The following is a 133,936-nucleotide window of genomic DNA, read 5'->3' as shown; positions in this document are numbered from 1 at the left end:
ACCTGAATGGGTGCTCAGCCCTCCTGCTGCACCCAGGCACCCACTCAGGACTCTGGGAGTGCCTGAAGGCAGCAGCACCCCAGTCTCCCCACCTGACACCCCTTCCTCCCAGCAGAGCCCCAGCCAAACCCCAGAGCCACTCCACAGCAGTTGTGTTTGCCTTAGCCTGCCTCGCAAGCTGCTCATTTCCTTCCCCGTAAAACGAAGGGAATGTGTAACATAATGAAGCCTTTCTCAGAAAGCCCATCAGATCCTTTCCTCCCCCAGCCCTTCCACCCCATGTGGGGACAGGGACACAGCCCAGCCCTGCCACCTCCCAGGGTGCAGCTGGGGTGTAAGGGGCTGTGGGTCCTGACAGGCATCACAGAGCCAGGCTCAGGATTAGGGAGGCTGAAGCACTGGGGCCACCCATAATGGTCTTGCCCACCCTGTCTGTGCTGGGAGAGGGGACGGTAGCTCAGGCACATGCTGTGGGGGGACCAGGAGGGGTTCAAGCTGCCAAGCAGCATCCCCAGGGCTGGACAGGTGTCCCCCAGCCCATCCAGTGTTTGCACAGTGGGTGGGTGCAGCATGGTGAAGCTGGCAATGGATGAGCTCACTGCCTTATAAAGTCAATAAAATAAGAAAAAGAACCCCAGACAACTCAGCCTCACAACAAGCTCCCGATGCTGCGGAGGAGGAATACACCAGGCTGGCCATGGGGTGCCCCGCCAGCATCCCAAGCCAGTGGTTGGGGCTCAGCAGCAATGGGCATGCTGCCTACACAGGGGCCACTTGTTGGCACTGGCCGGCAGGCAGGAAGGAGGGCAGCCGGCAGGCTGGGCTGCACCCGCTAGCGCACAAGCCAGGGGCTGTTCAGGCAACAAGGAGCCTTCACTCCCCGGCTGTTTTTCCACCCTCAGAAAACTGGTGTGGCTGGGGTGGGAAGTGGCTGCAGACACAGAGAGCCTTTCAGGGGGGTGTGTATGACTGCACCGGGCTCTCCTGGCTCCCACTCCAGTAATTAAAGAGCTGCTTTAATGAATTTCAGTCCCTTCCCTGCAAACACACGTGGGCCACCAGCCCTGGCCCCCACCTGTCCCCCACTGCAGACTGAATGAAGCCTTGTTGAGCAGCCAGCCCCTCCTCAGGGCTGTGCTGCCGCTTCCCAGGTAGGGTTTACTCCACTCCTTCCTCCTCAGCCTCAGCATCCTCCTCCTGCAGCGCCTCAGGGACTCGTTTGTATCCCTCACACACCAATGTACCTCCTCACACACACCCCAAAATGCATCCAGCTGTCCGACAGGCAGGGCTGCGGATCCCCCCAAGCTGGGGTAAGAGCCTGTGGGTGGCAAAGGCATCCATCCACCAGCTCACATTTCCTCCTGCACACCCAGGAAACATCTCCCCACTCCAGAAAACCCTCCCGTCCAGTGCCGGTTCATTCTGCAAACCCTCGTGCTGAGCTTTGTGAGCGTTTTCTCTTGTCTGGGCCAGGAGCTGGCTCCTCCATCCTCCTACGTGCTGAGGAGGAGGTGGGAGAAGTTTGTGTGCCAAGATGTTAAAACATGGAGGAGAGCCCAAACTAGCCCTGCTTGAGCCCCAGAGCCCCCCAGCCTGGAGCCCCCCAGGCAGATGCTGCGCCACAGTGCTGCCCCGCACGGGGCTCTGCTCCCCAAGCCACTGTAGCCAGCTCGCTATGGGGCTGGGGTGCCAAAAAACTCCCTGAACACCAAAAAACAGCAATAGGAGAGGCCAAACCCTCTGTGATTTCAACTGGAGGAGCAGGGGGAGAGGTCCAAGACATCTCAGACCCAGCGCGTGGCCGTCAGCTGGGTGGGTGCCGGAACGGGTGCCAGGGCAGCGCTGGCTTGCACAGAGTCCTCGCTTGTTTGCCGGCCCCAGGAGGAGCCGAGCACACCCAGGGCCTCACTCCCATCCCCTTGCTCAGAACTTTTGGCTCATCTCGTTGTTTTCAATGAAAAAAAAAAACCAACAAAAAACCCAAATGACACTGCAGCCTATAATCTGCTGGCTGCTGGCCGGCTGCTTGGAAACTGTGACAGAGGCCCCTCTCGCCTCAGCAGTGCCTTTTCATCGGCCTGGCAAGGCAGGGGCAGCGATTTCCTGTGGGACATGGCAAGCTGGGAATGTCAATTATTTTTAGCTGGGATGAGCAGGACAGCCAGGGTGCCCACCCCAACCCACAGCCAGGGCATGAAGACCCAGTGCCCCGCATGATGAGGGAGGGAGGGCCAGTTTGGCATCCCCATGCAGGGAGAAGGCTCAGCTTGGGTCACAACATGCCCATGGCATGATTGTGGCACCCTCAGATCACCTGGGAAAGGTGCTTTTGGGTCACAGGAGTGTATCTGAATGGGGTGGTGCTGGGATGCTCAGCCACAGCCAGCCTGTGAACATGGTTGGGTACATGGAGGGGTCCCTGCCCTCCTTGTGCATGCCCAAATCAGAGCCGCCACCCAAGTGATGAATCATGGTGGTGCACCCTGTGCCGCAAAGGCTCCTCCAGGGCAAAATGCATTTGGAAAACAAAAAAACCAATTCCAGCAAGCCATGTTTTCTGCATCTTTTGCAATGCGGAAGGCAAGGAAGAGAGGAGAAGGAGGTAAAAGCTGCAAGTCCCTTGTGAAAGAGAATTGCCACAGGTCGAGCGGTATTCACTTCCTGGCCAGGCTGCAGAGCAGAGAAGGAGAACAGCCCTGAAATAAAACAGGAATTTTGGAAGACAAACAGCAGTAATTCACACTGCTCTGCTGCTGGAGAAAAATCCCAGCGCCTTCTGGAGCCGGGCAAGGGCCTCTCCTCCCTCCCCCAGCAAACAGCACTGCTCCCCTGGGCATCTGCCCTTTCGGTAACTTTTCATAAGTAGCATTTAATGAGACAAAAGGAAGAAAACATCTCTGGCAGCTTCAGGAGAACAGAGGCAGGACAAAATGTGCTGGCTGCAGGAGCTACTGCCCCTTGTCACACTGGAAAACAGGCTGGCTGTGCTAGACCTGCTCCTCCGGCCCCAAAACATGATCCCCTACACCCATGGGAGATGCTGCCCAGCCCCTGGACTGGCAGAGGAGCTACTGGTGGATCCGGTGCCAGCAAAGCTTTCCCTTCACGTGAGAGCAGCCTCTCAGTGCCCATCTGAGGAGCATGTTTTTGGGAGTAGGGGAAGCCACAAAACTGAAATGTAGCAAAATCCTGGTGGGAGCTGGAGCATGCACACACAGAGGAGAACCTCAATGGGAGCCAGCACATAACGTGCATGCAATGTCTCTGAGGACCACAATATATTGCACATATGTGCATGCCTTGCTGGGGCCAGAGCACAGCCACCTGTGTCTGTGCAAGGAGGGAGAGGAAAATTCCCTTTTGCAATGTGCTGTGTCCTTCCTGCTCACCAAATGCCGGGACAAGGTGGTGCCAAGAGCCCCAGACAGCACCTGGCAGGGCACCCACCTTGGCCACCCTTGGCCACCAAGCAAGGTATGGTGGGGCTGGCTTGTTTTGCAAGGACCACTGGAAGGAGGGAGCAGGGCAGGAAAGGACAGCGCCCTTCAGGGCCCTGCAAAGAATAGCACAGCTCCTCTGAGTCACTAGCTAAGCTGAAGAGCACAAGGAAGACAAAGTACCCCATGCCAACAGCAGACACGAGGGCCAGGAAATGAGCAGGCTTGCATAAGGCACACTGGCAGCCCTGCCCTGGGCTGAGCAAAGGGCTTGGTATTAAAGCAAGTGCTAGATATTTCCATGCTGCCATTTCTTCCCTGCCTGGAGCGGGTGGGGTGATGGTCCTTGCAACACTGGCATTATTCTCTCAGACGCCAGAAGAAAGCCAAGGCACCTTCTCTGCTGTCAGCCATGGGAAATGATTTTTCCTTAGGTCTGGGCAAGGAAGTCTCTCCATCCCTGAAGGGCTCAGAAGAGCATCCCCTATGCAGGACACTACAGAGCTCAGATCAGAATAAAATGAAAAAAACCAAAGCAGAGTGCTCCAACTCTGCTCATGCCAAGCAAACCCTCACCGTCACCTCTAACAATGGGATTGTTTCAAACCCTCCATGATTATGGCTGCTTGTTTTTGGATTTTCACTTGCTGCACCACCCCATGAGCAAAGCCTGCCTGCTGGAGCAGGGGGAGCCTGCTCAATTCCCACCCCGGTCAGCCCCACAGAAAAGTGGGCAATAGGAAAAAAAGTAGCTGTAAGAGCGCATATGGGTGTTTACAGCCTGACTTCACCATGCAGGAGGCTGGTTTCATCCCAGCACCTAGCCTCCATCCCTTCCTCTAAAAGCGAGCAGGGGCTGGGCTGGGACCCTGGGAGAAGCCAAAGCCACATCCTCATTGTCCCGCAGCACCTCAGCAAGCTGCATGTGGGATCCCAAACCCCAGCGTGGGTCTGATGACAAAAAGTACAGTAGGGAAGTATAGCAGGTAAGCTCTGCACATACAAATTCAAGCACAGCAAGCCTCATGGACTGTGACTACATATGGACTGAAAATGTGCATGTTCACCCTTCTCAACATATCCTTACCAAATATTTACAACTTACAGGTCTTCTGAGTGCTTATGCCTCAGCCTCCAAGCACGGTTGCCTTTGCCATGGGTTGCTCTGGAGCTAACCATGATAGCCAGCAGTGCATTGCAGACACACATACTTAATGTGAGTGCAAGGCACACACATGCACTGAGCCAGGAAAAAAGTACAAGCACTTTAAAATTAAGCCTTGCTGCTCCCTGTGTTTTAAGTCTGCCCTCTCCCGCATATGCCCTGTGACACAGTCTTTCATTTCAAGACCGCATGCCATTGTGCTGAGTTCCTGTAAGGCTGATGTATATTGGGCATTGAACATGTTCCAGCTGCAGCTTCAGACGCCTGCTTTGAGCTGAGGTTTCCATATGGCCTGACATCCACATATGGATTGCAGGCACACGCGTTTATTCCTCCAGCACTGACAGAGCAGCCACCTTCAGGGTGAACGTCAACAATGTTTGGATGACATGGAGAGCTGTTAGAAAGCAATGTAAAATAGGGAGAGGAGCAGAGGTCATGGTGTTGGCTGACCCATTGGCGTCCCCAGGGCTCCCACACAGCATCTCTCTGTTCAGCAGCAATTGACACCAGCTGGGGCATCTGGCCAAGGCACAACACAGCCACTTCTGGAAGGGTTCATACGCCTCCAAAGGGAGACAGCTGAGGCAGAAGTGGGAAAGACTCATTATGGTAATGGTTTGCCTCCTAATGCTTGGGAACTCAGTCTGAAGGTAGGCACTACTGCATTTAGCCATGTAATAAGGAGGAAAGTTCCTCTAAAAGCTGCATGGGCAAGGAGAAACAGAACCTCTGCCTCCACACACCCAGCCCCTAGCAACCACTTCCCCTAGGAAAATCAGAACAGATTCCCCTGAGGGCCCTTCCAGGCTGCCGGGCTCCAGCACCATGTCACAGGGCAAATGGGGAGCCCAGGAGGGGAAAGGCTGGTGGACAGGCGCAGGGGGTTCCAGATTCACAGCACCCACACAGACGGGGCTTCTTCCTTCCCTGACCATCTCCCTTCTCTCCCCAGCCTCTTTCTTCGGGGACGGCTTTGTGGAGATGCCGCTGGCGGATGCCTCGCACACGGTGCAGCTCCACCTGCAGCTGTACACCAGCCAGGGGAACGGGCTGCTCTTCCTGGCTGCCGGCCAGCCTGATCACCTTCTGCTCCAGCTGCGAGCTGGCACCCTGCAGGTCAGCACCCTGGCATCCCCATGCAGGCTGGAATCTATGGAATAGGGCTTCATCCAGCAGCACCTGAAAGCAGCAGCCCACAGGTCCAGACACAAGCCTGGACAGACAAGCTGTCAAGACCCCTACCAGGGGATGTTAAAAGTTTAAGAATGTGGACACAATCTTGGCAGAATCAGTTAAATACAGAGAAACAGGCTCCAGCTGGGAAGCTCCTCACCCACTGCCTAGGGTGATGCTGGGGAGCATGAGGGAGACACCCGGACACCGGCATCCCATGTACATTCCATGGTCAGACATGGTGCACAGCACCCTCAGGGTGCAAGGGGTTAGTGAAGAGAAGGGATGAGCCAAGAGGATCCAGAGAAAGGAGAGGTCTCCATCAGCAGACTCCCTACTCCACCATGGGCCAAGCCCAACTGGGGCACGGGAAGGGACTTCTCTCTTGCAGTTGTGGTGTTGGTATCCACCATGAATAAAAAGAGCAGGGAGCATCTGAGGCACACATCCTGCCTCTCCTGCAGCCTCGGCTGCACCACCAACCACATCTAAACCAAAGCAGGAGAGCAAGCAAGCAGCTGGCCGGAGGTGTCCCTAATGCAGACCATGTGTCTCAGGGTCCACCAGCTAACCCTCTACTTAGGCAGGCTCCAGGCTGCTGCTTGTGGGGAGCAAAGCCTGCTATTTTCCCTGCCAGTTCCAAGAGCAGGGGCTGGAAGCAGCCCAGGCTGCAGGGATGGAGGGTGGCAGGCAGGATGGAGCAGGGAAAGAGGAGCCAGCATCTGGAAGGGCTCCTCCATGGGGGGAGAGGGAAAGCCCACTAGTGGGGCAGTAGGACTGGGGGATGGAATATGCCAGGGAAATAGCCCTGAGACTGGGATTTGCTGAGAAAGAGTGAAAAAGGAGAGAAATTCAGAGAGCAGGACAGAGAAGGCATGCCCACAGCAGGATCTAGCTGGGGAGAGAGGAACACACACAGGAGGAAGAGGGCAGGATGAACAGTGGTGAACAGAGGGACTAAAACACTTGTGAGCCCCCAGGGACAGTCCACACTTCAGTAGGTATTTCTGGTAATTGGATAGATGTCTCCTGTGCTGCAGATAACACCTTGCTTGAGCTGAGCACTTTCTATGTCCTTCCCTGCAGGCCAGGCTACAGCTGGGCTCAGAGGAGATAACACTACAGTCCCCAGAAGAGCTGCAGCTCAATAACCTCGTGATGCATGATGTGGAGCTGCTGGTGGAAGATGGCAGGATGATGCTGACCATTGATGGCCTCTTCAACAGCTCTGTGGACATTGCAGGACCCCTGCGTGAGCTGGACATCCAGTACGGTCTCTATGCCGGTGGGACAGGCAGCCTTGACCTGCCGTACCTTGCTGAGGCCAGCTCACCCTTCAGAGGTTGCCTCCACTTAGTGACATTCAATGGCCTGGATGTCCTCTCCCCGCTGTCCTCTGATGGCAGCTCCAAGATCTTCCACCAGGTCCAGGAAGGGTGCAGCACAGAGTTCTCTGCGGAACCTGAGGACCCCTTTGGGTTCCTGGGGCCACATTCCTACATTGCATTTCCCACGTGGAATGCAAGGGAGGAAGCGACCATTGAATTTGTGATAACAACGAGTGTCACCCAGGCACCCCTCATCTACCATGCAGGGCTGGAGAATGACTTCTTCTACCTGGAGATCTCCAATGGGCGCCTGAGAGGGTTTGTTGAGAAGGGGAATGGTGTTACAGTCCTGCACAACAACATTTTCATTAGCGATGAGCAGCAGCATTATGTCAAAGTCTACACAGACATCCACAAGTTTGAGATCCTGATTGATTACTATGCCTCATCCACATCCAGCAGGGGCATCAATAACTACCTGGACCTTCAGGGAAACCTCTTCATTGGAGGTATGAATGAAAAAGCTTTGCAAAGCCTGAGGGGGCACCATCTTGCTTTCACCTCTGTGTGGACCATGACCAACAACTCGTTTGTTGGCTGCTTGGAGGACCTGCGGATAAACCTGCACAGGAGGAGTCTACAAGATGCTGTGATCACGAAGGATATCACATCAGGCTGTGAAAAGCAGGAGCACTACTGGGACTATGACGAGGTGTATGAGCAGGATGAGGCACCCACTTCCCCATCTCCAGATGTCTGGTCGGGAGCACCAGGCCTGGTGGTGGAACCGTGCCAGCCAGACAATAGCTTCCCACCTGCCTTTGCAAACATCAGCAGGCTGCTGCACATCAGCCCCCTCATCGTCTCTGAAGGGGGCACAGCCTATCTGGAGTGGAAGCACGCCCAGCCAACAATAGACTTGAGCCTTGCAAACATCCGGCAGTCCCAAATCCTCTTTAGCATCACCAATGACCCGAGGCACGGCCAGCTGGAGCTAGACATTCCCGGGTCCAGGAGCAGAAGGAAGTTCACCTTGTTGGACATTGTGAATCGGAAAGTCAGATATGTCCACGATGGCTCTGAGGGGCCCATGGACCAGCTGATGCTGGAGGTGACAGTGACTGCCCAGCAAGGAGTCCCAGAGTGCTTGCGGCAGGGGCAGGTGTACCTGCTGCCCATCATGATCAACCCCGTCAATGACGGCCCACAGGTGATCTTTCCCCATGGGAACCACATGACAATCTTAAAGCACACACGGAAACACCTGACCACAGACATCCTGCACGTACTAGATGATGACACATCCTGTGATGACCTTGAATTCCAGCTGCATGGTAGCCAGCAGATGGAGGAGGGTTACGTGGAGTATGACTTTCACCCTGGAGTGCCCATAGAAGAGTTCTCCTGCAGGGACCTGGAAGCAGGCCACATAGTCTACGTGCACCAGAGTGGGACAGACTTACAGCTCACCTTGCAGGTGAGTGACGGCACAGTCCCCAGCCCTGTTGCCACCCTAAGGATCCTCGCCATTGACCCTGACATCCACCTGCACAACAACACTGGCCTCTATATCTCCCAAGGAGAGGCTGCACGCATTACCACAGCCAACCTGTCAGTGGAGACAAACGCCATGAAACAACGCGTTGCTATCCTGTATGTCCTCACAGAGCCCCTAAGTTATGGTGAGGTCCAGAAGCAAGGGAGCGTGGGAGGGGAATGGAAAAAAGTCGAATCCTTCCACCAGCAAGACCTGGAGCAAGGGCGCATCCAGTATTTTAGCACAGACTCAGAGCACCATCAGGAAGATCTTGTGGAGAAGCTGAGATTTGAGGTCCAGGTGGGGCAGAAGGTCTTGCAAAACAACACCTTTCTTATAAGGATTAAAAGAGCCACCATTAAGATGAGGACCATGGTCCCTCTCCAGATGAAGAGCAAGCGTCACAGAAATATCACCAGTAAGGAGCTGGAAGCAATGCTGGAAAATCAAAAATCTGCTCCAGTCCCTTTCCACTATGTGCTAATCCAGGCTCCCAAAAAGGGAAACCTGGAGCTGCTCGGCAACAGGCTGACCGAAGGCTTTGGTTTTACTCAAGATGACCTGCAAAGAAACCACCTGAGCTACAGTGCGACCATCAGGAACTCTCAGCAAGCAGAGGACACCTTCCAGTTTCGTGTCCATGCTGGTGAGGAGTACTCTCCCATCTACACCTACTCAATCAGCGTTGGTGGAGACCCTGATGCACCAGCCCTGACCAACGTCCTCCTGACTGTGCCAGAAGGGGGGCAAGCTGTCATCTCCAAGGACCACTTGTTTGTACAGAGCATGAACAGCATGGACTACCTCTATGAAGTGATTGAGGGGCCAGCACATGGGAGGCTGGCCTGGGCTTCATCCCATGGCTGGGCTTCCAGAGAGGAGATCACAGAGTTCACCAATGATGACATTGTCCACCACCGGCTGCTGTACCAGCACGATGACTCCGAGACACTGGAGGACGACATCCCCTTCGTAGCAATCAGACAGGGTGAGGGCAGTGCTGAGCCCGATGTGGAGGAGGTGAGAGGTGTTTTCAGGGTCTCCATCCAACCCATCAATGACCACACCCCAGTCCAGGTGGTGAACAAGGTCTTCAATGTGGTGCGCAATGGGCAGCATCTACTGACGACAGATGACATTGCCTTCACTGACAAGGATTCTGGCTTCTCTGACATGCAGCTAGTGCTGGCGAGGAAGGATATTTTATTTGGCAGCATCGTGTCTGTCGACGACAGAAGCCACCAGGTCTACCGGTTCACACAGGATGACTTGAGGAAGAAGAAGATCCTCTTTGTCCATTCTGGGGCTGACAGGGGCTGGATCCAGCTACAGGTCTCAGATGGCCTCCACCAAACCACAGCCCTCCTGGAAGTACAGGCATCAGACCCCTACATCAAAATAGTCAACAACACTGGTCTAGTCATTCACCAAGGCAGCAGAGGGAGCATTGACTCCTCTGTCCTCAGCCTGGAGACCAACATGGACATCAGGTCAGATGAAGAGATACAGTTCCTGATAATGACCCCGCCAAGATGGGGAACTGTGCTGAGAGGGGAGCAGCCAATCATGGCCTTCTCCCAGAGAGACCTGTTAGCAGGAGAGATCTCCTACCACCACAATGGGAGCAGGAACACCCGGGATGAGCTCCAGTTCACTGTAGAAGCAAACAATGTGGTGGTGGAGGACACACTGGCCATCAGCGTGTTCTTGGGCACCCATCCCAGCCCCCTGCACATAGTCAACCACAAGGAGATCCATGTCTTCCAGGGGGAAGCAGCTGGGATCAAGAAGAAGTACTTACTGGTGAGTATCCCCTTCTCTAGTCATGCCCCTAGACTGTATCACTTCCCTGGCCACCACTACAGCCACCAGTGGGACTCCATTTTACTCCCATCTGCCCAGAGGAAAGGACGCATGCCCATGTCAGGCTTTGTCCAGGGGCAAAGTGGGGTTTAAGGCCTGGCCTTGGCAAGAAGGTGATTCTGGCAGCTCATCACACAGCAAAGCCTTGGGGGAATGCACAGCAGTGGGCTGTGGGGCAGCCCAGCCTCACAGGCACCAGCCTCCCACTCATGCCTTGTCTCCCCCACACTCCCAGGTGACCCATGAAGAGATCCCTCCTCAAGACATAGTCTACCTGGTGAGCAGTCCCCCGGCCTCTGGCTTCCTCGCGATGCTTCAGCACAGCCGAGACTCAAACGAGCAGCCCAGCCTCGACCCCATCCAGTCCTTCACCCAGGAGGATATCAACAATGGCAAAGTCCTCTATCTCCACTCCAAGCTGGAGGAGGAGCATGACCAGTTTGTTGTGGACATCACGGCCAGCGGTGCAGACCCGCTGGAGGGGGTGGTGGTGAGCCTGGCCGTGCTCCCCATCACTGTCCCCCTGGACATCCGGAACATCACAGTGCCAGGAGGTGGCTCTGTCACCCTCTCCACAGGCATCCTCAACATCCCTAACACCTACTTCACATCTCTCAGCATGGAGTTCAAGGTGCTCGAGCCCCCCCAGTTTGGCACCCTCCTGAACAGCAAGCGGCCTGAGGACGGCAAGCTGCACAGCTTCACCTGGAGCGAGGTAGAGCATCCAAGGGTGCCTGCTTGCCCACCATGCTGCTTTGGTAGGGGCTTTGGCAAGATCCCGTGTGTGGGCTCCAGTCCCCAGTGCTGCTGGGAGGCTGGGGAGGACTGTGGCGCTCCTCTTTCCATCAGAGATATTTGCCTTTGGGATGGAGTGGTTTGGGGTGGCAGGTTTGCCCTGCAGACAGGGAACACATCAACCCCAAAGTGTGTTTGAATGTCCCTGAGGATACAGGGTGGGAATGCAGGCAGAGCACCCACTCTGGGCTCCAGCTCTGCTTCCCATGGGAATCCCACTCCCTGCCTTTGTGCTGGATCCATCCCACACGGATGCCCCAGAGCGAGTGGCAGGTGCCCAACTCCCTCCCTCCTCCCAGGCTGGTGTGCACAGGTCCCCTCCCCAGAGCGGCTGGTGGCTTGTGTCCTCCCAGGAGGGTCACACAGCCCTGCCCTTCAGGTGGAGAGCCAGCAGATCCAGTACAGGCAGGACGGTCCCCGGGCCCAGGCCGACAGCTTCACCCTCCTGGCCAACGCCTCCGAGATGGACCGGCAGAGCCAGCCCAGGACCCTCTTCATCACCATCCTGCCCCGCAGCTCCAAGGGGCCCCGGCTGAGGGTCAACGCCGGGCTGCAGGTAAGAGTGGGATGCCACGGGGATGGGCAGCCACCCCAGCGGGCCCTGGGTGCTCAGCACTAAGAGATCCCAGGGCTGGCCAGCCCAGCGTGGGGACCCCACGGGACCCACTCCGAGCCTGATCACGCACTCCCGGGAATTTGGGCACAGCAGAGCCGGGGTGCAGATCAAAGGCAGGCGATGGGCTCCGGGGAAGGAGGGCGGTTTGCCGGCGGGACGAGGCTTTGCAGGAGGCGGAGACCTGGCTGTCCCCCCGCCCTTCCCGCCGCCGATGCTGAAACCATCCGCAAGATGGGAGCATCGCCCCGCAGCAGCGCTCGGTCCCGCTCCCACAGTGTGCTCGGCGGAGCTGGGCTGCCACGGCGGCAGGCAGCTGCCTGCAGGCAGGCCGGCAGCGGCTCTTCACCTCCACCTGCTGAGGACAGGCACCCTGCTCGCCCTTCCACAGCAGGACGATTCCCCGCAAGCCCCCAGGCTACCCTCACCCATCCCAGGATTTCACAGGCTGGCAGCAGGGAAGGCAGCTCCTTCCATCAGGATCATCACAGTGGCTTTAGGAAAATATCTGGGAGCCTGGGCTCTGGAGAAGATGCCCAAAGGGAAGGGTACAGGCTGCCCCGCCCAGCACCAGGCACCACCTGGATGCAGAGAGAGGGGCCAGGGCTGTCAGCAAAGCTTAGGGGGAGACGAGGGGGGCTCATCCACAGCCAGCCCTGGCTCTGTGCCTGCCCGTGCTGCTCTTAGTTACAACCCCAGCCCAGGAAATTCAGCCCCCTCCCAGCAAATCCCTTTTATAGTGCATTAAGCGGTGACACCAATATCTGCCCCAACTGTGCCTAAATCCTGCGCTCCCAACAGAGAAATGTTAACCTCTCGGCTGTTAGGCCCACAGCAGTCCCTGGTCCCTACTCCAGTGCCACAAAAGCTCCTCTCTGCTTGCTAAGGAACACCACATCCCAAAAGAGCTGCTCTGGGCTGGCTCTGGCAGGGTGGGGCCGAGGCAGGGGAAGCTGGCAGAGGAGGCAGCTCTGTCCCCAGTGCCATGCATCCTGCCCAGGGCGCAGGCAGATGCACAGAGCCGACCCTGTGGAAGGGGAGCAGAAGGCTCCCTCCCTGCCTTATTTTTAGCCAGCCCATTAGCCCAGCGATTGCAAGGCACTTAGGGAAGCATGTCCTTCCCTCCCAGCCACCATACTAAAAAAGGGTGAAAAGAAAGAAAATCAATTCTGAGGCAGTGTCCATTCACTTTTCCTTTGGGATCTCCCCCAGCCCTGGAAGGGGTAAGCACAGCCGCCCAGCTGCCCGCAGGAGGGGCTCTAGAGCTGGGAAAGGCTCCCAGCTCCGAGCTGTAGTAATGCTAAAGCAACCCAGGGCTCAGGAGGGGCCCGGCCCTGCAGTGTTTGTGCTCCGGAGAGAGATGACTTCAGCGTTTAAAGGTCAGGCTGGGTCCAGGAGAGAGATTGCACAAAGCCTTCCTCTGCCGGCTGCGCCTGCCAGCGCCAGGGGTGCAGAGTCCACACAGGGCTGGGGAGACAACGGGCAGGATTCAGACCCTGAAGCAGAGCCACCTGGAAAGGACCAGGCATGTTTTCCCCAAGCACCTTCTTGGGTTGTATCAGGGGAAACAATGGCTGGATGCCACCAAGAGAAAGGCTTCCACTGGTGCACCAAAACACATGGCCACGCTCCTGGCGCTAGTTCGCTGCCTCCCTGTGTGCTCTCCAAGAGAGCAGAGGCAACACGGAGACTGAGCAAATACAATAAGCCGGGTAAGCAAGAGCAGGAACCAGGCGGAAGGCTTTAATAATTCAGAGAGGATGGGGAGCGTGGTGAAGCAGGTCAGCTCCAGCAGCACGGGCACTGCATGTGCCCATCCCCAGCGGCCAGCAATGCCCCAGGGCTGCCGGTCCCCACTGCTTGCAAACTCCTCTCTGGGCTTTGACCAAAGGGAGTTTTCCTTGGCACTGAGCCGCAGGTCTGACTGCAACTTCACCGGGCACTGAAGTGACCTGGCCATGGGTGCTGGGAACAGGGAGCAGCCCAAAAACCTTGGTACATGCACGGCAGAGCAGCAGCTCCCACAGTGAGGGCTTCAGCTCCCACCCCAGCCATGTGTCTGGCAGTGCTTCCCCCATCCCATCTCTCCAAAGCTGTGTTTTTGAGCCTGCCTCCCGCCATCCCATGGGGACTGCCGAGGGATTCAGTTTCACTCTCGGCACCCACACCCACTCAAGAAATGTTTTGGGTTAGGCCAGCTGAAAACAGCAGAAAAGAGCTCATCTAACCCAGCACGGCCAGCTGAGCAGCTCCTCCAGCGGCCGGGTGTTGTCATATGGGTTTGCAGGATGCGGGCCAGGCTTGTGATGCTGTGGGATGCAGCACATTCTGCCCCTCCACCCTGCACGAGCTGCGGAAAGGCTCAGTCAATGCACCCTGCTATTTTGGGGCATCCTGAGGGTGAAAAGCAGCCCTGGGTTGCGCAGGCAGAACCTGTCTGGCAGTGCAGGATTCATCCCCATGGTCTGCTGAGGCCACAGAATTAGGAGTGGGGAAAATGGTTGCCTCCAGCTGGAGAGGGGAGATGCCCCCAGGCCTTTGGGGTGGCAGTGTCCCCGGGGGGCGTGTGGGCATTGCTGGCAGGGTGAAGCAGCCCTGGGAGACTGGGCATGGCCCTGAGCTTGGCCACATACTTATCATTCCTGGAGGGTTTGCTGGGTCAGCTCCTGGCCTCACTGCAGCCTTGTGAGGGGGCGGTGGGATGGGTACTTTTCTGGGAGCACAAGCTAGAAGAAACACCCAACCCTGGAGAGACCTGGAGAGATGGGGCTGCAGTTATCACATACACAGCAGCAGCTCAGGGAGTGATTTCAGGGCTTGAGGATCCCACAAAAAGCCCTTCTTCTGCAGAGCAATGTGGAGAGACACGTCAAAGGCACAGCTTCTGCCCCAGCCTGGTGAGCCATGCCAGCACTGTGCCTTCTTCCATCTCCAGTGCTTGGGGAAACTGAGGCACGGAGGGGCAAGCCCTCACCTCTGTCCTGCACACATTGTGGGGATGCACGAACCCAGCAGCACAGTATGTGCCAACAAACACAGCAGTGGTGTGGGGTGACGCAAGGCTAGGAAGAGGACAGATGATGGGACATCACCCAGCACATGGACAAGGCACCCTTGTTGGGCTGGGATGTGCTCAGGCACCCAGCAAAGCAATCTGAATTGGGACAGGGTCCAGAGCAGGCTGGGGAAGGGGACAGAGGTGCTGGGGGTATCCCAGGGGGATTACAGCCTCTCCCTATGCCCCAGCTGCGGGAAGGTACCACGGCTGCCATCAGCCCCTACATCCTGAGCGCTGAGGACGAGGATTCCCCAGCAGAGGAGGTGACCTACTCCATCCAGCCCCCAACCAACGGGAAGGTTGTGCTGAGGTCAGCACCCGGCACTGAGGTCCGGCAGTTCACCCAGGCCCAGATAAACAACGGCCTCATCCTCTTCATGCACCAAGGTAAGGCAGGGCTGAGGTGCCCCAGCCACCCAGCACCAGTCCCAGCCCAAGGGAGGGGACACGAGCGGAGGGGAGCACTGTGCCACCAAGGCAGATGCTAACCCCATCACACAGCATCCTGGTCCAAACTGTGACAGGTTAATGGGGGCTGCAACTCCCATGCCCCCAATAAATGCCCAGATCTGTGCTTTCCACAGGGCCCCTGGATGGGGGCTTCACCTTTGACCTGTGGGATGGCGAGAATCTGTCTCCTGGGCACTTCTTCCTCGTTAGGGCCCAGAGAGAGCCCCTCATCAGCCTGGCCAAGAAGCAGAGCCTCACCGTCTGCCCAGGTGGGTACAGGGACATTCCCCATCCTCCCAGTTCAATAGCAAACAGGGCCCTTGGACCCTTCCATCACCCCTTGCCTGAGTGCTGCCAAAAGATGCCTGTGGCAGAAGCTGCAGGTGGGTGGTAAAGTGACAGGTTGAAGTCTGTACTGGACATGTTTTTCAGGTGCCCTGCAGCCCATCACCAGCCAGAACCTGCAGGCAGTGAGTAACAGCCCCGCTGGCTCCACTGCTCTGTACTACAGCATTGAGCAAGCCCCGCGCCTGGGCAGGCTGAGCACCTCCTGGGGGGAGGAAATCAGGAACTTCACCCAAGCCCAGGTGAGCTTTTGCCTCCTGCAGCCCCTCAGGATCCCAAGGCACAGCCCTCTATCACCCACTGCAGCCCAGGGGTCCCAGCCCGACCCACTGCTAGCGTGGGCAGAGGTACACAATCCCTGGCAGGAGGCGAGCAAGGCTGCAACCGCACCATGACTTTCCAGCTCTGCCAACAGCTGCTAAGAGGGATTACAAGCTGCCGCCCCAATGCTGGCTTTACCACAGCCACCAGCCTTGGGCTTAGTGCTGGGGGAGGCTCAGGGATTTATAATCCCCTTTTTTTAGGCTACCTTCCTGCTGCAGACCCAGCCATCCTGGCTGCTGCCTAAGGCAATAGGCAAGCATGATGCTTTCACCCCAGCTTCAAGCAAATCCTTGCTACCATGCTTCTACACAGCCAGGCTTCTCCAGAGCATGGCAAAGAGCTTATTTCTAACCCTCCCTCAGAAGCATGCAGGTTTGCCCACCCTGCAAGCTCCCCCATGCTGTGCTTGCCCTTGAAGGCAGCCTGGCCTGACTCTTGGAGGATGCTGAGCAAGCTCAGCTCTTCCTCTCAGCCTCAGTTTCCCCAGTTGCTGGACAGAAACATCCTGGCATAGAGGCACTGTGAGCTCTCGATGATGGCTGCTGTGCCACGGCTGGTGATGATCCCCATTTCTCACCTAACTAGGGCTTGGCTGCTCCTTCCTACAGCCAAAACAAGAGCTGAGGTTGCACACATTGGCTTTCACCCAGCATCACCAAGATCCCCCCTGGTGTTACAGTGCCCATCACAACAGAGTTGAGACAGATGCACCCATCTCCCACAAGGTATCATCCACTCTGAGTATTTATTTTGCCATTTAGCAGAGCTCATTGAGTGTCTTTTTTTATTTTAGGTGGACAGCGGGTTGATTTTCTACCAGCATGAGATGCCAGAGAAGCCCTTCTGGCTCACCCAAGATGCCATCCGCTTCCGTGTGGTTGCTCCCACGACCATCTCAGACTCCTTCATCCTCCTTGTGCTGATCTCCTTTGAGGCCACCTGTCCCCAGCGCTCAAGTCAGCTATGGAGAAATGCAGGTAAAGAAGGAAGGGAGAAGCAAGGGACAAACAAGCCCTTTGTTTGTCTGAAGACACCACCTTGCAATTTCCCGTGGCCACTCAAGCACAAGCTTTGATATTATGTCAAGCAACATCTAAAGTTGCAGCCATCCTTTTGCTGGCTCTCTGTGCAATTCCTTCTTCCATCATCTCACCAAATTAACAAGTCCCGGTTGCCTTCTCATCCCTCTGCATTTCTTTGCAACCCTTCTTCTGCTGTAGCTCACTCTCCTCTCCAGCAGATCCTGGCTCTTCCTAGGGATGACAGACCTTTGCATTTTCCTTTTTCCTCCCAGGTCTCCAGCTCACAATGGCTCAACAGGCCAAGATCGACACCTCAGTGCTGGATGCTTCCAACCTCCTAAGCCAAATCCTGGTCCCTGAGAGGGCTGCACATGATGTTGTCTTCCTGGTGACAGGGCTGCCAGCTCATGGGCAGCTCTTGGTGGCTAGTGTGCCCCTGGATCAGTCACAGCCATTCTTCCTGCAGTCAGACCTGGCCACAGGGCGCCTGGTCTATGCCCATGGCGGAGACAGCATCTCTGATGATCATTTCAGATTTAAGGCTTGGATCCGGCCTCAGGTGCAGCAGTCCATCCGTCCTCCTCAGGAAGGGGTGGTTATCTCTGAAACCTTCAATATAACAGTGACCAGCAGTAGCAGCAAGCCACCACAGGTGGTGAAGCAGCAAGAAGTGCTGCGGGTCCCACCAGGCTCTGTGATGACCTTGTCCCAAGAGTACCTGGATGTGGCAGACCCATTGGGGTCCCCAGAGGAGATGGTATACAGTGTCCTTCAAAGACCTCTTGCTGGCCACTTGGCCAAAGCACGCAACCCACAGGAGCCCATCAACCGCTTCACCCAAGCAGATATCAATGCAGGCCACATGATTTTTGTTGCCACAGGGAGCCATACCCCAGGGTCCTTAGTGCTGAGCCTCTCCGATGGCCACCACCCACCCACCTTGACCTCGCTGGAGATTGAGGTGCTGCCTGCAGTGAGCACCACTGCCAGCCCAGTGCCGCTGGAGGTGCCCCAAGACCTGAACAGGGCGTTGGTGTCCCACCATCACCTCCTGGGAGCCACACAGCTGGGGGCAGGCAATGCCCTGTACAGGATCACCAGGGACCCAAGGTTTGGCCAAGTGCAGGTCAACCAAAAGCCAGCACGGGGCTTCTCGCAGAAGCAGCTGGACCGCGGGGAGGTGATGTTCACCTTCACTGACCTCACCTCTCCCCAGGACAACTTCCAGTTCCTTGCCTTGTCACAGGCAGCCAACAGGACTGGGGTGGTGAACGTGACTGTCCGTGCCTTGGTGAAGGCACGGCTGGGCAGTGTTTGGCCCAAGGGCACCACAGCCCTCCTGGACACCAGCATCCTTGATGCCAGTGAGCTGGCCAACCACACCAAGAGCATCCCAGTCTTCAAGATCCGCAGGGCGCCCCGTGGCAGCCGTCTCGTGAGGGTCTCCAGGGACCCAGAACAACCCACCACTCTGATCGAGACCTTCAGCCAGAGCGAGCTGGAACAAGGGCTGGTCGGGCTGGAGGTGCTGGATGGTGGGGAGACTGACCAGCCCCCAAAGAGTGACAGCTTCGTCTTTGAGCTGGCAGCTGCCGGCGTGCCACCAGCACTGGCATCCCTGGGGTACAGCATTGAGCCCTACAACGCCTCAAAAGCCTACGGTGTCACCCTGATCACAGCCCCCCTGGCGCCCTTGCCCCCAGTGCCCCAGCCCCAGGGCACAGCACAGAGCAGCCCCAATGCCAGTGAGTTGGGCATGACCCCCACAGCCTGGCTGGGCCCTGGTTCTACCACCAGCCCCAGCCCCATGGAGGGAGGCACCTTCCTCAGCTTCATTGAGGCCAACATGTTCAGCATCATCATCCCTATCTGCCTCATCTTCCTCCTGCTGGCCCTCATCCTACCCCTGCTCTTCTATCTGCACAAGCGCAACAAGACAGGGAAGCACCACGTCCAGGGCACGCCCTCCTCCAGGGCCAAGAATGGGGCCATGCTGGGCCAGGAGACCTTCCGCAGGACGGACCCCAACCAAGGTATCCCCCTAACGACTGTCAACACCCTGGAGGGCAAAGGCATGAGTCCCCCACCCCAGGGCACAGGTCCTGGGGCACCACTGGACCCTGAGCTCCTCCAACACTGCCGGACTTCCAACCCCCCCTTGAAAAACAACCAGTACTGGGTGTGAAGGGCTCAGGCGTGGGGGCACAAGACCACGTGGGGGTCCAGACCCTCCTGGAGCATCACCGGCCACCTCCTCCCAGCTCTCTTCCTCCTCCCTGGGAGCTGGCATCCCACAGATGCAGGAGGACCCTGGGGATATGGGGGCTGCTGGTCCCGCCCACCCGGGACCCCCAAATCTCTGGTGGTTTTGGGCAGGGGAGGGGGACACTGCATAGGCAAGTGGGGGCAAGTGACATATCCAAGCATCCCTGAGGAACACTGAGTGCTCATTTGGGCCACCTAACAGCGGCCACAGTGCTGAAGGGGACTTGATGGCACTAGTCCTCACCGAGCCATTGGTGGCTCCTCTGTAGGCATCACTGACTGCCACGGGGGTGTGTGCCACAGCTTTTAGCCCACAAGGGAGGATGAGGAGCAGCTTGGGCTGAGTCAGGCTGGGGATGAAGCTGCCCAAATCCCCCAGGGCTAGGCGGGCTGAGACACTGGAGCAGAGGCTCGGAAAAAACTCTGTGGCCAATGCCAGGGGAATTCAAGGAGTCCCCACCCACTTGGAAAAAACCCGCCTCGCTCTTTCTCTGCATGCTTGTTGTGTGTTTCATAAAGCAGATTGCACTGAACCCTGAGGGGGTTGCACAACAGGTAGGATGCCCTCAGCAGGGAGGGACGGCAGGCACTCACCTGGGCAGTGTGAAACCGGTGGGGAGAGCAGAGAACCAGAGCCAGCGCGGTTTTCCACTGCATACTCCAGTACGGCAGATGTAAACAGGATAAAGGGCCTTTTCCAAGGTGCATCACAGTTTTTGTAAGCCATCTCCATCATGTCACCACTCCTTGCCAGGCCTGTTTTAAGCCCCGTGAACTGCCGAGCGACATTTGGAGGTAATGGACCAAATTCTGGGCTCTTGCTCAAATTTTCCCTAGCCTGGAGCCCTAAAAACTTAAATAGAAATTATCTGAGGAAAAACTGAGCGCTGAGCTCTCAGGATGGGACCCAACAATAATACCCTGCATTGCTACAGCTGGGAAGCTCATCACAGAGCACATCCCACTCTCACAACATGAATAGGAGGCTGAATTGAGCCCCCAAGGATAACAGGGGATGCGTCACAGTTTCACGCCTCTCACCCAGGGTAAAAATCCATCCCCAGCATCAATGAACGATCCCTCCCCAAGGCAACACCCTGGGGCAGTCCCACTCCAAGGCTCCAGCAGAGCCAGGATGTTTGCTTGGACCACGCCAGCAGTTTTCCTGGCAGCGTTTATGGTGCCAAATATTTGCCAAGCAGTAAATCACACCTGCCCTGCTCCAGCTGGTGGGTGCCAGCATGTCCTGCCAGGTACCCACAGCCATCGGGGTGCAGGCAGGCAGCCCTGTCCCCCCGCCATGTGTGACCCAGCCCCGACTTGCTCCATGGTATGGGCAAGATGGGGCACAGCGGAGGCAGCCATAGCACCTCTGAGCCCTCTCAACCCAAGACAGCCTGTGCCAATGGGCGCCAAGCCTGCACACTGCTGCCTTCTTCCCCGCTGCAACCTCCCCACCTCCAAAATCCTCCTCCTGCCCCATCCAGAGGGGGATAAAAAATGAAGTTTCTTTCTGCTCAGAGGCAAATCACAACCTCTCCCCTCTGTAAAATGGGGACAGTGCAACCAGGCTGCCCACACCATGGCTCAGAGCTTGCTGTGGAGGATCTTGCCGGGCAGTGTTGCTCCAAAAGGTCAGGACAACCTCTCCCTGCAGAGCAGAGGGAGTGTCATTGCTTCCCTCCTTCTTTGATATTAACTCCAGCTCTGTCCCTTCCCCATCACATTCAAACAAGCACATTTATTATCTTTGCTAAGTACCTACCCCCCAGCAAGGGATGTGTGTTTGCAGGGAAGCCAGTGGCATCCACCGAGGGCCCCCTTGGAAGCATCCACCATGTTTTCCTTTCGAATGATTTTCGCCTCGTACCCAGGGATTAAATAGAAGGAACATGGCCTGTTTTGTAAGCAGCATTGAAAGTGAAGCAGGTTATTTTTAAGGCTTGTGGTTTTATTTCCGCTTCTGGGAAACATCCACTTCCCAGGGTCAGGGGAGGACAGGCAGGACTTGGAAAATGCCAGTGCAGATCACGGTTCTCCAGGGCCAAGCTCTGCTGGCAGGGTTTAAATCTTGAATAAAGCTGCTGGCTTTGCTTGGGTTATTCGGGGTTTGCAGCAGGATAGCTAAGGCAGGATCAGGCCCAGTCTTGGTGCTGCCCACTGCCAGCCATCCCCCTGGGAAAGGGCTGAGGGTCCAGGGGGGCTTCTCTCCAGCTACAGAGCAGACTTAAAATACATCCTAAACAATCTCAAAAGTTTCCTAGTCAGGCCCTTTGGCTTCCCTGCACTGGGAGCCAGCACAGCATCTCTGCCTTCCCTGGAGCCCTGTGTGCTCTGCACCCAGCCAGGGCATGGCATTGAAGGTGCTTGCTCACACAGAGGTGCAGCCCACCCTCCTCACCCCAGTTTGGGTGAGAACCACTCTGATCTGGGAGGTTTCGGTGGTAAGAGGAGCTGGGCTGCAACCTTCCCTGCCAAGCTGGTTATGAAGCTTGCAGAGGTGTAGGGAAGATGGTTACAGCTGCTCTGACAGATAGGCTGTTTCCCCCAAGGTGGGTCAGATGTGCACAGCTGGCTGACAAGAGGCGGATGTGCGTGTGAACTCACATGCCCTATTTCCAAGAAGCCACTGCCAGGTCTCCCTCCAGCACTTCCCCACCTCCTCCTGCACCTACAACTGCTGGCGTTTCCCTGGGGCATCTCACACCTACATCCCTCCTCCACCTTCTACCTATGGTTTTAAAGCAGGAAAAGCCACCCAGAGTGAGAATGCTGTGCCCAGAGAGCCCCTGCCCCAGGACATGGCCAGAGTAATTTCTTCTGCAGCACCACCAGCAAAGCCCAATCCCAGGCTGTAGGCAGAGGACCTGCATCCAGGGTGGGGTGCACATCTCTGCCAGTCCTGCCATGGGAGGAGGGGGTCACAGAGGGGTGCTGCCTGGGAGGGAGATGTCCCTGCTCCTGGTGCCAGGGACACATTGTTGTGCCCAGCCTGTAAGTGCAGAGAAATGGAAGGTTGGGGTGGAGTGGGGACATCAGGTATGGGGAGCACTAGGAAGGGCTGAAGAGTGGCTAAGGGCACATCTACATGCAGCTTCTGAGGACACCTGGATCAGGGAATAAAAGGCAGGCCAAGAGGAGAGCCAGACTATAGCCAGGCCAAAGCAAAGCCTCAAGTTGCTAAGGGAAAAATATGGGGTGGCAGAAAGCAGGGCAGGAGCCAGAAGATACTCAGAAACAAAGGACAGTGAGCAAGTTGTGGTGACTCACAGAGGTGTGACAGGATGATGACAGACCATACCTGCCACCACCTCCTAAATGGTAGGAAGAGGAATGTCAAAAGCAAGGACATCACCAAGTAGAGCCACCCAGGAGGTGTGAGAAAGGCTCAATATCTTGTGTCCCTTGTCCTCTGTGCCACCTCCAGACATCCTGAGGGAACCACCTGGTTAAGAGCATCTCAGTGCCTGACTACCAGTTCACCTGGGCAGTCACACAGGGTCTCACAAGTGGCAAAAATGCCAGTGAATTTTACTTCTATTTAATTCTTCATTAAGAAGTCACCTTTGCTTTCTATAAGCCCCAGAAGCAGGGAATTTCTCTTCCTCCACTAGGAAGCCCCTGCAGCTGGATCCCAGGCAGGATGCAGCCAGGATGATCCAGCCTGGGCTGCATCTGTTGGGAGGTCCCTGCAGCCCTGCTGGGATTTCAGCCCAGTGCTGGGATTAACGTCCTGATTTGAGCTCAGATCAGCTGAGGCAGGAGGAGCAGTGCTGTTGCATGGCTCAGGGAGAAGGCAGCCCGCTGGTCTGCAGGCAGGCATGGCAGGGCCAGGCTGTCCCCAGCTGCAAGGACGGGGCATGTTTAAATGATGCCCTGCTGCAGAGTCCAGCCTGGAAGGAGCAAGAAGGGAGTAAGAGCAATTTTCCTCTGCAATTACCTCGGCAGACCCACAGTGCCTTTAAATCAGTCAGGAAACCTCCTCTTGAGTTACCCAATGCCCCCCCCCCCAGCAGCCTGGCCCTGTTCTGTGCTGGCCTTCGGTCCAAGTGCTGCGGCAAGGCATACAGGTGACAGGAAACAGTTTCCAGGCTCCCATTCAAATGCAAACAAATAATAGGCCAAACAGGTTTCTTTCAGCATCCACCCAGGGCAGATAGAATCATTTGACTTTGAAACCCTCCCCGCAAGCCATGCAAATGCGGGGGTTCAACAAATGAGGGACTTCATTCCCGGCCAGGCTTCAGGCCAGCACATCCAAGCCCTGCACACGAGACTGGGACTCTTGTAAGCATCATGTCCCCAGCCTCCAAACTCCTCAGCTGCTGTGGACAACCACAGGTGGCAAGGACCTTGTGACAACATTGTCCACATTGCTCCTGGGGATGCAGGCACGGCAAGTGATAACTCCCTGAGCTCACGCAGGCAGCCCCCCTCTGTTTTGGAGAGGCAAAGCATCATCCCAGGGCTCCTGCCTCACTGTTCCCGTCCCAAATCCTCCCTGACAGCTCTCACCAGCCCCAGGAGATGCTCTGGTTTTTGCTGGGAGCCAGGAGGATCATGCTGAGGTTCCCTCAGAGGGCACAGGTCACACTCCCTGGTGACAGATGATGAGGAGAGGTCTCCAGGAAGACACCTGTTCCTCCCAAAGCAGGTGAAGGATGTGACCAGGGGTGGCTGGGTCCTCCTAGGAGCTGCCCCACATGGGAAACTCAGAGCCAGACCTTAGGCTGGCTGCTGTGTAGTGTGACGAGGCTCAGGATCTCCGCTCCGAGCCAAGCCCAGTGCCCCAGGATGCCAGAAGCCCAAGCCCGCCCTCCCTCCCTGCTATGTGGCTGCCTGATTTCAGCAGGCCATGCCCACAGCCTGCAGAGCAGGCTCAGCTGGCAGCAAGCCCATCAGGACAGGACAGAGCCTGAGGGGGAAGAGGAGACTGCAGGCATGTCACCCTGGGAGCGCCCTCACAGGAGGCAGGGGCAAGGAGCCCATGCAGGGACGGGGCTGTCCCCAGGAGTCCATCATCCACCACCACCTTGCCCACCTGAGATATATCTTCCCAGGCCCTGGCAAGCAGGGGAAAGGATGGAGAGATGAGAACCCAGACAGCAGAAAGTATCCCCTAGGCAGCTGCTGTCTGCCATGGCTCTCCAGCCTAGCTGCTGATTTAAATTCAAACCAGATTGAGTCTAACCTCCATTTCCACACCCAGCAACTCCAAGGGAGACAATGACGGAGTGACAACCACATCCCAGAGCCTGGGCTCTCCACCCCTTCCTGCAAAAAAACCACGCCCAAAGAGGCTGCCCCTCAGAAGTACAGGACCTACCTCCCCAGGCTCAGCACCTTCCCAGGGACCAGAGAGATTATCCACCCTGGCACAGAGAGCTGGGACAGGGTCTGCCCCAAGCATCGCCCTGGCTCTGGGGGACCAGCCCATTGCAGAGCACCAAGGCTGCAGCATTCAGCAGCAGGGGAACAAGGAGGGCTGGCAAACTGTGGCTGCAATTAAAGGTGGTTCCTAGCTCATTCCCCTGGCACAGGCACTACTGACATCCTCCCCTCATAACTGTCCTGTGCTGGGAGCGGGAGGGAGCATTTATAGCCACAGCCAAGGGAACCAGCTGGTGCTCATTGCCTTGTCTGGTGGAGCCAAGTCAGGGTCATGCTTTGGAAATATTTGAGAAGTGCAGTGATTAAAAGATTTGAACTGGCAGTCTGAGCTGTCTCCCTCTGCCCCTGCTTCATTGCCGCCCCGCACCGGTGCTCTCCCACATGCATCTGCCTGGTCTTGCTGCCTCCATGCAGGCACATGCTCATCCACCTCCCAGCACAGCAGGGTTGAGTCTGATGGAACCTCACAGCCATTTTGGGCAGCAAAATCCCACTCGGCTCCATCCCCTGCGCGCGCAGCCCCAGAGCTGCTGCCAGCCCTGACAAGCAGGCGTGACTCTGCTCCCCGCTCTGCGCTGGCAGCCGTGCCTCTCCAACATGCTTGCTAAGTGCACTGGCAGCGTAGCATGCCTAGCATCAGCAAGCCTGATCCTGCCCAGCCGTGCTGCACCCTGCACTCTCCTTTGTCGTGGGGAGGAGCCAGGTCAGGCCACTGGGCTGCTTTGGTGTCTGATCTCAAATTATTGAGCATCTGGAGCTGGTGGGGGTATCTGTGCAGCTGAGGAGACTCCCATCAGCAGCTCCACTTGATCCAGCTGCCAGGGCAAGAGGCACCCAGCACATCCCCAGCCTCCAGCCTCCAGCCACTCAGCTGGACCCTGTGAGACCCCAGCTGCTTTTGCACCCAGGAAGGGGTCCTCCCACCCCAGAGCATCCAGCCCTAGGCTGGGCTCTGGGGATGTGCTGAGTGGGGAACACCTCCATGGGGCAGTGGAGGCTTGGTTTGGCTGTGGAGGTGGCTCATCCCACCAAGCTGAGCCTTGCTGGTCTGGGGGATACCTAGGGAAGGGTTGGATCGAAGTTATCCCTACTGCCTGCTGGCCCAGCCCACACATAAACCCCAGTCTCCCAGAGGTCAAACCAAGGATGCTGGATTTTATTTCCACCGTGGGGAGAAGCCCAAAGGGAGGAAGCAACACAAGATCGCCTGGAAGCCTCCCACCAGAGCGGAGGCAGCAATGGGCCCTCCCGTGCCGGCTGCGGTGCTCCCCAGGAAGGATGTACCAGCCGCCATTGCTACCTCCCCACCCAGCCATCGTGCTGGCGGGGCTTGTGTAGGTGCCTTGGCCTTGGCTTTCCCATGCAAGAGCAGCCTTGGGAAGCAGGAGCAGGAAGCAGACCTGCCTCGTGTTTCCTCTTGGCCCCACGCGGCCTGGGGTTTTTTTCTTGCTGTGACCCTGAGCAGGAGCTGGGAACAGCCCGTGTCCCGAATAAAGGCAGCAACTGAAAACACTGGGGCATAGGGAGCACCACCTGCACTCCCCAACCCCCTCCTTACTGCCACCCTGCACCCCAGGGGTGACAACATAGTGTGGGAGCACTGGGGCAGCCACCAGGGTGCCTGGAGCTGATTCCATTGTCCAGACCTCAGTGCTTTCACAGGACGCCACCAGAGGGGTTGCGGGCAGCAGGAGGATGCTCAAGCCCCGTGCCCAGCTGAGGCAGACCCCAAAATGCCTGTCCATGGGCAGGGAGGGCCCCAGCCAGCTGCTGCCAGGCAGCAGAGGGAAAAGGCAGGAATGTTAATGGGAAGCAGGTTTTCCCAGCCGATGCATTTGCCATGCCAAGCCAGCACTGGGAGTGTGGTCCAGACATGGGGGTACTCAGGCGGGTGACTGGTGGGGCAGGGAGACATTTGTAGGTGCCAAAGGACCGCACAGAGCACAGGTCTACGCTTGGGGAAACTGAAGCACAGCCTTCAGAGGGAGTGTATGAAGCCCACAGGGACCCTGTCCTGTCCCCATCCCAATGCCAGGACACCGGAGCAGAGGATGAGCTCCTGGGGTGCTGGGACATCTCCCTGCTCCAGTTGCACACCCTGCGAGCAGAGACAGCTCTATGCAGCATTCAGCGTTCCTTGAAGGTGTGACCAGCCTGGCTTTGGGGCTCAAATCTGCAAGTGTTTATCAGGGTGGCTCTGAGGAGGATTAACACCTTCACTGGGGCTACACACACCCTCCCAGGCCCTTGTCCCCCACGCCATATCCAGACCCTCCAAAATCTGTCTCTGGTACATCCCAAGGACTGTGCTGCAATAGGGGATCCCAGGCAGGGTATCCCCCTACCAAGCTGGGTCCAGGGGAGCTGGGATGCTGCAACCAGGTGCCAGCACAGCTCTGGAGGCTGCTTGTGGTGCCAGAGGCTGGCTGCCTGCCCGGGGATAGCAGTGGCAAGCTCAAACCCAGTGCTTATTGTGGTCCTTGGGGAGAGCAGGCGGCATCAGGGCTGGCGGGGGGAAGGGACGTGCCGTCCTACACAGCATCTGGCCTCAACATGGGGCCAAGGCAACCGAGGTCATCCAGTGCACGGCCAGCGATGCTGGGGACGAGGCGTTAACCCTTGCGGGGTTAGCACAGGGGTTAGCCACCCTATTTCCACAACTGCTGCTGCTGGAGGGGCTGGGACGGGATGGGGCCAGGGTGGGATGGGGCTGGGGTAGGATGGGAATGGTGTGAGATGGTGCCAAGAGAGGATGTGGCTAGGGTAGGATGGGGCTGGGGTAAGATGTAGCTAAGATAGGATGAGGCTGGGATGGAATGGGATTGGGTTGGGGCTGGAGTGGAATGGGGCCATGGTGAAGGAGGAAACCCATCCTGCCTGCACAGAGGCTCTGTGATGCCTCTGGGCATATTTCGGCGTGCTTGTACCCGTGGGCTAGGGCCGGGGAGGCCTCTGGGAGGACAGAACGCAGCCTGTCGCATTCCCAGTGTTGCTGTTATTTTAACAATACCCCGCTGGTCTGCATGCCGGGGCTAATTTTAACCCTGGAACCACGCCAAGCCGGCCCTAACTTTCCTTGCTGTGATTTATCCCAGCCATTTCCCTTCAAAAACAAGGTCCCCGTGCCAGCCCCGCTGTCTCCCTAGGCAGCAGCACACTGCTGTGGGTCCTGCCCCACTGGGCAGGGCAAAGTGGAGCAGGATTTGCCCCTTGGTGGGTTGTTTGGAGGGTGGGAGGGCAGCCAGTGTGGGCCCCCACCAGCACTCAGCCCCCCCCACCCACAGCATGGGGATTTTCGGAGGTTGGCTGGAAGCCAGGAGATGTTCTGATGCAGAGCCTTCCCCGGGATCCTGGAGGGGCTCCGTTTTCCACAGACATCTCTGGGAAGGAGGTGGGTGGTTTTTTCTACTGACATTTTTATTGAAAACACTGTGGGGCACTTTATTTTTTGCCTTCTTTTTTTCTCCCTTTTCCCAGTCATAGCCATGCTTGAGAAAGAGATTTCCCTTTGCCTCCATGTATCTATTTAAAAACTGATTGGTAAAAATGCTGCAGAAATGTTTGCGAAAAATTGAAAATATTGAAAATATCTCATGACAAAAAAAAAAAGGAAATCATTCTCTTCCAAATAAAGACCTTTTTCTTCTCTTTTTTCCATCAGAAAAGCTTTTAGTGTGCAAAATGTTGACGGCTTTGATTTCTTCTCCCAGCAGGCTGGGATGCACCCATCTCTCTGCTCCAGGAGAATGGGTTTTCAGAAAGCTAAAAATCACTGGGCAGAGACACTGGCACCGTCACCTCCACGTCGTCTCTCTTGTGACCCCCCCCCGCCCGCCAGACCTGCGGCAGGGTGGGAGGTCCCCCGGGGAAGACCTGACCCATGGCCAGCCTGCGGGTGAGCCCTTCCCCACAGAACCACAGCCTGCCCGCCCAGGAAGGCGGACAGAAAGCCTGAAGGTATTTGGTCACTAGCATCATGAGTTCCCATTTGTTCTCAGCCCATCACAAACAGAGGTGGTCTGCAAGGCTGCGGAGAGAGAAGTGCATGATTTCAGCGGGGCAGCAAGCGGAGGCGTTAAAGGTTGTCATACATGCGTAACGTCTTCTCCAGCTGCTGGCTGACGCGCTGGTAGAAGACAATTTGCTGCTTTAAGTAGGACTGCATCATCCTCTTGAAGTCGGCCACGCGCCGCTCATGGAAGTGGTTCATCTCAGCTTGCAGGGCGAAGCCCACCACGCGGCAGCGCTTGCGGATCCCGTCTGCCTCCTCCTGGTCCATCCGGCCCTCATCGCTCATCCGCTGGCTCTCCTTCACCTTCGCAAAGGCACCTGGTGAGGCAGGGGGAAGAGAGAGAGGCTGATGGATCTATGCGTCCCTCCATCCCCCTTCCTCTGGCACTGGCCTCTCCAGGCAGCACTGGCGGGTCCCATCACACTCTGTGCCAGGGCACCAGCCTGGCCCAACAGCCAGAAGTGCAGAGCTGCATTAATAAGGGAGGGATCTGTGCGTTCCTGAGCTGTCATCTCTCAGTGCCCATCAATCCCCATTCCTCTCCTCCAAGCAGGGAATGATCAGGAGCCTTTTACCTCTGGACTCTGACATCCCAATTCCTTTTCCAGCCCATCCCTGGGCAGTCAGACTCACATTTAGAGGGAGGTCTGGGGGTCTGGGCTGCTGGAGGGGTGCAACTCAAGCCTCACAGTGCGAAGTTAACGTGGGGCAGTGTGTGCAATTATAGCCAAGTGCCAGGGCCAAGCCTGCCCTGCAAATGTTCGATGTCTCCCCATGGATGGGGGTCAGGAGCAGCCCTGGGAGACCCCAGCCAGGGAGGAGGTGAATTAGGGTGTGGGAAGGGCACACAGTGCCGGCTGGCTCATCTGGGAAAGCATCTCCCTCTGCCAGAGGCGGCTGATGCTCTAACACAAGTTTTTCCCCCTCCTTCCATCTATTTTTATGGCTCGGTTTCGAAAGAATCCTGCCTGGCTCCAGCCCTGCATTCCTCCCCCCTCATTAGCACAGAGGCTGTTTGCCTGAAAACAGGATCTGGCCCACAGCTCGCTGGGCTTCTTTCCCTTCTCCCTGCCCCTTGCCGGGAGCACCAGACCCAGGGTTACGGTGCTCCCGCTGTGACAGGCCTGCTCCCAGCAGAGAGGGGGAGGAGGAAGAAGCAAAGGTTGGAGGCCAAATCCTGCCTTCCGCTCTGCCCACGCGGCCTCGCTTCCGGATGGGATCCAGCCCCTCTTCACCCGCCGCGGTAAACAACACAGGGAGGGAAAGGCGAGGAAGCAGCCAGGGCTGGATTGCATCCTCCCTTTCCCCTTTCGCCCTCCCAGCCTCCCCCAAGGATCCAGTGATGCACAGACACCCCTGGATGCTCGGACACAGACCGCCCTGGCTTAACCCCGGGGAAAGGTCCCTGCCCTCCAAAATCTGGGGACGCCCGTGCGGGTGTCCCCTCCCTGCTGCAGGCAGCTGGGCCAGGAGGAGTGCATGGACTTTGGCCCCGCTCCCACACCCAGCTCCCTGTCTGTGTCACACCCCGCTGCCTGGGTGCAAAGGGGTGCAAGCCCTGCCTGCTCACTGCCCTCCCCAGAAAGGGCAGAGCAGATGCCTCTCACCTCATCTCCTCCTTCCTGACCCCCTCAAATACCCAGGGGACCTGCAAGCACAAAGGGTAAGGGGATGCAGGGAGCCCCAATGCCCTAGGGGTGCTAAACACATCCGTCCTGGGCTCAGAGGGGCAGGGACGTACTCTTGAAGAGGTTGACCCTGGCTGTCCCCAGAAGGTCCAGCGTGTCACCCCTGGCCAGAGGAGCGCAGTGAGACTGGTGGAAAGAAGAGACACGTCCATATCGCACTGGCCCTGCACACCCCTGACACCCATCCCCTCCAACCGACCCAAGGCTATGTCCCAGCGGTGTCCCAGCCCTGGGGGAGCAAGCTCGAGCATCCCCACTGGCCACCCAACCTCTGCCTCAGGCTGGGAAGGGAGGATGAGAGGGTACAAGCAGTGCTGGGTTGGGGTGCAACGCAGCCCCTCGCTCACAAGGTGCTGGGCGGGCCATCCTGGAGCCAACAGCAACGGTGCCGGCTCCTGCTCATGGCTCAGGAGGGAGTGATGCCTGCGCTGACCCCCCTGACCAATACTTCGGGCAGCAACTAGGGAGTCCACGGTATCACTTGAGGCAAAACCTGATCCTGGAACCAACAGCCCCAGCAGCTTCTCCTGGGCTGGGGTGACCAGGGAGCCGTGCCAGCAGGAACCATGCTGCCTCCCTGGGAGCCACAGGCAATGGTCCCCATCCTCATCCTCATTACTGCACTGCACAGTATTTCCTCATTGCATCCCCATCCCGCTCCCCATGCTGCTCCCACCCATGTGGGGCCATCACAGAGGAGAGGTCATCACCAGGGGACGAGAAGCCACCCTTACCTTTCTGGAGGTGGATGATGTCTGGGAAGTTGGAGAGGAGCCCTTGGTACAAAGAGAGAGTGTCCAGCATGAGGAACAGGTCATTCTTGGGCTGCTCAGCAAACATCTCCCCCACAGTCTCGTATGTCTTGCCCGTGTGGGAAATGGCATTGTTGAGGGCGTCTGAGCTGTATGGGGGGTCCATGTGGAAGGAGTGGCTGATGGCTTGGAAAGCATTGCCCAGCTTCTGGAACTCCTTCCGGAAGCCCCCCGCGTGCTTGCGCACCAGCTCTGAGGCCACGTTGGTCAGCTGCAGGACACTGTCGTCCATCTTCTTGCTGAAGGCCTTGAAGGCATCCACGCGGTCCTCCACATCCTGCAGGTCCTGGTGCTCTGTGGGGATCTGGATGGTGAGGAGGAAGCTGGCCCCCACCATCTCATCCTTCTCTGCCCGGCGTTTGCCCAGCTTCCACTGCTTCTCGTCACGGCAGCAGAGGAAGTGCTGGAAGCCCTCATACTGGGAGAGGACGGGGTGGCTGGTCATATGGTCCATCCAGAGGATCAGCCGCCGCTTGCGCTTCTCGATGAAGTCCTCCTCGAAGCGCCCGGTGGCCTGCTTCTCGGGCAGATGGGGCACCGAGATGACCGTGAACTTGTGCAGGAGGCGGTTGTAGAGCCAATCAAAGTGCTTGTACCGCCGGTAGACGGGAGAGTTTATGTTGCTGGGGGTCAGCTTGTAGGAGATGTAGCTCTTGATGCCCTTGAACTTGGTTTGCTTCGTTGGGTCCTCCACGGAGCAGATGAAGGGGTGAGGGTTCGCCTTCCACTGGGGACCTTTGGAGCCCATCTCAATGCTGTAGACCTCAGCTATCTTGGACATCAGGGGCACATCACCCAGGATGAAGGCTTCCACCCCCGAGCGGACAAAGCAGGAGAAGCGGTTGAGGTTCCTCCCCACCACGCTGCCCCTCTTGGAGGAGCTCATGCTGTCCTGCCTCTCCAGTGCTGGCTTGGGATGGTAACCGGCATGCTGGTGGTGGCTGTACGCTGCTGGGTACTGCAGGCTGGGTGAAGGGTGCCCATTGGTGCCCGGCGTGCTCTGGGGCTCCTCCACCACCGTGCAAGCATCGTCCCAGTCATCCCAGTCATCATCATCGTCATCCTCAAAACTACCCTGGTAGGAGATGCTGGGGTTGGGGGCGGCTGTGTAGAAGGAGGAGTTGTGACCAGGGGAGCCAGCCGGGCTGCTGGAGTAGTCCGTGTAGTTGGAACCCGACCGGGAGCGGAGGATTTCGACATAGGAGGCAGGGAAGAGGCCAGTCTCCCCGCGGCTGTTTTGGCCCTGTAACCACCCGTCCAGGGAGTTCTCGCTGAAGATGATGAGCTCCTCGTTCTCCTGGATGCTGATCTCCTCTTTGTTTTCACTCTGGAAGTTGTAAAGCGCTCTGGCTTTCAGCGCCATGGCCGGTCCCAGGGGGGGACACAGAGCGTAATGCAATCCCCACAGCCAAAAAAAAAAACCCCAGCAATACCGCAAGCTCACTCAGCACCGGGGCCACCCTGCGCTGTGGGAAAAGGCTTGGCTGGTTTCTCAGGGAGATAAAAAAAGGTGGAGAAGAAATCCCCTACAAGGTGACGCCGAGGCCTGCATGTCCAAGTAACCCCCCCAATCCCAGCTTCCCGGTTAAAAACAACATTCCTTGGTCAAGCAAGTGGCATTTCCCTTGCTCCTACGGAATATAAAGCCAGGCCAAACCAAGAGTCAGGCTCTGCCATGTCCACGCAGGTTTTATCTCGCTGGGACGCTGATCCCGCGGTTTCACTTTCCAGGAGGAAAAGATTTGGCTGCCAGCAAGGAAATAAATCCAAAACGACTTTTCTCAGGGTTCCTGTGGATAAAACTCTCCAATTTTCTCGTGCCAGCAGCTGCCAGTCGGTGGGTGCTGGAAAAGCACCGGGAACTGACCCCAAACCCAGCCCAACCTCCCGGTGATCCCGGCCCGGGGGGTTTGCAATTCCTTTCCGGGCCAACTTTCCCAGGATTTGGTGGGCTTTTGTTCTCGTTTTGGGTATTTTTGGTTTGTTTGGGTTTTTTTTCGGTCCGCTGAAATCCGCCAGTCTCACGTAGCACGCTGCGGAAGGACCCCGCAGGCAGGGCAGCACCGGGGCCGGTACCGGGGGCAGCCCCCCCCGCCGCTACGAGGACCGGAGAAGGGAGCGGAGCCGCGGCCCGGTCGGGACGAAGCCTCCCGTCCCCGCGCGGACCCGGCGGGCAGCCCTCACCGCATGGCCGGGCCGGGGGGGGGCGCCGCTCCCTGCCGCCACCCGAGATCGGTACCGCCGTCCGGCTTCGGTGTCGGTGCCCGCTGCCGCTGCGCGATGTCGGTGCTGCTGCCCGGTGCCAGTGCTGCTGCCGGTGGCGGTGGCGGTGGCGGTCCCGGTGCCGGTGGCGGGGCTGGCCGCCGGCCTCCCGTGACGCACGGCAGCTCCGAGCTCCCCGGTTCGCAGCCGGAGAGCGGCACGGCAGGTCGCACGGTGCCCTCTGCAGGCAGCCGGCCCGGAGCGGGGGGGGACACACGAATCCCGCCCACGACCACGGTCACGACCACGGTACGCGGGGGCGCGGCTCCCAGCACCGGCTGCTCCCGCGTCCCTGACCGGGAGTGCTCCCGGGTATCCCTCCACGGGGTGTCCCTTACATCCCTGCCCGGGGTGTCCCCCTCCATCCCAACCTGCCCGGGATGGTCCCCTCCATCCCCGTCCACCGCGTCCCCTCCAGCTCCGCCCCGTCCGCCCCCTCCATCCCGCGGTGGTCCCCGGGATGTCCCCCACCACCGTGTCCTGAGTGTCCCCGCCTGCTTCCCGGTCCCCGCTCCCGGCGGGAAGGGGAAACTCAGTCACAGGAGGTAGGGGGGCCTGCCGCCTGGCACGGAACCTCCGCGCCACCAGGGGGCGTCTTGCGGCGCCACCCTCCTCCCCGTCGGGCGGAAGTGCGTCTTGACGCGCGGGCGCCGGGCGGGCGTTGCCATGGAGGATCTGAGCGTGGCGCTGGCTGCCGGCCTGGGCCTGGCGGCGCCCAACAGCCCGGCGGCCCCGCACCCCCGCCTGGCTGCCTACAAAGCCCGTGGTGGCCCAGGGCAGGCCGAGCGCCGCCAGCGCCTCCTCCGTCTCCAGAGAGAGTGAGCTGGGGGCCGGAGGGGTGCCGTCGGCGGGGCGGGCAGGCAGGCTCGTGCTGGGCCCACCGGGAGACCTGGGCTGTGGAGACGTGGCCTCGGCGGTGGGAAGCGGGGGGTGGCGGTGGCCTGCTTACCGCAGGGGGCAAGCTGGGCTGTTTCTTCCCCCCCCCTCCAGGAGGCGGCTGGACTACGTGAACCATGCCAGGAGGTTGGCAGAGGACGACTGGGCAGGGATGGAGAGCGAGGATGGGGAAGATGCGGAGGAAGAGGAGATGGACGTGGATGCTGGCAAGAAGCTACCCAAGCGCTACGCCAATCAGGTGGGGGGCTGCCCGTGACAGGGTGCAGGTGCAGGGCAGAGTGAGTGAGTGAGGGATGTGGGGCAGTTGAGGCCAGGCATGCTGAGCAGCTGTGGTGGTGGCTGCATTGGGGTTGAGAATAACGTGTCCTGCCTGGCTTGGTGCTTGGTGAGGAGCTGCACCTCAGTTCTGCCCCTGAGCCACGCTGTGTTCTAATGGAGGACAGGCGGAGGCAGGCGACCTGTGTGCTTTGGGAGACTTCACCTCAGCTGGCAGCATTTGCATCCCATTATGCAGCAGTCGGTTAAACAGTTCCACCTCTCCCTGTGTCTGGGACGCCAGGAAGGAAAACCTCAGCTGATGGGTTTTTATCAGCCTTGGCTGGCCTATTGGTCCTAAAAGATATACAGCCTTTCAGTTGATCACAGCTAGACAGCCTCTGAAGAAGTCAACTTGTCTGGGCTCTTTACTTCCAGTGTTTAGGGATCTGTAAGCTCTGCCATGTGTGTAAATGAATGTATAAATACATTAATTTAACTTGCTGGAGTGGGAACCAAGGTACAGAGGTGCCCAAGCAAGGACTGTGAGCCCCGTGCTGTAGTCTGAAGCTTAGTCAGTAGCTGGAAAGCAAGAGAAAGACTTGGGGGAGAGTGTGTTATGGCAGTTGGTTAGAGAGAGGGAGGGGGCGAGCCCCGTTGGTGCTATAATGCTGGGTGATGGGTAACGCAAGTTACCTCTGAAGTATCCAGTGTAGCTGTAGAAGCCAAGTTGAAACCTTGCTGTGAGTTTTCTATAACTTCAGGACAGTTGTTGCTAACTGCTTTTTATTTTCTGGATTTCTCCATAGCTGATGCTGTCTGAATGGCTGGTTGACGTTCCCTTGGATCTAGAGCAGGAGTGGGTTGTAGTAGTGTGTCCTGTCGGGAAAAGGGCGCTAGTTGTGGCGTCCAGGGTAAGTGGCAGCAGTGGTGATGCTCACCGTTTAGTAAGGGACCTGTACCTGTTTCCCAACTGATATAAGACTGGCCCATGTGTTTTGCTTGACTTTTTTTTTTTTTCCCCTCTCCCGTTTCCTCACAGGGCACAACAGCAGCTTACACCAAGAGTGGCTTCTGCGTCAACAGGTTCCCATCCCTGCTGCCAGGAGGGAACCGGCACAATTCAACGAGTGAGAAAGGTAACAGCGTGAGGAGGCTTTTGGGGTAGAGGGAGGGGAACTGCCTGTTTCTCCCTGTGAGTGTGTTCACTGGCAGGCTTTGTGCTGCTCCTCTACCACCCTGGGCCCTGAAGCTGTGCCCTTTTCTGGTGCTGGGGGGAAGTTAGCTTCAGGTTTGTTCCTGTATCTCTGGGATGACTAGATGTGGACAGTCTCAGATGCGTTTATGCTAGATAAGAACAGATTTTAATTAGTTGCCTGGTTAACTGACACCCTTATTAAAACTCAACACCTCCTCTGTCTTCCGATGGAGAGCTGTGTACAGTGCTGTCTTTCTTAATACCTCTTGCAGTTGCTTTGCTTGTCCTGAGGAGTGATTGCTGTTGAATATAAATGCCTTTTTCTGAAGCATGCCTTTGCTCGATGTGCCTCTGGCTGGTACCTTTGTAGCCTTGTTGGACTCCAAGCTAAAGGCTTTCTGCAGTCGCAGCTTCTGTTAGCAGAAGGGGATCCCTCTGCACCTCTTGGCCTTAGGTCAGGGCAGGTTTAATGCAGGAGAGATTTGATCTGGCACTAGCCTGTGGGGTTGGGCAGTCTCTGGAGCATGTCTGGACCTTGCTGTGTTTGTGTACAGTGTACTGCATCTTGGACTGCATCTACAATGAGGCAAAGCAGACGTACTATATCCTTGATGTGATGTGCTGGAGGGGACACCCCATTTATGACTGCCAGGTACTGAATCTCTCCCGTCTGCGCTTCCCTCCCTTTTGTTCCCTGTTCTGTAAGCTGCTTTGCAGCCAGCACTGGACATAAGATCCCATGCAGTAGGATGGTTATTTCTTCTAAGCACTTGCATCTTTACAGCTTGTGGGCTGCTGGCTACTGGAGTAATTGGGTATATCTTTTGGGGGTACTGGGGGAAGTAGCAGAGTTTGGGGTACTGGCTGATTCTGCGGGCGAAGCTGAGTTTGTACATCCCCCGGGCAAGTGTGGAGGAATGGAGATGCTCAGCAGGTGCTGATCAGTGATGTGTGGTGGGTAGTGATTAAATTTCTGCCTCCTTTCACAGACTGACTTCAGATTCTTCTGGCTTTTTTCAAAGATCCAGGAGGAGGAAGGGCTGGGAGAGAAAAGCAGGATTAATCCAGTAAGTTCTTTTGTACTGGGAGGAGAAGCAGGATGGGGGATAAGCTCTCCTGCTCAGCAGGCTTCAGCACATTCTTTCACAAGCGGAACATTTTCTCCCCCCCACCCCCCCCGATCAGGCTTCAAAGTGTCCTTCTGATGAAATGGGATGCCATGTTCAGGATGTAAATAGAACCACTGAGTGTTGTAAATTAGTATGGGTTGGTTTTTTTCCCCCAGCCAAAGTGCTGAGGGAGTTCAGACTGCAGGGTATCAACTAACTTCCATGCCTTTTTTAGCTTTCCCTTGAAACAGCATGGAAACCCAGTGTGGTTTCTCCAGGGGCAGCGTTGGTCAGCAGCCTGACTACAACGGGGTTTATTTTTTGCGTTGTCTTGTGGGCTTGCAAGGCAATAGGAAAGGCTCATAAAGCTTTAGCCCTCCCCCCTGCTTAAAGTAATCCTTGAAGTTGTCAGGATAGATGCTGGATTGCCACTCAGAGTCCCTGCTGAACGAGAATAAAAGTCTTCCTCTGAAGACTTATACACGGAGGTCAGACCAAGAACCCACAGCAGCTTGGAAGGTGATTTTTGGGGACAGACATAAGAGATTTGGTAGCCTGGCTTATGGGGCACAGTTTGCAAAGCAGAACCTGACTGCTGTGCGGCCTCTGTGTGTGCTCACAGTTAAGCAGAGCAGTTCCTGTGGGCTGAGGAGATCAGTCGCAAACAGGGATGACCGCTCCTCTGCCAGCAGCAAAGGTATCTGTATTTGAAGAACATCCGGTTCTGACTCCAACAGGAATATCCAGAAGACAGCTACCTAACAAAGGGGGGTTCGTTTCAGCTTCCATTTCCTGGGTGGAAAGATTTGCCAGCAGCCTGGAGCAGACGTCTGTCTGCTTTGCATCCTGCCCAGAGGTCATTGTTTTCTCTTTTGGTTAAAAGAGCATCTCAGAGTCAGCTCTCCTTAGAAGTCCTTCTGCAGCCTTAGATGCTTGGAAAAAAGGTATTGGGTGCATGTGGGAGTGGTGGGCTGGGTCTCCGCCATCCGCATGTCCCATTAAACGCCGGAGGGGAGGCCATTTGGAATTGGGACGATAAAATATCTGAAATAGATCTTTCTGGGCACTCTAGATTTTGTGCTGTCTGGACATCGTGGTGGCAGTCCCCTGGCCTTCTTTTAAAGGTCATCTTCTGTTATTGCAATGAGATGTGTAAAGTTGCAGCAGTGCATATGCTTGATCCAGCATTGCTGGAGAGATGGCAGGGATTACCTCTAAAGACTCTTCCCACCCTGTCCTCTCTGGTGGCTGGGGTGATTTTTGTAGGTTTTTATGCAGGTCCTTCCAGTTACTTTAGTGGGTATAGGATTGGCACCAATGGACAGCTTGGTCCTACCATTTTGTCTCTAGATCTGGGGTTTGCTTTACAAATTGCTGTTCTGAATTTCATCAGAGGTCTCTCTGTCCCAATAACCCGGAGTAATGATAGAGACCAGTTGCTATGGAAAGAGTAAGGAATTGGGGATACCTGTCATGTTCCCTCTGAGTTCAGCAGCCAGTGGTCATACCTAGACCCTGGAGTTAATGGCCACCAGGGGACCTGCCTTTCAGGAGCTGGTCTAATCCTCTTTTGAGCCTCTATTTTTGCTTTTGGGACCCCAATACCCCATGGCAGGAAGGCCAGCAGTTCAATGATGTGGTCCCTGCTTGTTGAGATCTCCTCTCTGGTTACTTTGCCTGATGCCTGTCCCTCACCCTGTCTCTCAAATGGTGGATCTTGCACTGGGGGAAATCCTTCCATCTTGGCTACCTCCACACCAGTGCTTAATTCAGTGACTTGTACTGCTTTAGGCCATGCAATTATCTCTTCTAACCCTCTCTTACTCTTTCAGTACAAATTTGTGGGCCTGCAGAACTTCCCCTGCTCCTCGGACAGTCTCTGTAAAGTGCTGGCTATGGACTTCCCCTTCGAGGTGAGAACACGCAGGCAGGGGCCTGGACCTCGGCCTTAGAGACAGCCCCGCTGTGCATCTGCCAGCGCTTGGAGTGAGGTGCATCCCCTTCGCTAGGGAACCATGCTCTCCTGAGGCCTACGGGAAGCTTGCTGCGCTGTGCTGTTGTTTCTGTGTATGGGGGATGGATGCCCTTTATGCACGTGGCTGGTCTGTTACCCTGTCACCAGGTACAGGCTGAATCCAACCAAACTAATTAGCAAGAGTTAAACCATAGCATCCCCCATGTTTGGGCTGCCTTTACTGCTGTTGACTTGTTGTCTAAAAGAGCCCTTGGGGAAGAGAGGGTTGATGTGGACACCCAGACTGCCTCCAGAAGAAGGGTAGCTCCCATTCATGAGCGGCATGATGGACAGGTGACCGCTGTAGGGCCAAAGCTGGTATTGCCTGCTGCCCTGGGTGAGCTTGCATGGGTACGGGCATGAGGATCTCCCTTATTGGTGGTTTTCTCCAGGGTTCTGCGAGGTGGGCGGAGTGGTGCCTTTCTCTGACCTCTGTAACAGGCTGTGTTTCCTTAGCCTAGCTACTTCCATCTGTCTATGTGCAAGACACCCACCTACCCTGTGTCTTGTGGGGAGGAAGAAGGGGGTTGGTGGTAACCTCCTGACAGTTTCTATGGGGTTTGGGTGTTAGTGATGGGCACTTGAGGTACACTGGAGCTAGGGGCAGATGGCTGTAGCAGCAATGGCTGGGAGGGGTTCAGATGAGTCTGTTCTGCTGCCAGTGGGTATTCTGGAGGGGATAGTGTGAGCTCTGCTTTTTGCTTTGGTACAGAATAGGCAGCTTCCTTCCTTTGGCTCCTGCTTCTCCTGGCCCTCAGGCGGCTATTCTCCCAGCAAAAGTGGCTGAACAGGGCACCTCCATTTGCTTCAGCAGCTTTAGAAGTAGGTGCTGTTCAGGTCCCTCTGACCTGTGGGTGAAGAGCAGGACAGGCAGCTCAATGTGCCACTCACTTCATCTGTCTGTGGTTGTGAGCAGTGAGGCGGGGGCCCTTGTGAAAACAGCTCAGGCTGCTTTCAGTGGCTATCCTGGCTGATTTGGCACTGAAGTGGAAGAGGATGGAGGAGGTGGTGGCATTCCGCCACAGCATCAGTGACAAACATCTGGGAGCCAGAAGCTCTCCCAGTGGCTGCAGCAGTTCCTGCAGAGTGCCTGGTCTTAGACCTAAATCAGGAACAGTCTCTAGAGAGGTAACTTGTCTCACTAAGCCAAAAACCATATTGATTTGACTGTGTCTCTTGTGCTCTCCTGGCCCAAGATAGCAATGAACGTAAGTGCAGGTTTAAATTTAAGGGACGCTGATTTGGCTGTGAGGGCTGACTGTCTTCTGCTGGTCAAAGCCAGGACATTCATTAGAGAGAGTCGGAAAGTCCCAGCCCCTTGCTGGTCAATGCAAAACGCCACTCTGAACACAGATCAGGGAGTGCTGAGAAAGCATCCCAGGTTTTCCTACAGCTGACTTGCTCAATTACAAATACTCCAAGTGCCTCTGTAGAAACAGTCATTCCCGTATTTGCTGAAGAAAGCTTCATTGCTTCCTGAGGCATCTGCTCCCACGAGAAATGGCAAGGCGAATTGCCCCACTGCGGTCAGAGCAGAAACGTTAGCCCGCAAAGGAGACCATTGCGAAATGCCGGGGGCGGGAGATGGAGTCAATCAGACTCTCCCTTGTGATCCAGCTGTGATTTGCCCCCTAGGTTCTCTGGTCAATACATCGGAGTGTGACCCTGACGAGTGAAACATGGTGTAATTTGGCTCAAAGCAGCCAGTAACCCCACAGAACCCATGGTGCCGCTTCCAGGAATGGAGGGAACTGTGATGTACCACAAGAGGGAGCCTGAGAAGTCCCCGCAAGTAACTTCCACCCACAGCACGTAAAGAAAGAAACTTTGCAGAAGGCAAAATACAGCCTTGCTATAGATGGTGCAGTATAATAGAGGTCTGCTTATGCCCGGGCCCAGCATCTTGTGACGCTTACAAGCATCTTGTGTGTGTGTTGGCAATAGATGTGGTCAGCGCTTTCAGATTTGGGTCTTCAGAGTTAATCTGTAACCTTAGAGTTAGGATCTGATCCACTATATTCAGTGGAAATTTTTTCCACTGAATTCAGTGGATTTTGGATCAGTTGACTGGCGCTGAGTTTGGAGTGGTTTTTGGAGTGGATCTTAGGATTTACTGTTGTATTTGCAGATCTGAGTAAAACAACATTCAAGTTTCCACGAGGGAACAGGGAGCCAAAGTCTCTGAGAAACCCCGGTGTGAAGGAACGGGCCTACTGTTAAGCACCCAAAATCTGAAAAGTGTGGCCATGAAACATGAAATCCTGCCAGGCCAGTTTCTCATCAGGTTCATTTGTTTAGGGACAGTGTCAGCCCATGTTCTGATGTGCCTGGTGTCAGTGCGGTGACTCAGGGTAGGGACCTGGCCAACAAATTAAATAAACTGGAAGGAATATGGGAATTCAGTAACTTAAGAGAAATCAGAGGAAGGAAGAACGTGACCTAACTCTCCACCAGGCTGAACTACTTTGAATTTTCCAGCTCGGGGAGGATCTTTGGATTGGTCTGGAAGGCAGAAGCCACTCCAGTCTCTAAGCTTTACCGGAATCCCTGTGGGTGCTGGAGAATCTCCATTAGTCACCAAGTGCCATGCACCCACAGGAATGGGCTGGATGTGCGGGCATGGTGCTGGGGTGCCGCAGCATCTGACTCTTCACAAGTCTTCACAGGAGGGAGAAGCTTTGCACTTTAGCTATCCAGAGGGTTATACAAGCTCATAATGATGTTTACTGTTCTGGTTTTATGTTTTCCTAGCAAAGGAATCCCCCTTTTTCTAGGATTATTTTGCAAGATCTTAACAGTGAATGAAAATTAAGGACAGTAGTGCAAGATGCTCTACCACATCTGCTCCATGGATGTTAAGCTCCAGCAGACATGGACATATGCTGCTCTTTGCTCAGCCTGGCTTGCAGTCCAGTGTAGTAGGGGATATCACCTCTATCTGCTTGGTTCACCCATGCCTCAGCTCACTGCTGATATAGGTGCCATTCTGCTGTATATGTTCTGGGAGCTGTAGGCTTGGGGAGGGGCCTGGGAGCCATTCAGCCTGAGCTAGGCCCTTTTTCTCATCTCTTCTGCTCACTCAGCCACTCTTACTCGTAGGCCTTTTAAGAACTTGAAAGGCTGAGCTAAGAGGAGCACCACCTCCACCATTAGTCAGCCGACAGCAGGATCTAACTGTGCAGAGTGCACCCCCGGGGAGCACAGGAAGAGGGGGTGAAAAATCCCTTAGCATGGTGGGGAAGCAGAGAAAACGTCAGCCAGCTGCAGTATTGCAGAGTGTGGAAGGAGCACAAGAGCTAGGGCCTAAACCTTTAAAGTCCTGAGTGCTCTTAACTATCATTGATTGCTGGAGAAGTTCTCTCTTGGGAAACATGAAGAATTTATTTTGCATAAGCCAGCTGAAAGAGCTGTAGCAGCATTACAAATCAGGGCTCCTTGGCATCACGCGCTCTGACTAATTACTCTCCAAATGTATGATTTAAAATAACCTTAATCCGGTAAAGTGGCCTCTCTGTGTGCTGCCTTATTCAGAAACCTGATGGCTTTTCTGCAGAACGGGATCACAGCAACCAGAGGAAAAGTGCTGGCCCATGCCAACATCAGGCTGAAACTGTTTGCTTTTGACGACTTAAAGCCATCCGGCAGTTGCTGGGCTTGTGCTGATCTTTCAGGACAGGAGCTTTGCAGGTTTCTTCTTTCCCTTCTGCTATTTATTGCACTGCTTGAAGGGAAAAACGATCCAGCTGGTAGTTTTGGCCTGTAAATGGAGAGCAGTGCTGTTGTCTGGCACTCTGTCATCCACTCTGCAAATGCTTCCAGCTCTGGCCTTTCATTCAGCCTCTCTCCTTTTTACAGGTTGATGGACTTCTCTTCTATCACAAGCAAACCCACTATACCCCCGGCAGCACTCCGCTGGTGGGCTGGCTCCGGCCCTACATGGTACCTGAAATCCTCGGGCTTGCTGTGCCTGCTACTGTGCTCACTGCCAAGCCAGACTATGCTGGGCGTCAGCTCCAGCAGATCATTGAGAGCAAGAAGAGTAAAAAGCTGGCAGTGGAAAAGGGTCACCTAAGCAGCACGGTGGCTGCAAGGAACGGGCACTACGAGCTGGAATATTTGTCTACCCCTGAGCCAGCAAACTCTCTGGAGGGCTGGGATGAAGCAGTGAGCCAGATGGAGAATTAGGCTGCTGGGACAAACCGGTTGGGTAAGGAGAAAGGAAAAGGATTTCTGCTTCTCACTGTCATTCACGCTCCCTGAGAGGGGGGGCAAAGGTAATGAATGATAGGATGGTTTTGTTTAAAGGGCATAAAAGTGGAATATCTTGCTCCAAGTGCTGCTGGATTATTATTTTTCTTTTTTTCTTTTTTTCTTTTTTTTTCTCGGGCTTCTGTGAGGCCTTAACAGGATTGTCCGGTTCTTTGCTAAAGCAGTCATGCATCGGGAAATGAAATGATCTGTCCCCACGCTGCAGGGTTCCCGGTTCAGCTCCTGACCCTGCTTCTGTTAAAGCCCCTGGCAAAGCTCCAGTATATGAACAGTGCTCAGACCTCTGAGGTGCAGCTGCTGCTCGTAACCCCAGCCCTGACAGCAGCCCTGGCCCTGGAAATCGGGGCGTTTCAGCCTTTGATCCAGCTGTTAACTGAGGCCTTTTCAATGAAAGTTTTGTGGTCAATCCACTTCTAGTAACAAAAAGTTTGGAGCAGGCTGCTGTAAATCCAAAGGCTGGGCTTTCCACACCCACATGTTACTGAGGAAAAACTAAATTTCCTTGCATCGCAGCAGGCCCTGCCTCTGAGCACAGCTTTGTGTGGCGCGAGCACGGCAGAAGCCTGTACTCAAGGCTTTTCTCAGTAGGGGGAGGAAGGAATGGTTTCGCTCTGAAAAACGCTAGCATTGATTGTGCCAAATAAAAGGTTTCTCAGAAAGACAAATTCTTGAGCGTCTTCCTGCTACCTAAGGGTGGATGCGTGCTGTGCCTCCCAAATAGGGATTGGAAAATCGGTTACAGCGCTAACTGGAGCGGAGGAAATGCTTGTAGGGGTTTGATTCTCCTCCCTGCACCCTCTTATCCAGCCCAAGCCCGCTTTGTGAGCACCGGCTGCTTGCCTTTCTCTGCTTTTAGCAGGGATGAAGCGATTGTACTTGCTGTCCCCAGGTTGTTTTCCAAAGGGAGATTAAAAGGCCAGAGCAGGAACGCTCTCGCTGTGAAGGCAGGAGATGAAATATCAGGCTAAGCATGGCTCTGGGGAGTCTGCTCCCAGCCGCCTATGAAAATGCCCCCAGAGGAGGGCCTGTATCTAGGAGGAGATACAGACAGCAGGGATGGCCGCCTGCAGATAGCGTGGGCCCTTGTATCCTGCCCTTGCACCCCATGTTTTTCCCAGAAAAACACTTGTTTGTGTGCCAAGCACGTGGGTTGCGTGTGATCACCTGGCTGCGCAGCCGCTATTGATTATACCAGTGGGCAGCAGGAACTGTCCCAACTGCGGCCAGAGCTGGCTGTGGGAAGGGGTCAGCCTTGGCTCCCCCTCCCCAGGAGGGGAGGAAACAACACCTCGGCTCCGCAATGTTTGGATAGGGCCGAGCATGCTTCGGGCTTTTTCAAACAGCTGCTTATTTTATTATTTTTTTTTTTTTTTTTAGCATGTGAAGCAACTGGCCTGCGGGAGGAGGACAGACACCTCAACTGTCTTGTCCTCCCCGTCCCTTGAAGGCTTTGGGCTGCTCCAGCAGTGGGTTCCCCCTATGCTTTGGCCTCATGGTCTGGCACAGGACCACAGGGAGAGCATCCAGCCTCCTATCAGGGTAGTTTTCCTTCCAATTAAACCCAGAGGTGGGCAGCTGGATGTAAGATTTGTGCATCCCTCAGGGCAGAGAGGGATGCAGCTCAGGTTACCGCTTCCCTGCTGCCCTGTAGCAACCTTCAAGGTCTTCCAGCCAAGGGAAGGGAGAGACAGTGCAGCTGAACAGGGGCTGCCTTCAGCTGCTTGCTCAGATCGATGATAGAGAGCAAGAGGGAAGCAACTGTAGCTTCCACCAGCTCCAGATGATGCCGCATAGCTTCCCTTTTAAAAGCATGAGCTGGGCCGGAGAAATAAATATTTGTGTTACAATTCCTGTTGGAAACGAAAGGTTGTGTTTGGAGAGAGGGTGTCAAACGGAAGTCACCAGGGCCAACGCGGTTTGTTGCCGTGACTATTCTATTTGCTGGGTTCGATCCTGCTCCCAGCTGTTCCCTGCCCTGCTCCCAACTGGGCAGCTTCAGCAGTGCCCGAGGAGGGGTCACAACCTGGGGGCTTAAATTTAGTCTGGGGCAGTAGCGCTGAGCAGGCAGCTCAACTTGTAGATGTTGCCTGGGCCTCTGGAGGACAAACACACAGCCCTCGAGCCCACATCCAGCTCAGGGCTCAGCCCCCTCCCTCTGCCCTTTCTTCCATTTTCTCTTGAGTTAGGTGCAAAGGCTCTGGCTGCGGGCATGTTTCCAATGCATGTTGCCTCCTCGGCTGAACAAAATGTCCCCCAGCCCCAGGGCCTGGCTTGTTGGTGGGGCTGCAGCTTTAGGGCACAGGGCCCTGCTCCCTGGGGTCCCCGCTCCTTTCTGCAGGCCCTCCGGGGGCTCTCCATCTGGGCGCTGACACCTGTGCCCAGCCAGGGGAATGCTGAGGAGGTATTTGTAGAGGAGGGAGAAGAAAGAAACAGCTGGAAAACACAGCTGCCTGTTTGTGTAAGGGAAAGCTGCGGGCCTGCGGGGAGGCTGTGGGGCAGAGGACAAGGTACCGGCAAGGAAGGACACCGCTGCCACGAGCTGCTGGGAAGGGCTGTCCGTAAAGGTGAGGCTGCGTGCTGCAGCAGCGGGGCTGCTCCAGGGAGCCGATCCTGGGGACAGGCCAACAGCTCCCATCATGGGTTTGCTGCTCATGCAGTTTGGGGGGTAACACACACATCCAGAATAAAGAAAAAAGACTGATTTTGGGCCCCGGGGAGCTTTACTTGGTAGTGGGCTCCCAAAGGCCGCGCTGTGTATGTGTGCATTTCCTCGGAGGTCCCTCGTAAGCCCGGGTGCGGACGTGTCCCAGGCTGGAAGGCAGAGCCCTGAGGGTCTCCAGGCGCGCTGTTCCCGCTCTGCCCCTTCCTTGCCTCCCGCCTCGCCCTCCGCCACCGGTAGCACCGGTGGGTGTCAGGCAGGGCCGCCCGCCACCATTTTAGCTGCCTGGCGCTATCGCCTCGCCGAGGCTGTTACCGGAGCCAGCGGACGAACGCGACGCCTTCCCAGCAGAGCCGAGCCCGGCCCGGGGCGGGGAGGGCTCCGTCGCGGCCGCTGCCCTCGCTGCCGCCGGCTCGGGAGGAGGAGGCGGCGGCCGTCCCCCCCCTCGCGCCGGGGAGGGCTTCCTGTCCCCCGCCTTCCCCTGGCCGCCCGCCCGCCGGGGCCGGCCCAGCCGAGCCCAGCCGAGGGGAGGGGGCTGCGGGCGCTTCCTGCCGCCGCCCCCGCCGGGGCAGAGCGGAGGCTAGCGGGGCGGGAGCTTAAGCTCAGCTCAGCTCGGCCCGGCCCGGCCCAGCCGAGCGGCGCTTCCCCGGGGCTAGCGAAACTTCCGAGGGGGTGGAGGAGGCTGCGAGACCTACACGTATACTTTTTTTTTTTTTTTTTTTAATATTTCGACACTTTCGGCGGGCACCCCGCAGCGGAGCCGCCCTCTCCGAGCCTGCAGCGGCCGGGAGGGTCCGGTGCCCGCAGCGCCGCCGGTCCTCGGGGATGGGCTCCGGCGGGGCGCCCGCCGCCTAGCCCGGCCCGGCCCGGCGCAGTACATCCCGCTGGGGGCAGCGGGGCCGTGCCGCCCAGCATGGCCGCGGAGCTCAGCGCCGAGGAGGAACAGGTAGGTCCCCGCCGGGCTCCCCTTCCCCGCTCCCTGCGCTGCCCTCCGCGCCCCCCCCCGCCCCCGTTTCTCCGCTACCCTCCCCCCATCCCTGTTTCCAGGCCTGCTTTTTCCCAGTAGAGCCATTCTCCCCAAGGAAAGCCCTATCTGCAAAACCCACCCCCCCAAATCTACACAGCCCCCCATCTGCAAAGCCCCCCACCTCACCCTGTGCCCACAGAGCTGCCCGCACATCGTGCACCCCAAAGGCCTTGGCAGGGCCTGTGCTGCAGGCGCCTGGGTAAGCAGGGGTGCTGCAGTCTGGGGTTGAGGTCTTGCTCCCCCAAAGTGGGATGTCTTCCCCCTGCCTCTGCCAAGCACTGGCAGCCTTCCCCCATGGGCAGGCTGGCATGGGGATGCGTGTGCACACGCTTCCCACGCCCCAGGCCTCCCGTGACGTCCCGGTTTCCTCCGCCGGCCTTGCGTCACCGTGGGAGGATGTTGCTCGGCTCGGGGAGCAGGGCCGGTAACCCAGCTGGGGCACATTAGATGGCAAGAGCAACCTCTGGCACTCCCCTCCTTCATCATCATCATCCCCAGGGATGCTCACCCACCTCCATATCGGCACCCCAAGCCACATCTGCCAGGCTTCCCACTGGACAGGGAAGCAGAGCCGGGGCTGGGCATGCTGCCGGAGGCTGCCTCGAAGCTGAGCTCCCCTCTGCCCCGCGGTGATCCAAGGGCTTGCCGAAGGCATGGTGTTGCATCCACCACCTTGCTGGCCTTAGGGCCCACAATGCGAAGGCGAAAGGGACTGGATGGTCAGTTTTCTGTTTGGCCATTGTGGCTTTTCTTTTTTAAAACATCCTTTATTTCCACAGGAGGGTTTTAGGAGGGTTGGTACGGAGACCTTGGGTTCCCCAAACCCCCGTGCCCACAGGGAGTGCTTGCCCAGAGCTGGAAGAGTCCATTCTGTAGCCCGTGCTTGTGCTTGGGAAATGCAGGGCTTTCTCCTCCACCACACCTCCCTCTTATCAGCGCCGCTCCTAGGAGCAGTACTGCTGTCTCTCCAGGGTAATAAAATCTTAGGGAGCGGGGAGTGTTTGTGCTCCGTGTTCCCGCAGGTGCCTGTGGTTTGTTTCCCCTGCATTGTGGAGGGGCCAAAACTTCCAGCAAACAGGGTTTTAGTAGACCCTGCTGTGGCAGGGAGCCTTGGTTTGCAGCGAGAGATGTGGCTGGGCTTCCCCCCACTGGCATCCGGGAGGGGGGATCCGAGATGTTTGGGTTGTTCGGGAATATTGGATGGAGAAGATGAAGGGGTATTTGCAATAATGGCTCCAGGTTTGGATCATCAGACTGGGGTGGGGGAAGGCTGCCCCCAGCGCTTTGGAAGCCAAAACAGTGGAAGTTTTTCTCTTTTCCTGGGTAAGTGCTGGTTGGGGCTGGGACATCCTGTCCTGCCACCCCGTTGTTCTCCTCAGGACCATCAGGATTTCCTCCACTATCTCCACTCTCCCCCATTACTGACAGCAAGCCACAGGGGGGATTCACCCCTCTCCCCTCCCTGCCAACCTTGGGACACCTCTCGCTCCATAGAATCTCTGCAGTTCCCTCCCCAACATATCGCAGAGGGACCGGAGGAGCCAAACCGATTTTCCTTCGGGTTTTCAGCCCAGCTGCAATTTTTGCAGGACCTATTTCCCCCCGCCAGGCTGAAGAAGGCAGGTGGATTTGCTGCCTGTGCAGCCCAGGGGAGGAGGCTCAAAGAGCCCCCATGTTCCTGCAGCGGTGGCTTTGTCACCACCCTGCCCTGGCACAGCGAAGCGGGGACTTCAATGACACCAGCACTCCAAAGACCAGCATTGTTCCAAACGCCTGGCCGCAGACCATTTTGCTCACAGCGCTGCTGTTGCTTGCAGAAACGGGGCTTCTTGCTGCAGCTCTGGGTCACAGGCTTCATTTTCGGCGCGTGGAGCGATCCCTGCCACTCTTGGCTCAACACCTGTATAAATCCGTACAGGATCGGGGCCAGAAATGACGATGAGACCCGCTGGAGCGTACGTGGCGGGGCAGAGCTACGGCTGGTATTGATACTCAGCTCAGTAACTCCTGGCTCGCCTGCTGTTGAATGTCAGCACTGGTAAGTTTGGGATTTTATTTTGCTCCTGAAGAAAGCAGGGCAAAGCTGGAATTCATAGCGAAGCTGCCCTGCAAAGCCAGTGCTTGTTCTTGTGGGTCTTCCCCCTTGCAAAAAAAACCCAGTGTCCCTCGTGATGGGTGCTGGAAATGGGATCGCATGAAGCATGACGGCCTAGGTGTTGAGGAAGGAGACTGGAATCACATGTTGCATCTTCTCCCCGCTGCCACCGTGCCCCTCGGGGTGTCTTCCCTGTCATCTTGGGGCATCTTTGCCATCTCAAGTTGCAGCATTGGCTCTGGTCTCTGTCCAAGGGTGGCAGGTGCTCACCCCCATCCCCGTGCCATCCCGCACATGCTGGGGAAAGAGCAGCTCTGCCATTATTTTGGGTTTGCACTCCAAGCCCAGCCCCAGCATTTGGGCAGCCAGGGACCTTAGGGGGCTCCCTGGTGAAGGATTTATTTTCCTGTCCCTCTTCAACAGAGAATAAATTGTTAGATATTTGGGCCATGAAAGAGTTGCTTTTGTTTCGGCAAAGTGGAGGCTGTTGGAGATGAAGCCATGAGGATAAAGGTGTCCTATAAGTACAGCTCCCAGGAAAAGCTCCTGCTGGCTGAGAGGTGGGAATGCAAAGCAGAGGGGTGTATAACGCCCCGTCTCCTTTGCTCCCCACTTTGCCTGCTCCCCTCCAGCTCATCGCCCCCAGCAGCTGCAGAGATGGCGGGACCAACCCAGCTGCCAAGCCATAGCTGGTTGGCTGTGGCACACCGCCATGCCAGGAGGGATCGCAATGCTTAAAGGGGGTTTTTGCAAGGGCTTGAGCTGGGCTATCAACATCCACTTTCACATTCCTCCCAGCACTTTTGGCAGCAGATCCAGCCCAGTTCCGCAAGTTCCCTCCCAACTGGGGCTCACCCGGCCACTCTGCAGGACTCCAGTACTGAGTTAGGGAGCCTCTGGCTGCGATGTGCTGGGGGTCTGGGCTGGCCCTTAGTGGCTTCCAGCAGCTGGGCAAGCCAGTACCCCTTCCAAAAACGCCTGCTGCGATGCCAGCCAGGCAGGCTGCAGAGAGACCCCCTCAGACAAGCCAGGATCCTTAGGCTTGTCCCACGAGAGGGGCTCGCTGCCCCTGCCGAGCCTCGCACGGCCGATAAACCCTGTCCCTTTGCTTCCTCCTGTCGGAAGTCATTAACGCTGACGAGCTTTTCTGGCTGAATAGCTCCTAGTTACTCCTCCATGACATCCAACACTGCTGCCTTCCCGCGCTCCCCGCTTGGGAGACGACCTTTGGTGTTCACCATCCCTCTGCCTCCTCCTCGCGCTGTCATTGTCATCCTCCATTCTTGTGAGGATGGAAACTCCCTCATTTTGGGGTGTGTCTGGGTGGGAGTGGGTCATTTCAGGGAACCCCTCCATCCTTCCTGCGTCCTTTGAGCAGTATGTGGTAGAAGGCTGGGCCGTGCTGCCCTTTCTCTCTCGGGGTGTCTGTATGGGGCAGGGGGCCAGTGTGCAGCAGAAAGCAAAGCTGCTTTCACTAGCATGGGCATTTAGAAACCCCAAGCCTACACAGCTTGTAAAAATAATACGTTTTGGGGTTTGGGTTTTTTTGCTTGCCTTCAGGACTCTGACCCTGCTGGGAGGTTGCAGGTTGGGTTTTGAAACTCTGCTCTGTCAGCACTAGGATTGGAAAAATGTCTGTCTCGGTTTCTCATGGTTTCGGGTGCGTGCAGTGCCGGTGCTTTGGGAGGGGAGCACGTATGTGTGGCACGTCCCTAAGGTGTTATGGGACCATGGGCTGTGGGGAGCAGTGGGAGTGTCCCGGGACCCCCCTGGACTGAATCTTCCTCATGTGGTCGTCTTTGGCTGTGTGAAACTGGCCTTACTAGGTGAGCTGGGCTATGTCCTGTAGCACGTCGAAGCGTCAGCCCTCCATGCCGGTCTTGCTCATTACCCATGCTCACATGGCCGGGTTTGCTGCTCCGCGGCAGAGCTGCAGCCCTGCGAGGCTGCTGTTGGCTGATGGGTTCCCACTGCACTCAGGCTGCTGTGTCTGAACAGGGGTTTGCTGCCTGTAAAATCCTCCTTTTTCTCCCCCTCTCCCTTCCACAAGTCTCCCCTAGCCCCAAGGCCATTTTTTCAATGCCAGCACTCCTACCCCTTGCTTCCCTCCCTGCGCTGGTATTGCCTCCATCTCCATCCCCACACCCCTTACCTCCTTTCCCAGTACCTGCTGTAGAGCACTCTGCTTCACCCTGAGGAGCTGCTGGGTTTGAGCCATGCTCAGCCCCTGCCTGTGCATCAAGGACTGTGTAACTTCCACAGTGACCAGGGATGCTCCTCGGGTACTGCTGTTACTCATCCCCCTCCACCTCCCACCCGATCTCACTGCACACCCCTTGTCTCTCCCACAGGCAACCAAGCAGTTCCTAGAGGAGATTAACAAGTGGACGGGCCAGTACAATGTGTCCCCGCTCTCCTGGAATGTGGCCGTCAAGTTCCTCATGGCCCGCAAGTTTGATGTCCTGCGGGCCATCGAGCTCTTTCACTCCTACCGGGTAAGTGAGTGGGGCTGGGTTCCCCCCAGGCTGAAGGCTTCCTGCTCTTTGAGAGATCTCTGGTCCCAAGGAGGACCCTCCCCTTCCTTGTTTTCTTTCCCCACCCTCCTTTATGGGTTTTATCCGGCTGGAAAATCTTTCAGCCAAGGCAAGTCACCATGGAGATCTCACCGACCCCAATCTCCTCCCCTCCACTGGGAACAGCATGTGTGCTCAGAGGGTGCCCTCCTGCCTGGCATGTGATGCCTGCAGAGCATCTCCCCATATAGAAAGGATATATATGCATATATACCCTTCCCATCCTGGTTTTGCAAAGCTGCTCCTCCCCATGCTGGAAAATGGGGCCGTGAAACGGAGGTTTCTTTGCTGGGGCTTCCCTCAGAGGGCTGGGTGCCCCATGGGGACGTGATGGTGGGTGGAGGGATGGGGTGCCCATGCTGGCTGTCACGACGGCTCCCTGCCTGCAGGAGACACGGCTGAAGGAGGGCATCGTGAAGCTGAAGCCGCATGAAGAGCCGCTGCGCTCGGAGCTGCTCAGCGGCAAGTTCACCATTCTGGTAGGTGGGGGTGTCGTGTGTGTCCCTTCCTGAGTTACCCCAACCAGGCAGCTCGTCCTGGCTCCACTGCGCGCAGGTGTCCTTGAGTGCTGTGGGAGCCTGACCTTGTTTCCTCGCCAGAGCGTGCGGGACCCCTCGGGAGCCTCCATCGCCCTCTTCACGGCCAAGCTGCATCACCCCAGCAAGAGTGTGCAGCACGTGGTGCTCCAGGCTCTCTTCTATCTGCTGGACCGAGCGGTGGAGAGGTGAGCCAGGGTACTGTGTCTTACAGTGGCAGCGGGTCCCCTGGAGCCCCTTCCCTCCCAGGGGTGCGGGGAGATACTGCTGCTTGCTGAGGTTTTGATGATATCCTTCCAAAATGCTTCACAGGGGAAAGATGTGCCATCTCCCCCGTGACTGTGAATTCCTGCAGGTGAAATTGTGGCTGAGTCAGCCTGCATGCCTCCAGGTGTCCCATCTCCAGTTAGGGAAGAGAAGGGGGTCACAGCTCCCTGTGGCTTGAAATTCTCTGTCTTCCTCTTGTTTGAACTCAAGCCAGTCATCCACATGGAGGCATTCAGCATTGGAACAAAATCCCCCAAGCCCTTGAACCAGGCTCTTTGCAGCCTTTCCTTGACCAGCTTTCAGCTTAGCAAAGCCCGTGATTCCTGCAGGCTTCGGCTGGGGAGGAGGCAGCCCTGCAGCTGGCAAGACATAACGTGAGCCCTGCCAAAAATATAAAGCTGGGATGTCCCATTCATCCTGCTGGGCTCTTTCCATTTCTGAACTTACCTTTCATGGGTGGTGCAGCTGAGACAGGCTTAAGACATGAACCAGGCTTAAATAAGAGTTGTAGGAAGAGGTCACAGAAGTGAGCTTTGGGTCCATGAGTCCTTCTGGAAGCACAGAAGGGGACTTTTTGGGATCAGCAAGCTGAAGATGAGGTTAGCGTGGGGCAGATCTCCTTATGCAGGAGGTGAGCAGTTGGATGTTGCAAGGTTGACATTGCTCTTTCCCCTCTCTCAGCTTTGAAACCCAGAGGAATGGGCTGGTATTCATCTATGATATGGCAGGCTCGCAGTACACCAACTTCGAGCTGGACCTCAGCAAGAAGATCCTCAACCTCCTGAAGGTGACAGCGGGGGGTGATCCTGTGTCTGGGGATGCCACGTGGGCCCCTCGCTCACTGAGTCCGTCAAGTCCTGTGGTTTTGACATAAAATCTCATGCCAGACCATGCTGACCACGTCTCAGGCAAGGAGCACTGGCTCCAGCCTCGTAGCACCTCAGGAAGGCATTGGGAGCCTGCCAGGCTGGACCCAGCCGGGGCTGCAGTGTCCCACGGGTGGGAGGGGATCAGCTGTCCCCGTGCCGGATTCCTCTCGCAGCTGCTGGCAGCACTTTTGGGAAAACAGATGCAAATTACTTTTTAATCGTGCTGGCATTTTGTGCCTCCTCCCTTCTCCGGAAAAAAGACATACCAGTAAATATTGGCTGGGGTGTTTTCCCCGCACAAATCCCAGCTCCCAGGCTTCACCTGTCCCCCATGGAGCCAAACCCTCTGCCTACCTAATTCCAATGAAATAATTTGTTTCCATATCAGCATAAAACAAGCATGGCCATGGGCTGACGGCTGTGTGCGAGGCACACTTTGGATGTGGCATTGCCACCATGGGGTCCCTTTGCTGGTCATCACCTCTGCTTGGATGTGTTCCCCCTGCCAGCAGAGCGTGGAGAGGGGCTAGTTCTTCCCTGTGAGCATGATCTGAACCCCTCCTGCCTGCAGGGTGCCTTCCCGGCTCGGCTCAAGAAGGTTTTCATCGTTGGAGCGCCCATGTGGTTTCGCGTGCCCTACTCCATCATCAGCCTGCTGCTGAAGGAGAAGCTGCGGGAGCGGGTGAGCGTGACCCCTGCAGCACAGGACCCTCAGTGGGGACGGCTGAGGCTGTTTTCCCTTTGGAACAGGGTGGTGTCAGCAGCCTGCATCCCTCGGCCCCGTCCGCTGGAAGCTTCTGAGCCCAAACCTGTGGGAAACAGGCTTTCACGGCCTGTTTCATTGGGACCGAGTTGTTTCGGTATTTTCATCAAATATCTGAACCCCTTTTGAAATCGCCTTCGATTTCTTTCTCTACAGTGAGGCTGCCAGCAGCAGCAATGGAGGCAATGGTAAATGATTAGAAGAAAAGGAAACTTGCTGAGTAGATGGAGGAAAGGGAGACTTAAATACCTGCCCTATCTGGCAAAGCCAAAAATTCCTAAACCAGTATCCTGAGCATCAGCAGTGCTGCTGATAGAGCGCCTTTCCAGCCTGATGTCTCCTGGGCTGGCCTTTGCCCCTCTGCTTTGGGAGGAGCTTGGAGCCACTTGCAGATTTGGAGCTGGGTGTGGTGTGGCTCCCACTCCGGGTATGTGGTGGGGGACCAGCCCTTGCCCCACCACCGATGTTCTCCTGGGTGCCCTCCCAGGTGAGGGGAGGAAGGGGGAAGACCCTGATGCTGTTGGGGGAGATCTCTGGGCTCCATTGGGACCACGCCAGGCCATTGGCATCCCTGTCCCCATCCCCAGCAAACTCTCTCCATCCTTCTGGGAGTCACCCCTGCTCCTCCTCTTCCTCCCACAGGTGCAGATGGTGAAGATGGCAGAGCTGAAGGAGCACCTGCCCCGGGAGTGCCTCCCTGAGTATCTTGGGGGGTCCCTCAAACTGGACCCTCTGAGCTGGAACTGTCGGTTCCTGCCTCAGCAGAATGGGCACCCTGACCCCCTGGATGAGCTTATCCTGGTGCCGCTGGTGGCCCCCAAAGATAACGGCTCTGTCCATGTCCCTGGGCCCAAGTCCGTCACCCTCCAGGAGCTGCTGGATCACGTCAGCCACAAGCAGAAACGGGGCATCTACGAAGAGTACGAAGATATTCGACGTAGGAGCCCGGCCGGTACCTTCGTCTGCTCTTTGTGAGTCGGGGGGAAGGAGCTGGATACAGGCCAGCATGAGGGTCCCCTCTCTTGCTCTGAAAAAGCTGGATCCCACCCTCCCCACACTGCTGCTGCTTCTCAGTGGAAGTCCAGCCACCTCTTTGGGACACAGTGCTTTGGGTTAGCATTGGAGACCCCCAGCCTAATGATGCTTTGAGCCCCCTTTGCAGCTCCCACAGCCCCCGGGGGTAGGAGGGAGCCATGCAGGGGACAGCAGGGACAAGGACCTGGCTGGCACTCAGATTCCCAAGGCTTCGGCCAGGTGATGGCAGCAGAGCCCAGGCTACAGCCGCCAGAGGCTTGTGCAGAGACAGGGATGCTGCTTTTCCCTTCCCGCCTGGAAAACACCTCTGCTTCCCTTTCCCCCCTTTCCCCTGCCTCCCAGGGCACCCTACAACCAGGAGAAGAACCGGTATGGGGATGTGCCCTGCCTGGACCAAACCCGTGTCAAGCTGGCGAAGCCATACAGCCGTCCGGAGGTGAGCCAGTCTGGGCCAGAAACTTGCGTCTCACCTGGAGCCGCTGCAGCCGTCCCAGCCATGGGGCTCCAGAGGACTCATGCTGTGCTACTTTTCTCACCCACAGCTGACCGACTACATCAATGCGAGCTTCATGGATGGCTATAAGCAGCGGAATGCTTACATCGGGACTCAGGGTATGGCCCTGAGCCCCTGTGGGAGCCACCAAGGGGGTTATTTTGCTCCTGATGCACACAATGGCTTCACCTCCCTGCCCAGCATCAACCCACCAGCTGCAGGGGGGGATGGTCTGGGAGGAGGGCACTGTCCAGCAAGTCCCCCTCCTCTCTGGGTGCATTTACTCCTCTCCCAGTCCACAGCCAAGAGGGGCCAGAGCTCCTGGAAGAGCGTGGTGAGCAGGTCCATCATCCTTGAGCCACCTCCCACAAATCAGGTCCTGGGCTGAGCAGACCCCTACTAGCAGTGGTGGTGGCAGCCCCCTCCTCCTGCCCTTAAACTCAGCCCCCAGCTTTGCCCCATCTGCCTGGGGATAAAGCAGCAGGGAACAGAGACGGGGGGCATCAGTGCTGAGCCATAGGGATGTGGTGCTGGGCAGGAGGGCAATCAGTGGCAGCTCCAGGCAGGGCTGGTGGATCCACACTGGGGTGGTTCCCTGCTGGAAGAGGCTGTGGTCCCTTGGGGTGAGCAAGGAGGGCTGGCGGAGGCTGCAGGGTGAAAAGGCTTGCCCAAACCAGTCAGGTTTTGGGCTGATATGCGGTCTGTCCCCACAGGGCCTCTGGAAAACACCTATGGTGACTTCTGGCGCATGGTGTGGGAGCAAAACGTCCTGGTGATCGTGATGACAACCCGGTGAGTGCCCTGGGCACAGCACAGCCCTGTTTTTCTTCAGAAAATGTTGGATGAGCAGTGATGTGCTCTCTGCAGTGACCTGGCAGCTGTGGTACCAGCCAGAGTCCTGCAGGGTGGGGATGCTGCATCAGGCATGGACCATTTGGTCCCTGCAGGATCCTTCAGGGACCAAGGCTGGGTGGCATGGGATGTGTCCCTAGCAGGGTGAGGAGGACATCACTAGCTTATCCTTCTTCTGCTCCCAGGCTAGAGGAGGGAGGCAGAAGAAAGTGTGGCCAGTACTGGCCCCTGGAGAAGGATTTCCAGATGTGCTTCGGGGCCCTGACCATCACCAACCTGGGCGTGGAGAACCTCAACCATTACAAGAAAACAATCCTGGAGATCCACAGCTCGGAGGTGCGTGGCTGCAGCTGCCTGGCAGGGGACAGCATGGGTGCACCAGGGGTCCTCAGTGGCCGGGAGGGGAGAGGGTCTAACTGCGCCCCCCTCCACTTTCCCCCTAGACCAGGGAGCGGCGGCTGGTGTCCCACTTCCAGTACCTGAGCTGGCCAGATTATGGCGTCCCCTCCTCTGCAGCCACTCTCATCGACTTTCTGGGGGCTGTGAAGCAGCAGCAGAGGGTGGCGGTCAGCGCCCTGGGACCTCGCTTCAAGGGTCACCCCAGGGGACCCCCGGTCGTGGTGCACTGCAGTGCTGGCATTGGCAGGACAGGTAACAGGGTAACCTCGCCGCTGGGGCAGGGGTCTTGGGGGTGGAGGGTGAGTCCAGCCTTCCCCCCATGGCATTTCCATCCAAGCAGTTTGACAGGGAATGTGTGTCCCCAGGACTTTCTGCAGTCATCAGACCTGGGAGAAGTCTCTGCCCTGCTTCTCCTGATGCCTGTTGTCTCGGGGGCCAAGGACCACCACTGCCCCCTCCGGTGGCTCTTCAGTGGCTGACACCGTCCCTGTCATTGTCCCCAGGTACCTTCTGCGCATTGGACATCTGCCTGTCCCAGCTGCAGGACGTGGGCACGCTGAACATCTACCAGACGGTGCTACGCATGCGGACCCAGCGCGCCTTCAGCATCCAGACCCCTGAGCAGTATTATTTCTGTTACACCGCCGTCCTCGAGCATGCCCAGCGCGAGGGCCTGCTGCTCACCAACCACAGCCGGGCTGGCTCCGAGAAGAGCTCACCAGGACACTGAGACCTGCCACCTCCCCGCAGAACCCCCCGTGTCTCTTCCCATCATCCTGGGGCTGCCAGAGCTGCTGCCTCTGGGACTCAGCAGAGCTGTCGGGGCGGAAGCACCAGAGCGGTGGAGGTGGCTGCCTGTCCTCAACTATTAGCGCTGCTATCGAACTGTGCCTTATTCAAACCAAATGGTGGCTGCTGCTCGCCAGGGGGGCAAAGGATGGCACAGGAAGAGGCTCTCACTCCTCACTGCGGTATTTCTCTTGGGGGGGTTTGGTTGTCTGGGGAGGTGGTTTTTCTTCAAGGGTTGTGGTTTTTTTTTTTGTTGGGACCATCTGAAAATGTATCTAGAGAAGGGGCTTTGCAAAGCCCTAGGAAATGTATTTTCAGTCCTGTCTCTGGCCTGGGGCTTAGGAAGAGGCGCCTACTTCAGTCATACTTGCCACTAAGTCTGTGTGTCCGTATGTATGTGTGTATATAATATATCCACGCTGTGCCCGAACCCAGCTGTCATGTAGATACATATGTACAAGCACCTGTGTTAGCAGCTCCTGTGGGTCCCCGCTGTCCTGCTGTCTCACTGCTGTGATCCCTGGAGCGGTGAGTTTGGTCCTGGCTCTGTCTTGTCTTTCCTCCTTCTCCACTTTTTTTCACCCTTTCCTGCCCCCGCTGCTCCTTGTGGGCAGCATCAGGACGTGGTACCTGCTCCCATGCCTGTCCCATGGGAGGCGTGGGGATGCTCAGCAGCATCCCCCACTTCCTTGTCTTGTCTTCCCCGTCCCCCTTTCCTGCTGGGAGAGGGCAGCTCTGCTCCTGGAAGGAGGATCTGGAGGACTTTGGGAGGGATGAGAAGCTGGCTGGCATCCCCTGTCCCACTAGGTACGAGATGATGGGGACTGACTGGCTCTCTGGGTTGCCCAGCTTTCCCAAGCTGGCAGTGGAAACGCGCAGGCCTGGCCCTGCGGTGAGTCACGGGCTGGAAAAGCGCTGAGCAAAAAAAGCCAAAACCCTTGAGGAGTCAGGGAGCCGAGCTCTGGGGCAGCAGCACCCACCAGGCACGGCTGCCCCAACCCCTCCATGCTGCCCCAGGAGTGGGACCAGAAGCGCCTGGGCCCCAGTAACTTTATACTGTAATAAGCTCGTTGAATGTGTATATTCTTATTTTTTTATAATCTGGGGGGGATGGGGTGGTGTGGTTTTTGTTTTATTTGTTTGGGTTTTTTATTTAACATTAATTTGATCCAAGCCAGAGCCAGAAGTATTTGTAAATGTTCCTATTTTGCTCTCATCCAGAGAAACATTTTTGTTGTCGTTAATTTTTGGGTTTTGTTTTCATTTGTATCAACATACAAATACACTACCAGTGACCAGTCCTCTCAGCTCTCATGGTGGAGTCAGTCAGGAGCAGGAGAGAAGAGGGAGGGAGGTTGTTCAGGGCTTTGGGTGCCCTGCAGTCCCCAGAGGAAGCTGGCCCCAACCATGGGGACATGCTTTGGGGGCGGAGGGCTGCGCAGGGTCGGGACATGGCATAAGGATTTGCACAGGCTGGAGGGCTGAGGGCAGCAGCCCGAAGAGCTGGCCAGCCAGCTCCTGGGTGGGCTGCGAGAGCGAGCCAGGCTGTGGGCAGCTTCCCTGGGCGGGCAGGAAAATGGCAGCAAGATGGGCTGTGCCATACACAGTCCCCTTAGCTGGGTGGACACAAGCCACCCTGCTCTGAGCTCCTGCCTCTTCTCCCAGGGCCTCACTGAGCCCCAGAGCATCAACCTCCCGTCCTGCTCCAAGCAACTGGCTCTTCAGCGCCTCCTCTTCTTTGCATAGTCCCTTTCACCAGCTGTCACCTTCCTCCTATCTTATTTGTATTAATAATTATATAGAAAGTGCCCAGGGTGCATTGGCCACCCTGATGACCAGGTCAGGGAGCCAAACCTCTGCCTGCAAGGAGCCTCCGGACCCCAGGTGGAGAGGCAGCACCATGCCCTGGGACAGCACTGGGATACTGGGTTCTGCCTGCTGCTGCTGCTCGCATCTCATGAGGCATGGTGATTTCAGGGTGGCTGCTAATTTGAACAAGATCCACTTGATCCTGTTGCTGCCACATGTAATGTTCGAGGGAAGTGGAAATTAAAGGAATGGAGTTGTTAGGCATTTCTGGTGTCATTTCCCTGGTGTGTAGAGCCGTGGTTTGGGGAGCGTCTGCTGTCTTCCTGTGTTTGGGAGTTTTCTGTGAAATGATGGCAGCATTGGGGAAGGGTACTTTGCTGCTAGATTTAGGGGTGAGGGCATCTGTGCTGCTGGAGCTGGCCTGAGCAGGCGCTTGGGGCACAAAAACACACAAGCACGGCTGGAGGGTAACGCGGCTGGGGTGCCTGTGGGCTGACAGGCAGCCCCAGTGCCTTCGGGTGCAAGTGATGCTAGTCCCAGAACAGCAGCAGCAGCACAAGGCTTTGGGGCAAAGGAAGAAAAGAGGCGGCTGGTGCAAATCAAGCCCGAGAGCCAGCAGGGATAGCACGTTCCCCAGAGCAGAGCGGCCATTCCCAGCGAGTCTCCCAGGTGAGAGGAAATGCTGGCAGTGGGAAAAGCAGCACCTCTGTTTGCTCAGCTGGAGTCTGAAGAAGCCAAGGGAGACAGTGCCTTCCTGGGACTGGCAGGAGGGGAAGCTTTCCTCCGCACTCAAGGTGTGGACAGGCTTGGCTGCGCCAAACTGGGGCCAAACGGATGGGCTGGGTGGTCAGGAAAAGAATCAGAGGCAGCAGGGCCTTCCCTCTTTGAGGGGCAGAGCTGCCAGCACCTGTGGCTGTGTGAGAAGTGGGTGTTCTGAGCATCCCTGGAGCTATGCATGTCCCACCTGCAGAGCGGTTTTGTTTCAGCCAGAGTCTTGTTCTTCTAGGTACCATTTTCTGCCCAGCTGTGCTCCTTTAGCAGCATCAGCCCATGCAGATCAACCTGCGGGTTGGGTCTGGACCTAAAAGCTACAGGTGGTGCCAAGTGTCCCACAGGTGTCCCTAGCCCCTGTCTCCCTTCTACATGTTCAGAAATCCCAGCTGAGCCCATGCCATGGGCACGGGTGAAGGCGGTCACACCTTTTAGCTTAATTTCATGTGATGGGGGGCACAGAGAACGGAAACATTTCCAAGACCAGCCATGTCCTGGGTGGCTGTCAGTGTCACAGCAGGAATACCAGGCAGCGTGGTGCTGGAGGGTGTTTAATCAAAAGGCACTTCAGGTTCACAATAATTTTTTTTTAAGCTTAATTTTTTTTTTTTTTAACTTTTAAAATGGTTCCCTTTTCAACTCTTCAAGAGTAAGATCAGTGTCAGTGGTTTCAGACTTTAAACTTGAGGTTTGGGGAGTTTTAATCAGTTTGGTGGCCTTTGACAGACAAATGACAGCAGAGGATGGGGCAGGGGATTTCTTCGGCTGCCTCCACCCGGGGTGGGGCAGGGAGCAGCACAGGGGGAGGATTTACCTGGAGAAAATCATGCTTTGGTGAAGAAAAGAGGGAGATCACCACCACCTGCTCTGGGTCATCGTAGATCTCACCAGCTCCCTTGGAGGGGTGGAGATCCCATCTGTGGTGGAGAGGGTTGTGAGTGTTTTCCATGGGAAAACCACCCACTCACCCCCCACTACTATTTGCAGGGCTGTGTTTCTTGTCCAAGCTGGTGTTCTCAGCACTCTTGCACAACGCAGGGTTTTCATCCATCTGCTCCTCCTCCCTGTGCCAGCAGGTCCCACTCAGCAGCAGAAGTATGTATTTCTGTGGAAATGTCCACTTCACATGGAGAGCCAAGCGTTACTGGAAGGTAAAAAGTTGCGTTGTTTGGAGCGTGGTGGGAGGAATAGGCCCATTGACTGCCAGCAGCAGGTTTGCCATATCCTGCCTGCAGCATCTCCCTTTTCTCAGGGTGCCCCAGGTCAGCGGAAGGGCTGGGAGGGATGGGGGTCAATTGCCACAGGCAAAATTCATAGCAGTGACATCCTACACTGAAACAATCCCAAGGAGAAAAGCCAAAGTGCTGGTGGAAGCTCGAAAGGAGATTTAAAGCCCCTTGCAGGGAAACCCCAAAGCGGCGACGCCATCCCTGTGCCCACCTGTCTCATTTGGCTTTCTGGGTTTCTAGGCTGTGTATACACCCACCACCTTGGTAATTACTGTTAATTTAGTGCTTGTAACTTGGTCAGCGCATATTGAGCCCTGGGAATTTGGAAGCAGCCTGGTGCTGGAGCACTTCAATTCTCAGTCCTCCTTCTTCCTTGCTACTAGCTTCCTCGACTTAGGCTCCAGCCCCAGCAGCCCATGCCGGTTGAAACACCCCTGACCAGAGACCTTTTAGCAGCTAAACCATGCTGTAGCTCCAATCCAACGAGGTGAGAGCGAGCCTCCTCTGCCTTGTCTGCATGTCCTGGCCTCGTGGCAGCAGCCCCGGGGCCTTGTGCTCCCTGCCCTGGCTAGGGGTTAGAAAGGGAAAAGCAGCTGGAAAGAAAAAAAAAAAAGACACAAGACATTTAGATCTTGTTTGAGTGAAGATGTTCGAAATACATATTTTAATAGAAGTTTAGAGGGAGTGCTGTTTTATTTCTCCCCCTTCTGTGTGTGCTTTGCGTGAGGCCTGGCTCCTCCAGCCTCGATCTCAGGCAGGCGGGGGGCTGGTGCCTGCAACAGACAGAAAGGCAGCAACTCCCTCCACAACTTTGTAAATCCCAGGAAAAAAAAAAAAAAAAGATAAAATTAAACCCCCTGCCCCGTCCCCAGCTAGTGTTTTATTGCGGCAGAGGGGAGCTGGTAGCCTTCGGCCACCCCCGCTGGGGCTGGCTTTGCCGTGGGTCAGCTCCCTCCCGCCCTCCACGGTGAGGCCTCTCCCTCAGCCGCCCCCGCCGCGGTGGGCGTGACGGGCCGTGACGATCGTAATCGCGGGGCCAATCCGCCCTGGAGGGAGTTCCTCTCCATTCAGGGCTCCTCGCCTGCGCGTTGAGGGTATGTAACAGCTGCTTTCACCCTGCCCCCCCATCACACACACACTCCTCCGCATCTCGGCAGAGCGGGATTTGCCTCCCCGGGGGCGGGAAGAGGCGCCGCCGCCGCCGGGCTCTGAGGGAAGGAGCGACCCGCGCACTTCAACGGCCGCCGGCGGGAAGCGCGCGACGCCGGATGGAAGGGGGGGGAAACTGTGTGTGTGAAGGGGGGGCGGAGGGGGAGCGGCCGCCGTGCCGGCCCCGCCCCTCGTTCCCATTGGCCGCGGGGCGGTGGGCACGCCCCCGCAGCGCGCGGGCCTCTCTTCCCCCTTAACCCCCCCCGTGCGTGCCTGTGTCCCGTGTCCCCCCCCCCCCCCACGTGTAAGCGACCTGCCCCACGTGGGGCGCTGCCATCCCGGAAGTGAAGGGGTCGGGGACAAAAGGCAGCACACACACTCCCTGCGGGACCCACCGACAACACCCCCCCCCCCCCACGCCGTCAACCGGCGGAGGGGGGCGGGGGGGGGTTGTCGGTGGGGCCCGGTGAGCACGTGCGAGCGCGCCGCGAGGGGGAGGAGGCGGCGCGCGCGCGGGCGGCGGACGATGTAAACATTCCACAAAAGGGCTCCCAAGAGGGGGGCGGGGCTTCGCCCCTGTCGGAGGCGTGGTCAATCCCACACGCGTGGGCGGGCTCCCCGCCGTGACGGTCAGGCTGAGCTCCCCCGCCGGTTGGCCGGCGCTTGTCGCCCGCCGCCAATGGGGATGGGGAAGAGGCGGGACGGGGGCGGGGCGCGCTGCTTATACGGACATTTTTCTTCGGCGGTCGCTCCCCCCCCTTCCTCTCCACATCCCCTTCCTGGGGGTTGCGGCCAATAGGGGCGGGCGGGGTGGGCGGGACCAAAGCGGTGATTAGCCGGGAGGCTGAGGGGCGTGCGGCGCGCCCAATAGATGTTCGGGGCTCCCCCCCTGAGCGGGGAGGGGCGGGATTTCCCGGGGAACAGAGAAGCGGGCAGCGCTCCGCCGCGGCGGCCGAGAGACGGTTACTCCATCTTACACCCCTCACCCCTCCCCCCTCCCGTCGAGCCCCCCCGCCCCTCCCGGGGACCCGGCGCCGCCCCCCCCTCCGGGAGGAGGGGCGCGGGGAGCCCCCCCCCTCCCCACACACCTCACTGCACCGGGGACAGCTCGCCCCCGTCGCCCGCTCGGGAGGGGCCCGCAGCGGCCCCGCCGCCCCTTGACCCTGAGGGAGCCTCAGCCCCTGCCGGGGCCCGCTTCGAGGTAAGGAGGGGGAGGGGGGAAGCGCAGGGGAGGTGGGGGTCGCCAGGCCCGGTGCCGGCCCCCTCCGGCGATCCGTAGGGGGGCGGGGCCTGGCGCCGGTGCCGCGCGCGCTGGCGGGGTGGAGGCGGCGGGAGGAAGGCGGGGAGGGGGGGGGGGGAAGGCTGGTGACCCGCGGCCCGGTTCCCCGGGGAGACCCGGCGATCGGTCGTTCCTTCCACCCCGCCCCGCTGGGTGCGAAGGGGGACGGGTGGGGGGGTGTCCCGGCGGCCCCGGCATGGCGGGAGCGGCGGGCGGAGCGTGCGGCGGCCGCTGGGCGCACTGCAAGGCGGGCGCCTCCCTCCCTCCCTCCGCCCCTCCTCCCGCCCTCCGCCCGGTGCCGCTCCCGGGCTGCGGCGGGACCGCCCACGCCCCCACCCCCCCACCCCCCCCGCATTACTCGGCCCCGGTACCGGCCGCATTGCGACCTGGAGCCTCCCCCGGGGCTCTCCACTCCCCCATCCCGGGGAGCTGCTCGCCCCGTGGCGCGTCCCGAAAGCCGGCTGGAGCTCCGGGAAAAGACGTGGGGCTCGCCCGCTTCCCGTTCCTGGTTCCCCCATAACTTCTCCGGGAAGTTGCTGCTCAACAGCCGCCTGGCGGGGTCCGGTCCCGCCGCCCCACGTAACCCCACGTACCCTTCCACCGGTTCGTAACCCCCGGCCAGCGCCTCCCGCGTCGCTCCCCGCGGACCCCGGGATCCCCCTCGTGTAGTTCCTCACTTCCCTACCGCAGCGATCTGTAAGGACCTGTTGGAGCCACGTATGGATCTATGGAAACCAGAGAGCTCCTCTTGCAGGCGTCAGTTTTTAAGCGTTTTTAATGGGAAGTTGGCATCCCTTTTTTTTATGCTTCCTCTCTGCCTTGAACTTGTCAGAGATTTGTGCTTAGTATGCCAGCCCTGGTGTTTAATGCTTCAGACTGCCATAACATCCATCGTTTTGTTTTTTCCCCTGGGATTGCAGGAGGTTGGCTGTTGGCTTTAGATAGCTTTAAAAATACAAGCGTGCTTGGTGTCTCCTTAGCTAAATACTCTCTTTTCAATCTTTTCCTGGCTTCAGAATGAGTTTTTTTTATAGTTGTTATTTGTGCAAATAACCCCGTGCATTCAGTGCACTGATGGAAAGGGTACATCCCAGAAGAAACACATCTATTTGCATTGCTAAAACAATACAAAACTGAAAAATAATTTGTTCCAGCGCTATTTTAAACAAGTGATGGAAGGCTTCTTGAGCTGTGTGTTGATTTTTACTCTCCTACACTGTCCAGAGGAATATAAATCTGGTTTGCTAAAACTTAGCGTAAGGATGACCTAACACCTTATGTTGCTTTTCTAACTTGTTGCTTTTATATTCATTGGTCATGCTAAAAGGTGTGGAGTCAGTAAACTAGTGGGAAATGCCCAACTTATTTCAGTGTGGCTCTATCTGCACTTCAACCTGCCTATCCTAGCATTTCTTTTTTTTTTTTTTTAATAAGAGTTTCAGAGAGGTATACGTTGTTCTAAAACATTGTGCCATTAATGCTGTGTAATAAAATGGCACCTTATGCAAATAAAGTAATTTTAAAGCACCTGTAAAATTCCTTCGTCACCTAGAAGTGCCTTGACAGCCTGGTGTCAACCTGTGCTGGATCTCTGGGAGTAGGAGACTACTTTTTAGGGTCTTTTCTTCCCTTCCTGGGTGAAATTAGTACTTTTTCAGGCCGGTGCACTCTTTGCAAAAGGAAGATGTGCTTTCTTACCCAAAGTATCTTGTCCTCATCCCTCCCACCTGCTACTTCTGGTTAAGGTACATGGTCTCAGCGTGAACTTGTTTGAAAAGCTTCAATGTGGAAGTTCACCCACTAAAATGGTAGTAATTTGCTGAAGTTTGGGGAACCTCTGGATGATTTAGAGTGGTTTTGGAAGCAGGGTGGGAAGGGGGATGCTCTCCCTGCCGCCTCCCCAGCCAGCCCAGGTTGCCGGGGGAGCCCTCTGCGCAGGCTCCTGGCACGTGTGGAGCTTGGAGCCGGGAGCATCACATTGGAATTGGCAGGCAGATCATTTACGTTTCCAGGATTTATGAATCGTTTTCTGTTCAGATTGCTGTTCTGGTCTTCTCCAGCATTGGAAAGCTTTTGTGGCTGTTAAAGCTGGAACAGAAAAGAGAGTCCTGTAATAGCTGTCATTTCAGCCTGTTAGGTGGGGGCGCACTTTTGGGGACACGCTGCTTTTTTCCAACTCCTGTGGGATCTCATATCTCTTATTTAAAAAATAAATGAGTGCATAAAAATAAAACTATTCTTATAATTCTCTCTGTGCATGGGGAAAGCATACTCAGGACACCAGGCAAAACGCTGCTAACCTCTGTATTGAGTGTAAAGGTTGGGTTGGATCATCTCTTTGCAGCGGAGTTTAGTGCCCAGGCCATTCACTGCTTTGGCAAAGCACGGATCGGTGCCGTACCAACTTGTTACCCATCTGGATGGAGATAAGTGGCATTTACTCATGTCCTGTTGGCCTCATGGTGGGTTCTGGTATATAGTTGGCAGGCTGACGCTGTGTCACCTTGCAGAAAACTCTCCTAGCTGCTCCAGAAGCTTTGTGTAATGCTTTTCCAGCACCTTTTCCTTTTGGAAACTTCTCATTTCATTTTGGACTGACTTTCTGGATATGGATGTGCCTCTGCACAGCACCCCTCTGCAGTGGGGCTGGGGCATATTCCCATGTTACAGGCGAAGGATACAGGCTGCATGGCAATGTGCAAAAAAAATATACCAGTGACTGCTGAACAAGCTGGGTCATGTTCTGGAAGTCGTGCGGCTGGGTTAGTGCACAGGCAGCAGCGCTGCTGGAACCTGAGCCGGCTGTTTTCTAGCAGGTGCCAGCGTCAAAATCTGACGGGGGACTTGTCCTGCAGGACATTTGTGATGGCTCTGGGGTTGGAACTGCCCCTTCTGTGTCCGGAGCCATAGCAGAGAGTTGTGTTCGCTGCTCCTGAGTTTAGAGTCCTTTCTGCCTCAAAAGGAAACCTTTTAAAAGGTCCCACATGCGTTAAACACATCATCTGCAGCTATGTGATTTCCCTGCCCTTTTTCAGAAGGGTCCTCGGTCTGTGGGGACCGAAATCCCCTCTGGTGGTGCTTTCACAACTTGTTTGTGAATACAGTGTTTATCGACAGGTGTGTCGTGGTTCCAACAGGTGCTGAGGCAGCAGACCACTTGCTTTCTTCCTATTTTCTGTTTGTCTTTTTGCTTTTGTTTCTGACACCTATTTAACAGCTAATCCCTGAAGCTCCTTCTTAACTGATCAGAAAAACTGAAATTAAAAAAAAAAAAGCAGATTTGAGATCTTATTTGGCAAAAAGCTGGGGAGTGGAGCTGCTGCTGAAGAGCCAGTTTTGTGAGGGAAGAGGAGGGTACCCAGGCTCTCTTGCCTTCATTACTCCCATGAGAGAGGGAGCAGGCAGGAGGGGAGCCGGGCGGTGCTCTGCCAGCTGAATTCAGCCTTGTCCCTGCTTTGTTCCTCCTTTTTCTGTGTCAGCGCTGCTGTTCCTCTCCTCTCTGTGATACCAGAGTGGAAGGGATGCACTCATATTTATCGGTCCCGCTGGCTTATATGAGGCAAATGGATGAATCCTGTGATGAGGCTGGTGGGGTAAAATTTCATAAATCTGGTGGTGTTACTGAGATGCAACATACCTTTTAATTTTTTTTTTTCTGTCTTTACCAGCCGAGGATCCTATGTGTGTTTGTGGTACGCCTGCCTGATGCACCCTACCTGTAGTACTAAGCAAAGCTGGTGAGCACGGGTGGAAAGAACAGAGGCAGAGGTGCGTTCCTACATGGTGTCCTTTCCCTGAGAAGGGAATCACTAAAACCCTCAGAAAAGAAAAAAAAAAAAGGCACGTGTAGTTCCATCCTCGTGTGGGCAGAACGAAGTACACTCTAACTGAAGTTAAAAGATAGTTTGGGTAGAAGAGATGATGGAGAAAGAGGATGCGGTTCTTCATGGACTGCACAGAGTAGGACTCAGTCTGTTCCGTTATTGCTAAGCTTTACTATGTGCCTCGGGTTAATGCTTTTAACAAAGGAAAGTACCTGACGTTTGTGACTTGCTTTCAGTCTTGTGCAGTCCTTGCTATATTTTGGGGGCTTTTTTATTTTCCACCCCCAAATTAAGGTTACAGATGATGCAGTTTGAATTGGGGCTTTCTAAATCTTAGAGTCAAAGTCCGTAAAGGCATGCCAGAGGTGTGTGCTACATTTCTGAGAAGGCAACATAAAATAAGCTTTGTACTGTCTGTAGCATCGCCTTGGTGAAGGGCAGCTGGCTTTGACACTACTGTTGCAGCTGTGTATCTATCCTCGAAACACCTTTCCACATCAGCTGGACTTTACCATCAGGAAGGAAGCTGAGAGAAATCAGCTGTCACTGAGGGTGGAAGTGGGTGGGACTGCCCCTTTGAGCAGCAGGCTTCAGCTAAATCAGTTTAAAATGACATGTCTAGTCTTGGGTTTCATCATAGCTTTTCTTCCTTATCAGCTGTCTGGTGTGCTGTAGGAGGGGTAGGACTGGCTGCACAAGAGATCTCTCCAGCTTTTGAATGGAGGAGATCCTTGGGAGATGTCAGATCAAGATCAGTGAGGAAATGAATGCACTTCGGGAGCATCCAGCATCATATTTTCTTCTGCAAGATGCAGACCGGTTTCTGTTCTACTGCTGGTTTGCTCGCCCTTCAGTGCTTTCCCCTCTTGGTTGAGTTTCAGCAGTGGTGGATGCACAGAGTTAATGTCACTTGTCTTCATCTAGGTACAGTGGAATACTGAGAACATCTCTCTGATAGGATTTAAAAAAACCTGTGAATTAGTAATCTTTGTTAAGTGGTGGTCTGCTGCAAGCCACTCTTGCACAGTGGGTGCCCACCTCAAGTAGGAGTTTAGCAAGGTGTTATCTAGGAAGACTGACTAATGCAATTAACTATTGCCTATACGTATTAACTATAATATGAAATTTTAAAGTTGAAGCAGGTACAGTGCTTGGAGAGAAGAGAGTCTGAGCTCAGTTAGCAAAGGTGAGGGGAATCCAGAGGGAAGAACCACCTACAGGAACTTTAATTTTTCACTAAACAGAAGCTTTAAAGTCAACCATACAACAAACTAGGTTTCTGGAAGATTGTTCACTTGGTCTGTGAGAATCAGGAGTTTCAAAAACAGATGTTCATGCTGCTGGAGTGTATGTGGTAATGTATCCTTGGCGCTGCCACAATTCCCATGGCCTCACAGGGCTGAGGTGTTTAGTGGCTCCACAGGGAAAGGGCTTCTCAGTCAGCCTAAGGTGGCTTTTTAATCCTCATAAAGGCACGTGAGTCTTCCAGCAATCTTCTGTCCTCAAACAGCCTCTGCTTTAAAGGTTGGTTAGTCCATCCCAGCAACAAGCGTGGAGTGTTGCTTTGGGAAGTGAGACGCAAGGGTGGGACACTTAACAGCCACCGCACCACGTATACACCATGTATACATATGTATGCACACACACACACACACACACGTGCGCGTCCCTTATCGCAGACTGTGTTAAACCTGCTGGAACTGTTTCACTTCTTTATAGCAAATCATGTCTGAATTATTTTTTGAGAACATTCCTGCTTTGTGGATATTGCATTACATGTCTGCAAACCAGCAGCGCTTGGTTGCTCCTGTAGGGAAGGAAAGCTGTTGCACCATTGAGAGGGTGAGGGGCGAACCAGCCTGGGAGATCAGAAGAAAGTGGAAGGACTGGCTGGGGTACCGGTGTTTAGAGCAGAAGGGTAACCAATTTGGTGAGTGGGTTATAAATAGATGCCACCAAAGCTTTGCCCAGACTTTACTCATGCAGTCAGGCATTGTCATGCAAAATCCTGGCTAGCTCTGATGGTGCGTAGCCAGATTTGCCAGCATTGCTCGGTTTAGTCCCAGCCCTCTTAGCCTAAAACTGTGGGGGGGTGAGGGTGGGTGTGTGTGTGTGTGTCACAAAGCTAAATGTGGGCTGTGCTTGAAGGGAGTAGCTCAAAGTTAACCTGCCTAGCTCTATTTGTCAGCAGAGACCAGCTGAATGAAAAGATAACCAATGCAGGCAACATTAGCAAAATGAGCTCCTGGAGCGTGCTTCTCTGCTTTCTGAGTGTATACTGGAGGTCAGACCTACTTAGGATTTGTAAATTGTAAATAAGATCTAGTTAGAAAGCTTTCTCCTTCACTTGGGTTGAGAAGTCCTCCCCTGCCTCTGCTGGCTGTTGTCTACCTGCTGGATGCTTTGGGGACCTGATAAGAGACTCTGTTCTGAGCAGTTAAACTTGAAGAGCAACTCGAAAAAGAAATAAAGTCATCTTCCTTCTTGTCCTACCCACTCCAAGTGAAAGGAAAGTCTAGTCAAGAGGGACACAGGGGCAAAAGGCTTTGTTGCACAAAGCCTGGGTTTTCAAGCCCACATTGATCTGTTCTGAACTGCTGTGCTGCTGGTTCCCATTTACATATTGACATGCACTGAGATATTGGTGAATGATCTTTGGGTTCTTTGGTTAATGATGGATTTAGAAGAAGAGCTGTCCTGACTTGGCAGATGAGAATTGGCTTAGTTGGCTGTTGTACCGTTATTCTTGGGGGAACTTCATTCCCTCTTGTTTATCTGTGTGTCCACATTAGCAGTAAATGTGTTTAACTGCACTGGAACTGAAACAGGCTTGCTTTGGAGAGGTCCTGATGAATTAGAGGCTGAAGAGGGTGGATGGATCCTGTTGTCTGTCCATCAAGCACCGTAACAGGCTGCATACACTTTTGAACACCCAGTGGTTTGATGAACAGCAGATAACGTCTCAAGGATGGCAATAATTGTTGATGCATAAAAAACAGCCCTGGAATTTGCTTGCAGACAAGAGTAGGTGAGTAGGTCAGTCAGAGCGCAGAATTCATGGCGCTTTTAGGATTGGGACACTGGCAAAATGACCTCTCAGATGTGAAGTGAAATGAAGTTGTAAAAAGACAACTTAGAGTAGGGCAGGAACATGCCTGCGTGTTGGAGAAGAAAAATACTGGAGAGTAAACAGGAGAGCTGATGATGAGTGCTCGGCGGCCTCCCTGGCAGGCATGCAGGACGCCAGCCATGGTGCTTCCTGCTAGCACTGCTCCACTTTGCACTCTTCAGCTTGGTGCTGGTGAGTGGGGCCAGGATGCTGGGAGGGCCATGGCTGCGTGGCATATGGTAGCAGGTCTGTTGGTTTCACTGAGGTTGCCCTTATCTTATACATACTAAACAGAGAACGCTTTTCTTTGCGGCTTTGTAAGTGACTTCAAAATCTGACTGCACATCCTGCTTTTTGCCACCTCCATCTCCCTTCCTCCCACATTTTTAAAGCATCTCTCACAGCTGGCTGTCATCCTGCCCGGACTGTCTGGGAGATATTTTTTCTGCTTTCAGTGTAGGCACCTCAGTCCAGGCTGTGTGTAGGTAACGCACCCTCCCCCAGTCTGTGGTGCTCAAATACTGCATTTGATTAACTTTGCATTGCTTAGGGTCTGCGTGTGCTTAAGACGCCCATGCTAGCAACATCCTTTAAGTGAGATTGAAGAAATCATTAACTTGTAAGCAGAGTATTTTATTTCCAACAATAAGGTTGTATTTTTTGTGATAAAACACAATTGCATATTTTATGCAGAAAGCTGAATCTTAATTCCACTTTCCTGTCTCAACATATCAGTAACCTAAATGAATAGACAGAAACTTGCCTGCCTGCTCTTGGTGAGCTTAGCGTCCATGGCATCGGCAGGGAGTGATGAATTGATTGCGTTTGTTAATTAGACTGTTTTTAACAGGTTTTGTAGTGCTTCCCGAGCATGAGTTCAGAATGAAGCGGCGATTGGATGAGCAGGAGTCACCTGTGTATGCGTCGCAGCAGAGACGTATCACCAGCAGCACTGAAGCTTTTCAACACCAGCACCGCGTGCTTGCCCCAGCTCCTCCGGTCTATGAGGCAGTTTCGGAGACCATGCAGTCTGCCACAGGGATTCAGTATTCGGTAACTCCCAGCTACCAGGTGTGTGTGCTCATCCCTTAGCTGCAACTCAGGGGATTGGCTGCAGTACTGCTGCGTGACCAGCCAGCACTGTGTCCTTTCATACTAGAATTCTGTATTTGAGACAAGGTTTACTTTAGTAACCAGGTCTTCCTAAAGAAAAACCAAGATTGGATAATGTGCGTATCATACCTCTCATTTTAAGCCCTTGCTTTAAGACTATTGGCTTCATTCACATACAGAGCCACCTGAACAAACGTGGTGTCATTTGGCTTTTTGAACATGATTCTTTTAATGATTCTTTCCGATCATGGTCTCCGAATGCTAGAGATGAATGCGTGCAGGGGTTTTTCTCCATTTTTTCTTTTCTTCACCAGGAAAAGGTTTGTTGTTATGGTTGCTCTGTGACAGGTGTATGATATCTTGGGTGATCTTAAGCTTAACAGACTGGGTTGGGTCAGCATTTAGATTGGAGACTTTCAGGAGAATTGAAATGTTTCAGAAAACATTACCCCAGAGGCATTAGGTGGCACTCTTCTCTCTCTTGCCCCCTTTGCAAGGAGATATCAGCTGGGGGGAGAAAAAATTTAAGAGCACACTGGAGATACCTCCTATTGAAAGACCAGGGAAAGGCTGTTCCTGTGTTCCTTGTCTTTGCCATGTTTTTGGCATGTTGCGTCTCCCATGCTTGTGTTGCTGGTGAGCAGCTCTCCCTGTCTAGTGCCTAATTTTACACATGGCTTCTTCCTTACTTCTGCAGAAGGGATGCTTACACCGTGCAGCCGCAGAGCTGAAGAGCCTGCAGGCAGACACTTGTAGGGACTGGAAGAGGATGTGTTTATGCTGGCAGTCCTTCCTAAAAAGAACTTGGATGGACCAGAAAGCAAATAATTTCTTGTTCGTGAGAAGGATTGAACAAAGTATCTCCCATCTAAAAGATGCTTGAATGGAAAACTACGTTTGTGTAAAATTAAAAGTAATTTACTATTTAAAAAATTTTTAAAGGCTTTTTTAATGGATTTTCCAGATTGAAGCTTTTCTCACTTAATATATCAAGGAGACCTGAAAAGTGCATGCCTTCTGATCCTTTCTGTTTTTCTAGAGGAGATACCAAACTAAGTTTTTCCCTTGAGTCTGCTGGTGCCAGAGAGCCACAATTTGACTTCCAGTACCCAAACTGAATGGCGAGAGCTCATAAAGAGTCGTTCATTCAGATTATTGCTTGTGGCACATAAGCATCATAGAGAAAAGAAAGAACCTTGGCTCTGTCATACTAAAAATCCCATTTTATGCCCCTTTTGCAGGTCTTTATGTTTGGGTTAGTGACTGGACAACCAACAAGTCCACAGGCTGGAGAGAACCTGCATTTGTAATGTGTTTGCAGAGCGGGCTCTCCTGTATTTGGAGTACAGGATGAGAGTAGTCTTGGTTTGTTTTTTAGGTCTCTCTGGGTCGTTGTTGAAGAAAACAAAAAATATTTTTGTGTCAGGTTGTTAACAGTCACGGTTAAAGGTCAAACTGGCTGTGTTCTGCTTCCTTGAAATTTTACTTTTATACCTGGGTCTGGGAAGACTGATCTTGCTCTCCGCCCATGGAGCGAGTGGAGGTGGCTGCAAAGGCGTAGCTGTACATGATGTCCTCTTTGCCTTGCCAGGTGTCGGCCGTGCCGCAGAGCTCGGGCAGCCATGGGCCAGCCATCGCAGCCGTCCACAGCGGCCACCACCACACTGCACCGGTGCAGCCTCATGGGAGCCAGGTGGTGCAGAGCCACACTCACCCCACTCCGCCAGCTGTGCCTGTGCAGGGGCAGCAGCAGTTCCAGAGGCTCAAGGTAACGCTGAGGATTGCTTCCTTAAGTAAACCAACCTCTCCCTAAATCCTTGGGTAAACAGGGGCCTTTTTCTTTTCGGTGTGTAGGGGAGGCCTCCCTGCAAAGCCAGCCGGTGACCTGCTAAAAGCTTTCTTGACAAGGCGTAGCTGTTTCTCCTCTTTGGAAGACTATTGAATGAGGAAAGGGACTTTCTGCTGAAACACTGTTGTTCCAAATACTATAAGAAAAAATGGTCTTGATAGGAAAAGATTTGGGGCAGGAAGGAAAAAGGAAGAATTGCTCAGAGTATTCGTATGAATGGGTTAAATTACCAAAACATTTGGTGCTTTTCTGAACACGTGATGTATGTGGGTGGTTGTGTGGGAGTAATTTGGGAGTAAGGAAGGCTCTATTCTCAGATTGTGTGTTGTAAAATCCTTTAAAAAAGGGAAAACTCCACCAAAAATAACCCCTTTAAGTAGCTACATTTGTTTCAGCTCTAGTGAGAAAGCACATGTGTATGAACTGATGCCTGTTTCTTAGTCCCTTCCAAATACAGTGCAAGTCTCTTCCAGTTTTGCTGGAACCCACTGCCTTGTTGGGTGAGAGGTCATTTCCTTTTGCTGAATGTAGGACACTTCATTTCTAGAGACCCCTGAAAATGGGTTTAAAACGTGTGGTTCTTTCTCCCAGTGAAATCAATGGATCATCCTCTGCCGATGCAAGATTTGGGCTATACACGATAGCCTGTCCTTCTTTGCTGTCATTTAATTTCAGACATAAGGGAGGTCCTGTGTGTAGCTCTTGCAGCTGATGAGCGTGTGGCCAGCTGTCAGAGATGATAGGGACCCAGAGCTCTCGTTTTAGTCTGTGGCTGTTCTTTCACTACATCTGAAAATTGGATGTTGGTACACGAACGGTTCATAAACTTCTTGCTGTTTGAGGTGTAAAACAATTTACCGCCCACAGTTGCCATTTTCTAAATCCTTATATGTTGAACTGAAATGTCTGGCTTTTTGAAAAAAGTGCAAGCATGTACCTGGCAGACATCTACTATACTGAATATGTCATTTCCACTTTCTGCTTATTCTTAGACTTCCATAATAATTTCCACATACGAATGCAGGAAAAATACTCAGGCTAGTTCTGTTTATCCTAGCAGTCACTTCAGTGGTGGTAAATCTGGGAGTATGGTTTTCTTCCTCTGAGTAATTCTGCTGATCTCTGTTGCTTTTTTCCCTTTTTGGTACAGTTTTACCTTGTGAGCCAGGAGTGGGGAGTGAGTATCTCTTACTCAAATGGTGCTGGTAGTACACTAACCAGGCTCGTGGTCTTTTGCTCCTTAATTCCCTGCACAGCCTTGGGGCTAACAGCCTTGTTTTCAAATAATGTGTGTTTTGCAGAACAGTTGGAGGTGAAATAAAATCATCTCTGCTAATATAACCTGTCTGTTCTGTCTCCAGGTGGAGGATGCATTGTCTTATCTTGACCAGGTGAAGCTGCAGTTTGGTAGCCAGCCACAGGTCTACAATGACTTCTTGGATATTATGAAGGAATTTAAATCTCAAAGGTAACAAGCTGCATTTTGCTTCTTTCTTTCAGGTTAGAAGGAGTGTATGGGAGCATGGGAGCACAGAGCAGGGGCTAAATTCTGTCCTTCTGTGTGCAGAGTAACACACCTCTAGCAGTAGTGTAAAAGCAGCTGTGTGCTTTCTTTTCTGAAAGTAAAATGCATCCCTTCATTTATACTAAATCTCTGCTTAGAGCAGGAGTTCACAAGTTCAGCCTTGATAGCTGATTCATCTGGCTGTCTGGTTGTCTGCCCCTTAATAATGGTCAGACTTGGGACTAGATCTCATAGATGTAAAATGCTGTCTGGGCTAATGAAATAATTCTAATGTCATTCTTAAGTTCAGTAGTGTATTTATAGGAGTCACTTCTGCATTGTTTCATAGGTTAGAGTTGATAAGGTAGAAAAATCTAATGGAAAATTCTCGTCTGGAGAACTCGGTGTACCACTGAAAGGGTCTTTGAGGATCGTGACATTTTCATCTTATTCCTTCTTCAGTATTGACACTCCAGGAGTGATCAGCCGTGTATCACAGCTTTTCAAGGGCCACCCAGACTTGATCATGGGTTTCAACACCTTCTTGCCACCTGGTTACAAGATTGAGGTGCAGACAAATGATATGGTGAATGTGACAACACCAGGGCAGGTTCACCAGATCCCCACTCACGGCTTGCAGCCCCAGCCGCAGCCCCAGCCGCAGCATCAGTCGCAGCCTTCAGCGCAATCAACCCCAACACCAGCACAGCCAGCGCCACAGCCACCACCTGCCAAAATCAGTAAGGTGAGAGACTTTGAACGACATTCACTGATAACATGGGGATCCTGCTGATCCTGGTATCTCCAGCTGAAGCTGGTATGGAGCTAGAGAGTGAAAAAGGAACTTCCACGCTGCCTTTTCACAGTGTTTGTGAACCTGCTTATGTTGTGCTTCTGCTGCTGGGTTAGTTTCTCCTTTTCAAACTTCAAGATGTGTCCTAGTTTTTTTGACAATAATTCAAATAAGCCACCTTAAGGGTTTGGAAAGCCCTTGTTGCTTTCAGTGGGGAACTGAGAGTTGCTCAGAGCATCTGGTAAAAAGTACACGTGTTATTCAGGGATTGATCCAGCAGCCCTGGGGGAGAAAAGGTCCCTGAAGTGCATTTGACTTTGCAGGAAGGGCTTCCTAGCTAAAGCACTGAGTACATGTTGAACTGCCCTCTTTTGTGTATATTGTCTCAAAATAACTGAAGTTCCAAGAAACTCTCCATAAAACAGAGGCTGTGATAAAGGTGTTGCTCTTGCTATGAAAGTTAGTGTGTGGTTCCAAATGCCTGGGGCAATTAGGCCTTCAGAAGAGCTTGATTAGTTATTTGGTAGATTCTGCATTGCTTGAAGCCTTGTTGTCAGATCAGATATCTGTTGTAAAAACTGGTCTAGTTCAGCCATCAGCTGGATGGGTGCAGGAATGGTTGACAATATAAAAAGTGCAAGAGGTCAGGCAAGATAACTAGGATGTTGCCTGAAACTGAGACCTTTAAATAACAAAGGGAATTTGATTCTTTCCTTTAGATATAATCCAGATGCTACTGTCCAACAGAGATATTTTATATGATTGAAAACAGAATAGGATAATAGGCATTCGGGGATCTCACTCTAGATAAAATATTATGTATTTCAACCTCAAAATGTGGAGAGATTTGGGAGCCTTAGGGAGGGAAAGAATCCACAAGGTTTCAGGTGTTAATGTCTAAATTGTACAATTGGCTGGAAAAGAACAACAACGAAAATATGCAGTTAGAAAGCAGCAGGGTTTAAAATGTGGCAATAAGGTGATCTCTAGACAAACGTTGGTGGGACATGCAACCTCCTGTTCAGAAAAGAAGCAAAGAAAACTGTGCTAAAAGATTTGCAAGGCTGAAAACTGCAAAGCTAAAGCATTCCAGAATTTACTTACCTGTGCCAGATTTCAAGGCTTTTCTCTGAAGTAGTAGATGTTCTCAGTGAAGAGGTAGCAGTCTCTTTCTCATCACTGTGGGATAAGTGGTTTTCTCCCCATGTCGTCATTCTGAAAAGAGTTGAACTATTTTTGCTGAAACTTTAAAATGAACATGAGGGACATGTTAGATATTGAGGTGAGACTTTCTTACCAGACAGGTGAAGTTTAGGTAAGCACAGCAGTATCTTGTAATAGGACGCTTCTGGCTATCCTAAGACAGTTATCTACGCTGTCAGTAATGAAAACTCTGTGTAATACATGTTCTGAAGTTTGGAAGGTGGCAGGAATGGGTACTTCCATTTACATTCAAAATTGCCATCTCAAAATAGCTGCTAAATTTTTCCTGTGGCTGTTAGGTGTCTGTTAAGAGTATTCAAAATAATTACTCTGACAGCCTTATTGCCTGCTCTTTGTCTCAATATTGAAAGAAATTCCAGTTTTCCTTTCGTGTTGCCTTAGTTTATGCATGCCAGGATTCTTCATTAGGGTCAAAATGACTTGCAGTGTTGGAGCATGCCATGCCTGTGCATTTTGGTTGTGTTAAATTTTTGAGATAGTATGTCTCTCTTGTCAGATTTCAGTCAAAAACAATTAGCAAGGAGAAACAGCTGTTAATAACAACAGTTTGAATGGTCTGGGTGTTTCCTCATGAATTGTAGTCTCTACTGGCCCACCGAATAGCTATGTATTTGCTTTGCATAATAGTTTTGTTCTGCTTAGTCTACCTGTATTTGTGTTTCTGTTCATCTTTGGAACCCAGCTCTGACTGTGAAATGGTTCTTCTTAATTTTGACACTTAACATTAGTTTCTGCTTAGACAGCCACTAGGAAGTGTACCGTTTACGAAAGATATTGTTAAAATTCCCTAGGCCTGTGGAGGGAATAATTCTTTACTAGCAGTTTAAAAAGACCAGTCTTTGAAGGAAGCGCAGCAAAGGCCCTCCAGGGCCAGTGTATGGGAAGAGGTTGTTTGATTGGATGTGGTAGCAGGAGATTTCATCCAGTTGTGATATTCCAGCTCAGAGGTGTATCTATTGCAGCCACATTGTTCCACCACTGGCATCAGATACAGTTGTTTCCTCTTCATATGGACCATGTGGAATAAAAATGCCTTTATCCCAAACATAAAGGAGTCTGCTAATTTCTAATCTGGCTTCTTTTCTTCTTAGCCATCCCAGTTGCAGGCACATACTCCCGCCAGCCAGCAGACTCCCCCGATTCCACCATATGCATCACCACGCTCGCCCCCAGTCCAACCTCATACACCTGTGACAATCTCTCTGGGAACCACACCATCCCTGCAGAACAATCAACCCGTTGAGTTTAATCATGCCATCAACTATGTCAACAAGATCAAGAATCGGTTCCAGGGCCAACCAGACATCTACAAAGCCTTCCTGGAGATCCTCCATACGTATCAGGTGAGTGTTAACAGTGCAGATTTGCGTATACGTGTGGTTATTTCCCTTTCTTTGCCATGGGAGTTAACTGTGCCTGTCCAAGACTTGCATTTGGGTCTTCTGCTGGATGAGCATTGGCCAGCAAGCTAAGCAGAGTCCTTGCAAATTAGAAAAATGGGTAGCAGCATGAAATAATGGATTTCAGTCCATCATCTTTATTTGCAAGTTTCTGAAATGCCTTTTTAAAAATAATATTTGATATTTTTCCATGAGCGTGGGTCAGGAGGAGACCACGTGGCAGGAGTACTGTGTTAAAAGTAAAGAAACTCCTTCCTTGATCAGTTTCCTACTAGTCCAGGGCCAGCTGGGCATTTAGTATATGCTTATAGTATATATATGTATTTAGTGTATATATAAGAATCATATCGTTAGCATAGTATGATTCTTTACATAAGAGGCTGAGACCTTTGCTGTTTCATTCTTTATTTGACTGGGGTGTGTGTGGTGTTTTTCTTTGTCACTTAAATAGTTCGTGCATCCTTTCTTCTGACACTTCTCTTTCCTATGACAGAAAGAGCAGCGTAATGCCAAGGAGGCAGGCGGTAACTACACACCAGCTTTGACAGAGCAGGAGGTGTACGCACAGGTGGCTCGCCTCTTCAAGAATCAGGAGGATCTGCTCTCAGAGTTTGGGCAGTTCTTGCCTGATGCCAACAGCTCTGTGGTGAGTCTTCTTAGAGCTAGACTGGAACTGAAATACCTAGCGGAAAACTGTCCTGTATATAGCCAGAGTTGAGAAAAATGTGCTTTTGCTGTTTGTGTCTTGGGGCTTTTTTGGAGTGGTCTTTTACTCAGTGTAGGAAATGGGTCAGGGTGATAGACTGTGTTTTCTGGCCATAACTTGTCTTTTAAATACAATCCCTTTGCCTAAACAGGTTGTTCTAAGACCGCAATAACTGTAGTAAAATACATTGGTCATCTAGAGCTAGGAGGAGCAGGCATATTATTTTGCTCTAATGGTCTTATGGGTTTGTCTCTAAATAAGCTGTTAAGTAAGACAACTGCAGAGAAAGTGGAATCGGTAAGAAATGATCACGGTGGCACGGTGAAGAAGCCACAGCTCAACAACAAACAACAAAGACCCAGCCAGAATGGCTGTCAGATCCGACGGCACTCGGGAACTGGAGCAACCCCTCCGGTGAAGGTAAGAGCGTGTGCTGCTCGTTCAGCAGTCCTGTTTTTCCCAGGAGGCTGTGGCAGAGTGGGATGTGTTGGACAAGTACGATTTTTGTGGTGCAGGCTGCAGCTTGAGAAAATGGAAATTAATTAAGTGCCTTTAACGGAAATTAAAAAGTGCCTTTAAAGGACACTTTCCGAATTCCTCACTTCTAAGTGCAAGGCTTTGTCTCCAATTTTCCCAAACTGATTATGTTATCTGTACTTGAGGGTGGTAATAGTTACTTCACTGGCTTGGGGAAAAATAGGGCTTTCCCCACTTTACTAGTGTGATGGAGAATGTGTGGGAGTAGCTTTATTGGTTAATAAAGCAGTGTTTGGTGGTGATGGGGCGGTGTGGGGTACAGAGGCAAAAGTCTCAGTGAAGTCACAATATAAGATTATCTAAAATTTGTAGTGATGTTTCTGTGTGGGATGTGGGAAGATAAGCTGAGGTGAGGATAAAGGTGTGCCTGAAAGCTTTATTGTAGAACTCGGAGCAGATGCAGTGGAATTGTGTTTGCTCATCTTTCCTGTGATAAACCTTATAACACAATGATGAATGATTATTCTCTTAGCAGAATTTGCCCTTTTCAAATGACACACATTTTGGGAGAGCAAGGCTCTGTAGTGTAATAAAAATGGTCTCATGGCCAGGTGGTTTAGTGTTTGTCCTTTAGGGACAAGTTTGCCTGCTTTATTTTGAAGGTGGTGTATCTTGCTTTGTGATGAAAGGCATTAGCACATGTAATTGTACCATTTAAATCCAGTGATATACTTCCCTTTCTGCTCTTTCTCCTCCTTTTCAAATAAAGGGCAGCAAAATAAAATTAATTTTGGAGGCAGCTTTCAGCCTTTCTGAGGATGTGGAGTGCAGTGCTGGTATGGGGAAAATAAGGGATCTTGCAATGGAATGCAAGAGAGAAAAAGGAATACACTAATTTTAAGGAGGTGTAAGACCTGGGTTTGGGTGAGTGATAGGCAAAACCCAGATTTATTTTGGTAATTCTGCTAACTAGTTAGAAAAATGAGATATGCTACAACCAGTGACTGTTTCAATCAACTAGCTACAGAAAAGGATGCAACAGTGTATTAAAAGTATGGGGAGTTCTATGCTACTGATTAACCTTTCATAGATTAACTTGTGACACACACTTTCATGCAAGTTTACTTCCAAAAAAGCCACCTTTCTTTTATTTGAAAACAAATGGTGGGGTCAGGAAGCTGAAACGCTTGTGTGATAGATAACCAAAATACAGCAACTTGTTCTGCTGACAAGCTCTTTGTTTCTTTTTTTTTCTTCCCTTTCTGTTTTTTGTTAACAGAAGAAACCGAAGCTGCTAGGTTTAAAAGACCAGTCTTTGGCAGAAGCCAGCAAACATGGTGTGGGGACAGAATCTCTCTTCTTTGAGAAGGTGAGAAGCAAGAAGCGGAGAAAGCCATCTTGGGTCATTGATTTATGTTCTTAGCATGTATACATCCAGATTGTTATCACAATGAAGTATGTGATATATAAATAAATACACACACACACACCCACCACCCTGATAACATTTGTCAGTGTGACCCCTAAGTCAGCTCCTTTGAATTTTTTTTAAAAGGCCGGTGATCTTTATTAACATGTGTATTTGTGTCTTTCTGTGTTGGCCCAGCTTGATATACCCATCTGCAACCAGCTGCCTGCAGTGTGGGGGCTCAGTTTACAAATCAGCTGATTCATGTCAGCATTGGGTTTTTTTTTCCCTGAGAGATGAATCTAATTAATTGCACAGTTGTTACCTGTTGCTGGTTTACCACACAGAACAAATGAAGGATATGTGGGATGTTTCCAAGTGGTACCTTGGTGTGTTCCCTAAGGTTGTCCATACATTTCCTTATGGCTCAGAGGGGAGTATACAGTGAACGTAAATGAGCCTTTTAAGTAATATTCATGTGTCAATTAAAGTCTTGGTTGCTCCCTGATGATGTGGTGCATTTTGCAGCATGCTGTAGACCAGCTAATGGTTACTGGGAACCACTCTATTGCTCAGAAGATGTGTAGGTGTTAACATGAGTAAACCTAGAAGTCCCTGCTGTAGAACTGTAACCGTAATGACAAGTATCTTGATGATGATAGATCTCAGTCTGATGCATAGATGCTAACTGTTCTCGTGGGAAAGGTAATGGTGTTGGGATGAATTGTTCGGTTTCCTCGTACTGTGAAGATAAGGGTTACAGAAACTGGCTTATCTGTGACAGTCCAAGCCGTAACGCAGGCAGAGGCTGGAGTGGTATTACCCAGGGCACAGGTCTCTTGCCCCTGCTCCCTGCTCGCAATATTCTTTGGCGTTTTAAAGGCAGCCTGGGTGGGTTTGTGGTGCTGCAGTTACGACTGGTGTCCACAATTCTAGCATATTGTAATCTAGTTGTTAAGGGGTTCTTTGAGGGATTTCTGTGAATTCATTCTTCACTTACAACTGCTTTCTTCAAAGTAATGCATGGGGCACTGCTGTTGCAGGTCATACCAAGCACGGAGGAGGCTCACATTGGTATCTGTTTGTCTGGCCCTGTGTATGGGGCAAGTTACCCTCTGTTCAACTCGCTTAAAGATTTGCATTCTCATTCCATGTGTAATCTCTGTGCGTTGATGGGAAGCACAGTGTTGAATCCAGGTCTCCTGGACAATGATAGCATACACAGCTTGATCTCACCCTGACAGCAGCTGATTTCCTCTTTTCTTCTCTCCATAAGGTCCGCAAAGCTCTGCGTAGCACAGAAGCATACGAAAACTTCCTTCGCTGCTTGGTTATTTTCAACCAGGAGGTGATCTCCCGGGCAGAGCTTGTGCAGCTCGTTTCTCCATTCCTGGGGTAAGTGGAGCTTGTTTCCTTACATGATATGAGAAGTTTAATCACTTGGTCTGTTTCTGTGGCAAAGCCAGGAAAGAAACACTAACTTTTGTGGCTGTTCAGGGGAATGTATCTTGTGTGGTTGCGTGGCATGGAAGTGGAGGAACGCTGCTCTGAGAGCTGGGCAGTGGTTTCTTGGGCCACAAGGTACACCTGAGGTGGAGGCCCAGCACTGCCCGCTTCCTTCTCTGTTGGCTGGCTCGACTTTTTCTGGATAGCCTGCAACTGATTAATTGTCTGTCCACTAAATGATTGCATGGGTTGCTTCTGTGGCAGGGCATTCTCTGATCTCCTATTCCCTCCAGCCCAGCCTGAGTATCATGAATGTACGTGATAAGGTGCCATGTGCTCCTGTATGGGCAGGAAGATACTGGTGGTTCCTGGAAGCCCTTCAGTGGCTAATGCTGTGTGGGTGCCATGTCCTTCAGGCTTTTAGACTATTCCTTTATTGCAGCAGGACAATAAGTGCCCTGCTTCAGTTTTCCTTCCAACTTTGTGGTCTTCTGCACTGCCTTTTCTATTCCTTATCCGAGGGAGGTAGAGAGGGATTCCTAGTTATGTCTTGGCAGGCAGGCAGCATTCAAGAGCAGTGCTGGTACTGCTTGCTGTGTTTCTTTCTTTTTCAGAAGAGCAAACAGAATTACTAAGCAGCATGTTATTGCAGTCTCTTGCTCTGGTATCATGGATTGTTTCACTCAAAAGGTTGGCTGTCTAATTACATAGGAAGTGTCCACTAAAAAAGAGTGCTGGTACAAACTCACTAAAAATCTCAAAAAAGCAAACAGCAGCTGAATTCTGTCCTGTAGCTAAAAATGATAGGAGTACTATAGTTTAAATAGAAATTATGACTCCCATAATTGCCACTAGTGTACAGAACAACTCTGTATTAATCAGCTAAAACCAACCAATATGCTCCCATCAACTTTGGGCAGCAAGATTAATGTTCCTTCCTCCTGCGAATTGAGTTCCTGGTTCCAAGGGCAAAGGCAATAGCGATGTAAATTGAGTTCAGGACCCCATTGCACTAGCTACTGTGCAAAGCAATTGCCCCAAGGAGCTTCCACTCCTCCTGTAGCTCCACTGGAATTAGTCAGGCATCAGCAGGATGCTACCTTTAGCTAGGGACAGTGACGTATTCAACGAAAAATTCTGGATTTCTCTCATCTACCAGCTGTGGACCTAGCTATATGGGTGAATATCTGTATTGGGAAACATATAATACAGTTCTCTTATTCTGGAGTTGGACATTATCTTCTGTCATGTAATGAAAAAGCAATAAATGAGCAGTGATTCAATTAGCCTCAGTAACAGGTTCAACTCATATTGCTGGAGCTTTGCATGAGGTAAGAGGAGTTGTACAGATGCACTATTTTAGACTGATAAATTCTTCAGAAAACTTTTCTGTACAAGCAGGCGAACTTGGGCCTCACAGACAAAGGCTTCTTCACAATTTGTGCTGGTCTATGTAGTCTGGGGAGGCAGCACTTGTTGAAGCGATTGCTCACACTGAAACCTTTTGCCATGTAGTTGCAGAATCGCTTTTCAGTTTTTGGAAGGGAAAAGTCTGTTTTGAGGTTAACAACACTGGCAAACAGCTAGGGATCTGGCCTGAGTTCAGTACCAGAGTAGTTTGGGAGACCTCAATGTGACCCTGCAATGGGTGCTGCCCCTGCAGTGAAAGCTTTGGCTGTTGTTCCTTACTTGTCTCGTGGGGGCTGTACCCATGAGGTATGGGGAGTATCAGTGCTTGTCTGTGTATCCTTGGCAATATGGAGGGATAATACTAAAGCACCTTAGTTGCACAGAGAAAGCAATCCACCACCTGATCAACAAACAGGTACTTGCTTCCCATTTGATCAAGCTCTGTGTAAGTGGGGTTGAGCACAGAGGGTCCTCTCTCGCAGACTGATCATTCAGAGGGGTCATCTTGGACACTGTCTGTAGTAATCAGCTCTAGCCTCAGCATCACAGTGCACTGGTGTTTGATTTCTACTCAGCTAGTTTTTCACTTCATTAATTTTATTTTTAGGAAATTCCCAGAATTATTCACTTGGTTTAAAAACTTTCTGGGGTATAAAGAGTCTGTCCACATGGAGACATATCCAAAGGAACGGGCTACGGAGGGGATTGCCATGGAGATAGACTATGCCTCCTGTAAAAGACTGGGCTCCAGCTACCGAGCCTTACCCAAGAGCTACCAGCAACCCAAGTGCACGGGGCGGACTCCGCTGTGTAAAGAGGTAAGATACTCTTGGATAGGAGTTGTGTGACAGGGGAGACTATTCCCAGCCTTCTTGGAGGGGTGGAGCAAGGATGAGTGGAACAGAACAGGATGGGGAATTTATTTTGTATCCCTGCGCTATGCTGAAAAGTTTTCTGGGAATGTCAGGGCACGTCTGCTCCTGTAGAGCAGAGTTGTGCTGCTGCTTGCTCCCCAGAGCTGGAGCTGGGCATGGAGCTGGAGCCAGGCAGCTGCCTGTTGTGGTGGATCTGGTAAGCACTGATCCAGCACTGAGCCATGTGGCTCCTGCACCCAGGCATGTGCAGACATACCATCCTGGCTCGGAATCATCACGGTACATGTCGGAGCCCAAGGTGAGCACACCCTGAGGTCTTCCTAGTGGTGATTGAGCGCTTGGTACTGCTACAAACATCTCCAGTTCCATCATGTCCAGGAGCTATTGCACAGGGCGAGGAGTCAGTCTAGGAATAGGTTATGCTGGAAGCTGGCTTGGAAATGTGTTACCCATGTGGCTTTGATGGTTGGCATCAGCTCTTCTCCAGTCATACTTGTGAAAGGGTTGCACGAAGCATTGGGGAGCAGCTGGGAAAAAAAAAACAAACCACCAGATAGTTGTGATGTTTAACTACTTAACTAATGCCCCTGGATTTTATTTATGTGTGGTGCTTTACATAGTACAACACATGAAAATAACATGAATATTACAAACTTAAAAACTCTGAGTAGGAAATGGCAGAGCTAGTTTTCTGCACAGTCTTAATATGATCTCTGAGATATTTTACAAGGCAGTATGTAATTCAGGATTATTGCTACCTTTTTACCCAAATTCCCACTTAGTCTGCGTTCAGAGTTGTCTCTAGTCCAGCCTTAAAAGAAAATCACATTTTCTGTAGATAGATTCTCCTACATATCCCTCACATGCTTCTTTCTTTCTACTTGTAATTCTAAGAGGATCACTTGTCTTCAGAAAATTGCTTCAGGAAATTGGCTCCCTACAGGGAACCAGTCTTCTTGGTCAAGAGTCAAAGCTGGTCTCCCACCAAAGTCCTGCAGGATCAGATGTACTCATTGAGTCCTTTGATCAAAAGGACATCACTACACATTAAAGTGGGAATGGTACTAGCTGATCCTGTTCCTTCACTAGTGTTGAAGGTAATGTTTTGGAGGTGAGTGAGCAGGACTTGCTGAAGGCCACTTAATAAACATGCCAGTTAAGAGCGTTCACTGGAGGAGGGGAGAACCCCAGAAATCCCTTCTCTGGGTGACTGCATTCAGCAGTGGCACCCACAATAAATAGTGAGGAGATGTGATGTTCCCAAACAGCAGTTTTCTGTGTCCTTATGCTCCTTGAGAGATGAGGAGGACGAATGTGGGTGACCAAGTCACACAGTTAGCAGTGGCGATAGGTGTTTGGCTGTGGTAGCAGCAAGGCAGTAAAAACAACCTGGGCAAGAGACAACTGTAAGTTTGGGGTTTTTTTGGTGGGTTTTGTTGTTGTGTTTGTTTTTTTTAATCTAAATCCTGACATGTTTTTCAAAAGTGTCTTGTGTGATGCGGTTACGAACTTTGCTTCCTGTGAGAATCTAATGACTCAGTTATTCAGGCTTCAGGTTTATGAAAACTGGGCCTGACCTTCAAGACTGCCTGCCCAAATCCTTGTTTCTCTGCCTTTGGCCTCTTTTGACGTTTTTCTGAATTTTCTGTTCCTGTTTTGGAGATGGTGAAAGCTGCAGGTGATCACCTGCTTTGTCAGGAAGGGTGTTGCTGGGCTATGGATTTATATTCCCAATTAGCCTTACTTGGAGGTAGAAACCACATACTGTCTTAACAGTTATGTCTGACGTGATGACCACCCAGTGTTGTCGATGGTGAATCACACACGATGAACCAGCTTGTTGCAGTTGACTAATCGAAAATAATGGAAAAGCTCCTTTCACCTTCTGTTTTCTATTCCCTTGCAAGTTTTTTTTTCTCACAGCTCTAGCTAATGAATTTTTCAGACTGCCTGGAGGTTTCGGTTCTGGCTGTTTGATGTTGCCCCCTGAATGCTGGGCGTTGGAAGGGCCACACAATTTTTGCAACTGGGGAATGATATCTTTCCATCAGAAAACTGGGTTCAGCCAGATGAACAAGACCCTGTCAAAGGCTGACCATGACTCTCGTCTTCCCCTGTCTCCCTCAAAGGTTTTGAATGACACCTGGGTCTCCTTCCCATCCTGGTCCGAAGACTCCACATTCGTGAGCTCCAAGAAGACGCAATATGAAGAGCACATCTACAGGTGTGAGGATGAGCGTTTTGAGGTAAATTGTTTTTCCTTGATTCATGTCTTGGAAAGCTTGGGGTTCTGTGAACAGTTAATGATCCTGATATAATTATACCTTTAATACTACTGCTTAGAATCTGTTTTTATTGTCTGTCTGTCACTGGTTTTTTTTTGCCTAAAAGCTTGTGTTCTCTTTACACAAGAAGCAGAGGCTGCATAACCACTTCTTGCTCCAAGCTACGACCCCTGCCCCTCACTTCTTGTGCAGAGCTCTTCATTCACACTGTTCCAGATGAAATTGTTCAATGGCCAGCATATAATCAATGCATCTTTTCTGTTCTTACTGCCCACGTAGTGCACAAGAACACGCATTCCTCTGTAATAATCTGAAAAGCGATATATTCAGGATGTTAAATGATTGACATCTTGACTTGAAATGGAAGTTAGCTTGACAATTACCTGAATACACTCAGATTCAGCGCATCCTTTTGTAGAGTAACTGTCAATTGTGTTCTATTCCCAGGTGGAAAGTGTAATATCCTAACAGTATCGTTCTGGTAGCCTTTAAATTCTTATGCAGTATTAGCTAGGTAGCAGATAAAATATAATTGGATTATTTTAGAGCAGCCGAACATGGAAACCACTGCTTGAGAACATCTTGTTAAACGTGCACAGCTTCTTGTTTCATGTCACTTAAATGTTAGCCTCTGTGAAGTATCATGTTTTATCTATTCAACGATGGCTAATGCACTGTTCGCTTCAGCTGGATGTTGTCTTGGAGACCAACCTGGCAACGATCCGCGTCCTTGAGGCAATCCAAAAGAAACTCTCGCGCTTGTCTGCCGAGGAGCAGGCCAAATTCCGGCTGGACAACACTCTGGGTGGCACTTCAGAGGTGATCCACCGCAAGGCTCTCCAGAGGATATATGCTGACAAAGCAGCCGACATCATTGATGGACTTCGGAAGAACCCATCCGTGGCTGTTCCCATTGTACTGAAAAGGTACTGACTGCTCCAGCACCCTGCCCTGGGGGATCTGCCAAAGGATAACACACCATACATGATCCAGATTTATTTAAAAGTAGCCAGTTTCTGCCCCTAAAGGGTGTGACCTCCACAGGGCTATAATTTAAGAAGTGCATTTTATGTTCTGGTCAGTTGCTGTATTTCATAATAATCACCTAAAAAAAGGATATTAGCTTTCTGTAACAAAAAGCTCACTAGCTCAGCTGGAGGGATGTAGAGCTTTTGCTGTCTTTTCTTAAACCTTATTTCTTCCCCAGTGTCAGTGTTGTGTAAGATGAGGAAACTGTGTTGTGTGGATTGATCCAGGGCTAAATTTGATCCCTTTCCAAATCCCGCAGCTGTACATGACCGTGGGCTTAGACTGTGGTGGCTCTGTTACCCTCAGATTCCCAATCTGGATTCTGTTGTCAGCCTCCCCTTCCTCAGTCAAGAAAAGGGAGCGGATGCTGCAGCTCCGTGGGGAAGCTTGAGGAGATAGTCTTCCCCAGACACTTCCCATCTCTGTGGGACTGTCACTCTTGTGTCTCAGGGCTGCAAGAGCTGGGTGTAACAGCCATATCCAGGATACCTGCAAGGTCACAGCTTCCCCTACCCTGCTGCAAGGACACTCTTCCTGTGAGCCAGCTCTTGAGCTGCACTAGGTGCTGTGCTTGAGACACTGTGTTGAGGTTCAGGAGTCCATTTCCAGGAAGCTGAGGTTGCTGCTAGGCCATAACTTCGTTAATCATCCAGACTAAGCTACTCCTTTTCAGCAGCTGGAGCTACGCAACTTTCTGGGGATTTCTGAGAGTGCCAGGCCAGCTCTTTTTGCTCTCCTGTCCATTCAGCCCCTCTCCCTCCTGTGGATAATGGGGTGAAAGGGACACTAAACCCTCTAGCTATCCTCGCATGCCATGGGAGGAAGCCCAGGCCTTCAAGCTACTTTGTTCCTGAGCTGTGTTACTTAGACATGAGAGAAGTCCAGAGGAGTTTATTCAGAAGAGCGTGTGCAGGGCGCCTCTCCTGTAAAGCTCTGTTTTGTGGGAAGGCTTTCATTTATGCCTATTTCATAAGGAGGTCAGCTCTCCTCAGCACTGGCCACAAACCATGGGCCTAGGTTTTACTTACGTGCTCAGAGTGGGACCTTTATGTCTCTTAGCTCACCCTTGTTTCCTTGATCCAAGGTTAAAGATGAAAGAGGAAGAGTGGCGAGAAGCCCAGAGAGGTTTTAATAAAGTCTGGCGAGAGCAGAATGAGAAATATTACCTGAAATCCTTGGACCACCAGGGCATCAACTTCAAGCAGAACGATACCAAGGTCCTGAGGTCAAAGAGTCTCCTCAACGAGATTGAAAGCATCTATGATGAGGTAAGATGGTCACCGATAGTTTCCTTCCCTCATGCTTATGTAGTATACAAGTGCAGTTTCAGTTCCTGTTCCTCACTGCTCAATGAGAGAGGAGGTCTGCACCACTGGCAGAGCTTTTAGAAAGGCTCTTAGGTGGAGAGAGGTGTTTGGGACTAATTTTTGTGCTGTCTCTCTCATTTGTAGAGGCAAGAGCAGGCTTCAGAAGACAATGCTGGAGTCCCCACAGGCCCACACCTATCACTAGCCTATGAAGACAAACAGATCCTCGAAGACGCTGCCTCTCTCATCATCCACCATGTGAAGCGGCAGACAGGAATCCAGAAGGAGGACAAGTACAAAATCAAGCAGATCATGTATCACTTCATTCCAGACCTGCTCTTTGCTCAGCGAGGTGAACTCTCGGATGTGGAAGAGGAGGAAGAAGAGGAAATGGATGTGGATGAGGCTACTGGGGCTGCAAAAAAGCATAACGGTGTTGGGGGCAGTCCTCCCAAAAACAAGCTGATGTTCAACAACACAACAGCCCAGAAGCTGCGGGGCATGGATGAGGTCTACAATCTGTTCTATGTGAATAGCAACTGGTACATATTCATGCGGCTGCATCAGATCCTGTGCTTGCGGCTGCTGAGGATCTGCACCCAGGCCGAGCGGCAGATTGAAGAGGAGACACGGGAAAGGGAGTGGGAGAGGGAAGTGCTGGGCATAAAGCGAGACAAGAGCGACAGTCCTGCAATCCAGCTGCGACTGAAGGAGCCTAGTGAGTGACTTCTGGGGATGGACTGGGGAAGAAAGGTGCTTCCGCTCGTAGCGTGTTGACAGGGCTTACTTGGTGTCTTCAGCCATGTAACAGTGGTGACCCTTTAAAACGGGAAGATCTCTCTTTCGTTATCACTGAGCAGCACTGAATTGAGGGAGGAGATGAGGAGGTGTGGGGTACGTGGGACTCGAATAGCAAAATGGTAATATGTAGCCGTTATTTCGTAAGACCTTTCATTTCACACTAGTGTATCTAAAGTATCCTTGAGTTCCCTAACTAAAATAATTTTTAAAAGTCTTTCAGAAATAAAGACCTCTTGGAGGAAGCTAGAGCTAGAAAGCAAGAGATTATGAAAGTATCCATGGCCTTAAAGGACTCTTAAATGTCTATAAAAGACCAACTTAAGTCTATTCCAGAAACTCTTCAGCTTGACTGGATAGTCTGAGGACCAAAACTCAAAGCAGCCCTTCCTGGGGGTGGTGTGTTCATCTCTCCCATTCTCTCTTGTTGCAGTGGACATCGATGTCGAGGATTATTACCCAGCCTTCCTGGACATGGTGCGCAATCTCCTGGATGGGAACATGGACTCGTCACAGTACGAGGACTCCTTGCGCGAAATGTTCACCATTCACGCCTACATTGCCTTTACCATGGACAAGCTGATCCAGAGCATTGTTCGACAGGTGACTGCCAGCAAAGGCTGGAGGACGCATGGTCCAGGGTAGAGAAAGTAGCTAAGTTGTTTGCTGCAGTGAGAGCCTGGGCCCACATTGGAGGGGGAGTGTTGTATGCCTAAATGGGGAATTTCAGGGGTAAATTCTGGGTGTTTTTAACCCAGCTCTAACACTGATGTAAAGAGGCTCGATAAAAGGTAATTTCTGATATATTTAATTATTGAGAATATCCTCTCTTTGTGTTTGAAGTTCTCCCTTTGTTTTCCAGAAGTTTTAGGATATGTGTCTTCAACTTCAAAGTGTCTCCAGAGATAATCTTGCTTTAACTTTGGAAAAAGAATTACATGGCATATAAATAATTTCATTCCTTTTCACCAGTGTTGTAGGAGCAGCACGTGCCTTTTCTAAAGAGCTTTGGCTCTTTTACCTGGCTCTTTGAGTAGCTGATTTTGGCTGTTAAACTCTAGTCCTTTTATTGGGCTGGTAGGAAGAATGTGTGACTGGGGAAAAAGTCTTCATGTGCCTATTTGTAGTGTAAAGAACAAAAACAGACAGAAGGGGCTGGAAGTGGAATGGCTTGAAAGGCCTTTCCTTTTTCAGAAGGGCAGAGCTGCTTTTCAGAAGCCTTGTACTTCAGTTGAGAGATCAACTGAATTCAAAAGACAGTCGAGTGACTTTTGATTTTTAAACTTGTACAAAATAAGGATTTGGTACTAAATCTCCCACCCCTCTCCTCAGACACAGCAGGAGCACCTTGCTGTGGAGGGGATATACTGTGTCACAGTGCTCTAGCCCTTCCTCCCCTGCTGCTGATCAGGATGTTCCCTGCCTTAAGGTTTTGTCTGAGTAGCTGTACTTGCCACCTGCTAATTTTTTTTAAAGATACTGTGGGTTTTTTAGATAGCCACAGAGGTCATCTGCAAGTGCAAGAAGCTACTAAAAATGTGGCTTTAAAGTCATGCTTTTTCAGCCTTCCCCACCCCCGTTGGGCTTAAACTCATGGTTACATCTGCTTCTTTCTGTTTGGTGCTGTTGGGTATGTAGCAGACTCCTGATGAATGCCGTCCCCACGTTCTTCCTTTTTGCAGCTCCAGCACATAGTGAGTGATGAGATCTGCGTGCAGGTAACAGACCTCTATCTGTCAGAAAACAACAACGGAGCAACAGGAGGTCTTCTTGCTTCCCAGTCTTCTCGTACTCTTCTGGAGGTCGCGTACCAGCGCAAAGCTGAGCAGCTGATGTCAGAGGAGAACTGTTTCAAGGTAGAGCTGGGCTGTGAACCGCAATGTAAAAGCAGCAAGCAGTGAGGGGGATGCCTTTTTAAGGAGCGAGAAGCACCAGTTCTTTTAAAAAGGAGCCTTGTTTAGGCACCCAAGAGCCCTGAGGACTTTCTGTAGCTCTGAAAGTTGAAAGGGAGGCGTTGGCATGTCCCCAGCTTTTGGCACATAGGTTAAGGATTCTATAAGGGCCCCTTGGAAGCGAGGTTTCAAGGAGAAATATATTTTGTGGAACAGCAATGAATATCCCTCGTGCTTCATAACATCTTTGGGTTGCATCATATTGACTGCTTTGCTGTCACCAGTTTTGATTTGTTAGCTCAAGCTTTCCCATTTCTCTTGTGTCTCAGCCTTGTCAGTTGTGGGGAGATCAGCTAATACTGACTGGGCATTAAATCATTGCTGACTGCATACATTGCTAAATAAACCTGGTACGTTGTCCTAATGAAATCCATACTTCCTTTACCTAAGATGCAGGAAGTGGTCAGGCCGTTTCTGAGCGAGTAGAGTACTTTGGATGAAAGCCTGTGTGTATAATCTCCCTTCCCTTGCCCTTGAACTTATTTTGGGGGCTCAAGAAGGACCTGCACCACTCCAAAAAGAACAACAAAAAGAAAGATTTTCAAAAACCTTTACAATTTTTCCATTCCTCAAAGATTGTGCAGTTTGGCCAGTGTTTTCCCTTTGCCATCAGGCACGTGGGAAGCAGTTTTTTCTCTTGAAACTATGCCAACTTGCTTCATTCTCCCTCTGCCCCAGTGAGAAGTGGAGGTTGTTTTTTCTATTTGAAACCTCTTACTGAAGTCCCTTCTGCCTTTTCTTTATAGCTGATGTTCATTCAGAGCAGAGGTCAGGTTCAGTTAACCATTGAACTGCTGGACACAGAAGAGGAGAACTCAGATGACCCTGTAGAAGCAGAGGTAAGAGCAGCTTGCCCAGGGAGCTGACTGTGATGGTCGGGTGTACTGCACAAGGGTGTCTAGTTGACTGTTGTAGTAGTCTGTTAGCACAAGATAAAGCAACATGATGGACACACTGTAAAGCTTTCAGTGACATGAGTAGGCAAATCCTTCTTGGTTTATTTTGTATTAGAAAACACACAGAAGTGTATAGAGAAACATCGTACCTGCCTTTTTGGGGATAAGATGCATAGAGCCTTCAAAAGTGACTTATGTTTATCCATATAACTTCCAGCTTATCCTCCTTAACCACCCCATGTTGTTTGGTGGGAAAGCGGTGGCTGATCTGTGCTCTGTGCTTGCTTCTAGCGCTGGTCAGACTACGTGGAGCGGTATGTCAACTCTGATTCTACCTCCCCTGAGCTCCGGGAGCACCTGGCCCAGAAACCGGTCTTCCTGCCAAGGTGAGTGGCCAGGCTGTGCCATGAACACTACCCGATGGGCTGTACCTGGCTGTAGAGGGCAGAGAGGCTGCGCTCTGTGGCAGTGCTGGGCAGTCAGTCTTACCTGTGTTTTAATGCTACAATAGAAGCCATTGCCCTGGAAGCGTGGTGTAGAGGTACTGTGGTGCTGTTCGTCCTAAAAACCTGTGGGTCCACCCCAGGCTCCTGCTCTCCGGTGACTGTGAGGTGGCATGGTCCACAGGTGGCAGCGAGGGCTCATGACTCGCCAGATTGGGTTTTTGGCAGCCCTGCCTTGGCTTGTAGTAACCCTTGACCTGAAAACAGCAGGTGCCATGTCAGGGCTTTTCATGAGCAGTTGATGGCACAATAACCATAATTTCAGATAAACCCAGTGGGCCTGACTTGTTGTAGGGGTCTGAGCCTGAATGACTGCAGTGGGCACTTGAGCTCCAAGCTGTTTGCCAGGCTTTTGAGGGGTCAGCACGGATCCACCAGCTATGTCCAGCCTAGTGGTGCTAGAGGGTGAGCGCTAATTCCAAGAGGGTTTCTCTGGTTTGCAGGAATCTGAGGCGGATCCGTAAGTGTCAGCGTGGTCGGGAGCAGCAGGAGAAGGAAGGGAAGGAGGGAAACAGTAAGAAGTCCATGGAGAACGTGGAAAGCTTGGACAAGCTGGAGTGTAAATTCAAACTGAACTCCTATAAGATGGTGTACGTGATCAAATCGGAGGATTACATGTACAGGAGGACCGCTCTGCTGCGAGCTCAGCAGGTAGGAGCAAGTGGAAGGACTGGGGAGGGCAGCTAGTGTTCCCTGGGACCCCCTGCTCCCAAAGTTCAGGTGGAGAGAGTCAGAGGAAACATCCTCAGGGATCCTAATGCGTAACATTCAGTGGTCTTTGTGTTGCCAGGAGGATGGTGTGCTATTTTGTCCTCCCAAGGCACTAAAGATCTTCCTAAGGTGTAATCTTTTATTCTTCCACCTCTACCTCTCATCATCCTCCCACCTCTCCTCCCTTCTCTATACAGGGTTTTATTATGTTAGGACAGTGGTTTTGACCATAAGCTCTCAGATTTCTTCCAGGACGTACTTCCCATGGGTGCTGTTCCCCCTGTTTTAGAGAAGACCTGTTTTCTGCATGTTCTTGTGGTGACACGTGAGAGTGCCTGTTCTTCCAGGGCTTCCCCAAGGAGGAATCAATCAGAGTGCAGAGCATCAAATGCCTTTTGTCCCCATGGATCCCTCTGGGTGCCCTCCCCTCATCACTTCCTGTCCCCACAGTCACAGAGAGCGGGAGCCCTCAGATTGCTCCCACGTGGCAGAGCACAGCAGCCAATGTGCGGCAGCAGCTCTAGAAAAGCTGGTTTTCTGGCAAGGGTGGGAGGAGTGAGGTCACTCATACAGAAAACCCCACCGTGGGTATTCTTCTAGGGCTTGGAAGTCCTGGACCCAAGCGTCTGTGACATCTCACATCTAGCAGTCAATGCTCGTGATTGCTGATTTAAATTGGAATTTGGCTTTCTGAAGTTAGTCAAATTCACTTTTGGTTTGCTGGGCCAAAAGTAACTGTTGGGGCAAGGGAAGGAGGAGGTGACCAGGATAGGTGGGGAGGCAGGGGAGCGGAGATGCAGGAGGGGGAGGAAGTGTCAGCTCTCTGGCTGTTCTTGAGCCGTAAAGGTTGGGGTTTATTCAAGATGAAAACAGCATGTGACTCCAGATCGGCCAGATTCGGAAGGGTTTAGTTGGAGAAAGCTGATGCGGTCTTTGGAACGCTTTGACACTTGGTTACTTCTCTCATTCCGTGTGAATATTTCTGTCCAATAGAGAAAACCAGGGAGCTTTAGCAGCAAACTGCAGTTCTACTCTGGCTGTTTAGACTTGGGGTTTTAAATACTTGGCTACAATTTTATTATAATCTGCTTGAAACACAATGTTAAGCAGAATGCCATTGCTTAGAATGTAAAAGAAAGCAAAACCTGCTAGATTCAGGCAAAAGTTACTGACTTAAGCAACTAGAAGCAGAGATACCCGAGAGGCTCTGTCAGCAGTAGTCTTTTCTGTAGCTGCAGAGATTATTTTCAGTTTGCTTCATTATTTGCTTTTCTGAGCAAACTACTGATCACTGAGAAAAGTCACTGGGAGATGAGGGAGTGGTAGAGGTGCACACTGCTTCCTGCCTAGTAAATCATCCTTCACAGCTCTGTTTGTCATGTATTTAGATTTATAAAACACCTACTTACTATCGCTTCCTTGCTGATGAAATACAAGCAATGGTTTTATTTCATTAGCTGTGAATACCAGTCTGACAAAATTACTTTACACCAGATGAGAGCGTTTTATCTCTGTAGTGACTCTTTAAAATGCCGATGCTGAGGAATTCAATTGAATTCCATCTATTCCATTCAACTGGCACAATCCTCAAACCTTGTATCATAAACAGGATACTATATGCCAGCATTTGTCACAGAGAATCTGAATGTAAGGGAAATTACCGAACTTTTAAGTTTATAGCGTGCAGCATAGCCCCTCGGTTACTGAGGTACTCCGAAGGAGCTGCAGAAGCTACATTTGAACTACAAATGTACTGGATTTAACAGTTGATGCTGAGAAGCAGTCAGGCTCTGGGAAAAGAACAAAACAAGTAATGAAATACGTAAGTTTTAATCTTGAGGCTTAATTATATTTGCTGTTTTCAATTATGACTGTAGTCACGGTTTTAAACCATCTGTCCTGGATTTTAGATTCCTTAAGCAGATGCTTTTACTCCAGATGTGCACAGTTTTTTCTTTCCTGATGCTTCTCTTTAGCCAGTGGTTCTCAGACTTGACCTGGTTCTTAAGCTTCCGTAGCAGTTGGGTCCCCCAACGTGTTTAGAGCTTCCTCTCTCCTGGGGCCATGCCCCTCTGCTGTAGGCTAGAGGCAGACCCTGAGGGCTGGGGAGAGCAGGGTTTGCCTGGTCCAGGGTCTATCTTGGCTGCTTCAGGAGGAGAAGGAGGCAGCATCTTCTGGGCAATGCAGGAGGGACGCAGTGCCAGGCATGCAACCCTCAGGCTCCCACAGGATATCTTCTCTGTCCCCAGCCTGAGCGCCACTGTATTAAACAAAGGACGTAACTCTCTTGGTATTCCTGAGTTCGTTTTGCCACTGTAATTGCCTTGGAGAGGAGACCTGGGGGCTTTTATCGGAGCTTTTCCTCTGTTATTCGCAAGGGCTGCTGTCTGCATTACAAAGTCCCTCTGACTGTTGATCCTCTCAGTTGTGTCGACTGGCAGCCAAGCTTTGCGTAGTGCTGCACTTTGGGGGAACGAAGCCACCTTTTTGTAACACCTCTTCCTATTTCTGTAGTCCCACGAAAGAGTAAGCAAGCGGCTGCACCAGCGGTTCCAGGCCTGGGTGGACAAATGGACCAAGGAGCACGTGTCCCGTGAAATGGCAGCCGAGACAAACAAGTGGCTAATGGGCGAAGGGTTGGAGGGCTTGGTGCCCTGCACCACCACCTGTGACACAGAGACCCTGCACTTTGTGAGCATTAACAAGTACCGTGTCAAATACGGCACAATATTCAAGACGCCATAAAAATCCCCCCCCGGGGTGAGCAAAGAGCCCGGGAGGTGTGTGTGTGTGCGCGCATCAAGGAAAGGAGGAAGATGTCTTTCTCCCCTCACTGTGTATCTCCGTAACATGGCCACTTGACTAGCGTGTGGCTGGTACAACCTGTCACCAGCGGGATTCCCTGTAGGGACGCGGATCTCCACTGGTGCCCGCTGGAACTGCGGGCCACCAGCCCTTTGACTTCAGCATGCGTCCCTGAAGGGCAGAAAGGACCCTTCTCTGAACTGAGCCATCCCAGAGAAACACAACAAGCTCATACACACCAGCAGTGTTGAGGCTTTGACTCCCCAGAGGCCCTGAGCGGCAAGGGAAGAGAACCAGAGGCTCTCCATGACCGGACCACTTGGATGTGTCCTGAAAACCCCAGGTGCCTGTTGCGAGCAGATTCTCCTCCCTTTAGGGTGCTGCCAGCCAGCTGGGCTCCTGTGTGGGGCCACGGGGCAGCCTGAAGCCACCTCACAGAGCAAACCCTGGGTTCCTCTCGCCTCTCTCTCCTCCCTCCCAGGCTGGACTCGCCCCATGCAGATCGGTCTGTCCTTTCTAGTGCCAGTGGAACTGTTTATTTTTTGGATTTTTTTGTTTTGGGTTTTTTTTTTGTACCTGCTTGTTTACTAGTCTCTCCTAGTGCCATGCACCAGCTTTTCACACACATGTACGTACACACACACAACAGAGAACAACACGATTTTAACATGTTCCCCTCCTTTTTTGTAAATAAATGTACAAATTGTCAATTTTTGGGGTTTTTTTTGTTTGGTTGGGTTTTGTTTTGTTTTTTTAATTGAAGGAAGTATGCTTGATGTGCTAGCATAACTGTACTAGCTTCTTGTGTACCATAGTACCAGGTGGCTTGAGAATTAGTACCAACAGACAGACCGACGGAGACATTTATTACACTTTTTACCAAAGGGAGTTATCATTGTAGTGCTTTTGTGTGGAAACTTTTCTCTTTTTTTTGTAAATAAAAACAATGTCTTTGTTCTTAACTGGAGGAAGACACTCGCTCACCCACAGCCCTGTTCCTGGACTGAAAGGCACCGTGCAGCATGCAGTTTTTGGGGTGGGGAAGGGGGGTCGGGAAGGCACATCCCACCATTTTATGTGATTGGCTTCACCAGCTGAGAGGAAAAAGCAGAGGCAGCATGTGCATTTTGCGGTTAACCCGACTGAGGTATAAGCAGTCTGTTAAGATATAGAAATAGATATTATATAATTTTAAAGTTTTTTAATTTTTGTTTTTCCTGGTGGGTAATTTTTATCCACCTAGTCTTCCAGCTCCAAGGACCTTCACTTTTGGGAAGTGTTGCTGAGCTACTTAGCTAGGGTTGATTGTGCTGATGTATTTTTCCCTCTCAGTATTGGAGAAAACATCATCTGAAGTACCAAACCAGTATTTGACAGAGCTGCTCTGCATGTGTGCTTGTGTGCGGTGCGTGCGTGTGTGCAAGAGAAGGGCAAGAGTGGGGTGGGTCTTGGGTGCATTTCACTAGTGAAATCCACATATGGGATATATATTTTTTTAAGTATAGAAGTTTAGCGCTGGCAGATATTTAAAACACAGGGGAAGAGTCCGATTTTAAAAAAAAAAGTCATATGGGACTTCGTAAGTCACGACAGACACAACTGCACTGTCTCTCCTCCTCAAAGGAGGCAGCTTTCCTTGCACAAACCCATGCTGCCAGTCCTAAGCACCCAAAACAGCTTCTGTTCTCCCTGGCTGGGGAGCTGCGAGCAGGGCTTTGCCACTGGTAAAACCTCTCCCAGGGATATTTTTTTTTTTTTTTTTTTTTTTTTCTCCAAGATAGCAGGTTGTCTCCTCCCAGCACCAGAGCTCCCCTGCCTTCCACAGGCAGGGAGAGGCTGGGGAGCGGGTCCGGAGGGGGGACACTTGCCTCACTGGCCCTTCTGCAGCCAGGAGGGCCAGGGTGGAAGCGTGCAGCCCAGCGGGGCCACTACTCATTGGCAGCCAATGTACAGCAGGCCAGTCTTGAACGGGAGCCTCCTATGGAGAGAGGGAAAGAGAGGGAAGAGCCCAGCGGGGAATATTCACAGTTTTCCAGCAATAAGTTACCCATCCCATTTCTCCTCCTTTGCCATAACCAGGCAGGAAGGGGCTTTTGCATGTCCTCTTCCATTTCAAAGGTTTCATGCACACTTCCCCACTCTCTTATTTCTCCCGTATTTTTCCTGTTGTATGCTCAAGGTGATCTGGAAGCAAAAAATCTTGGGTGATTTAGACTTTTGACCAGCTTGGGAGTAACAGCTGCTGCTGCTGCTTGGTGGGTGTCTTGTCCCAGGAGTCTGTGCCTGCATGTCGTTGAGCGCACGGGGGGCTGGCGCGGAACCCCACGATATGCCGTGGGGAGACCTCTGCCTTCGGCAGCCGGCCACCGTCTCCATCTGACATCCCAGCTCTGCTCCCAGCCTGTACAATAGCAGAGGCTTGGGGTTTTTTTCCTTCTTTTTATTTGAACTTGCTTTTTGTATTCTGTAATGTGATCCTCAGCCCACAATCCATGTGATTTCTATACAAATGTTGTAAACTTGATTGTAGTGCAGTATTTCCATTAAAATATCGGGGCTAATCGTTGCGTTACAGATTCTTCCTTCCTGACCATACACAATGAAATTTTGGGGCGCTTCTGAGGGAAAAAGCAGAGGGTGAGAAGCAGATGCAGAATTGCTTAGGCTGAGGGACCGAGATGAGACTCACGCCTCCGCTCAGGTTCTGCCTCTGGTTTGCAATTAATTTACTAATCCGCGCGGTGTTTTGCGGCGGCTGGGGGCAGTAGCTGGCTGGTTTTCTCCCGAAAGCGGGAGGGGAGGCGGCAGAGCCGGTAACGCCGTCCTCGAGAGCGCGTTCCCAGACCCACGGGAGGACGGAGCCCGCAAGGCCGCTCCTCAGGGACGCGGCGGGGGCCCCGAGCCGGGGAAGCGTCCCAAGCCACCCGGGGGCTGCCCCGAGCCGGGCGGGAAGGTCGGGCGGCACGTGGCCGCCTGCCAGCACGCGTTACTGCTCAGCCCCGGGCCGCCGGCTCCACAGCGCTCCCGCCGCGCGCGCATGCGCCATCCCACTCCTCTCCCCCCACCCGTGCGCCGCGCATGCGCACAGCGCGCCGTTCCAACCATCATGGCCTCTCTGAGGCACCGGCGCACGGCGCTGGAGCGGGTCGAGAAGTTCCTCTCCAAGATTTACTTCACCGACTGCAACCTGTGGGGCAGGTGGGCGGCGGGGGCGGCCCCGCCACCTCACTGGGCCTTCCTCGGGGCGCTGGCAGTAGGCGGGGTGGGCCACACCGCGTCCGGGCCTCCTCCCTTCTGCGTGTGTGCGTACCCCAGCTCCGCCGCCGGCTCCCACCCGGGTCGCCGCCGGCCAGGGCTGCGGGCGTCGGGAGTCTCAGTGCACAAGCGCACACACACACAGCCTGACCAGCCTTGAGCTCTGCCTCAGGGTTCCGCTGGCGCAGTCGCTTTCTGCCCCCCGGCCCTCCTCGGCGGGGCGATGCTGCCGGAGGGCCCGCTCCAATAGTCCCCTTCAACGGGGCAAAATGTTACTCTGGAATTCGGTTAATACTGTGAGGGTATTAAGTGATAGCAGGGTGATACAGCCATGCTGGGAAAGCAGTGTGGTCCCTATACCCCCGCCCAAGCTGCTCCCTGCAGGACTGGCCTTATTAATCATGCCCCAGCCATCTCTGCCTGCAGGCTCTTCGCAGATCGCTGTGCGCCGGTGTCGCTCGCCTGCTTCCAGACCCCGCGGCGAATCCCGTATGATGAGGCCATCAGGCAGGAATTCAGACCGTCTAAAGTGGGAGACTCTTTCGGGCCCACGTGAGTAGCAGGTTTTGGTGGTACCTTGAAGACAGTGGGGCTGGAGCTTCAGTGTTACTTGTGTGTGTGAGTCCTCACGAGTTCTCAACGGCCAAGAAGTGAGATTATAGTTCTCCCTTCTGCATGCTTTAGGTAGAGAGTGAAGTTCATCAATCTTTTCTGCTGAGAGCTCGTGTTTGTAGTCTTGGTGTGGCCCTCATGCTTGCTTCTGTGTGGGATCTGTATGCTTTGTCAGGACTGGGAGAAGATTGGGGATTTTTTCCCTAGTAGTGGTCAAAGACATGATGCTACTGTCTGTTTCTCTGGAGTCCCAGAAGAGGCTGGGTTGGGGCTGGCACCACGGCATTTGTGTGCTGATTTCTGAGCTTCCTCACCTGCTGGGGCTGCCACACCTCCTTGCAGCCTGGGCATGAGCCTGCCCGACGGACTGAGGGCTACAATAAGAAGGGCCGCAGGTGCAGACATATTGATAAACTGCCCTGCCCCAGGCATAATTCAAGTCCTAGCACCCTCTGATTTCACTCTCTTCTGGATCGCTGTGGGGGGTGGAGGAACAGTTTTCCGGTCCCTGTCAGCCTGAAAGAGCATGTCACCCCACTCAGCTTGGAGTTTTACTTGCTGTCAAATCTCTAACCCTCAACAACACCTGACAGCAGTGGGTGCCATGACTTACAAGTTTCACTTGCTAAAAGAGCGACTGAGCTGCATGGGGAGCCACTTCTAGACTACACTGTGTCTGGGGGCGTAGGTTAAAGTAGGTCTGTATTGACAAGTAGCATTGTTACTCTCAAATCATATTGAACTTGTGTGCTGTCCCCACTCTGCTTTTTCCATGGAGGCTCTGATGAAGTGTGGTTTCTCCTGGGAGAAGGTCTCACAGTGGGCTGAAGGTGCTGCCTGCTCTCTTCCAGGTGGGAGACATGCTGGTTTAAGGTGGAGCTGAGCATCCCCTCAGCATGGGCAGGGCGGGAAGTGCACTTCATCTGGGAAAGCGATGGGGAGGGCATGGTGTGGCGAGATGCCCAACCTGTCCAGGTAAGGAGGCAAGAATGAGGGACATGCCAGCTGTGCCAGGCACTTTGCTATGTGCAGAGTTGTTATCTCCCGCACGCCTCTGCAATGGGGCAGTAGAAGAAGCCCCTTCCCATTTGTTATGCGCTCTTCAAAGCCTACATACGTTGAGGGGTGTAAAATAACACATGGACCAACAGGAGAGAACCAAGAATAATTGGAGGTCTACACAGAGTGGTCACGAAGGAAAACAGAAGGAACATGTCTCATTGTAGGGTTAGCCTCTGGTGGTAAACTCTGAGGCAGTAGGAGAGCTGTCTTTAAATAGAAAACCTGCAGTGCAGACAGGGGCAGTGTTTGTGAAGAGTGGGGTGGGAGGGAGGGCTATGCTCATGGTTTGCATGCTGTGCTGGTGGACCACAGAGGGTCTGTGGCTATTTCCAAAGTCCAACCCAGAAAGGCAAGCCTCCAGGTGGTGGGTTTTGAGTCTTTTTTCTAGCAGCTGCCCCCATCCAGGAATTAAAATTCTGGTCTGCAAACCAGTAACAGCTGAAAGTCCCCTGCCTAGGCATTAGCAAATCTGTCTTGGACGAAGGATAGGCAAGCACTGGGGCCTGAGATGTGTGTCTTCACTGCTGTCAAGAACAGTGGGACAGACTCTTGTCACACATGTCAACTTCAGTCCTGCTCTGGGGAGGTGGAATGGCTCAGGTGGCTTTTTGCAGCCTTACCTTGCTCTGTGGTGGTGTCCACGGGGTTTGTGTTACTGCTGGGGCAGCAGCAGTTTCTGTGCCAGTTGTTCTTGTGGGAAGCATTATCCCATGAGATGTGGGACCGGGCCCCTCTATCCAGCTGGATGTGTCTTGTCCTGCCCATCCAGCCCCCTGTAACAGACCACTGAAGATGCATGTTAAATGTGCTGTCTTCCTCTGCAGGGTTTGACTAAGGAAGGTGAGAAGACCAGCTACATCCTGACAAGCAGCCTGAAAGAGACGGAGCCCCACAGGTGGGTGGTCAGCCTGGCCAGAGCCCCAGGGAGCCCTGCACTGCTGGGGAGCTTGGCGTTGTCTGAAGCCAAGAGGCTGGGCTGAGACACCCCCGCCTGTGTCCGCATGCTCTGGGAAGTATCCAGTGATCAGGGGCTGTGTCTGTTGTTCAGTTTGGGCTGGACACATCCCAGGGGAGGGGAGTGGGCTTTCCTGGCCGATTGCTTGTTGTCTGTTCCCTGATGGTTTCCTTTTGCTGTCCAGTCTGACGCTGTACGTGGAGCTAGCCTGCAATGGCCTCTTTGGTGCCGGCAAGGGCAGTATGATCGCCCCTCCAGATCCTGACAGGAGATTCACCCTGAGCAAGGCTGAGCTGGTTGTCTTCAACAGGGATGTCTATGAACTGCTGGTGGATCTGGAAATACTGCTGGACATGGCCCAGGTCTGTGAGCTCATTCTCTTCCCTTCTATCATGCTTTTCACCTCCTTCTGCCATTCCGTGACCTGTCTCCTCCCTTCAGGAGGCCCTGGAGGAGCAAGTGTTTGCTCCTGCTGCTTTAGCACAACTGACATTGTCTAGAGTAGGAAAAAACTGAACAGAGAGAAGCCACAGGTGGTTTTTTTCATCCACTTTCTGTTCCAAGGCAGGATCTGTTAGACCAGAGCCTCCTGGGATGGGTGTGTGTAACCTGGCTTTAGAAGGCAAATGAGCAAAGACATAGGTTGTGTCTGCAAAGCAGGGACACCAGGCACCAATGGCGGAGTCAGGTGTTGGAAGGAGGTAGAGGGTTCTCTGTGGGGCAGGTGGCATCCGAGATGGTACAGAGAGCTTCTCAGAGCCAGAGAAAGTGCCGAGCTCTGAGTCAAGCTGTTATCACTCTCAAACCCAGCTCCTCGGGGAGGAAAACCAGAGGAGTTTCCAGGCACTGTATGCTGCCAACCAGATGGTCAACATGTGTGACGTTACGGACCCCTCCACCTTCCCTGCTGCCCGTGACCTGGCTGCGGCGATCTTCAGCCAGAGGAACGGCGAGAGCCAGCACACCATCCATGCTGTGGGTCACTGCCACATTGACTCTGGTGAGAGCAGCACAGCGCTCCCTCTCTGCTGACCTGGAGGCCAGGGTGTGCTGCTCAATGGGCAATATGGCTGCCCTTGGGCTCCAGGCACTGGGTGCTGTGCCCTGAGGGAAGGGAAAGGGACCTCTGTGCTGCCATATATCTGGTTTAGCACCAAGGCAGGGGAAAGTGTGTCTGGCTAGCTGTGCTGTTTGGAGCACTGATGGGGCTGCCACTGAGGGGTGAATTACAGACTATCTTCCACCTGTTGGACTTCACCCCTCAATTTCCAGTCCTGGAGGCGTTTCAGTCTTAACAGAAAGGCAGCAGGAGGAGTGGGAGCTGGAAGCCTCAGGCTGCATTCGTGTCAGGCACATAGTCAAAGGACAACATTTTGCTGTAGCATTTTCCCCAGCTGATCTGTGAAAGGCAGCACAGCCCCATTCCCAAAGGAACTTGTGCGAGTAATAGCCACAGAGGGGTCATGTTTCTGTCCCCGCAGCCTGGCTGTGGCCGTATGAGGAGACTATCCGTAAGTGCGCTCGGAGCTGGGTCACAGTGGTCCGTCTGATGGAGTGCAATCCGGAGCTCACCTTTGCCTGCTCCCAGGTGGGTGATCTCCCTCTGGGGAGCTCTCCTTCTGCTTGTGGTGCGTTGCTTCTCCAGCACGACTCAAAACAAGATGGGGGGTGGTGATTGGGAGTATCTTGTACAGTTGCAGAGAGGACAGAGATCGGTGTGGAGTGATGTGGTGGGAGCTGAGGCCGATCTCTGTGCTCTGGCAGGCGCAGCAGTTCGAGTGGGTACGGAGCTGGTACCCGGGGCTCTACACGCAGATTCAGGACTTTGTGGCAAAGGGGCAGTTCATTCCTGTTGGAGGCACCTGGGTGGAAATGGTGAGAAGCGCGGTGAGCCTGGCTCACCACATCCTCCCTGAACCACTCCTCTGTGGCTGGTCCTGACACTGGAGGGGGAGAGCAGGGCCTTTGCTGAGCCCGCCTGGTCAGTGGTGGTCTCTGGGCCCAGAGGACAGCAGCTGTCTGCAGTTTCTAGCCTAGCAAAAAGACCATCCCTCCCCCAAATTGTCTCGTTCCCTGAGAAGGACCTTCGGTCTGGGCTGGCTGAGCTCTGTTCCTCCCTTTGCCCTCTGCTGAGCTCTGTTCAGATCTTCCCCATGATTTGCCAGGTCAGGATGACAGTGGGTGGGAATGGGGCACTCACAAGACCCCCAGTTCCCTGGGGCCTGGCTTGCCACATAGACTCCCTGTGCTTTCCTCCCAGGACGGGAATCTGCCCAGCGGAGAGTCTATGGTGCGGCAGTTCCTCCAGGGACAGCGGTTCTTCCAGGAGCAGTTTGGCAGGATCTGCTCAGAGGTACTTGCTCTTTTCCAGCATGCCTTCCTTGCACACCATCTCCTTCCACCTCTTGCTACGTGTGAGGGTTTCTCTCTGGTTGTCCAGATACAGCGCCTTACATTGTCCTGCTTTTTGCAGCTAAAGCCACGATGAGTAAATATCTACTCACCCATGTATCATGCCATTAGCGCGGCCCCAGACCTTGGTTATATTGCTTATAGGTCCCTGGCAGGTATCTAGAATTGCTCCTTGTTTAGCTCATCTTTTGACCTCTCTGCAAGAAGGGCCGAGAGCCTGACTACCAAGAAACCCTCCACGATTTGTAGCCAGTGTGACTCATGTGTCTCTCCCTCTGCTGCTGTCACATCTGCTCCCAGTTCTGGCTGCCAGACACGTTTGGATACTCAGCCCAGCTGCCCCAGCTGATGCGTGGCTGTGGAATCAGGCGGTTCCTTACACAGAAGCTTAGCTGGAACCTGGTGAACACCTTCCCGGTGAGCTGTGCTTCCCTTCTTGCCAGGGGATGGACTTGCAGTTGCTGGAGTCTATCTGCAGAGCTGGACCTGTTGGTTCCACAGGTCAAGCCAATCCTTCAGCTCATCTGACACAGGCTTTTCTTCAAGACGACGTTAGTTTATGGTGGTAGCAATGTCCTGTCAGGCTTTAGGGGAGAGAGGGAGGACACGGTTAGAGATCCCAGCTAGGCCCCTGGCCTACAAATTCCTTCTGCTTCCAGATGGGAAGCTGTGAGCTGTGTGCAGGTCCAGCAGGCAGCAAACCCAGCCACTCCTCTGCTGTCCCCTGCCCTTTTGGCATTCCCCATCCTTGTGCAACTGTTTCCTTGCACTGATCTGTTGGGGGAATCCTGCAACCCCATGGAGAGAAAGTGAAGGCCCAGTTTGAATCCTCAAGGGACTCTGGAGTGCTTGTCCCCTGTGCACTTCCCTGGTGACAAAGGTGCTGGGCTTTGTGTGTTTGACAGGGCTTGTGAGGAAGCTTGGGCTTTTGGTGCACGAGGTCCATGCTGATGTGGTTGAAGTGTGGCCTCCACACGCACATTTGTATGGGAGATGAGTTTGGGAGCCTTGAAACACTGAGCTAAGGCTGAATTTATCTTTCTGGTACCACCATGACCAGAGGTGTCGATTTGGGAGCTCCTAGGAACAATAGGGCTGCGCTTTAGCATTTTGGCACTGGGGGCACAGGGGGCCTGTATGAGACACCACACGTTCCTTTGTCTCCCCTCCAGCATCACACCTTTTTCTGGGAAGGCATTGATGGTTCCCGAGTCCTGACCCATTTCCCTCCTGGTGACTCCTATGGGATGCAGGGGCGAGTGGAGGAGGTGAGTGAGGTTGCCAGACCTGCATGTGTAGTCCCTTGGGGCCAGAACTGAGGTTCCTAAGAGGTAGCACTGTCTGGGAAAGGAGTGGGATAGCTGGCAACATTGCTGGACAAAGAGTGTTGGGGTGCCTGGCAGTCAATTGCCTGTCTCTGAGATGTGTCCGTGCCTGATTTTGGCAGTTTGGGCTGGGGAAGAGGGGCAGGACTGGGCTTTGCACCCTAAAGGCTGACCTGGCTTTCTTGTGTGGAGCTGTGGGAGCTGGGGCTGGGTCCCAGGGGATTGCATCTGTCAAAAAAATCCCTCTAGATGCTGAAAACAGTGAAGAACAACAAGGACAAAGGACGTGTGAACCACAGCGCTCTCCTCTTTGGCTTTGGAGATGGAGGAGGGGGCCCCACGCAGAAGATGCTGGACAGGATGAAGAGAATGAATGACATAGATGGGTTGCCACGGTGAGAGGAGAGCTCCCTTCCTCTCTCCTTGCAGGAGCACTTGTTTTGAGCTGGGCCTGGCCTTCAGCAGTGTCAAAAGAAAGAGTCTGCGAAGGAGGGCAGGGAGCAAGCAGGGTGAGCAGAGAGCTCTCCATCATCAAGAGCTGTAAGAACAGGTATATGGGGCAGCCTTGGACCACTTGCAAGCCCTCAGTGGAGCCACAGGGCAAGTGGCCAGCACAGCAGCAGTACCTGTCAGTCAGTCCCTGCCTGGGGAATGTCCAGATCTCTGTGGCAGGCAGCAGGAGCAGTGTGGAGTGGGAGAGGTGTAGGACGAGGTTGAGTGGAACACTGTGTGTGGTTGTGTTGGGATTTCTGAGGCCTTGGTTGCAGGTCTGTCACTTTTCTGGTTGGGATGCATGGTTAGCCGTGTGACAGGCTTCTCCCTTGGCTCATCGCTGTTTGTACATCTCTCCCACAGGGTTCAGATCTCCACTCCTGACCAACTCTTTTCTGTCCTGGAGAAGGAGTCATCACGGCTGTGCACCTGGGTGGGAGAGCTCTTCCTCGAGCTGCACAACGGCACGTACACAACCCAGGCCCAGGTGACTGCGCGCATGGGATGGGGTCAGCGGTCTCCCCCACCCCCAGGCAAGGTGGCCATTCTCAGTTCTCTTCCCTACTGCTCAGGCAGCTCCAGGGCTCAGACGGTGCTCTTTCAGTCTCAACAGTGGGAGCCACCTTGTAGCCAGGACTCCAAAAGGCAGATCTATTGTCAGACTTTCTTCAAGGGGTGATAAGGAAGCCTGGGCACAGCAGGGCCGCCTTAGTCAACAGCTGCCATGTCCTTCACTTTAGCAGATAGTTGCAGAGCTTGGGTGAAGAGTTAGAAGAAGAGGAGGAAGGTGAGAACAGAGAGAGGGGAAGCTATGCCCTGTGCTGGGAGTTTGTTTGCTCTGTGGCAAAAAATGACTCACTGGTAGTGACAAACTCATGACACCTACGGATAATCAACCATCTTGCACTGGTGTGAGAGATACACTCCAAGCTACCAATTTCCTAAGCATCTTCCTCCTCTCCTCGCTTTGACATCAGATAAAGAAGGGGAATCGGGAATGTGAGCGAATACTCCATGACGTCGAAGTACTCAGCACCTTGGCTGTGGCGCAGGGCGGTGCGTTCAAGTATCCTGCCAGCCAGCTGCAGCGGCTGTGGAGGTGAGGGTGTATGGGAGCACTGGTGGTACCAGGGGAGGATGTGGTGAGGGCTGGTGACTTCAATGTGAGAGCTGGCTGCTCCCCATCACCTACAGCTCCTTGTCCCTGCCTGAGTCTGGGTAGAAATCCTTCCTATTAGTGCACCAAAATTAGCCTGGATCAGCGGGACTGCACTGGTGTGGGCAGTTATTGAGCAGCTCAGTGGGCTGGTGGTGAGAGGTGCTCACTTATCTCTCAGCCCCTTTCAGCTGGAGTGAGAAGGGTGACTGTTCCACTGCCTCTTGAATGAGTAGGTTATAGGGACCTTTGGCAGATTCAGTACTGCAGAGCTGTGTGTACACGACCCCTTCCATAAACCAATGAGGAACTGTTTCAGTGCTTTGCTTGATTCTCCTGTTGGAAGATAGCTCCAAAGCCTCACTACTCTGCTGGCTAGAAGCTTCATTTCCAACCTAAGCTTATTCCTCACCAGTTTTGACTTGTCTGAACTTGTACAACAATATATCTGGTAACCCCTGAGGAATAAAAAAGATAGCTCTTACTCCCCACAGTTGCAGTTTACTAAGATGACAGTTGACAGATCTCAGCATAAAGGTATTTAAAGGATGCTACAGAATAAATCCTTGTCTCTCTCTAGTGTTTGCCAATGAGGAAATAAGGAACAGTTAAATTTGTCCATCTTGCAAACAGGGCTTAATAAGCCAGAACAAATCCAATGTTCTCCCGTGCTTCCTCACCTGGTCTTTGTTCTGTTTCAGGTTATTACTGCTCAACCAGTTCCATGATGTTTTGCCAGGCAGCTGTATCCAGCTCGTGGTTGAGGATGCCCTGCAATACTACGCAGGTGAGCACGGAGTTTGGCTAGGAGGGCACTTATTAGTTGGAGCACCCTGGGTCCTGCCTGGTGGGGCTGCAGAGGTTTCAGTCCTGGACTGCCATGTGCTATGGGTTGAACATGTGCCGACAAGTGTCTGTAATAGTGCTAAATCAACAGGAAATTAGCAGGGAAGCCAAGGGATTAAAAAACATCCGGAGTTACTGACTTCTCTGCTTGCTGATAGTATGCCAGGATAGACCGCAGCAAAGGTTTGCTCCTGCCTGCAGTAGTTTTACTTCATTATAGCACCACAATTTTCCAGTTGAGCTGGCATAGCTCATTGTAATCTTGTAATAACAAAGCTAAGCATAATTATAAACTTTAATTACTTACTAACAGATAGTTTTTATTAATGATAATTACTAATTGTAGTTTGGAAGTAGCTAAAGTGTGTGTACATTGCACGGGAGCACCAGAAACTCTCTGATGTGAGAAATGGCCTGGTCGGATCCAACTCAGGCCTTTTTGTTGCTCAGAGATCCGCAGGGCTGGCGCTCAGCTGCAGGACGAAGCTGTGCAGTCCTTATGCAGGGAACTCCTGCGGCCCAAGGCAGGGAGCGCTGAGAGCACCCTCGTCTTGAACACTTTGCCCTGGGAACGGACCGAGGTGATCCTCAGGACTGGGCCAGCCGGAACAGAGACTTTAGGTATGTCTAACTCAGGGGTAACTCATGTGTCAGAATTTCTTACAGGGGCAGAGACAGCTAACAAAGAAATACTCTGCCTCTGCCTGACCTAGGGAGGGTTTACTGACTTGTCAGATTGCTCCTTGGGACTTTATCCCACTTCAGGTTGTCCCTGAACGATGGATGAAGAAGAGGAGGGTATGAAAGGAGGTGGTAGGTCTGACATGAGAGTAGCAGGGCAGCACAGTGTGACTTAGTGTTAGGTCTGGGGCTGATGTTGGAACAGAACCTCTTTGCTTTCCAGCTCTGGTGACAGTCCCCAGCATGGGCTATGCTATAGTGAGGGAGCCATATGTGCCCCCTCAGCCGGTGGCAGTGAGGAAACAGGTAAGCACAGCGGCCACGGTCCTCAGGTGGGTGTGCCCTGCATCAAATGTTGACTGGGGAGAAATCTAGGGAATCCAGCACACAGCAAGTCTGCACACTAGATTTGCAGCTGGGGCACTCAACTCCCGCAGGTCTGTGACATCTGTTTCTGTCCTTCCCCCCAAGGAGGATGGCTCCATTACCATGGAGAATGGGGTGATTGCAGTCTGCCTGGACATGATGGGGCGCCTGACCTCACTTCGGCTGGTGGGCTCCAAGAGGTATGTCTGTCACCCAGTTATTGGAGCCAGGCTTCTCAAACCTCTCTCAGGTCACCTTCTCACTGTACACCCTTCTCCAGTGCCAGCTCTTCCACTGCTGTTTCTCTGTTTTGCTTTGTTCCAGAGAGTCAGTCCCAGATGGCTGCTATGCCAACCAATTTGCACTCTTTGATGATGTTCCCCTGTACTGGGATGCCTGGGACGTGATGGATTATCATTTGGAAACCAGGTAGAGGAGCAGTGCATGCAGCACTTGGATTTTGACTTTGCTCTGAGGTTCTTGCCTCCCTGTCAGTCCTAGCTGTAACAAAAGCTGTTACAGGGCGTTCACTCTGAAGAAGTGAGCGCCTGCTGTGTGGGAGGCTGGACTGGGATTTGGGAACCTGGATCTGCCAGGCTGAGACCAGCTCTGCCTTTATCCCTTTCTCTAGGAAGCCAGTGACAATGCTGCTGAAGCCTCTGGAAATCACCCTGGCTGGGGGCTTGCGGGGAAGCACAAGCTTCTCTCTGCAGATTGGGAAGAGCAGCACCTTAACCCAGGAGATCATCCTGGATGCCACGTGTCCGTATCTCCGCTTCCTGACCCAGGTTTGGCCAGCAGCTGCCGTGTGATACAAACATCTGGGCCATCCAAGCAGGGCCTTGGGGAGCTGGGCCTCGCATCTGAATTACAATCCCCCTCCTGTTTTCTTCCCTGGAGGTTCCTGCTGCCTGTCCTCCTCTGCCTCAGGGGAAGGCAGCCTGAGGGTGGGGGTCTGGAGGGACAAGGGTGGAAGAAACACCCACCAGCTCATCTGTGTTCAGACTCTAGTGCGGTTTTATTGTACCTGGTCTGGCCTGGGCATGAGCTGGCTGCTGCACGCTGGGGAAGGATAAGCGCAGCCTCTGCCTGTCAGCACCCCGTGGTGATGTCCTTCTGCTACCACACTTAGGTTGAGTGGAAGGAAGCTCACAAGTTCCTGAAGGTGGAGTTCCCTGTGCAGGTCCGGAGCACAAACGCCACCTATGAGATCCAGTTTGGGCACCTGCAGCGGCCAACGCACTGGAACACGTCCTGGGACTGGGCTCGATTTGAGGTGAGAGAAAGGGTGGTCTGGTCCCAGGGCCGAGCTGCTCCTACCGTGGTGGGGCTGCTTTTGCTCCCAGGCAGTACCTCTGTGTGGTGAATATGCCCCTTGGTACCTCCTGCAGGTGTGGGCTCACAAGTGGCTGGATCTCTCCGAGCATGGCTTTGGAGTGGCACTGCTGAATGACTGCAAATATGGGGCATCGGCCCACGGGAATGTGCTCAGCCTCTCGCTGTGAGTAGGGTTGGGGTGAGAGTGGAGCTGCAGCAGTCACTTTGCCTTCTGAGGTGTCCCTTGGAAGTCAAGGCAACACCTGGTCCTAAATGATTATAGTTAATAAGGAAATAGCCTGGTATTAGTCTTAAGTGGCTGGCTGTTGTCTGAGAACTTTTGGCTGGCTTCATTACAATTAACTAAGATATGTATTTCCTACGAGTTATGCTCACAGATAATGCAGGATAGATCAGATCCACATTTTCACCAAGTAATTTTTCTTTTTCCAGCCAAAACATACCCCAGGAGGGGAGGTATAAGGAGAGGGAAGGAATGTTACAGATGCATACAAAGCTAAGAGACACTCCAAACTTCAGTTTGACTCCATCAGCCACAGGTTTCACAGGAAAAAAAACTTCAAATTTTTTAGCTTCTGGGACTGTCAGGGTCTGTTTGCTGTTGTCAGAAACAAGCAGCATGTTGGCTTCTACCTCAGGGCCTAGCCTTGAGGTAGTGGTGGGAGGCAGTTGTCCTGTCACAGGGCTCTTCTGGCTCTGCACTGGGTAACAGAGGGTGCTGCCAAGACACCGGTCTCTCTTACCCCTTGTTGCCTTAGGCTGAGAGCACCCAAGTCCCCTGATGCCACAGCAGACATCACGCACCACCAGTTCACCTATGCCGTGATGCCTCATCTGGGTGAGTGATGGGCAGAGGTGTGGGGACATGCAGGGCAGAAGATGCTCGGGTGAGCACATCTTGGCTGTGCATGTATAGAGGCTGGCTTAGAGGTTCTTGTGTTGCAGGTTCCTTCCAGGACGCCAGTGTGATCCAGTGTGCCTACAACTTGAATTTTCCCCTCCATGCAGTCCCAGTCAGCTCTGCCCAGTGCCTGGCCTGGAGCGCCTTTTCTGTCAGCTCACCTGCGGTCGTGCTGGAGACTGTCAAGCAGGCAAGTCCCCACAGCAGAAGCGGGGAGGGCAGACAGGTTAAGCTGTTGCTGCTAAGCGTGGCTTGCTCTTTCCCCCACATAGGGTGGCAGGTAGGCCCAGCTGAGTGGAAACAGGGATCCCTCTGGTTTGCATGCCCTGCTAGGTGAGGACAAGGAGCTCTCTCTGCCAGCCTGGGCAGGCACATGCACCAGGGATCACAGTAGTATCCGCATCCATGTGTGGGTACTGCAGCCTCAAATCATTAGCACTGCACTGCAGCAGGTCAGGAATGCATGTGCATGCAGGCAGAGCTGCTCGGTCGCAATCGCTCAGGTTGGGCTGCACCCTGAGGTGCAGAATAGGATGTGCCTGTCTCATGTGTCTGAACTCCCGTCTGCGCTGTCCCCCAAAGGCTGAGGACAGACCTGAAGCTGTGGTGGTTCGGCTGTACGAGGCGCATGGCAGCACAGTTGATGCCTGGCTCCAGACCTCCCTCCCCATTAAGGAGGCGATGCTGTAAGTCCGTGCTGGAGGGCTGGGCACCTGTGGGGATTGGAGGTCAGTTGCTTCAGCCTCACCTGCTGCTTTCTTCCTTAGCTGTGACCTCCTAGAGCAGCCAGCAGCACAGGGCTGCCTGCCACTGGAGCAGCAGGGTGTGAGACTTTCCTTCACACCCTTCCACCTGCTCTCCATCCTCTTGGTCTTGAGGCGGTGATGCTGGCATTGGACATCCTTGCTGATGCCACAGCATCAACACTGTGAGCTCAGATGGCAGCCTGAGGCTTCCCCGATCCCAAGAGCTGTGCAAGGAGGCGGTGGTTCCAGGGAAGGGCAGGGCCTCCCCCTTGCCCTCCCACCCAGCCATCAGAGAGCAGCGCTCGAGCACAACCATGTTCTTCAGGAAAGGAGGACAGTTGCACCCTGGCTAACCAGGGAAGGAGGGCCCAAGTGAGTTCCTAGCTAGCTGAAGCATGGGTAAGGTTGTGGGACAGGCTGGCTGGCCCCACACAGGCTCTGCTCCAGCCCCGGGTGGGTCTGGGGAGCAGCAGCTTTCCACAGTGGCTCCCAAGTTTCAGCCTTCATCTCATCCAGTCCCTCGCAGCAAGTGTAAAGACGCACTACAGTCATCCCCCTCTCCCTTCACCCGCCTCTTGCACTGTCCTTGCAGTAGGGGAACACAAGTAAACAAGAGAATTACATGAAAACAAGCTCCATCCTGTTCTCTTAACTTATTTCCAGGTAACTTAACTGATCTGCCTTCTCCCAGGGGCTCTGTTGTAGCTGCTGCTCTCTTAGTGTCCTCCTCAGCAGGATCTTGCTCCTGGGACTGGGGAGGCAGAGCTTACCTTTATTCTGGGGGAGCTGGGGGGGGTGAGGTGGAGGAGAATCCTGCTCCAGCCCAGGGAAGAGGCTGGGCATGGGGCGGGGTTGTTATTCTTGGCACAAAAAAAGGCCTGCACAGTAATTTCTACAAATATACTTTATTAGTCAGCTAAAAACAGTGATCCAGGCACAGCCAGAAAGGGAAGAGGGGAAGGAAGAGGGGATCCACTTTTAGGCAGAGGGAAGGGTCAGAGTCCAGCACAATGTGCAGGCCTTGGCCCTTATCCCCCTCAAATGCCTGGGGACAGCAGGAGGATGCTGGATAAATCAGCCCTATCACCAAGCCCAGCTTCTCCTTCCCACACTGGCAGGATGCAGCGGTAGCAAGTGGGTGTGAGCTCAGGTACCAAGCAGACCCCATTTCTCCCAGCACTAATGCAGGCCCTTGGCCAGGCCCTCCCTGAGCTCCTGTGGCTGTTAAAATGCCCCCTGGGGGGAGAAATGGCCCTTGGGGGGAGGGTGGTGTGCCGCACTCACACATCCAGGGCTGCATCTGGAAAGTGGAGAGGGAAATGAGAAGTCAGAGGGTGACAGGGTGCCTGGTTCTGCCCCGTGAAGCCCCGCTGGCTCCTCTGCTGCCCTTTGGCACCCCCTCAGTCCCTCTGACACGAGGGAGGGCTCCCACAGCCCCTGCCTGCATGTTTGAAAGCTGCTGGGACTGCCAGCCTCACCTTTGCCCCTGCGTGCAGATGTCCGGTGGCTTCTTTTGGCTTTGACCAGCACCTCAGTCTCGGGCAAGGCTGGAGCAGTGGTCACTTTCCTCCTCCCGCGAGCCCGTCCCTTCCTCGGCCTGTCAGCCGCCGCCTCCTCCTCAGCTGACTTTGGGGGTTTCACTGCAGCCCTGCGGCGCCGTTTTGAGGCACGCATGGTGACCTGGGTGGAGAGCAGAGCCAGAGCTTAGCAACTTGGACCGCCAGCTGATGAGAAGCTCCAGGTAGAAGCCCCACCGTGAGGTTTGGGAGCAGCCTGAGCATGACACAGGGAACAGGGCAGCTGCTAGACCCAGCAGGAGCCACAACCACAAAGCTTCTTACCCTGGGGGTCTCAGCCTCGGGATCCGCCTTCAGCCGAGCACACTTGCGGGAGGTCTTCCCTGCACAAGAAGACATGCCCAGGTTAGGGAGGGTAAGAACGAGATAGGGCAGAGAGCACCTGTGCCTTGGGAGACAGGCACAGGGACCCTTCAGGGATGCTGTCCTGGGTGATGTGTGAGCAGAGCTGCAGTGGCTGAGGTGGGGAACTGGCAGGAAGGGCTCGAGGGGGCTCCTCTCCCCTTCCACCAGATTCCCTTCCCTGCAAAAACATTCCTCAGTTCAGGCTCGCAGCCCCAGGGAGAGCACACCCTCCTGCTCCCAGCCTGGCAGGTGAGGATTGGCGACATAGGTGCTGGCCTGGAAAAGCACCCTGCAGGTGCAAAGGCTGTACCCAGGCATGTGGGTGTGCTGGTAGGAAGCCTTGGGCGCAGCAGGCTCCGTCCCCCCAGTGCCACCAGCTGTCATGGGCCCATCAGCACCCCAGGGAGAGGAGCTTTGCTTCTGCCTTTGCCCCAGGCTTCCCAGGCTCCTGCCCTCCCAGAACAAGAGCAGGTCCTGTGGGGAGGAGAGCAGACACTCACCTTTAGGAGCCATGGGGCCAGGCTCTCCCTGCAAGGAAGGCAACAGAGCGTTGACTGGGGTGCATTTATTCTGCAGGTAGCAGCAGCAGAATCCATGCCCCCTTCTCTACCCTGCAGCTAAGACAGTGAGAGGGGAACAGCCACATTTCCCCAGGAAGGTGGTGCAGCTGGACTTGCTCTGCCTGCCCTGCGCCTCAGGGACTCTCCCGTCAGCCCCCTGCTCCTTCTGCAAGGCCCCACCATGGCGCCTCACGGTGCCAGACCACCCAAGTCCCCCATTCCCGCAATCGGTCCCTCTGCTCCAGACTGCCTGCCATCCCTTGGCATGCAGGGTCGTTGTGACCTCCACCTCTAGCAGTCACAGCAGCCTGTCAGAGAGGGAGACCCCCAGTGACACAGCAAAATGCTGGGGGTGCTCGGAGAGCAAAAAATGGGCTGCTGTCCCCTCGTGGGAGTGGTTGGGGGGCACCCACCCCCCGACAGCAACCTGACTCCTACCTGGAACCATATGGTCCTGCCATTGCGGTCACGCAGGGAGCTCATGCCAGGCACCAAGTAACACTGCAGCCAGTTCTTGAAAGCAGCGTAGTTATCTGAGTGATCTGGGTCCAGGAGATTTTTCTCTGGGAAGGAGGAGAGGGGAAGGACAGAAGTAGAGAGGAAGCAGTAACTGTAGTGATGGGGTGCCCTCCCAAGCCTCCTGCTGCTGCTAGGAATGCAAAGCCCAGGCCTCCTCGCCAGCTCCAGCTGTCCGTGTTACCTGGCTCCCTGCCCTGTCGCCTCACCTGCTGCGATGACCTCCATGGGCACAGTGTGGCACAGCTCCAGGAGATCCGGGTTATCCCGCATCAGCTTCAGCTTCTTGCTCAGAGTGAGGGAATGATTCTGCAGGGGTGGAGAAGGGGAGGGACGTCACCTGCCAGCCACTCCAGCCTTGTCAGGATCTCTCCTCCTCAATGCCAGCCAAATTCCCCATTTCCTTTTGCCCTCCTGAGGACGAGCTGCCATACTCCCCACCACCTGCCAGCCCTGAGCTCACCCCGCTGTAGGCTTCAAACTGCACATTACCACATTCCCCATGGCTACAAAGGCATGAAAGAGGGCTAGCGCACAGGGACACCAGCAGTCTGTAAAAACAGCCCTCACATCACACGTTTTGTTTTCAGCCTCCTTTAAAATAGCCACCTCCTCTTCCCCAAGGCCACGAGCTCAGCTGTGGGCTCTACTGCAGCCTTCCCCAGGGATTTTAAGCTTGCAAGGTGCTTGTTTCCCTCGACCCTTCCTCTTCACCCACCCCAAATATAGCCAGAGACTTCCTGATGGCAGAAGCTGGGTGGCACCAGCGCAGCGTGCAGGCACGTGCCGGGGGAGCTGTTGCAGCTCGTCAGCCAGCCACGTGTGAATGAATGCCGCACATGTGAGGTTACGGAACTCCTGTGCCCCGTTTGCCGCTCCGTTGGAGGGGTGGACAGGCTCAGACACGGGTTTTTATGGCAAAGGACAGTAACATGCTTGAGGAAGAAGATCCTGTGCAGCAAGCATTATAGTTGTGAAGGGAAAATGCCTGTGGTCATGTTGGCAGAGACTCAGAGCAGCAACTACTTCCCAGCAGCGGTGGGGGCAGAGGCTGCGCGAGCTCTGCGAGGGCATCGTGATAACGTTCTGCCCCATCAGAGCGAGGAACCAAACACGAACTGAAACTGGCCCTGGACCCTGGGCTGGAACAAGCACAAAACAGCAGACCTGAACCAGAGCTTCGTGGCCAGCTAAGCCCAAAGCAGAGCCTGAGCAAGGCAGCCAGCTGAGCCCATACTGGGGGCTGGAAGCAAACTTGAAGCACCTCCACTGCTGCTGAGCACAAACCTGAATCAGGAATGCTTCTCAGCACAGTCCAGCTCCCTGCATGGGAGGGGAGAAGCTCCCTGGACCCCAGGGTGATGCTGAGATGTCCTGCAGGGCCACAGGCAAACAAACCCGTGTTATGGCATTTTGGGTTTCCCTGGAAGCCTGCTCCTTTCTGAGCCTGTGAAAGCACCAGGTATTCCCCACCTTCATCCTCCTGGCCTGCTCCTGATCCTTCAGGGCCTCCAGCACGGTCCGAGCCTTTTCGAAGGGTGGGATCTTCAACCTGAGAGAGCCCATCTGTTACGCACAAGCCTGAACTCTCACTTCTGGCACTTGCCTGTGTCTGCCAGGCGAGGAGGCCCAGCCCGCTTTGCCGAGGAGCTGTCAAGCTCTGGCAAACTTGGAGACCAAACCTCCCCATCAGATCAGTGGGCGCTCAACCCACCTTACCTGTACAGGATCTCAGCACGGAGGTAATTCCCAATTCCGTTGAAAAACTTCTGGTTTAAGAGGGCCTCGCAGATGGGCTTGTCAAAAGCTTTGTCATCCAGGTTCTTCAGCACGTTCTCCCTGCAACAGAGCGCGGGGCATCAGGTGGGTTCATGGTTTTCTGCCGTACAGTAAAAGCAGCCAAAACAAAGTGGGGGGTGCCTTCCCGCAGGCCAGGCCGTGGCCCGGGGGTGGTGGGACGCTCACCTGAAGGCCTGGTACTCGGAGAGGACGCAGGGCCCGCGGCCGAGCTGCCAGGTGTCCCCCAGCCGCCACGAGCCAAAGCGGCGGGCGTCGATGAAGCAGAGGGCGCGCGGCGGGCTCTCGCGGGTGTGGAACCGGAGGTGGGCATGGCGGGGGAGCTGGGCGGTGGGGCACAGCCGGAACGAGCCCGACATACCGAAGCGGAAGACGAGGTCCAGCGGGGCGGCGGCGGGGGCGAGCGGGGCCAGCGTCAGCCGCAGCTCCTTGCCCCGGGAGGCGGCCGAGATGCGGTAGGCCTCGCTGGAGAAGGGCACCTCCGGGCCTCTGCCCACTGCCGAGCGCTCCACGCCGCCCGCGAACACCACCCCGCCGCACGCCTCGTTGATGTACCGCCCGGCCAGGTGCAGCTCCGGGCACTCGGGCATCGCTCCGGTACCGCAGAGCCCGGCCCGGCCGCCGCCGCCGCCGCCCGGGACACGCCTCCGCCCCGCCTCCCCGAGAACTAGGGCGGGACACGGCCCGGCCTCCTCCCCCTTAGCGTTATTGGAGCTACCCCGGGGACAGCAGTGCTGTAAATAACTAAAGGGTTAAACTTGCAGCTCGAGCCATTATTAACCTAAATCCACAGTCCGCTCCGCGAGCCGACCTGTGAAAGGAATTCACGGCTCGCGAGCCGAGAAACTTCAAGGACCGGTAACAGAAAGAGACATTCTCCCGCCGGGAAGACGGAGGGACGCCACAGCCGTGAAACCAGGGAGTCACAGCAACTGGGGGAAGGGTAATCCCGGCGGGGGGAAGATCACGACCACCGACTCGATTGCGGGACGAAAACACTAACCCCCACCCCCACCCCCCCCCTTGAGCTTTAAATTTAAGCGGAGAGGACACAGACCAATAGAAGAAGAGGTTGCTCAGTCAGGGCAATGATTATGTATTAGATAGGCGTGGTGTGTTAACTTTAATGTATAAATGTCAAAAATGAACTCCAGTAGGTGTGCAGGCTACGCACAAAGATTCCCCCACGTATCCGGCGCTGAATAAAGTAATGCCTGCTCCTTAACATACCCAGTGGTTAAGGAGTTTTATTCCTGGGTTTTGGTGACAGGTGTGCACATTAGGCAGAAGGAGCCCCCGTGCATCCAGTGCCGAGTAAAGAGTCTGCTGCTTATTACTACATTGGTGTCAAGAGGTTTATTCCCGATTTCGGTGACAGCCTCAGTGCCGGGGGCTTAGCAGGAGGGCAAGGAATGCCGCCCCCAGCCTCTCCCACCAGCTCCTGCCATCCCGCCTCGATGCTTCTCCCAGCTCCTCAGAGAAGGGTGTTCATCAGGGCCTGGGCCTGCTTCAGCTCTGAGGAGAGAGGGAGGCGGTGGTGGGGGAGCCGCCCAGGCCACAGCTGTCCCCCCTCACCAACTGCATGGCGAGGGGTCCCTCCCGCCACCCCTCTCCGGCCTCACCTGCCAGCAGCACCCGGAACTTGTCAGCTGAGATGGCAATGGGGACAGCCGCCATCCCCCCACGCTCCCCGTCCCGCAGGTTGAAGACCAGGTGCACGAGGGGCTCGTTGACCTCCCGCAGCTCACTGGAGCTGAGGGTGTAATCCACCCGCCAGCGCACCGAGCCCAGCTGGCTCACTAGGGTGGGTGGGCAGTGTCAGCACCCCGGTACACTCTGGTGAGGTGACCGACCCTGACCCCCAAACCACCCAATACTGCACTCACATCTCAGGCTGCAGGCCCTGAGGCTGTCCTGGAGGGAGCTCTGCTTCTCCTCGTAGGACCGGCACAACCCGCTGGCATGTTCTGCCCAGGGGGGAGAGGCAAGAGGAGAAAACCACCCACTCACGCTGGCTCCACTGTGGACAAACCCCAGAGGAGCCCCCAGAGATGGACAGCGTGGCAGGGAGGTGACGGGGGACAACACGGCTGCCATGCCACGCTGGATCCAGGTGTGAAGAGGGCAGCGCTGGGGGCTGCCAGCTCAGCCCTGGCACATCCTACCAGTTCCAGCCTGCAGTGATGCCCTGACCGTCCCGCCTTACCCTTGGGCAGTCCCAGCTGCTGCAGCTCACTCGACAGGGACTCGCTGTCCACGTTGTGCTTGGCGGCGCTGGAGAGGATGAAGCTGAGGACAGCAATGGTTGCCTTCACGTCCCCTGACTCTGCAGGTAGGATGGAAGGTTAGCTCCGCCACCTCGGCAAGGCATCCCCTGCCAGGTCGCTGCCCGTTCTGGAGCGTTGCTCCCTGGTGGGACCCCAGTCAGGGCTGGGGCAGCAGTGCTCACCTAGCTTGGCATCTGAGGTCAGCTTCAGGATCTTCTCATACTGTGGGAGAGCAGAGCATGGGACTGTCACGGGAAACACCATGTGCTGTGCTGCTGCCTGACATGTTCCCTACTGACATTAATGCTAATAACTCTCACCTTAGCAGTAATACTACTAATACTTGACATCTATGTAATTACTGCTAGTGTTGACAGCGTTCTTAGAATCACAGAATGGTTTGGGTTGGAAAGGACCTTTAGAGACCATCTAGTCCAACCCCCCTGCAGTGAGCAGGGACATCTTCAACTAGATCAGGTTGCTCAGAGCCCTGTCCAACCTGGCCTTGAATGTTTCCAGGGATGGTGCATTTATCACCTCTCTGGGCAACCTGTTCCAGTGTTTCATCACCCTCATTGTAAAAAATGTCTTCCTCATATCCAGTCTAAACCTACCCTCCTTTAGTTTAAAACCATTGTCCTTGTTCTGTCACAACAGGCCTTGCTAAAGAGGTTGCCCCCATCCTTCCTATGGTCCCCCTTTAAGTGCTGGAAGGGTGCAATAAAGTCTCCCCGCAGCCTTCTCTTCTCCAGGCTGAAAAACCCCAACTCTCTCAGCCTGTCCTTGTAGTCCTGTGCTCCAGCCCTCAGATCATTTTTGTGGCCCTCCTCTGGACCCGCTCCAACAGGTCCATGTCATCCTTGTGCTGAGGGCACCAGAGCTGGATGCAGCACTCTAGGTGGGGTCTCACCAGAGCAGAGCAGAGGGGCAGGATCACCTCCCTCGACCTGCTGGCCACGCTTCTTTTGATGCAGCCCAGGACACTGTTGGTCTTCTGGGCTGCAAGAGCACATTGTTGGCTCATGTCCAGCTTTTCACCCACCAGTGCCCCCAAATCCTTCTTGGCAGGGCTGCTCTCAATCCCTCCATCCCCCAGCCTGTATTGATACCAGGGGGTGCCCCCACCCAGGTGCAGGACTTATTCTTAATGCTAAGGCTGGCATTAAGAATAAATAGTTAAGTCAGTGTTGTTGCTGATTAGGCAGCTGTAGCGTTGTGACACCCCGCCTCCATCAGGGTAACCCCCGAGGGGGTCCCGCTCACCTCGATGGCATCCCCCAGCAGGTCCCGCAGCACCTGGGCGCAGATCAGCTTCAGCTTCACCGAGGACTGCGTGGGTGAGAAGGAGGGTGAGCGGGGCGCCGGGGCGGGGGGGGGGACGACCCCGGGGGGGCCCAGGAGAGGGGGCGCGCGGGCACTTAACGATTTTGGCCAGGGTGCTGATCTCGGCCAGGACCCAGTCGGGGCAATCCAGGTCCCCGCAGAAGCGGAACCGCTGCGGGGGAAAAAGGCGGTCAGACCCCGCCGCGCCCCCCCCGCCCCCGCCCCGCAGTCCCTCCCCGCCACCCCCCGCCCCACCATGTCGCCGCCAGTCCCCGGTACCGCCGCGGATCCCGCCTCCGCGACCCGGAACCGCTCCCGGGCGAGCGGGAGGGCGCTGCGGCCGCCCCGCCCCTCCCCGCCTCCGGATGCCCGTGGGGGACTCCCACGAGGGGTGCTGCGGCGGGGCGGGAGCGAGGGCCGGGGCCCCGGAACCGTGGCACCGGGAGTGCTGCCCGGCTGGGGGTTGGGGCCGAGGGTCTCGGGGACAGCCGGTGCCCCGCGGGAGGGGCCTCCTCGCCCCGCCCATTTAAGCCCCGCCGTCGCAGCCGTTCCGGGCGCGGCCCCGGCTCCCCCCGCCCCGCCCCTTCCTTCCCCTGACCCCGGCGGCTCCGCTCCCCGCCCGCCCCCAGCCCAGGCAGCCCGCGGCGGAGGTGCCGCCGGGCCCCTGCTCCCCCTGGGGCCGCCGTTCCCGTCCGTCCACTCCCGCGGGGAGCAGCCCTGGGGCGGGGGCGGGGGCCGGGGCCAGGAGCAGGGCAAGGAGCGGGCTCGGCGGGGCCAATCCCGGCCCGCCCCTTCATTCCGCCCCCGCCGAGCCCAATCCCGGCCCTTCTTTTCAATCCGGCCCCGCTGCTGCCGCTCCGGCGCCCGTCCCCTGCCGTCCCCCGGCTCCGCCACGGCCCCGCTCCTGGAGAACTCCCGGCCCGGGCCGGCCCGGCGGCGCGGGGTCCTCGCGAGATCAGGCCTTTCCCGACTTTGGGGAGGGGCTCGTAGGGGAACCGGGAGCGGCCTCGCTGCGGAGGCCCCGCCCGCTGCCCTCGGCAGGGCCACAGCAGTGGCGGGAGCAGGGCGGCGACCCCCTCCAAGCTCGCGGGACCGGAGGCGGCGGGGGGCGGTGGGGAGGCGGGGCCGCATTGAAAACGCGGGCCGGGATTGGGGGGGCGGAGGCAGGCAGGACCGGCTGCTTGGGCCGGATTGGGCCCGGCGGAGATGGGCGGGTCAGGGGGTCAGGATTGGCGGGTCTGCGAGCTGCCTCGGGCCGGGATTGGCGGGGCGGGGCGGGGCGGAGGCTATAGGGGGCGTGGGCGGGGGGTGGTGGGAGTGCTGCGGCGGGTTACGTTGGGCGGGGCCCCACGGTGGGTCCGGCCGGGAGTGATAATGTAACCTAATAATAGCAACAGTCCTCTTATTTCACTGTGTTCTCACGACCCTCCCGTGTAACACCAGCCCGAGACAACAACGCGCACCCTGCGTTATTCAGTGGAGGCTCTGCTCAGGGCGATATCGGGACGGGGTGACAGCTCATTGTGACAAAGGAGTGATGACAGGGATTGATTTACAGCCTTGTCAACAGCTCCGGCGCTGCCGTGAGCGCCAGGAGCAGCTTTCGCCCACGGCAGCAGGAAGATGCGGAGCTTGCGCTGGAGCTGAAATAAAAGATTGTGGAGCTGGGGCTGGGCTGAGGGGAAATAAATGCTGTGAGGCTGGAGCTGAAACAAATGCTGTAGGGCTGTGGCTGAAATACCAACCGTGGGCCGGGAGCTGAATGTGGAGCTGGAGCTGAAATACAGACCCTGGGGCTGGGCTGAAATACCGACCATGGGCTGGAGCTGGAGATAAATACAGGCAGTGTGGCTGAGGCTGAAAGGATGCGGAGCTGGAGGGGAAATAAATGCTGTAGTGCTGGACGAGGGGCTGAAACATCCCAGAGCTGGAGCCGAAATACAACCCCTGGCGCTGGGGCCGGGCTGAAATGCTGCCCGGAGGGCTACAGGAAACACTCTGAGGCAGGAGCTGAAACCATGCAGGCCTGGAGCCCAACTAGTGAACTGAACATGAGCCAGCAGCGTGCCCAGGTGGCCGAGAAGGCCAACACCATCCAGGCTTGTATCAGGAACAGTGTGGCCAGCAGGAGCAGGTCAGTGATCGTGCCCCTGTACTCAGCACTGGCGAGGCCACACCTTGAATGTTGTGTTCAGTTTTGGGTCCCTCAGTACAAGAAGGACATTGAGTTGCTGGAGCGCATCCAGGGAAGGGCAACAAAGCTAGTGAAGGGTCTGGAAAGCAGGTCTTATGGGGTGAGGTTGAGGGAACTGGGGTGGTTTAGTCTGGAGAAGAGGAGGCTGAGGGGAGACCTTATCACTCTCTACAACTACCTGAAAGGAGGCTGTAGCGAGGTGGGTGTTGGTCTCTTCTCCCAGGTTACTAGCGATAGAATGAGAGGAAACAACTTCAAGCTGCATCAGGGGAGGTTTAGATTGGATATTAGGAAAAATTTCTTTACTAAAAGAGCAGTCAGGCATTGGACCAGGCTGCCCAGAGAGGTGGTGGAGTCACCATCCCTGGAGGTGTTCAAAACATGTAGATGTGGCACTTCAGAGCATGGTTTAGGAGGAATCGTGGTGTTGGGCTGATGGTTAGACTTGATCCTAGAGGTCTTTCCAACCTTTATGATTCTATGATTCTAGTGACTGTGGGGCTGGAGCTGAAATGAAGACTCCAGGACAGGGGCTGGGACTGAAAGATAGATTCTGGCCCTGGGGCTGAAATAAATATGGGTGGGGAAGGAACTGGAGCTGAAATACTGACCGTGGGGCTGAAATGATGCAGAGCTGGAGCCAAAATATCAGCTGTGGGGCTGGAGTTGAAACAAAGACCTTCAGCCTAAAGCTGAAATAAAACCTTTAGCGCCAGAAGTGAACTAAATGCTGTAGGACTGGGGCTGACATGATGCAGAGCTGGGGCTGAAATACTGACCGTGGGGCTGGAGCTGAACCACTGCCTGTGGGGCTAGAGCTGAGGCCAAGCTGGAGCATCCATCAGCAGAGGTGGGACAGGCAGGAGCTGCTGTAACTGTGCATGAGCTGAAGCTGGGGTAGGGTGTCCTGGGGCTGCAAGGCCTGGAGCTGGCCAGGGTCAGGGGAAGGCGGGGACCAAAGCAGGGCGGGCCATGCTGGGAGCAGCACAGCAGGCAGACCGCACCCTGCAGCAGGATATAGCCTCTCCCTCTGGCCCCCAGTGTTTTTTGGGTGAAGCTGCTCTATCGCTCTGCCACTCATCCCTGTGCCCCGGGAGCCATGTGTCCCCCTCAGGGAGAGCCTGCTGAGAAGAAGGAGGAAGAAGAGGCAGAGAAGGAAGAAGATGAGGAGAGGTTTGGTGCTGCAGGAGAGCCAGTGGAAGTACCCGGCCCTCATTTCAGCATCTTTCCCTGAGGAAGGAGAACCATGTTAAAAATGTCAACTTTCAGGGCTGGGAGGGACAGAGGAGGAGGAGGAGGGGGGAGGCACAGGAAGGATCCCAGAGCCTCTGGTATCACGGGGCATGCCCAGGGACTGGCCCTGAGCAGGGGCCCAGTGCCAGCTGGGGCACCTGAAAGCAAGGTGACATGGTGGTGGCATCCCAGGTACCAGCACTCAGCAAAACCCAGTGTGTCTTTGTGCCCGGTATGGGGCCATAGCAGGGGCCACACAAGGGGAACACTGCTGGTGGGATCTCAGGGACACTGGGGTTCAAAGGCATCAGGCAGGGATCCAGTGGCCATGGTAGACGTGGCAGACCAAGGTCATTCACCCCAGCGATCTCCCACTGCCAAACAACCCCACTGTGTCATTTCTAGAGGTACCTGGGTAATTTGTTGGGGTTTTTCTTCTGCCTTGGTTTTCTTTGTTACACTTTATTTTTTTCCAGGCTGACTCTCATGCTTGCTTAGCCCATTTGTTGGGATTCCCCCTTTTTTGTCGCGCTTGCTTTCTTGGCTGCAGGTTGGGTGGTTCCTGCCTGCACCTTTGGGTAACTGCCACTTCTAGAACCCCAGCATTTAAAAAGATTTCCATAGAATTGCTTCCTTTTTTCCTCCTAAGTGGAGTAGAACTGCTCTGGTCAGGCTTTGGGTTATGCTAATTACTCTTTGCTCACGTGCTGGGGGTAGGTGACATCCAAAAGAGGAGGTGAGTCAATTCTGAGGAATTTCTTTGTTCTTGATTTGCAAAGCCAGCCCTACAGATTTGAGTTGACAAGCACCAGCAGCACTGCTTCATGCCCTCAGGTGCCTGAGCTCTGATTTTTTCTCAGGGTTTTTCCCCCTGAGCAACTTACTGCTTGTGGGTCATTTCCAGGCAGGAGCTGGCAGGAGAGGATGGGAGTTGAGGCGCACTAAGTGGGTTCCCTGGCTTGCAGAGCACAGGGAAAGGCTGGTTTTAGCCCCTCTCCCCCTTGGAACAGAGCAGGATAGCTCAGCACATTCCTGCCAGCAGCAGCCAGCCTCCCTGCTCCTACAGGAGCCTCTCTCACAGGGTACAAGTGGGGAAAAGCACCCCAAGAGCAGGATGGGATCAGCCCTTCCCCTCACCTGGGCTACAGAGAGGCTCTGCCCTGCCTGTATTGGAGACCAGTTTTAGAGGACCACGGGACTGGATGACCTTTGAGTACAGATTTAAAAAGCAACTGAAATTCCTTTTTGAAGTGAATGTCTTCAGATACAGCCTGCTTTCCACCTTCACACAGAGCCCAGTTTCACACACTGGGGAAAAACCATAAAGGAGGAAGGGAGAAAACAAGCTTTTGAGTGAAAAAAACCTTTGTCTTGTTGTTAAGTAGTGTCACAAATACAGATTTGTGGATACGGCCGACTACACCCATTCATCACGAATATGACTTGTTACTCGGCTTTGGCTAGCAATTTAAGATTTATTAATATTTTTGAAATAGATCACAGTATTAGGTTGTACAATTCTTAACAGCACTTGAGCATCAGCCAATTCAAAAGAGCAATTTGATGGAATCTGTTGCAATCGACACAGCGACTTAGTTCAATTCAAGAATGGCAAGGTTTACTCCATTGCTTACATGGAAGAAGGGCACAAAGGAAAATTCAGTTACACTCGAGTTGGAATGATTCACAGAGTGATCGTGGATGCAGGGGATAAGGAGGACCCTCCCGTTGCGTCATGAGGGTCAGAACAGGCCCCCTTGCTTTCTAAACTGCTTTCAGAGAGGAGTCCAGGTGCAGCTAGGTCCAATCTTTGTCTCAGACTTGGTCAATGGTTTATGAGAATGGGGATTATATACGTACATATAGTCAAATTGCGCACACACGCCCCGAGGTTACCCTGTGATTGAAATTTCCCTTTTTGTGACTTTCACGAATTACTCACTTTTATGTGCTGGCATTCATCAACAGCCGGACAGTGAACCTCATGGAGTCCTCGCGAAATCAATGGGTGAGCCTTCAACCCTCGCAAAATCTACCCTGAGAGGCGACCCAGCTCAGGGGGAGATACTGGGTCACAGAGGCCACTGCAGTCCCAGAGAGCTCAACAAGGTCTCCCTCTTGGATCGCTTGTTATAGGATCTTGAGGATTAGCTTTGGTCAGTATTTTACATTCTAGTACAAAATTCATGCTCCAGTCGTTAGGACCGAGATAACAGCAGAATAGGGCTTAGCCTGAGGTGTCAGAGTGGTCCTAATCGTCCATTCAGGCAGGAGATAGCCCGGGTGTGGACAGAGATTGCCTGACACCCAAGTCATTAGGACCACGATAACAACACAATAGGGCTTATCCTGGGATCCCGGGAGGCGGTTGGGGGGGGTGGGGCTGCATCACCGCAAGTAGCCAGCAATAACAGCCCCCATCCTAGGGTGCTTTGTCTGTTAGGGTGAAGGGCAGCACCACACACCTCAGGCTGCTCAAAGCCAGGTCAAGCCTGGGTGTAAAGCATAAGCCCACCCATGGCCTGACAGCTGCCCATTACGGCTCCTACCTCTGAGAACTGTACCTTGGTGGGTAGGAACCCAGTGCAGGATAGCTCAACATTACCCAGACAGCAAAAGCAGAGACCATTCATAGCTGGGTTTGACATTCTACAGATGGTTTATTGAAGTTCAATATACAAAGTCATTCCTTCATCCATGTGAGTTCACATCCTTCTCAAGGAGAATTTGGCAGCTGCAGCCCAATGAGCAGGGATAGCTTCTGACCAACTCTCCCCACTTTGGCCCTCTTTGGGCTACCCACCATAAATTGCATCTTCTCTCATCAGACAGAGTCATTTTGCCAGTGTGTATGAGCATCCTCAGTGCCCTGAAAGCAAGAGGGGAGAGTCACTGTACCCACCTCCAGCAAGGGCAGAGGGGGAGGTCTCCTTCCTCCCACCCCCCTCCAAGGGGTTTCTCCAACTCCTGGCATTGCCCAGGACTATCACAAGGCACAACAGGGACCTGTGACCTGCAGAAACACCAGCTGTGCTTCCAGGCTGCAGCTCCAAGGCACAGAAACTAATTCCAGGGGCAGTAAAGGCCACTTACCTGTTCAGAGGATGCCCAGAACTCTTGGTTATCCATTTCCAGTGTCTGGGTCCCTGCTTCAGGGTCTCTTCTATCCCAGAGGACTGCCATGTCCCACCAGCCAAGCCTCTTGGTCCTCAGACACTAGGGAGGAGATCATGGAGGCTGTAGCTGTGCCTGGCCCCATGCTGGTCCCTCTCCTCTATGCTTCCCTCACACAGGGGATGGGGCTGCTTTGCCCCAGTTTGTTTCTGTCTGTCCCAGCAAACAGATGTCACCCTTACCACCAGCAAGATGATGGGAGCAGTAATGATGCAGAGGCCACACACAACCATGATGGCCACGCTGTACTTGGGAAAGCTTGGTTCATGCTGGGGGGGCTCCAGGGTGTCCTCTGGAACAGAGCACAGCAGTTAGAAGAGCCTGCAGGACACAGGGGCTCTACCCATCAGGGTTGCAGGCACCCACTCTCCTTTGAGGCACAGGAAGCAATATACAGGACACCAATAATATCTATTTGACAGCCTCCATGCCCTTCCAAGGTAGCCATTCCCTCCTATCCTATGCCAGCCTGCAGCAGATGGGCCTGTCTCCAATCCCCACAAGCTGTGCAGAATGATAGGGTGTTGTTGTTACTACAATTGTACTTTCAGATCAACCAGCCCCAGCTGGTCACCTCACCAGCACAGGTCTCACCCTTCATTTACATAAAAGATCGGGATCTAGTTGGTTGTGGTTCTACTCTGCTCACACTGCAGGTGTGGAGCCACAAGCTGATGAAGGTTGTATACCCATACCCCAAAGGGAAGCTTACCTCCCACGGCAAGAGAGTACGGGTCCACCTGGAAGTCTGAACCAGCCAAAGCCTTGTTTGGCCCAATTGAGAGCAGAAGTGCCTCCAAAACTTCCAGGCTGGTTGGAGCAGGGTGCTGGAAAACCACATCCCCATGGCAGATCAAGGAGCCAGGCCTGCGGGCAGGGTTGGAAGAGCTCCAGCAGCTGCCAGTCTCACCATGACCCCACAGCCAGATGCTGGGCTGTGACCATGGGCACAGCCAGGCTCTTGGCTGGTTTTACTCAGAGCAGCCCCAGGAAGGTTCTCTCTGCACTCAGAGTAGTTGCAAAACCAGTGCCTCTAGGATGTAAGGGACATCCCTGGGAGTTTGGGAAGTCACTCCTCAGACAGCAGGTAAATGCTTGATCTCAGCTGCTTGCTGCAAACCCTTCTGTGGCCAAGATGATACACCTGACAGCCACAGCCGGTTGATGTCTGTAGGGATACCTCCCTGGTTCTGCACACCCCTGTCCCTCCTTTCTGCCCCAGGAGACCCTCTGGTTCTACTCACAGGAATCCTCTTATCACCACTTGCAGAAAGCTCCTGTGATCCCTCAGGGCTCTCACCACCTGGAAGAAACATTTCACTCAGCTCCCCACCAGCCCTTGGGGTGTTTCACCCAGCCAGACCATCACTTCCACAGCTGTGATGGAGCTGGGACAGCCACTACAGCAGGGACACAGGGCAGCTGCAGTCCTGCAGCACATCCAGGTCCCTGGCTATACGGTGGTGGCCTGAACCACTGAAGCACCATCAGAGAGAAAGCATCCTGCCACTAAAGCCTCAGTGCCTGCCTCCAGCAGGTATCAGCCACGATACTGGAGTTGATGGTCTGGTTTGGACAACCCCAAAGCAGTCCCTCTTCCTCCAGTGGTCCTCAGCCTCCTTTTCTCAGTAGCCTGGGAAGACCCTGGCCCTCTCCCACCAGCTGTGCCTACCACATCACTAAGGTCTCTGGTGAGCTTCTGATACTCTATAGCATGCGGATCCAGAAGGTCCTCACTGAGGTGTCTGTTGGTGATGAAGAAGGAGACCGGGTAAACTTGCAGGTGAAGCCTGACTCCTGAAGAGGCAAGACATAAGTGCTAGGTGAGCAGAGCTGGCAGCAAGCCCTACCACACACAGGGGCTGTCCTTACCCTCCACCAAGAGGGAGGTCAGGTCCACAGAACAGGTTGCAAGAGCTGTCAAGGCCTGAAGAACCTCTGCAACATCAGCATGGACTATCGTGTCGAGGTAGAGGTCTCCAGTGATCTCCAGGTCTGCACTGAGGTTTCTGAGGGAAGAGAAGGGCTCTAAGCAAGGCAGGAGAGCTGGGACCAGGCTCACCAGGCACACCCTTGCTGGTCTTTTTTCAGCAGCTCATGACTGCTCAGCCCAGGGAAGGTGCTCAGTTACAGTACTTGTCATCAGCTGCACGTCACCACACCCAGGTTTACTAGTGCAGCACACCTCATTCTTTCTATCTTCACAGCATGGCTAATAAACTGCAGAGTAGTGAGGTAATGAAGGTAGTTAAGGTAATTTAATGAAGAGCTCTGGAGAAGGGTAGTTGTGTCCATACCTGAGCTGGGTGATAGTGAAGTTCCTCACATGGTAGAGGGCACTGAGAGACCAAGTCACCTAGACAAAGAGGAGACAACAGCTGACACCCTGCCCCTAAAGGGCACATTATCCCACCATGCAGGTAGCACAGCAGCCAGCCTGTGCCTATTTTCCCCAAAATCATCCTTTGGAAGAGCCACCAAGACTTGCCATACCTTGTTGATCAGCCTCTTCAGGGTGTCTGTCCTGTTCCTCCCAAGCTGGAAGACAGTGAGGGAGATTGACAGCTTCTCCGGGTCCAGGTTCTCCAGGCTAAAGCCTAAAAGAGTTCAGAAGGTAGTTATACCCATACCTGTTCCTCCACCTTCCTTGGGAGGCATCGGTCAGCTTTGAGCTCATCCTCTGCCATGCACTGAAAGCAGAAGCCAGTAGGGCAGCTGAGTGAAGATGAATACCTTTTGTGGTGGGAAGGGCTTGGGATGTACCACCTCCCAGGACACAAAAAGCAGGTCAAGAAGGGGAAGCCAGAGAGTTTAGCAGAAGCACTGAGCCACACAGGTCCAACTGCTGCAGGTATGATCTCCAGCATCCTTAACACTAAAGGGTTTTGCATGCATCAGGAGAAGGGATGTTAAGCGAAGGTGAAGCCTGAAGTCCAAACTACAGTTTTTTGCTTTGATAGCGGTATAAGGAGGGAACTTGACAGAAGCAGCTCTGCTGTGGGAAGGTCTCCATGGCTTACCACTGGACTGGACAGATTGTGGCTCCAGCTGCAAGCTGAAGATGCTCCTTCCCTTGCTTGCCTCGGTGACAACTGTCCGGATGAGGTGGGAGCTGGTGGGAGCAGGAGCATCCCCCTGGAACAGAGCCTCCCCTCGCACAACCACTGAGCCATTCCTAGAAGGGGGATGAGATGATGGGCAGCCCACCACCTTTTTGGGAGCAGCTTTAGAACCCCCATCATCCTTGCATTAACACCCCACCCAAAGAGACATCTCAGGTGGCTTTATCTGGAGCTTCAGACACTTTCAAACATAAACCTACAGAGGGAGCACAGGCCCTCACAAGATGTGTCTGGAGGATTTTGCTGGGCAAACCTTTCACTCCAAGCCAAACCCACCCATCTCCATCTGTTGCCCCAAGGCTTCGCTGCATACTCACAAAAACTCAAGGACATTTGCCTGCAGAAAGGTCTCATAGATAGACAGCATTTGGTTTAGCTGGAAGAAAGAAGCACCTGTTACTTGAGAAGCTTTTACAAGCTCCCCCATATGAAGGGGGCATCTATCAAGAGATGTGCAATAAATACAGAGGGCAGTCAGATCAGTTTGCCCAGGGTAGGGCATGCTGGTACCCCAGGGTATGCCAGGCCTCTGGGGATGGTCATGGCTGAGCTGGCATACCCAGGGCTCCCATCAGCCCAGAAACAGCACCCAGAAGGGAGTACCCCAGCATCAACATGGTGTGCATGGCCCTGATAGCTGCCAGAGGTAAGCAGAGTCCAGTCCCACCTCAGACCATGCATCCCAATCCAGCTCTGGTACAGCAGTGCCAGGGATTTACTTGCCTCCACCATGCCTCAGTGGGTGGTAGACCAAGCCAGAGCTGATGCAGCCTGCAGGCTCCTCGCCCCAGCAAGGCTTGCTGCGGTTGCTGCAGTAGCTTCCTAGCTGCACCCCCTGCACCCAGAAGTATCAATATCCCCACCAACCAGCTCCTGCACTCACCAGCAGCCTCACTTCTTCCTCCAGCTCCCTGTAGCTCCTTGAAGCCCTGCTGCTCAGAGCCTCAGTATAATCGACACCCAACAGCCGGAACTGCAAGGGCAGCACGTGTGCAGGCAGAGGCTGTGCAGGAGAGGGGAGCCCATGGGGGTGGGAGGTAGGGGACTTCACCTCTGGCAAGCCAGGTTTGCCCATTGTCATCAGCTCAGCTGGGGTGAAGGCCTCTCCTGCAGCTGCAGGTTGATGCTTTCTGGCTGTGGGGTGCTGGGAGGTAACAGAGTGACTGGACATGGACTGAACATCACGGGTCACTCCTGCTGGTGCAGCCAGGGTCTGAGAGCTGAGCAGGGAGCTGGATGCATGCACAGCTCCAGTAGAAGTCAGCAGGTAGGATGGAGATGGCAAGCTTGTGGTGCCAGTGTGGTGCGCAGCCTCAGAGCAATGCTCTGGAGCAGAGTTCTTGGAGCTGGGAGGAGGCACAGAGCCTGGGCTGGCATAGGTGAGCCCTGGAGGTCCTGCTGGAGCAGCAGCGGGTCCTACTGATGCTATGCTAATCTCACTGTCCCCAGCTTCTGCCACAGCCATATGTCCAGTCAACACACTCACCTCTGCCACCTTCATGGCCTGGTGCTGCACTGCAGTGGGTCCATCCTCAGATGCCATTGTGCAAAAGGGGTCTGGATGCAGAGATGGCCTCTGGGTAGGTGACCCCAGGGGGGAGCCATGTGTCACACATGCAGCTCTTGGAGAGGGGGAAGCCATCATAGCAGCTCCATCCTTGCAGGTGGCTTTGGTCACTCCAGACTCCGGGATGGCATCAGGGGCTGCTGAGGTCACCCCAGTCACAGTGGCATCTGCAGCATTGGGAGCCCTGGTCCAAGCAGTGGAAGGGTGGGCTTTGGTGGATGCCACCAGAGCCTGCTGCACAGCAGGGGAAGACACATCACTTATTTCCCCCAAGGTGACAGCAGGTCCCCCAGACTGTGCTGTAGGATGGAAGGGAGCCAGCACTTCTGGGTGGTTGACACCATGAGCCAATGCAGCACTGGGAAGAGATGCCAACACAGTGGCCAGAAGTCCAGACACATTTCCTGGGACCTTGTCCAAGACAGTGCCCACGAGCAGAGCAGCTTTGCCATGCAGGAAGGTAACAGCAGGCTGTGTGTCCCAGAGCGTCTCAGGTGTCACAGCAGAAGGTACCCACACAGTGCCAGGATACACTTCAGTCAAACAGGACATCCTTTCTGTTGGCAGAGCTGAGGGTGCCCCTGGAAGGGGCACCAGATGAGGAGCAGCAGTGTGGTCCTTGCCCATACCAAGGTCAGGCAGGCCAGGGCTTGGTCTCACCTCTTCTTTCTGCCCATTGCAGCTCCTCATTGTGGCTTTAGCAACTGAAGCTCCATGTTGGACACCAGAGAAGCCACTGGCCATAGATTGGTCAGCTGCAGGCACACTGCTGGGAGCCTGCACTGCAGTCACAGCTCTGGCCTGAGAA

At 53.9% G+C, this 133,936-nt stretch overlaps 9 protein-coding genes across 16 annotated transcripts in view; 5 read left to right on the top strand and 4 right to left on the bottom strand.

Moving 5' to 3' along the window:
- Positions 1–25,109, top strand: part of CSPG4 (chondroitin sulfate proteoglycan 4) — a 32,948-nt gene extending 7,839 nt beyond the window's left edge. Inside the window, exons 2-10 of the mRNA XM_075099924.1 lie at positions 5,561–5,724; positions 6,868–10,449; positions 10,745–11,224; positions 11,684–11,860; positions 15,164–15,362; positions 15,560–15,694; positions 15,858–16,012; positions 16,888–17,071; positions 17,389–25,109. Of these exons, the coding sequence (XP_074956025.1) occupies positions 5,561–5,724; positions 6,868–10,449; positions 10,745–11,224; positions 11,684–11,860; positions 15,164–15,362; positions 15,560–15,694; positions 15,858–16,012; positions 16,888–17,071; positions 17,389–19,301 (6,989 nt within the window). The 3' untranslated portion in view covers positions 19,302–25,109. The remainder of the gene's footprint in view (positions 1–5,560; positions 5,725–6,867; positions 10,450–10,744; positions 11,225–11,683; positions 11,861–15,163; positions 15,363–15,559; positions 15,695–15,857; positions 16,013–16,887; positions 17,072–17,388) is intronic.
- Positions 25,110–28,168: 3,059 nt separating this feature from the next.
- SNX33 (sorting nexin 33) lies at positions 28,169–33,606 on the bottom strand. The gene is made up of 2 exons (XM_075099922.1): positions 31,207–33,606; positions 28,169–29,101 (listed from the first exon to the last, which is right to left on the bottom strand). Exons 1-2 carry the CDS (start codon positions 32,645–32,647, stop codon positions 28,848–28,850), a joined length of 1,695 nt encoding a protein of 564 aa, XP_074956023.1. The 5' UTR covers positions 32,648–33,606; the 3' UTR covers positions 28,169–28,847.
- Positions 33,607–34,173: 567 nt separating this feature from the next.
- SNUPN (snurportin 1) lies at positions 34,174–43,352 on the top strand. The gene is made up of 8 exons (XM_075099923.1): positions 34,174–34,364; positions 34,537–34,681; positions 35,508–35,612; positions 35,741–35,837; positions 36,451–36,548; positions 36,886–36,963; positions 38,838–38,918; positions 42,875–43,352. The coding sequence occupies exons 1-8, from the start codon at positions 34,213–34,215 to the stop codon at positions 43,202–43,204; spliced, it is 1,086 nt and encodes a 361-aa protein (XP_074956024.1). The 5' UTR covers positions 34,174–34,212; the 3' UTR covers positions 43,205–43,352.
- Positions 43,353–46,517: 3,165 nt separating this feature from the next.
- Positions 46,518–58,946, top strand: PTPN9 (protein tyrosine phosphatase non-receptor type 9). 2 transcript variants are annotated; one of them, XM_075099921.1, is made up of 14 exons: positions 46,694–46,893; positions 48,893–49,012; positions 51,421–51,564; positions 52,032–52,121; positions 52,242–52,366; positions 53,127–53,232; positions 53,886–53,996; positions 54,720–55,048; positions 55,455–55,548; positions 55,655–55,724; positions 56,319–56,397; positions 56,643–56,793; positions 56,901–57,108; positions 57,360–58,946. In XM_075099921.1, the coding sequence occupies exons 2-14, from the start codon at positions 49,001–49,003 to the stop codon at positions 57,584–57,586; spliced, it is 1,746 nt and encodes a 581-aa protein (XP_074956022.1). In that variant the 5' UTR covers positions 46,694–46,893; positions 48,893–49,000; the 3' UTR covers positions 57,587–58,946. The 2 variants fall into 2 exon arrangements, with proteins under 2 accessions (XP_074956021.1, XP_074956022.1); XM_075099920.1 differs by lacking the exon at positions 48,893–49,012 and having other exon boundaries at positions 46,518–46,893.
- A 3,581-nt stretch (positions 58,947–62,527) lies between these two features.
- Positions 62,528–98,273, top strand: SIN3A (SIN3 transcription regulator family member A). Of its 3 annotated transcripts, XM_075099918.1 has the most exons (22): positions 63,684–63,804; positions 67,551–67,650; positions 71,666–71,886; positions 73,520–73,696; positions 75,139–75,245; positions 75,744–76,026; positions 78,390–78,641; positions 79,192–79,344; positions 79,666–79,824; positions 81,161–81,250; positions 82,566–82,684; positions 84,753–84,963; positions 87,150–87,266; positions 87,993–88,231; positions 89,419–89,602; positions 89,786–90,359; positions 90,873–91,042; positions 92,122–92,295; positions 93,138–93,230; positions 93,579–93,673; positions 94,234–94,441; positions 97,016–98,273. In XM_075099918.1, the coding sequence occupies exons 3-22, from the start codon at positions 71,698–71,700 to the stop codon at positions 97,244–97,246; spliced, it is 3,825 nt and encodes a 1,274-aa protein (XP_074956019.1). In that variant the 5' UTR covers positions 63,684–63,804; positions 67,551–67,650; positions 71,666–71,697; the 3' UTR covers positions 97,247–98,273. The 3 variants fall into 3 exon arrangements, with proteins under 3 accessions (XP_074956020.1, XP_074956017.1, XP_074956019.1); XM_075099919.1 differs by lacking the exons at positions 63,684–63,804; positions 67,551–67,650 and adding an exon at positions 62,528–62,548; XM_075099916.1 differs by lacking the exon at positions 67,551–67,650 and having other exon boundaries at positions 63,673–63,804.
- Positions 98,274–100,381: 2,108 nt separating this feature from the next.
- Positions 100,382–114,085, top strand: MAN2C1 (mannosidase alpha class 2C member 1). Of its 2 annotated transcripts, XM_075099909.1 has the most exons (26): positions 100,382–100,504; positions 100,988–101,113; positions 102,025–102,148; positions 103,060–103,130; positions 103,375–103,552; positions 104,001–104,190; positions 104,672–104,778; positions 104,955–105,065; positions 105,451–105,543; positions 105,903–106,019; positions 106,775–106,870; positions 107,177–107,322; positions 107,783–107,906; positions 108,397–108,518; positions 109,277–109,362; positions 109,872–110,042; positions 110,326–110,408; positions 110,574–110,668; positions 110,793–110,897; positions 111,100–111,256; positions 111,601–111,744; positions 111,860–111,969; positions 112,565–112,644; positions 112,752–112,897; positions 113,290–113,393; positions 113,475–114,085. In XM_075099909.1, the coding sequence occupies exons 1-26, from the start codon at positions 100,413–100,415 to the stop codon at positions 113,590–113,592; spliced, it is 3,096 nt and encodes a 1,031-aa protein (XP_074956010.1). In that variant the 5' UTR covers positions 100,382–100,412; the 3' UTR covers positions 113,593–114,085. The 2 variants fall into 2 exon arrangements, with proteins under 2 accessions (XP_074956010.1, XP_074956011.1); XM_075099910.1 differs by lacking the exon at positions 104,955–105,065.
- A 257-nt stretch (positions 114,086–114,342) lies between these two features.
- NEIL1 (nei like DNA glycosylase 1) lies at positions 114,343–118,957 on the bottom strand. Its single transcript, XM_075099915.1, has 9 exons — positions 118,417–118,957; positions 118,171–118,290; positions 117,925–118,003; positions 116,661–116,760; positions 116,374–116,498; positions 115,876–115,903; positions 115,295–115,353; positions 114,932–115,133; positions 114,343–114,753 (listed from the first exon to the last, which is right to left on the bottom strand). Exons 1-9 carry the CDS (start codon positions 118,836–118,838, stop codon positions 114,734–114,736), a joined length of 1,155 nt encoding a protein of 384 aa, XP_074956016.1. The 5' UTR covers positions 118,839–118,957; the 3' UTR covers positions 114,343–114,733.
- Positions 118,958–119,589: 632 nt separating this feature from the next.
- Positions 119,590–122,670, bottom strand: COMMD4 (COMM domain containing 4). 4 transcript variants are annotated; one of them, XR_012661652.1, is made up of 8 exons: positions 122,279–122,670; positions 121,939–122,010; positions 121,779–121,844; positions 120,698–120,737; positions 120,455–120,574; positions 120,135–120,268; positions 119,871–120,047; positions 119,590–119,763 (listed from the first exon to the last, which is right to left on the bottom strand). XR_012661652.1 is itself a non-coding variant. In XM_075099913.1 (8 exons), exons 1-7 carry the CDS (start codon positions 122,633–122,635, stop codon positions 119,894–119,896), a joined length of 786 nt encoding a protein of 261 aa, XP_074956014.1. In that variant the 5' UTR covers positions 122,636–122,670; the 3' UTR covers positions 119,590–119,763; positions 119,871–119,893. The 4 variants fall into 4 exon arrangements, 3 of the variants coding, with proteins under 3 accessions (XP_074956014.1, XP_074956012.1, XP_074956015.1); XM_075099913.1 differs by having other exon boundaries at positions 119,871–119,934; positions 120,126–120,215; XM_075099911.1 differs by having other exon boundaries at positions 120,135–120,215.
- Positions 122,671–127,907: 5,237 nt separating this feature from the next.
- Positions 127,908–133,936, bottom strand: part of LOC142059535 (uncharacterized) — a 6,829-nt gene continuing 800 nt past the window's right edge. Inside the window, exons 1-12 of the mRNA XM_075098351.1 lie at positions 133,048–133,936; positions 131,879–131,937; positions 131,460–131,614; positions 130,933–131,036; positions 130,737–130,795; positions 130,312–130,448; positions 130,112–130,236; positions 129,684–129,742; positions 129,152–129,306; positions 128,622–128,731; positions 128,359–128,481; positions 127,908–128,134 (exon numbers count right to left, since the gene is read on the bottom strand). The exon at positions 133,048–133,936 is cut by the window's right edge and continues 800 nt beyond it. Coding sequence (XP_074954452.1) covers positions 128,090–128,134; positions 128,359–128,481; positions 128,622–128,731; positions 129,152–129,306; positions 129,684–129,742; positions 130,112–130,236; positions 130,312–130,448; positions 130,737–130,795; positions 130,933–131,036; positions 131,460–131,614; positions 131,879–131,937; positions 133,048–133,936 — 2,020 coding nt within the window. The 3' untranslated portion in view covers positions 127,908–128,089. The remainder of the gene's footprint in view (positions 128,135–128,358; positions 128,482–128,621; positions 128,732–129,151; positions 129,307–129,683; positions 129,743–130,111; positions 130,237–130,311; positions 130,449–130,736; positions 130,796–130,932; positions 131,037–131,459; positions 131,615–131,878; positions 131,938–133,047) is intronic.

Source organism: Phalacrocorax aristotelis, chromosome 7 (genome assembly GCF_949628215.1).
Source record: "Phalacrocorax aristotelis chromosome 7, bGulAri2.1, whole genome shotgun sequence".
Classification (NCBI taxonomy): domain Eukaryota; kingdom Metazoa; phylum Chordata; class Aves; order Suliformes; family Phalacrocoracidae; genus Phalacrocorax; species Phalacrocorax aristotelis.
This window is presented reverse-complemented; position numbering and strand designations above follow the sequence as displayed.

What these genes read in the sequence shown, in the direction of transcription:
- COMMD4 (XM_075099911.1), bottom strand. Translation starts at nt 122,635, where the DNA reads ATGAAGGGGCGGGCCGGGATTGGCCCCGCCGAGCCCGCTCCTTGCCCT. An exon ending in GACCTCAGATGCCAAGCTAG is followed by an intron (nt 120,575 to 120,697) that starts GTGAGCACTGCT and finishes TCCTACCTGCAG; the next exon opens with AGTCAGGGGACGTGAAGGCA. An exon ending in GTTCCGGGTGCTGCTGGCAG is followed by an intron (nt 119,764 to 119,870) that starts GTGAGGCCGGAG and finishes CTCTCTCCTCAG; the next exon opens with AGCTGAAGCAGGCCCAGGCC.
- PTPN9 (XM_075099920.1), top strand. Translation starts at nt 46,861, where the DNA reads ATGGCCGCGGAGCTCAGCGCCGAGGAGGAACAG. An exon ending in TCAGCGCCGAGGAGGAACAG is followed by an intron (nt 46,894 to 51,420) that starts GTAGGTCCCCGC and finishes TCTCTCCCACAG; the next exon opens with GCAACCAAGCAGTTCCTAGA. An exon ending in AGCCATACAGCCGTCCGGAG is followed by an intron (nt 55,549 to 55,654) that starts GTGAGCCAGTCT and finishes TCTCACCCACAG; the next exon opens with CTGACCGACTACATCAATGC.
- SNUPN (XM_075099923.1), top strand. Translation starts at nt 34,213, where the DNA reads ATGGAGGATCTGAGCGTGGCGCTGGCTGCCGGCCTGGGCCTGGCGGCG. An exon ending in CTCCTCCGTCTCCAGAGAGA is followed by an intron (nt 34,365 to 34,536) that starts GTGAGCTGGGGG and finishes CCCCCCCTCCAG; the next exon opens with GAGGCGGCTGGACTACGTGA. An exon ending in AGAAAAGCAGGATTAATCCA is followed by an intron (nt 36,964 to 38,837) that starts GTAAGTTCTTTT and finishes TTACTCTTTCAG; the next exon opens with TACAAATTTGTGGGCCTGCA.
- MAN2C1 (XM_075099909.1), top strand. Translation starts at nt 100,413, where the DNA reads ATGGCCTCTCTGAGGCACCGGCGCACGGCGCTGGAGCGGGTCGAGAAG. An exon ending in CGGCTGGTGGGCTCCAAGAG is followed by an intron (nt 110,669 to 110,792) that starts GTATGTCTGTCA and finishes GCTTTGTTCCAG; the next exon opens with AGAGTCAGTCCCAGATGGCT. An exon ending in AATGTGCTCAGCCTCTCGCT is followed by an intron (nt 111,970 to 112,564) that starts GTGAGTAGGGTT and finishes TTGTTGCCTTAG; the next exon opens with GCTGAGAGCACCCAAGTCCC.
- NEIL1 (XM_075099915.1), bottom strand. Translation starts at nt 118,838, where the DNA reads ATGCCCGAGTGCCCGGAGCTGCACCTGGCCGGGCGGTACATCAACGAG. An exon ending in CGTGCTGAGATCCTGTACAG is followed by an intron (nt 118,004 to 118,170) that starts GTAAGGTGGGTT and finishes GGGCTCTCTCAG; the next exon opens with GTTGAAGATCCCACCCTTCG. An exon ending in TGGCCCCATGGCTCCTAAAG is followed by an intron (nt 115,354 to 115,875) that starts GTGAGTGTCTGC and finishes CTTCTTGTGCAG; the next exon opens with GGAAGACCTCCCGCAAGTGT.
- SNX33 (XM_075099922.1), bottom strand. Translation starts at nt 32,647, where the DNA reads ATGGCGCTGAAAGCCAGAGCGCTTTACAACTTCCAGAGTGAAAACAAA. An exon ending in CATCATCCACCTCCAGAAAG is followed by an intron (nt 29,102 to 31,206) that starts GTAAGGGTGGCT and finishes CTGCCTCACCAG; the next exon opens with GTGCCTTTGCGAAGGTGAAG.
- SIN3A (XM_075099919.1), top strand. Translation starts at nt 71,698, where the DNA reads ATGAAGCGGCGATTGGATGAGCAGGAGTCACCTGTGTATGCGTCGCAG. An exon ending in CTCGTTTCTCCATTCCTGGG is followed by an intron (nt 82,685 to 84,752) that starts GTAAGTGGAGCT and finishes TTTTATTTTTAG; the next exon opens with GAAATTCCCAGAATTATTCA. An exon ending in AAACCGGTCTTCCTGCCAAG is followed by an intron (nt 93,674 to 94,233) that starts GTGAGTGGCCAG and finishes TCTGGTTTGCAG; the next exon opens with GAATCTGAGGCGGATCCGTA.